A 141,373-nucleotide genomic window follows, 5' to 3' on the forward strand; every position below is an offset into this window, starting at 1 on the left:
GGTGGAGTGTCAGGATCAGTGAAGCCAGAGGGTGGCCGGGAGGAAGTGGGCAGTGCCAAAGGAGCAATGGGAAAGAGTCAGTGCCAGCTTGGGGCTGGGGGGCAGGGAGCCCTCACACTTATTCTTTCCTTAGTTTTCATTCAGTCTTGTAATAAAAACAGATGCCTCTGTTGGTGAATTATAAAACCCTAGAGTTCAGGGTTCAGAGAGATCTCTGGGGTCATCTTTTCCAATTCCTTCTTTGTACTGGTGGGGCCAGTAATACCCATGATGAGGGACTGGCCTTTCTGAGGCCACCTGGTGAGTCTAGTGACATGACCTGGATGGAACCTGGCTTTGTGTCCTTGTCTGTGCCACACCAGTGGAGGGTAGCGTGGAGAGTTGGGAGGGGAGGGAGTAAAGGACTCTGGTCTTGACTAAGGGGGCTAGTGGTCCTTGGGGATGTGAGGTCAATCCCCGAAGCAGTGGAAGACCACCTGTGCCCCTGGGGAAATGTTCTGGATCAATAGTGGAGTGCATCTCCTGTGAGCTGGGACCTTTGGGAGGGATCTCATGAAAACTGTAGTTTTGGTGGAACTCCAAAAAATAGAGGGGGGTTAAAAATCATTAGGAATTTATTTTCAATGGAAATCAAATACCTACAATACTAGAAAGGATTTTTACAAGGCAAAAATACATCATGAAGGTGGGTACCTGGTGCTGACCTTGGTTACTCTGCTGTCAAGGGGGTCCGTCTGTGGTCTTCCTGTTGGCAGATAATCCTAAGGCCTGCGGATCTGTGGGGGGAACAGAGCTGAGGACTTTCTCTCAGCTTCCCTCAGCTGCAGCCCCCCAAAGACATACTGCAGGCCAAGGCAGGTGTCAGTTGGGAACTGCCCCTGGATGACACTGATCCCTCTTCTCATTTCAGAGTGTGGCAGACTGAGACCCAGGGAGAAATATCATAATCTCCAGCACAACCGTTTTTGCATCATTCCATTTATTTCTGAGATGTGTTTGGGGCCTTGCACATGACTGAAGGAGTGCTTGGCATTCTGGGAGGGCGTTGGTCTGAACCAGGATGTCCCAGAGGGAGGTGCTGCTCCTGGACGTGTGTTCAGGGGACCAGGCCTGGCTGGGCATAGATCGAGGGGGTCATCTGCCCTGTTGTCCTCTGGTCAGGGGAGGGGCTGGTTGGGGCCTGAGCCTGGGAACCCCCCTCCCCACCCCATCCTGACTGCTTTGGAAGGGCAGCCCACCATCAGCGAAAGGGCGGGGTTGCCAGCAGCTCCTGGGGGCTGCAGGATGGGACCCATTTAGCCTCTGCAGTCATCTGACCCCCATGACTCAGGCCTGGCCCTGCCCGTGGAGGGCAATGGGCCAGTCTGAGCTCATCACCACTGCCCAGAGCAGAAGTGGTAAACAAGTTTGCCCTCTGCCTCCCGCCCCTGAGAGGAAGCAGGGAAGAGGGTAAGGTGGGGGGCTCCAAGCATTCCACCCGGCCCAAGCCATCTGCGTAACACAGGTGCGTGTCATGGGTGTCCATGGGGCCTGTAGGGTGTGTGCTGGGCTCTTACATGTGGGCGACATGTGCAGAAGCGTGTTTACCTTTACACGCGTCCTCGGGGGAGCTGTGGCCAACCTTTTCCAGGGACCATTTCACTCCATTGCTGGTGTCTGGGGGTCAAGCTGAAGGCCCATGGGGGTGGCCTTAGAACTGGGGGTCCCTGTGGAATAACACCTGGTTTGACCTGCTGGATCTCAGCCTCCTGACCATCAGGTCTCATGGCTCAAACTCATGCTGGGTCTGGAGCCGCATGGCCTCTGGGAGCCTCTGAGAGGCTGCAGATCTTCCTGGGCTGTTGTTCTGGGTTGCCCGGGCCTGTGGCAACATCCAACAGGCCCAGTCCTGGGCATCTCCCCTTTTGCTGTGGGCCCCTGGCTTGTCTCCCTCTTTCCATCTGCTCCCTCCTCCCCTCTCTCCCATGTGCCCGCCTCTGTCTCCCTCCTTTCCTTTTACACCCACTTTCCTGCTTTCCTTAACTTTCCTCTTCTCTTAACCCAGTAACTAGCATTGCTATCTGTAGCCACCAGATGGCACCAGCGTACCATGTGTCCCATCCTAGATGCGGGTACACCCTGTTCCTCGCCCCTAGCCCAGGGTGATTAACCGCCCTTAACCCTTCACAACATCCACACCCTGCCCAACACCTTCCTGAGACTTTAAACGTGGAGGAAAACAGATGCAGCAAAATATGGGCAGGGCCAGGGTAGGGGCCAGGAGCTCCTTGGAGAGGCTCTAATGCCCCCTAGGGTAACACCTATCTCACAAAGGGTATTCGCACACATCACAGGGTTTCCGCCTCAAACCCGTGACCTCCTGGGTAGTGTGCACTGTATACACAAAGAGAATGAAACCCAAAGGAATGAAGTCAGTCACCCAGGGTGAGACGGCAAGTGTGTAGCGCAAGGGAGCTTGAACCTCAGCTTTGCAGGTTCCCAAACCTTGGGGTTCCTGGGCTGGCAGCACCAAGAGCAGCTGGGCCCTTGAGCACTCTCTTCCATGCTGAGGCCCCTCCACTGTCCTTTGGTGTCTCTTTCAAACCTGACGCAAAACTTCACCAGGGAAGTGCCCGCTATTATTTTAGTCTCTGGGTCGTCTCAGAGTTTAGGCATCTTTACACGAACCAGTTTCTCCTTTTCCCTTTGGCCTCTCTATGTATGTTCATGCTCTGTCTCTTCTCGTAAGGCTGAAATGCAGAAGAGGCAGCCCCTCTCTGCCTTTGGGGAGCTCCCAGGATGGTGGGAAACACAACCTTACCCCAGGAGCCAATCGGAAGGGGGACACGGAGGGGCAGCTTTCTGGGAACCTCTCCTGCTCTGGAGCCAGGGCCAGGTGAGGGTATTCAAGGCAGGCCTCCTGGAGGGGGCAGGGGGCAGGACTAGGGAAAGGTAGGCTGTGAAGGCAGCACCCTGGCAGCTGCCGAGTGATCCTCGTGAATGAGGAGCAGCAGGGGTGGGCAGTCACAGCCCTGGAGTCAGGGGAGGGGACAGCACTGTCCTTAACTTGGGCTCAACTCCCCCACTGGCCCATCCCCCCACCCCACCCCTCACCCCCCTGACCCCCTGGGAGGCCTGTTGTGGGCTGGGGACAGGAGGCCCAGGGTGGGGTCCCCTCCCCAGGGCCGGAGCAGGATCCGGGGCCGGCTGTGGCAGTGCCCAGGAGCCAGAGAGGAGCCGCCGCCCCCCACCCCGTTGGGCCCCTCTGTAATTAGGGCTATTTTTAGGCCCTTCTTCCTTCCTATTTCAGGCCTCTGGACTGGGCCAGAGAGTGGGCTGTCCTGGGGCCGCGGGCTGGAGCCGCTAAACTGGGCCGTGGCGTGGGAGCTGCAGCCACAGCACAGACCACAGCCCGGGGCGGAGTCCTGGCAGGGGGAGGGAAGTGGGGACGTGGCCAGACCTGAGGCAGGGCTCAGTGGGGGCGTGTCCTTGGCTCATCTGACCCCTCCCCGGGGCCCCTCACTGATCTGTCCCCCCCACCCCCGGGTCCATCCTTCTGCCCCCTCCCTGCAGCCCTGCTGACTCGAGGCTGTTAGCCCTGGGCCTGTCCCACAGGGGAGCCCAGAGTGTGTATAATAGTTTACTGAGCGCTTACTGTGTACCAGGCACTGATCCAGCACTTTACCTGTATGAATTCATTTATTGTGTACAACAACACTACGTGGTCAGTGATGAATTATCCTTATTTTACAAATAGAAAGCCTGAGGCTTGAAAGGAGCCCGTTTTTGTGTGCCAGGCTCAGGGAGCACCCTGTGGAATGATGGGGGTTGGGGAAGGGTGCTTCATGCACTTCCTCGGATCCCAGCGCTCTCTCTGTCAGGCACGACTCCCAGGAAATGGCCTGCCGATCTACCGGTCCCAGCTCTGATGGCCCATGGCCTGTCCTGCAGGCGGAAGGGTGGGTCTTGCCCAGCTGGTTCCAGTTAGGCACAAGAAAGCTGGCGAGGGGTATATTTAGCCCTGGTTTCTGGAGGAGCCAGAGGTCTTTCATCCTTGGAGGCGCTGGCCACAGCGGGACTCAGCTTGCCAACACTGGGCTCCTGGGCTGCAGGGCAGACAGGCTTCGGGCAGGGAGCGGGGTCAGGGAGGAGAAGGGGTACATGTGACCCTGTGCATCTCTGTGGTTGGCGGGGGCAGTGTTAGTGCCAGTCAGGGCCTCTCAGTTCTGAATGCCACGCTCAGGATGTGTCTAGGTTTGCAGGCTCTGGAGACGTGGGCTACAGTCTATGGAGTCGCAAAGAGTCGGACACGGCTTAGAAAAAAAACAACAGCAAGCACTGGAGGGCCGGCCTGGAGGTAGACCAGCTGCCTGCCCCCGTGAGCCTGGGTCCAACTAAGGCCTTGCGTGTCTGTGGCATGGGGTTAGCCGGGCCTGGGAGTCCGGGGACTGTACTTAAAATTATGCAGCAGAGGTGTTCAGGGGGTAGAATTGCAGGGACAGGAGGGGGTGGCCTTTCCATTCTCTCTGAGGAGGCTGACGTGTTTGGGCATTGATGTTTTGGAGAAGGTGGAGGGTTGTGGGGGCAGGTATATCTGTGTAAGAGAGAAACAGGCCCATGGAGAGGCAACTACATGGTACCAAGTGGTGCTGGGGGTGAGGGTTTTGGGTGTGCGGAAGTTGTGCATGTGTTTGACTCACTGCCACGGGCTTTAGGCGGTGGGCACCCTCTGTGTGATGGGGCTGGTGGGCTGGGACCCGTGTGGTGTGGGTGACTGTGTTGCTGGGATCTGGTGGCGCCTGGGTGTGAGATGACACACCAGTGGCTATGGCATTGCTCCGCTGTAAGTGACTAGGACAACATGTGACCCCGTCGTGATGTTTCTGGGGGGCAGCCTATGAGGATGGTGGTAGATGAGGGCGGTTTTAAACTGTCCAACTTTGATCCTGTGGGGTTGTGTAATTATCCCCCTGGATGTTGGTCTCTGTGCGTGTGAGCCTGGGAGTAAACACATGTGTGGATGCAGAGTTTGGGACTCAGGCTGTGTGTGTGTGTGTGTGTGTGTGTGTGTGTGTGTGTGTGTGTATAGGTTGTCATTCTGGGTGTGACTGGGTATGTGAATGTAGCAGGACTGCCAGCTTCCCACTGCACATGAGTCCTGCTCCCACTGCAGGTCATGGCCCACTGCCCTTCTGGGGACCCCTACCCCAAAGCCACAGGCCCTCTGGGCCGGAGGGAGGGAACCCTACAAGTCATAAGTGCCTGTCTCTCTCCTAATCCTCTCACCCCCACTCCCTCCGACCATCCCCACAGACGGCAGGCTTCTACCTGCCCTGGGGCGGGAGGCAGGGGAGAGAAAGAGGAGTCTGCCCGCCTGCCCGCCGCCCCTCTGTCGTCTCTGCACTCAGACAAAGAGCTCACCCTGGTCTCTGTGGGCGTCTGGGAGACGCTGGGGGGATTAGCTGCCCGCGCCGCCCTCTCCCCACCTCATGCCAGCCCACCCGGCTGGCACCAACACACCTCTGAGCCCAGGGGCGGTGCCCTCACCATGGAAGCCTCTCCCGCCTGGAGTGTATGTGTGTATTTGTGTGTGTGTCCCCTGCCCCCACAGCTTGGTGGGAGCAGAGGTGCAGCCTGATGAGAAGTGGGGTACACACCTTCCATGCTGGTGGAGCCACCTTCTCCCCTGGGTTTCCACTTCTCTGTCACTAAGCATGTGCTTGGCAGGCCTACATCTGGGGCGTCACCCCTATGTCTTTGAACCTCTCATTCCTGGCTTTTGCACCCCTCCCCCACAGTTGACTGCAGCTCCGACCTCCCATTCCTTCCCTCTGCATTCCTGGGGGAGGGTGTGATCTGGCCAGTAAGTGCTGAGAGCAAGAGAGAGAAGGCGGTGGGCGGTGGGTGCTGGTGGGCGCCCCTCCGGGGAGGGCTTGGCCCACCCTAGTGAGGTGAGAGCGAAAGTCACTCAGTTGTGTCCGACTCTTTGTGAGGCCATGGACTATATAGTCCATGGAATTCTCCAGGCCAGAATCCTGGTGGTGTGGGTAGTCTTTCCCTCCTCCAGGGGATCTTCCCAACCCAGGGATTGAACCCAGGTCTCCTGCATTGCGGGTGGATTCTTTACCAGCTGAGCCACCAGGGAAGCCCAAGAATACTGGGGTGGGTAGCCTATCCTTTCTCCAGGGATCTTCCTGACCCAGGAATTGAACCGAGGTCTCCTGCATTGCAGGCGGATTCTTTATCAACTGAGCTACCAGGGAAGCCCTAGCGAGGCAAAACTGTGTTCAAAGGAGCTCAGTGCAGGAGACACGGGAATGACATTGGGTCTCCTCTTTCTGGAGAGCCACCTATGGCTTCTCCATGGGGAAGGTGACTGGTAGACTGGGCTGGTCGCACCACTTAATGTTGAGGCTTTAGGTCTAGCATTTTCTTTGTACTGTGCAAAATCAGAAATGATTTTCAAAGTTCTTTCACATTTACTCTCAAGGATTTTCTCAATAGGTAGGGCAGGTATTGGGGTTTCCCTGGTGGCTCAGTGGTAAAGAATTGGCCTGCCAATGCAGGAGATGTGGTTTCGACCCCTAGATTGGGAAGATCCCCTGGAGAAGGGCATGGCAACCCACTCCAGTATCCTTCTCTGGGAAATCTCATGAACAGAGGAGCCTGACTACAGGCTACAGTCGGGTTGTAAAGAGTCAGAATCCACTTAGTGACTAGACAACAACAGCAAAGGATGGCTATGGCTATGTTTCCCAATTCAGAGGTGTTTAGATTGAGGCTCTGAGAAGTTAAAGGATTTACTCAAAGTTACACAACTGGTGAGCAATAGATACAGCCAAGATCTTGGTCTGTAAGTGTCAAGGGAGACCCTTTGAATCCCTCCTAATCCCTGTGGCTGGGCCTCTGCCTTCTCAGTCCCTGCCATCCCTGAAGACTACTGCTTCGGGAGACTCTGGAATGGGGGCAGGCTAGTGGCAGCTGGGTGAGCTGACCTGGCTCCACCCTGAGTCACACCCCATCCGGAAGCAATCGGGGGTTTGTGGCATGGACAGTCCTTGCATCCATCCTGGGATTTGCAGGTATTTGCGGATGCTCTCTTCCTCCTTTTGCCAAATGGGTTGGGATCTACTTTGTCCCATATTCTTCTTTTCTATCCAAATATTATTCCGAGGTTTAGTCCCCTCCTATCTCCTTTTATTCAGCCTTTAGTGGAGACAATGAGGCACCAGCCCCATTCTGTCCTTGGAAGGGAAGCTGCCAAGCATACCAAGAAGCTGGGATTTCCCAATAACTGCAAATGGTCATGGAAGTTAGGGATCTGGCTCCATGCCTTCAATATGAGATGATCAGTGTATGAAGATGGACATATAGTGGTGAGTGGGTGGATAAATATATAGAAGAGGGTGAATGCACAGGTGAGTTGGGTGGGGGATGCATGTGTCAATTGGCAGGTAAATGGATGGATGGATAAGTGACCAAGTGGAATGTGTGGATGGGTGAGTGGGTGGTGTTAAGATGGATGGGTGGGCAGGTATTTAGATAAATGGATATATGAGTGAATGGTTGAATGGATGGATTATTAGGTGGGTGGAGGATAGTTGGATGGATAGATGGATGGAAAAGTAGGTGAATGGATGGATGCATGGAAGGATGGATAAATGGATAGAAGAGTGGATGGATGGATGGATAGAATAGATAGATGAATATATGAAAAGGTAGAGATGGGAAGGTGGGTAGATATGTGTGTGTGGATTTGTGGTGAGATTTGAGAGCCTGAAGGAGCTTTTGAAAGACAGGCTATACATAGAAAATGAATTTTTCACAAATATTTTGGTTTTGGTCAGCCCTCAATCATCTGAACTGATGAAGAGAAATTATATTTAGAAAAATCTAGAATATGCTGGTTGGTTGCAACCTGATTTATATCACACTCAGGGGTAGGTTTTGTCTCCCTGCTCTGAAGTCTGAGGGTCTGAATGCTGGTGATGTGTCCGTCTTATGCACAGGTATGGCTCAACTTGGGAGTCTAGACCTCACATTCCTCTCAGCCTGCCATCATCTTTCTCCCTTCCTTGCTGGGCCGGACAGCATCTCCTCCCAGATGGTTACAGACTGCAGACAGGGTGGTGTGATTCTCCTGCACTCTCTGGGGGGCTCCTTCCTTCTCTAGGGACAGTGTCTGTACTTCCTGAGGATTTAGGGCTGTTCCTCCCTGTTTCCCTGAGGTTTAGTCAGCACTGGAGGAGACCATGACCACAGAGATTAGCCTGGCATCTGCTGTGGTGGTGTGATGCTGACACAAACTTGACAGCGCAGTTCTGCTCTAACAATGGAAGGTGGACACTGACCCACTTTCCCGAATGAGAGGAGGCAGACGGAAGCTGTAACAAGACATGTGTTAGTCAGATGCCAGGAGGGGGTGTGCTTGGTCGGGGGATAGGTGGAGTGGATGGTGCAATCATTTCTTTTCCCCTTCCCAGGTGTCAGGCCTCTTCTTGGCTTCAAGAGGATTCTCATTTGCCTTTCTCTTGGGGGAAAATCTTCCCTCTGGGACCCTGGATGGCCTGACTTCCGGAATTATAGGAGCCTCATGCATCGAGTACCTGTTGGAGACCAGGCACTTGACATACAGCATCATGTTCAATTCTCACAGTGTGTTTTCAAGTGAGTATTTCTCACATTTTGTAGATGAGGAAACTGAGGTCCAGAGAGATTAAAGAATGTGCCTGGTGTTGCCCATTTAGGAGGCTGTAAAATCAGGATTTCTATTCATGTTGGCCTGGCTTCTCTGCTTGTGCCACTTCTTATTCTGAGCCCACCACCACCCCCTGCATCCTGCTCTAGCTGGTTAGAACAGGTTTAAGGAACAGCAGCTGGGAAGACACACCAGAGGGATGTAGGTGATGCCCCAGAGAATGAGAAGGCTTGAGACCAAGGAGATGGTCTCTAGCAAGGACCTTCATGTTGTGTGTCGGGCCATTGTACAGAGACCTGCTAGCCTCTATCTGAAATATGAGGCAGCATGAAGGATTTGGGTGAGAACACCAGAAGAATTTTCTGGCCTAGAGGGCTGTAGAACTCTGGAAAGAGCAGAAGAGAAAGGACAGAAACATACATTCTTTGGGGAAGGTGATGCATAGTGGTTCCAGCACAGCTGATTTGCTGACCTGAGACAAAGGGGGTGGCCCAGAGGTCATTTTGGGACATCCTCTTGCAGCCAAAGAGGCCAGAATGACCTGGGTGGGCGTTTTCCTGAGAGCTTTCCCAATTGAAGGTGAGACCAATCATGGGGACTGGTGCTGAGATACCGAAGCTGGCATGGTTTGGAACTCACCTCAGGATCCCAAAAGTGGGGGGCCCAAAAGATGCCAGGACATACTTTTTGGGAGATAGGGAGGGGACAGCTGCAGGAGCCACAAGGGAAGCTTGCCCCTCCCCAGTCCAGGCAGTCCCTGAGGCCAGAAACCTGCCCTGCCCCTGGGGATGCTGAGAAGGCAGCAGGGATTTGCAGGAGCCTGAGCCCCAGGCTGGTGACCAGGTGGTCGGACCTCTGGCCAGTCCTGAGCAGATGGGTGGCAGGGAGCTGGGGGCTGGGCAGGGTGGGGGGTGGAGACTGGGAGGTCCAGGTGGGCCCGAGCAGAGGGCGGCCCCTCCTGTGTCTCCCCCCCCCGCCCCCCAGCCCTGCTGGCCTCCCTCCTTTCCCTTTGATGCTTCTCACCACAGACTTCAAACAGGCTGCCCTCTGCTCCTGCCCGCCCGCCCATAATTAGAGCCTGGCTCAGGCTGCCTCTCGCCCTCACTCCCTTCCCTGCTCTCAGTCTGGCTCCAGCTCTCTGACTCGTCTTTATCTCTCTTCTCTCTCTCTCTTTCTGCATCTCTCTTTTCCTGGTCCTCTGGCTCTCTGTGTCTCTGATCTTCTGTCCCAGGCTGGGTCCCCAGGTTGCAGTTCCCATGGATGCATGCTCTCTCCCTTGTGTGTGTGTGTGTGTGTGCACGTGTGAATTGACTTGGGTCTCTAATGTGAGAGGATCTATGTACACACGTTTGTATATAAACGTGATAAGAGCAGGAGGGAGCAAACAGGTGTGAGTCTGTGCACATGTGCGTGCGTGCGTGGGCTGCTGTGTGATCGGCGTCCTGCCTTCTCTGTCTCCTTCTGTGTGTTCTCACTGACTGGAGACTTGACTTCTCTGTCTTTATTGCCATGTTTTCTCTCCATCTCTATAAGCTCTGTTTCCATCTTTCTCTTTTTCCCTTCTTTCTAATGTGATCTGCATCCCCTCCCCACACTGAAGGCTGCCCTCCTCTGCGCCTTTCCCACCCGGAACCTGGGGTTCAGGCCCTACCCACTCCCTGGTGGAAACTGCTGCCAGGGCAAGACCACAGGGCAATGAGCTAGGTCAGCTCCAGGCTGCCCACCTCCTTCCTGGTCGTGCCCTCGGCTCCCAGCACAGTCTCCAGGCCTCCTGCCCCTCCCTGGACTTATCTCAGGCCCTCCCAGGGTCTGTTTGTTCTGGGCCGGGCTGACCTCCCACCCATGAGCCCCCTTTGCAGCCCTGTGGCAGGCAGCACCATGTCATTCTCTTTCCCGGGGGGAAGGAGATCTTGCCAGGAGCCTCTCCATGACCTAATCTGGGAAGTAGGGGATCGAAACCCCTACAAGTCCCCGCCCCTCCAAGGCACTGGGCTCAGGCTGCACCTTGGCCCCTGCCGGAGCCCACAAATCTCAGTAGCATCTGCCCTCTGGTGTAAGGGCTTTATCCCCATCAGAGAAGAGGCCCTCTCCTCCCTGTTACCCCCGGGGCACCTGGTGGCACAGACCTGGGCCCTTTTGAAGAGACTGACCTTGAGCATTGAGTGGTCTGGGTGTGGATAGACCCCCAGGGCTGAGAAAGCCCTCCCTTCATGCTGCAGCTCTGGACTAGCCTTGGGGCCTCTCTGGGCCTGTTTTGCAAGGATGCCATGAGGAGGGTGATACTAGGAAAGAGATGACTAACCCGGAGGTTAAACTTGATGTTTTCCAGCTGACAGTGCCCTTTCCTGGTCACGTGGGAGCCTTGTGACTCCTGACAGGGGCGTGGAATGAGGTGACCCCATCTTTTTACAGGTGAGGACACTGAGGCACAAGGATGTTCTCTGCCCTATCCAGGGTCCCTCCAGGGGGAGGCAAGTCTGCTGCACTGAGGGCTCAGGGCCCTGTGGGAGTCCAGGCTCTAGAGAGTTGGGGGAAAAGCAGGACACATGTCCCTGGCTGGGGCCTCACTTCCTTCTGGCCTCGGTAGTTCTGGCCAGTTTTAGGTTCTGGGCAAAGATGGGCACCCCTGGGTGGATGCGAGCTCGTGAGTCAAGGGCTTCAGCAGGGATTTCGATTTGGGGCATTTCTGGGCAGGACCCAGGAGATGCCATGCCTCAGGGATGCTTAGGGGATCAGGAACTCCAGAGGCTGGGGGGCACCCAGCACTGGATACCCTCTGAACTGACAGCCCAAGCATGTGTGATTGTGTGTGTGTGCATGTGTGTGTGTGTGTGCGCGCGCGCATGGCCGTGAGGGAGTGTGTGATGCTGGGTGTGTGTATGAGAGTGTGTACACAAGCTCGAGTGACTGTGGGTGTGTGTGCACACGTGGTGTGCCTGAGAGCGAGGGTTTGTGACTCTATAGACAGGTGTGTGAGAGGCTGTGGCTTGTGAGTGCCTGTAATCCTATGAGGTCATTTCGAATGTGAATGAGGGAGAGGGTTGTGTCTGTGAGTCCTGAGCATGCGTGATGTGTGTGTGGATGTGAGAATTGACTTGGGTCTCTGATGTGAAAGGATCTATGTAGTTTCTATGTACACACATTTACACATAAACGTGAGCGAGAGCAGGAGGGAGCAGACAGGTATGAGTCCAGGCGCAAGTGTGTGTGGATGCGTGTGCTGCTGTGTAAGCGGTGTGATGCCCTGGCTTTCTCCGTCTCTAAGGTCAGCACCACCTCCTCCCTGCCTCCTCTGTCGTCCCTCCATGTCCCCTTCTTTCTCCCTTCCCTACCTAGCCACCCTTTGGGGATCAAGTGCCAGGACCACTCCCTGATTCCCAAGGCACCTGGGGACACTCTTTTGTCCCTTTGCTGACAGGAAGGGGGTCCTCAGGGGCCAGGTGGGGGTGGTTGGTTCACGACGGACGGCATGGCAGGCCCTATCTCTAAGCCTGGTTCGAGGCGGAGTGGAGAAGTGCCTCCTGGCCTCTTCTCCCCCGCACCATCCCATGGGCCAGGGTGGGATGGGGATGAGAGTGATTGTCCTGTGTCAGCGTCTGGGTCCCGGTGGTCGGGGGTCGTGGAGGCAGCTCCCAGGCCCGGACCCTGGCTCCAGCTCTGCCTGACTGTCACCAGCCCGCGCGTCTCCGAGCCTCTGCTCCTCACCTGTGAATCTGTTCCTCCTGAGTTAGCACCTGGCTGCCTGGGTCTCACCCTCTCCCCACCTGACAACTGTGGCCTGTTTCCCCAGCTCTGCCAACGTGGCAGAGCCCCCAGTCTGAGGTTCTTGGCTGAGGAGAAGCCTGGAGGAGTGAGTGAGTTTTTTCTGCCCTAGAAACTGGAGATTTGGGCTGAGGTGGGCATGTTCTCCCCGGATAGACTTGTCCTAGCACACCTCTGCAGCAGGGAGGGACCCCGGGGGTGGCCATCTGAGGGAGACATTGCTGCACTGGCTCTGGGGAGCCCCAGTCTGAGGGGGGGCCCTCAGTTTCATGGGAGCAATAAGACGCACTGGATACCCAGAGAGCTGGGCCCACACAGTGAAATAAGGACACGATTCCCAGCCACACAGAACTATAAGATCCACAGTACTTACGGAGGGCTGGGCTGAAGGCAGCCACTCAATTCTTTGAATAGATGAAAGGAGAGGAAGGAAGTGTGGGTCGAGGGAGGACATCAGAGTGAGAGGGACGGAGGGACAGATGGAATTGAGCTCTGAGGCCCTGGGCAGCTTCCCGAAGGCTACAGGGATTCAGGGACAGCTGCGTCTTCACCCTGAAACTCTGGATGCTTAAAGCCTCTGGCATTTATTGTCAGCATCAAGGCCTCTCCAGGACCCTGGAGCCAGGACCTCGCTAGAGTCCCTGCTTCGTTCTCTTCCTGCTTCAGTCTCCCACTAATACTTTGAAGAGACTCTCTCCTGGAAGCCCAGAATCAAAGGTTCCCTTCCTGCCCTTGCTAGGAGAGGAAGGGGGTCCATAGCAGGGGGTGGTGGGGTCAGCCTGGGTTCCCTACCTTCTCAAGGGCCACTCACTCCCCCTGGCCCCACTCCCTCCCTCCCTCCTAAACCCAGAAAATCTCAGGGGTAGGCATCTCTGCCCTGCCCCCCCACCGTGCCTGCCAGGGGGTGACTGCCAGGGGAAAGGGCCTCCAGCTCACCCCTGCAGGGGTCTCGCCTTGCGGAGCCCAGGAGGACAGAAGCCCCTGGGGTGTCTGGAACCCACTCATTCCCAGGTAGCCAGATTGGTCACAGCCTCAAAAGCAGGCTTGGGGAACCCCAGAGATGAGTGGGAGGGTAGAAAGCATGTCCCAGCCCACTCCCCGCCAGAACCAGCTCACCCCCCATGGGGACCTGCTCTTTGCTTGGGGTCTGGTCTCCAGAATCAGGTGGTGGGAGCTAATCCTGAGATCTGAGGCTGGCCCTGCCACATCAGCTGAGCATCTCAGAGAGCAGGGGTTGTGTGCCCTCATCTGACAGGTTACAGTTTCAAGGAAGAGGAGGCGTGCGAGACCAAGGATAGACAGATCTAGAACTGAATTGTGATGGCAGATCAGCCCGTTCTCTTCTTGATAGAAGATCAAAGTTCTGGAGGGCTGAGACTGGGCCCCCCTCCCCTTTGCCAATGTTGAAAGCTCTCATGAAAAAAAAAAAAGAAAGAAAGAAAGAAAGCTCTCCTGACCCAAACCATCTTGTATAGCAGTAGCTCCAATAGCTATATTTGCAACTGACTGATGCAACCCATCTCAGACAGGAACTCCTTCAGTTTGTGATCATTTTACAGTCTGCACATTCACACGCTTGATCTCATTTTGAGCCCCTGGCAATCCTGAGATGCAGGCAGGAGTTTTGTTGTGTCTCCCATTTTGCAGGTGAGGAAACGAGGAGGAGAGTCCTGCTCATTCAGAAAGTGTGCCAGATTTTGGGAAATCAGGCCCTCTCTTTCCCACTCTCTCATTATTTACCACGTTTGGGAAATAATTTGGTTCAGTCCTTGGAGCCAGGGAAGCCTTGGATCCCTTGTGAGTGGGCTGTGTGTCTGGTTTAGGCCAGGGTGACAAGGCCAGGGGCGGTGGATGGGCTCACCCCCGCTGAGTGCAGACCCCTCCCATCCCAGCACAGCTGTTAGCCCCTCAGAGCTGGGGCCACAGCAGTCTCGGAACTCAGGACCCCTTCTGGGGAAGTTGTGTGTGCTAGCTGCCCACTCTCCTCCAGGAACAGGGCCTTGCGGCCCCAGCCAGCATCCTGTGGGCTGCATCCTGGCTCTGGTCTTGCAGGACTGGTGGGAGGCATGGGGTCCAGGCCTGGGCCCAGACTGGGTAGGCTGTTCCTCCTTGGGTGGGTAGGAGATGGGATCCGGTGCCTTCTTACCCTAGGAAAGGAATGCCAGAGTGGGTCCCTCCCCCACTGGCGGTGACCAGCCAGGCCACTGCAGAGCACCGACTTTCTCTGGGTGATGTCCCTCTCTTTACCCCGGCCCCTGGCAAGAGACCCCTCCTCTTCACGCCCACCCAAGAGTCCAGCCACGTCAGCTCCCTCCCTCAGAACTCTCTGTCTTCCTCCTTCCTTCCTACTCTGGACGGAGCTCCTACCAGTGCCAGGCACCTAGTGGGTACGTCATCCAGGTGGTCTCATTAACTCTGCCTGAGAAGAGATATCAGTAGCTCTCATTTTAGGGTTGAGCAGCTGAGGCCACAGAAGGTAGAGTGACTTGCCCAAGATCACACAAGTTAGGGTGCTGGCAGAGCTGGGATTCAGTTCTTCAAGCTCCACAGAGAGTGGAGGTGGAAGAAATGCTGCAGAGGGAGCTTGGCGCTTCAGAAGGGCTTGGACCACCTCTGTGGGGATCCCCAGCTTGATTTTGTGGGTGTGGGGCTTTTTTTTGGGGTGTGTGTGGGGCTTTTAAATAGGAAAGCTTCACAGAAGAGCAGAGACCCAGACTTCCTGGGTCCAAATCCTGCTCTGAAACCTAGATGTGTGACTTTGAGCAAGTTACTTAACCTCTCTGTGCTGAGTTTTTCTCACTAGTACAAAGGAATCGGTAATAGTGCCTGTCTCAGAGGCTTGCTAGGAGGGTCGAGAGTCCCTGAACCTAAGGTTTTTTGAGCAGAGAGCAGTGCAGGCTGCATGTTATGCACCGTGTGTTTGCATTAAAACAGGTAGCTCTTAGCTGGACCCCTTCCTTCTCCCTTTATCACCACCTCGCCCTCCTCCCACCCATCATCCTCTCTGAGGACTGAGAGATGCTGCCCTGAGCAAGGAACTGAGCCCCTGACCTGCCATGGATACAGGCCGCCGTGTGCCCTACCCATCTTTGCCATGGCTGCTAGGCGCCTGGTGGGCAGAAGGTATGTGTACGTGACTCAGTTTGGGGAAGGGGAGCAACATGGAAGAGTCTGACAGAGCCTCCCCAGGGACTGGGGGTGGCTGCCAGGGTATAGAAGGGGCTGCCTCCTTGTTCCAGCTGCGGGATGAGAGAGGGGCTTCAGGTGCTTTGTGAGGAGGACCTGGGGCTGGCTTCCAGCAGGAGGACAGGGGTAGCTGGGCTGAGAAAGAATGAAGTGGGGGTGAGGGAGAAGTGGGGCTGGGGTGGGAGGTGGGGCAATGGAAAAATGGGGGTGGCGGGGATCCGACTGAAACCCACCCTGGAGCAAGGGGTTGAGGACAGGCCTGGAGGAGGAGGAGGCCTGGCAGGAGTGTCGGCCTGGTGTGTCCCCTGATTTCTGTTTGTGCCTCCAGAGGCTGGGGCATTCTCCCCAAAGCCTGACAGCTCCCTGGCAAGCCCTCTCTCATCTCTCAGGGGCACACCCCGCCCACCCCCAGCCGAAGCCAGGAATGGGGCTGTGGGCAAGGGGTTGGTCGTTTGGGTGACACTGCCTGGAGAAGTGTCCCTGAGAGGCAGCTGGCCTTTTCTGATGGTGGGCAGGGGCCACTGGGGTCAAGGGGTTTGGACACAACCTCAGCTGCAGAAAAAGTGTGCTCTCCTCAGTGGGAATCAATAGAAGAACACCTTCAGTTCAGTTCAGTAGCTTAGTAATGTCTGAGTCTTTGTGAATCCATGGATTGCAGCATGCCAGGCTTCCCTGTCCCTCACCGATTCCTGAGGCTTGCTCAAACTCATGTTCATCGAGCTGGTGATGCCATCCAACCATCTCATCCTCTGTTGTCCCCTTCTTCTGCCTTCAGTCTTTCCCAGCATCAGGGTATTTTCCAATGAGTCAGTTCTTTGCATCAGGTAGCCAAAGTATTGGAGCTTCAGCTTCAGCATCCGTCCTTCCAATGTATATTCAGGATTGATTTCCTTTAGGATTGATTGGTTTGATCTCCTTGCAGTCCAAGGGACTCTCAAGAGTCTTCTCCAACACCACAGTTCAAAAGTATCAATTCTTCAGTACTCAGCTTTCTTTATGGTCCAATTCTCACAACCATACATGACTACTGATAAAACCATAGCTTTGACTATACGGACCTTTTTTTGGCAAAGTAATGTCTCTACTTTTTAATATGCTATCTAAGTTTGTCATAGCTTTTCTTCCAAGGAACAAGTGTCTTTTAATTTCATGACTGCAGTCACCATAAGCAGTGATTTTGGAGCCTAAGAAACTAAAGTCTGTCACTGTTTCCATTGTTTCCCCATCTATTTGCCATGAAGTGATGGGACTGGATGCCATGATCTTTGTTTTCTGAATGTTGAGTTTAAAGCCAGCTTTTCATTCTCTTTCACCTTCATCAAGAGACTCTTCAGTCCCTCTTTGCTTTCTGTCATAAGGGTGGTGTCATCTGCATGTCTAAAGTTATTGATATTTTCCCCTGCAATCTTGATTCCAGCTTGTGCTTCATCCAGCCTGGCATTTCGCATGATGTACTCTGCATATAAGTTAAATAAGCAGGGTGACAATATACAGCCTTGATGTACTCCTTTCTCAATTTGGAACCAGTCCACTGTTCCATGTCTGGTTCTAACTGCTGCTTCTTGACCTGCATATAGATTTCTCAGAAGGCAGGTAAGGTTGTCTGGTATTCCCATCTCTAAGAATTTTCCAGTTTGTTGTGATCCACACAGTCAAAGGCTTTAGCATAGTCAATGAAACAGAAGTAGATGTTTTTATAGAATTCCCTTGCTTTTTCTATGATTCAACAGATGTTGACAATTTGATCTCTGGTTCCTCTGCCTTTTTTAAGTGCAGCCTAAACATCTGGAAGTTCTTGGTTCATGTACTGCTGAAGCCTAGTTTAGAGAATTTTAAGCATTACTTTGCTGGTGTATGAGATGAGTGAAATTTGTGGTACTTTGAATGTTCTTTGGCATTGCCTTTCTTTGGGATTGAAATGAAAACTGACCTTTTCTAGTCCTGTGGCAACTGTTGAGTTTTCCAAATTTACTGGCATATTGAGTGTAGCACTTTCACAGCATCATCTTTTAGGATTTGAAATAGCTCAGCTGGGATTCCATCACCTCCACTAGCTTTGTTCATAGTGATGCTTCCTAAAGCTCACTTGACCTCACACTCCAGGATATCTGGCTCCAGGTGAATGATCACACCGTTGTGGCTATCTGGGTCATTAAGATCTTTTTTGTATAGTTCTTCTGTGTGTTCTTGCCACCTCTTCTTAATATCTTCTGCTTCTGTTAGATCCATATTGTTTCTGTCCTTTATTGTGCCCATATTTGTGTGAAATGTTTCCTTGGTATCTCTAATTTTCTTGAAGAGATCTCTAGTCTTTCCCGTTTTATTGTTTTCCTTTATTTCTTTGCATTGATCACTGAGGAAGGCTTTCTTATCGCTCCTTGCTATTCTCTGAAACTCTGCATTCAGATGGGGTATATCTTTCCTTTTCTCCTTTGCTTTTAGCTTCTCTTCTTTTCTCATCTATTTGTAAGGCCTCCTCAGACAACTGTTTTGCCTTTTTGCATTTCTTTTTCTTGGGAATGGTTTTGATCACCACCTCCTGTACAATGTTACGAACCTCCATCCATAGTTCTTCAGACATTCTATCAGATCTAATCCTTTGAATCTATTTGTCACTTCTACTGTATAATCGTAAAGGATTTGATTTAGATCATACCTGAATGGCCTAGTGGTCTTCCCTACTTTCTTCAATTTAAGTCTGAATTTTGCAATAAGGAATTTATGATCTGAGCCACAATCAGCTCCTGGTCTTGTTTTTGCTGACTGTATAGAGTTCTCCATCTTCAGGGGAAAAGAATATAATCCATCTGATTTTGATATTGACCATCTGGTGATGTCCATGTGTAGAGTCATCTCTTGTGTTGTTGGAAGAGGGTGTTTGCTGTGATCAATGCATTCTCTTGGCAAAACTCTGTAAGCCTTTACCCTCCTTCAATTTGTACTCCAAGGCCAAACTTGCTTGTTACTCCAGATATCTCCTGACTTCCTACTTTTGCATTCCAGTCCCTGATGATGAAAAGGACATCTTTTTTGGTGTTAGTTCTAGAAGATCTTGTAGGTCATCATAGAACAGTTCAACTTCAGCTTCTTTGGCATTAGTGGTTGGGGCATAGACTTGGATTACTGTGATACTAAGTGGTTTGTCTTGGAAATGAACAGAGATCATTCTGTTGTTTTTGAGATTACACCCAAGTACTGCATTTTGGACTCTTGTTGACTGAGGGCTACTCCATTTCTTGTAAGGGATTCTTGCCCACTGTAGTAGATATAATGGCCATCTGAATTAAATTCACCCATTCCGGCCCATTTTAGTTCATTGATTCCTAAAATGTTGATGTTCACTCTTGTCATGTCCTGTTTGACCACTTCCAATTTACCTTGATTCATAGACCTAACATTCCAGGTTCCTATGCAATCCTATGCAATATTGTTCTTTATAGTATTGGACTTTACTTCCATCATCAGTAACACCCACAACTGGGCATTGTTTTTGCTTTAGCTCCATCTCTTCATTCTTTGTGGAATTATTTCTCCATTCTTCTCCAGTAGCACATTGGGCACCTACAGACTTGGGGAGTTCATCTTTCGGTGTCATATCTTTTTGCCTTTTCACACTGTGAATGAAACATGGATCACAGCATTGTCTAACTCAAAGAAACTATGAGCCATGACATGTAGGGTCATCCAAGACAATGGGTCATGGTGGAGAGCTGACAAAATGTGGCCCACTGGAGAAGGGAATGGCAAACCATTTCAGTATTCTTGCCTTGAGAACTCCATGAACGGTATGAAAAGAAGAGCACCTGTCCTTCTCTTCTTCCCTCCCTCTCCCTCCTCCCTATATATTCTTGCTCTAGCTCTGGCATTCAGTAATTGTTTGAATTCATAAGCAGAGCTAAGGATGTGAATTCTATGGTTTCTGCTAATGACCTAATGCCAGGATCCAGTTCCTTGCACTGTGAGGAAGAAAGTCAGGACAGGAATGGGGATGGAATTGGTGATGGGGAGGTAGGGATGTAGGAGTGAACTCTGGTTTGAGACCCAGCAAAAATGAATCACCTGTCCTGGATCTTTTCTCATCATCTGGGACTGGGCAGAGGAAAGCAAGGGAAATGGGTGGAGATATGAATAAAAGCATTCATTTATTTTTAAATTAATCTTCACAAGCAATTAAACAGATAAGTAATTGGACATAAAATCCCAATTATGTCCCTTGAATTCAGTGCTTCCCACACCTCAGCTGTGGGAATACTAGTGGCCCAACTTCTGTAGTGAGATCTTTCAAGTTGACTGATTTGATAACAACCCGCGTTTTAAACATAGCTTCTCCACCAATTCCTAGCTTTGTGATTTGGGCAAGTCCCTTCTCTGTGCATTTTGTTTCCTCACCTGTGAAATGGGATAACAATGTACTTATCTCATGGGGTTATTGTGAGGATTAAGTGAGTTAGTGTTTATAAAGCAGTTGGAAGGGTGCCTGGCTCATGGAAAGCGCTGTTTGTCAAATAGAATGAGTAAATAAATACTTCTGAGCAATAACAGCTGTGAAGTGGTGACTTGGTGAGTTAGATTTTCTCACGTACATTAAAACAGAGAACTGACTTGAGTTCCCTGGCTGTCTGGTAGTTAGGAGTTGGTGCTGTCACTGCTGAGGCACTGAATTCAATCCCTGCTCAGGAAACTAAGATCCCGCCAGCTGCCAGCTCGGCCAAAATAAAAAAAGAAAAACCAACTAGAGAAAGCTATGAACTGTTACTATAAAATTGTCTTTCATACTGCCAATGGGAAATTGTCCCAGGTGAATCTTCCACACTCTCTTGGTGCAAGTTCATTTTCCATGGTTTAATTCAATCCCAGTTGCAGCCATACTCTCTTCCTGGGGGTAGTGTCATTGGATCCGTATCAGCCTCTTTGTCACCATGGCTTTGCCAGAGCACCTCTGCCATGAGATGCCAGAGCTGTTTGGGTCCCATGCTCACTGTGGCCCGGCTCCTCCGTGGGAAGGCGCTGTTCCCAAGGAGGCACCGGAGCAGGTGGGCCATCTGTGTTGGGGACCTTTCCCAGGAGTACCTACTCTAGACCTCAGGATCCCATGTTCTGTCCCAACTGAGCTCCTCATTTCAACCTTCTACTTTTTATGAACCTGGGAGAAAAGGGAGCCTGGGAGTTGGGAAGGGAACAGGATAATTCTGAGGCCTGGGCAGGTTGCCTTCAATTTACCCTCTGGGCGCCTCCTATTTGATCGGCTTCAGGACTTTAATTTGCTTGTTGTTTGAGGTTAACCACCTTCTTTAATGAAGCTGGGGATGGAGAGAGCAGGTGGGGAGAGAAACCCCTGAAGGTGTGAGGGTGCGAGGGCTTCTCTTGGAGGCCCCCCGTGGCTGTTGGGCTGTGAAGCAAGAGACGGTGCCTGCCAGCCCCCAACTTGTCCTCCCAGGTGTGATCCACAGAGGCACATCCTGATTCTCCTGGGGTGGGGAGGGGAGAAGGTCCTCTATCTTCTGGAAGCTCTGCCCAGTTGCACCAGGAAGATTCAGGGAAGACGTCCCGCCAGACCAGGGTGGGCAGAGCGGTTGAGGAGGATTCTGAGGGGATGGGAATGTCTGTGTTGCTCAGACCCGGGTGGGAGTCTAGGTGGCCAGTCACACAGTGAGTCCTCAGGCTCTGCTGGGGCTTCAAGTCAGGAACTCAGAGTCGACGAGGGGACATCCAGGCTGCCTTCCTCAATCCGCAGCTGGAGGTCTGAGGCCCTGGTGTACAGAAGAGTCAGTTTCCACACTCAGGTCTACCTGTCCTGGTGTCTGTGTGTGTGTGGAGGGAGGAGAGAGCTGCCTCTTCCATCAGACCAGGGGCTCTCATGGCAGGGCGGTATCTCATCGGAAGATGGGGGCTTTCTGAGGGCAGAAGCGGCGCTGCCTCAGTGATCCGTTCCTGATTCCAGAGGGTGCTCACCGGCCCTGAGGCCCCCCACCAGCTGTTCTCTGCCTGCCCACTCCCATCCCCCCCTCTCCCTCCCTCCCTGCACACACCATCAAGAAACTCCTTTGAAGTGCTGAGTGTGTTGTTCCTAGGAGAGAGTAAACAGGCAGGCAGAGCCGGGTGTGGAACCCTGGTAATGAGGCTTTTCCGGGGAGAGGGGGCTCCCCTGGAGTGGAGCTCCCATCAGATAAGCAGTCCTTCATGGCTTTCCACTTACTATTCTAATGAGGGACGCTGCTGAGGGACAGGCGGGTCCAGGTCCAACGTGGCACCTGCCTTCTCACCTTGGCTGAGTTGAGCCCTGGGTCTGTACGACCTCTGGGATCCCATGATGTCCTGTGTCCAAGAAGGCCTTTGGACAGTTCCTCTCACCTCCAAATGGAGGCAGGGACTGTGGTTGCCTTTCTTACCCCATGTAGAGCCTCAGCCATACTGTTCGAAAAGGCTTTGGGTCAGACGCCGGGAAGAACCTCCCAGGTCACAGAGGTACATGACAATAAACCTGCCAGGTTCGGGTCTGCGGGGAGATAGAATTAGAGAGTCAATCCCCTGCTTCAGGTTTTGGAGGACCACCATGCTGTTTGTGGCACTGGGCGATACATGGGCAGTTGACAGCAGAGGGAGGGAGGCACCCGCGTTAGGGCCAAAAAAGACCCGAGGGTCATATACACACAGGAAAAGGAAGCCATTGGTCCTCTTCTGGCTTATTTTCCTCTCCCAGACATAAAAATCAGGTTCTGTGAAAACACTGGGGAGAAAAAGTCAATAGTGTGGTGAGCTGAGGCCTGGCACCTGCAGCAACGATTAGCAGAGGTGTCCCCTCCAGACCTTGATGCTGGGAAAGATGGAATGCAAAAGGAGAAGAGGGTGGCAGAGGATGACTTGGCTGGATGGTATCACTGATTCAATGGACATGAACTTAGGCGAACTCCAGGAGATGGTGAGGGACACGGAGGGCTGGTGTGATGCAGTCCATGGGGTCGCAAAGAGTAGGACCGGACAGCAACTAAACTACCCTCCCCTCGATGAACACCTAAAGGTCATTCTACTGGCTCCTCTGGGAGGACTGCCCAGAGGTCGCCCCAGGCGTGCTTCTGCCTTCAGACTGACTGCTCTGTTGTTCCACCAAGAGGCTGCCCCACACTCCCCCTTACTGAGCGGTCTCAGACAAGTGGTTGCCTCAGTTTTCCCATCTGTAAAGTGAGGATAAGAGAGTGGGAGGAGGGATGACATAGTCCCCGTAAAGCTCTTGACACAGAATCTGGCATTCACTGGGTTTCTCCAAAGGCCCCTTTCGAGTGCCCTCCTGGAGGTTCTTTCTGCTGTCTGCCTGCTACCCCTCCCTGGTGTATGGAGTACAACACGGTGTCCCCTTCCCAGCCTACGTGGGGATGCAGGGTAGGGGGCATGTTGGTCCTTTCTGCCCTCAGTTTCTCTTTCTTAAATGTGGCTCCCCGCTCTGCCCCCACTACCCACGGTGCCCCCCTCCCAGGCCTGCATGGTGAGATAATGTCTAAGAGATACTTGGAGTTACTTGGAGGAAGAGGCCAGACAGTGAGTGACCAGAGGTGATTATCTGGCGTGACTAAAGCAGCGGTTTCCCTCCCCCCCCAGCCCAGGCAGAAGGGAGGGGGACATCCGAGGTCACGCTCCAGAAGGAACTTCCCAAGAAGGGCTAGACCTGGGGAAGCCGACCTTAGGATAGGGGATACTCATTCCTTCTGGGAGGGGTTTTGAGGCAGGGGGCTGGCCAAAATGGCTCCATTCTCCCCTTGAACAACCACCCTATCTCCAGCTCTCAGCCTGTCTCCTCCATGGATGACACTGTTCACCCTGGCCCTTGGCTCCTGCCCTTCTCCTCTCTACCTCTCAAGGGGACCTGGCTCCCTCCCAGGACTTCCTCCCCATCCTGCCCGGGGTCCCCACTATGGCAGTCCAAGTTCAGATGCCTCTCTGAGCAGCAGAGCTTCCCCTGCAGGAGGAAGATCCATTTTCCTCTCTCCCTTCATCTCCTCTGCCTGCCCCAACCCCAGAGGCCTGCAGAGGACCCAAAGGCTGCCCATTGATAGTGGAGGTGGGCAGCAGGACTCCCATCCGCTCCCTCAGCCTCCTGTCCGTGGAGTGAGCCAGCAGGCAGGAGGGCTGCAGTTCCCGCCCAGACCTCTGGGTGCTGCCCAACTGCTGTGGTTGGCCCTCCCCTGAAGGACCTGGCAGGTACTCACCTTCACTCCAACCTTCCTCCTGCCCCCCCCCCCCCAAAAGGGGCCGCCTTCATTTGGAAAAGAGAAGCAGTCACTAATATGAAATATTTTCATAAACATCATCTCTTTGATCCTAGTTATTAGTATGGCCAACTCCCATTTTACACATGGGAAAACTGAGGCACAGGGAGGGCAAGTGGCTCCCCCTGGGTCCCACGGAAGCATGAGGAATCCTGACAAAGCCTTGGGAAGACAAGAATGAGCCTGCAGAGCCAGGCAGCCTCCAATGCCTGTGTGTGGGAGCAGATACTCTGGCTTGCTCTGGTCTCCCAGTGGCGCAGAAAGGAGAGAGGAGCGTGTGCCTAGGGGACTGAGCCCAGGTCAGGGGTTCCAGTCTAGCCTTTGCTGTGGTCTTACTGCTAAATACATACTTAGAATACAGAATTTCTGTAAGCAGTACCGAAGTCTGTAGAATACAAAGTGCGCCATAAACCCATCAGGTAACTCTGGTTAATGGTGGTGTGTTTCCAGAACTTCGTAGCATTCAAAAAATTTTTTTCAACACAAATGGGACTTTATTAACAAACAGTAAAGAACAAACAGTTCCCTGATTGGGTTTTCCATCATTCTTATCTCCGTACACAAACAGCAATCTTTCAAACAGAGCGCCCACTGTGGACGAAATCTAATTGGTGAACCTTTCTTGTCCGGAGGCATTGGGCAGTCCCATCACAGGTAACAATCAACAAGGATGTCGGTCCCTTCACGTTGGTGGGAGCATACTGCTACAAAGCATTCGCTCCAGCCTTGGGGTTCCTGAGAGATGCTCCCGAACGTGCTGTGTGTGCATCACCATCCCTAGAGGAAGGCATCCTGGTCTCCTCCTTGGTGGTTTGATCCTGGGAGCAGGGTCTGCCTTTCAGGCAAGTCTGACCCAAATCCCGCTGGATGGATTGAGCTGTTTCCTCCTCGCATCTCCTGGGCAGAGTCTCCCTGGGTAGCCTGGCTCCCAGCTGGCCGGGGTCTAGGGCAGGTTCTGTTCCCCTATACAGCAGTGTGAGTGCACCAGCAGGAAGGGAGCATTCCTTTCCTCTCCTTGTTGGAAGCCTCTTGCAGAAAAGAGGAGAAAGACCAAGGAAAGTCTGAGGAATCACTCCTGGTGTGTTCACTGAGAGCTGGGGTTGGTGGGCCCACGAGGCACCTTTTCACCTGCCAGTCTTAATGTCTGGGAAGTGCACAGAAGTCCTTTTAAGGCTAGAAATTTCAAAGTACTTCTCAGATACATATAAAAGCTTCTCTTGGGAGATGGGGTGGGGGGTGCTGACTGTCACTTCCACAGTGGGGAGGTGGAAGGAAGCAGACCCAGGTGTCCCTCTCTCCTTAGTTGTTTCTGGCATTGGCTCCTGCCCCACCCCCTCTGGTCCAGCTGGAAGATTGGAGTCATCCTGTATGGTGTGTCTGTCTGAACACTCACCTGGCAACTTAGAACACGTGGCTCCTTGGGACTAAGCAGGTCAGAGGAGTCAGCATTAACCCTTCACAGGTTAACCTGATCCACAGGTCTGTGAATTCTCAGCCAAAAACCTGCCGATAGATCTAATCAAAGGCAGAACCTTCGTGGCAACGCCCAACTCCTTCCGGAGGCTGTTGCTAATTTCACTCTTCGCACCCAGCACTCATTCACACAGCAAACTCTTACTGCACACCTAGGCGCTGAGATCCAGTCTCATGTATGAGTTGTGTGTGTGTGCCCCAGAGACCACGCTCTCATGACGTGATAAGCGCTTTGACTGGAGAAGCTGCAACAGGAGAAATCAATGATTAGAAACTCACTCACTGATGTGCTATTAGCTCAATTATCCCTAATTGACACTGTTCCTGGCTCTCTAACAAGCCAGGGGAAGTCCCAGGTGGAAGAGCCAAAGCGCTGGCTGGTTTTCCCCAGGGAGCCAGAAGGCTGGATTTGAACTGCAGACCATCTGACTGCAAAGCCCTTGCTCTTTGCAGGCAACAATGCCAGCGGGTGGAGACAGTCAGGATCTTGTGTATGGTGCATAGGTGGGTGAATGATTAACTGCCTCAACACCTTGGATCACAAGTGTCTGTTTCATGTGAGCCTCTCTTGATGGCACAGATTATGTCTTATCTGTGCCATAAGTCTGTTTGAGTCCCAGACTGGGACTGGAGCCTGGTGTATAAGTGAACGTGTGAATGGATGATGAAGCCATCAGTGAGTTCCACTTTGGTAGGAACATATCAGTGGGATATTAGACTACAGAGCCAGAGGCCCCTTCCCCTCCATGAGTCACAGCACCTTCAGAAAATGTCACTCTTGTCTGGATGGGGCAGTGCTATGATGAGGCAGAGAGAAGACTGGCCCATCCTGAAAGCCGTTGTGGGAAAACTGGGAAGTATGCTTCTGGGTCTCCAGGGAATCTTAAATGGTCATCTGTTCATCCTCCAACCTTACCCCTCCTTTGCCCCTCAGGCAAGCGAGCAGGACCTCTTCTGAGATGACCATTTAGTTGCTGACAACAGAGATGATTAAGTGAATATCAAGTGAAAGGACAGAGACACTGGGAAAAGGTCTTTCTTACTCAGGTCACTTGTCATGGGGAAATTTCTGCTCCAGTCACACTGTTCTCCCTGGGACAACAGAAGGCTTGAAGGTTACTGCCTACCTACTCTGAGTTCCCCCAAGTTCCACTCTCTAGGAACTGCTCATTGGGCTGGTCCTTTGCAGAAAGTTTTAAACTTCTCAGAATCATTGATGGACTTGGGGGTGGGGACCTTGATGGGGAAAGCATATAAAATACAGGTTCCCGGTCCAGTGAATTTCAGTGGGGAGATTGTGGGAACATTTTGAACAAGTGCTCCTTGATTCTGAGGCGGGTGGGTGATCTGTGGCCTACATTCAGGAAAGGACCTTGAGCAGAAATTTGGTCTTTTTCACTCCAAGAGGGGCTGGGCTGGAAACCTCGGGCGCTTGGCCGTGGTCCATTAAAGCCCTCCCCACCCCACACACACACTGGGACTGCTCTGCACCAGCATCACAACAGGCCTGAGGAAGGAAGGAGGTGGGGCTCCCACAGCCCAGACAGGGCTTGACATGTCCCTGGGCCAATCTGGGGACTTAGCTTTGGTCATCAGTTTCCCTCTCTGGGTCTACAGTAAATCTCTTGCTGCGAAGAATATTCTTAAAGAGGTAGTGCTAGGGGCTGGAGGTTTTCTTAGGTCTAATATGGCCCAGGGAGTGGCAGAGATCCATGGGGACGGTAGGACAGCCCCCCTACCCCATGGTAAGGAAGGAGGAGTTGGTGAGGAGCCAGTCAGCTCATCCTCAGGTTGCATTTCCTGGGTTCATCCCAGGCTGAAAGCCATTCTCTCCTTTTCTTCTTAGAGAATACTTCACTCCTCTCTCACCACTATCCAGTTCATTCAGTGGGGAAGTTCTTGATGTCTATCCTCAAGCTCTCCTGCTTATAAGCAGGACATCTCCCCTGTCAGGCCGGGAGAGGGAAAGCCATCTAACCCTCATCCCATCCTGCTTTTGAATCTATTAAAAATGCCCCCACCATCCCATCAAGCCATGTTCCTCACAGGCGAGAAGGTCCTCTCGTGCCCTCCCTGGTCCACAAGTGTGGAAAGGAGGAAAGCTCCAGTTCCTGTGACCCCCCTCTCCTGAATCCTCGAACTCCAGGCTGGTGTGTATTGGGGTTGGGGGGAGCGGGAAGACCAGTTTTTCCAGCCCCGAGACCAGCCTGCCCCTGGGGGCGCATGCAGCCCAGTAGGGCGGCAGCCTGGGCCTCTGTGGAATGCGGCCCATCCGGCTCTCGCTGCCTCAGTAAGGGAGGTCGGTGTAGCTGGAGTCCAGGGCTGGCTGGTCCAGAGACATCCCCTCCCACTCAGGCCAGGAATGAGTGCCAACAGCATCCCTCCCAGCAGCCTTTCAGATCCTATTCCACTTGGCCAGGCCATTCTCCCTTCCCTTCCCCCTGGTTGGGGGAGGTGCTCAGATTGGCCTGCTCTGCCCTCCCACATTACCTTCTCCAGCCCCTGCCTCCTTACTCTCCCTGTCTGTAGGAGGTCTGTAGGGGTCACTGCTCCTTCCAGGTTACAGGCTCCCCAGGCTCAGGGACCCTGACTGTCTCAGTCACTGCCTATACTTAGAACCTGGCAGTCAGCGTTCAGTAAATAATGCCCACTTCCTTGCCAAACTGCTGAATTAAATGCATGGAGATGAATACACTCTGTAGAGGCAGAGGTTGACTGAGAAGCCAGGCTTCCCCCACCTGACGCTAACATGGCTCATTGGTACCCAGCCTGTCCTAGCCAGTGTGGGGCCTGGAAAGAGCCAGGGTGAGGTGCTCTCTCGGCTCCCCTGTTTGCTGATCTCATCTCTCTATCCCCTCACACCCTGTTGTATTCCCCCAGCCCTCCCCACTCCTAACCCTCTTTGTCTCCATCCTATCTCTGGCCCAGGATACACAGAACCACTTCCCTCCGTTTATTCCCCCTGCTCCAGGAAGCTTTCTCCTCCTTGAGGCCTTCCTGGAACTTGATTGGCTAAGACTCTCTCTCTGGTGGCCTTTTCTCCCTCTGTGAGTCTTCACCATATGTAGCCCATGGCCACATGCCCCCATCGACCATTCCTGCCTCTGCCTGGGCCCTTGGAGGCCCCTCTGGTAGATAGCAGGGTCAGTCTGAATCCTGAGGGTTGTTACTCTGAGATGAACTGCAGGTGGAATGGCAGTGCCGGGGCAAACACTGATTTGCACAAGGCCAGAACCCACTCAGTTGCAGAAGTCCAGATTGGCATATGTGGTTCTCCATGTGGTCTCCCCGAGTCCTGTTAATACTCATAGCAATGACACCTGCCATTTATTGAGCACTTACTCTATGCCAGGCTCTGTGCTAAGAACTTTTACATGGTATTTCATCTAATTCTCACAACAGCCTTATGGTATGTGCTATTATTATTTCCATTTTACTGATCAGCAAGCTGAGGCTATTAGCTTCCTACAGGAAGGAAAAAACCTTAGCCTTTTTTAAGCCCTTGCCCTAGATGGTCCTGAGCACCTGGTGCTGAGCATAGGAATGTGCAGATGTTCATCTGACATATAATCTGGTTAGGCGGCCGAGGGCTCCATGAGAGGGTGTGTCTAGGACTTCTGTCTCAGGTTCAAGGGCCCCATAGTCCAGAGAAGCTGGTGCCAGCCTGGGGACTGTCCTACTCTGTGTTCATTTCTTCAGAATTTCAGACAAAGGATAGACAGACAGCAGGAAGTATTTTTGGACAAAGCTAAGTGTACCCTCTGAGGCCCTGGACCTCATCTCTGTCCCTCTGTAGCCAAGAACTCGGTGGGTGTGCACGTGGGTGAATGGGTGTGTGGAGGCTCAGGGCGCTGGGGTGGGAGGATAGCGAGGATGACCTGCCAGGCCCTCTGTGCCTCGAATCCTGGATCTTGTGTCTCAGGTCTTTCTCAGGAGGCCCTGGGGGAGTCTCTGATGGGTGGAGCTGCTGTCAGGTCTGTGTCGTGATGTTCTGGGCAGAGGGCGGGGTGCAGTGCAAGCCCTGACCTGGTTGGGCAGGTTGGCCCACCCTGAGTGGCACCTGTGACCAGGCGCCAACCCCACCTACCGCCCTTTGAAGTCATCCAGCCTGCATTTAAGGCCCAGCCCCTCTTCTGGGTCAACTCCCTGAAAAGAATTGGGGTCCTCTTAGGAGAAAGCTCCTCTTGCCTGGGGCCAGCTCCAGCGAGGGAGGGGGAGATTTGCAGGCCTGGGCCTGGCTGGAGGAGGTGTTAGCCTCCTTGGATGGGTCTCTGCAGGGACCAAGGCAGAAGGGGCCACGTGAGGGGAGGCTGAGGCAGAGGGAGGGTGGTGGGGGCAGAGGTGGTGGGGGTGGTAATGAAGGGAGAAGGCTTGAAGTAGGGGAAAGCTCAGTGAGGGGCAGGGGATTCTGCCAGCCGAGATGGAGGCCTGTGGAGGAGGCAACCCTCTCCCAGGCTCAACCCATGGAAAAGTCCTCTCCAGCAGGCATTGGGGTAGTTTAGTCTCCCATACCCTACCCCATGCATTGCTCTGCACTTGGCATTTCTGTCTTACATAAGGTACCCCCTCGCACACCACCCCAACCCCCACCAGCACCTTCACTTGGGTAGATCTTCGTTGCTCCCCAGGGAGCCAGCATCTGTCTGTGCAGCCACTGGGCACTGGGTTAGCACGAAAAGCCACCCCAACTTCTGACCCCACTGGGCACGTGCAGGCCCTGGCACTATCCCATTCCAAAAACCGGGGTCCCTCTCGCCAGCACAGCCCATCGGCTCCTGCCCGACCTCTCCCCTGGCCCCGCCCTGCTCGGAGCAGACCTCTAATCCTCCAGGAACCTTCTCAGAAAACCATTAGGCAGCCAGGCCCTGCGGGCCTCCAACAGGCCCTCTCCCCCACCCTCCACCTCCCACTTCCCGCCTCCCGCCGCCGCCACGCCCACCCTGCAGTTCTGGGCGCAGGCCCCAAGCAGACCCCTCGGACCCCTCGTTTTTGCTCCACTGCTGCAGGCGGCTCTGTCCTTAGACCCGGCCGGGCCTGAGGCTGGCCCCGTGCCTTCTGGCCCTCATGCCAGCCTCTTCCGGGGGCCCTCAACTCGCCAGGGAACGCTGGAGGAGGGAGCTTACCCTTACATCTAGGCTCCCGGGCTCCGCCATGTCCTCCCCCAGTCCTGCCAGTCTGGGGGTGGCCGGGGACGCGCTGTGGGCCGGGCGGTGGCAGGGCTGGCCGAGGGCCCCTCCCGAGTTGGGCTCACTCCACCCCGCCTTCGAATCCCAGGATCGTGCTGTCCAGGCCACACCCGACCCCAGCCTTCTTCCTCTCTGCTCCTGGCCGCCCCTTTCCCAGCCCTGAGCCTCTCCTCCTACTCCAAGTCTGCCCAGAAGGCTGCACCTCCTCACCTGGGGCCCACGCTGCAGTGATGGAAGCGCCTCACGTTCAGCCCTAGTCACGGGGACTTGGCTTTGGTTCTGGCCTTGGGCGAGTCGCCTGACCTCTCCGAGGCTGTTTGCTCAGCCAAAATAGGGCTATTAACCCCACCTGTCGCATTCGGGTGGTAGATGAGCCTGGCCCAGTAAGTGGTGAATTTATGGTAGAGCCGTGAAGGGCTGGGACCTGTCTCTCTCTTCAAACTGGTCAGGACTTGTCACCTTCAAGCTTTAGCCCCCCTCCCCCCCCCCCCCAGGGCCCACTGTGAGAGTGGGGAGGACCGTGGGGACCCATTTGTCTCCAGGTCATACCAGACATTGAAAGCAGGTGCTTCCCCTTCTGTCCTCAACTGGCCAAGACAAAGAAAGGCCTCGTGTGGGGTTGGTGGTGATGGGCTTCTCAGCATGGGAGGGAGGGAAAGGGCATCCTCCTTTCCAGAGCTCTAGGTTGAGGGGACTCCAGGCTGGGAGGGGCAGTGGGGACTCCCGTGAGAGGCAGGAGACCCCTCATGGGGCCTCGTCCATGGCCCTTTCTTTACTCAGGGCCCCAGCCAGGAAGAGAAGTGGCTCCGTTTGGTCACGGTCATCGCCGTCTCCGCTCTGTGATCGCTTAGCAGCATTGCATGGGGGGAAGGGCTCGGTCCCCCTCCCAGGCCCAGGTGGCCACAGAAGAGACATCTTGCTGATTTCTTCCAAATCGCGCCCTCAGAAGTTGGATAACAGGTGCTTAAAGAAGATGAAGAATTAGTGATTCTTCGTTAGCAGGCTGAATTTTTGGAGTGTCGGGAGTAAACCATTTTCTAATCGAGATGGATGACACAAATGGCAACAGAAGTGTTTATTGCATGAAGTAATATATGTAATTTTGGCTGAATTTTGTTTTTCTCCTCATGAAATTCCAGTCCCTTTCAGTCAGGCTGTTGGTGTGTGTTTAATATTAACAGTTCCCATTAGTATCGCTCACCCTGTTCCAGAGACGGGGCAGCACTTTACCGGCTTTACCTTAGTTTACTTCCCACATCTCCTCTATTCATTTATTCAAGATTCACTCAAGGAAACATTTATTGAGCATCTACTATCTGCCAGGCATTATTTTGGATACTGGGGCTGGGGATACAGTGAATTAAAAAAGAAGTCAGATTAAAAACTCTGCCCTCTTGGCACTTACATTCTAACGAGGGAGGGAAAAAATAAACAAGGGAGAAAACAGATATATAATATCAGGTAAGTGCTCTGTAGAAAACTGGAGCAACGAGGGGACAGAGAGTGGTGGGATGGGCCTCCTGGAGAGAGCCAGTCCTTTGGATATTGGGGGCCCAGCAGTGGAGGCAAGAGGAACAGCAAAAAAAAAAAAAAAAAAAAAAAAAAAAAAAAAAAAAAAGAGGAACAGCAAGTTTAAGGGCCCTGAGTTGGGTGTTTGCCTGGCATGTGGTGCAGCAAGAAGGCCAGTGTGTGGGAGCAGAGAGGGCTCGGGGACTGAGCAGGGGCGGCAGGAGGCTGGTGGGGTGAGGGGCACAGCAGGAGAGGAGTCTGTGGGCAAGTCCAGGTTACATGGGGAAACTGGGGTCTGGAGAGATTCAGTAGTGAGTGCCGAGACTGGGTACAAACCAGGCTGCCTCCACGGAAGCCTGAGTGCTGACTCACGTGCTCTCCTGTCTCACGGTGTGGGGTCTTCCCTCTGTACAGGGGCAGGACCAGGGCTGGGTCGCCACCTTTGGTTTCCTGAGGCTCTGGTACTTTAAGATTTGTTAAGTGATGAAAAAAGGAAGGCAGGCGTCCCACATCATACTCATCCCCACATTTGAGTGTTGTGTGGGCAGGAACCATGCTTTATCTGCAGCCCTGGTACCTTGCATGGTCCGGGCATAGGGTAGTGGCTCGACAGGTGTTAGTGGAATGAATGGAAGAATACTAGTTTTGAAGTAAAGAGACTGATTTTTTAGTGAAGCCTACGGTTTCTATAAGGAGATTAAGATTCGTGCTGTAGGAAGATCCTCAGAGAGCAAAATTCAACTCCACCAGTTTGCAGATAAGGAAACTGAGGCGTGGAGTGATGGAAGAGGAAGAACGCTGTTGTGTGTGAGGGTGTCAGGGAGACTGCTGGGATGGAAGGATGTGCTTTGCTGCTCCCCCAGAATTGGAACTGCCAAGGGCTCTTCTCTGAATCAGAGCAAAGATTTGGCTTGGCTGAAATTGGGGATGGTGAGCCTTGGGGAAAATCCCACTGCAGAAAAATCTGAGATAAAGGAGCATGTTTGGGACTTACGGCTGGAGAACTTGGTCTCAGATAAGGTCAGTTTAGCAACGGAAGGAAAGAAAATAATGTTCTGTTCAGCCTCAAGGATCAGGGGCCAGAATTTCCTGCAACATTCCCTGACTGCTTGTTCACCGGCTTCATCCAAATCTCCTCCTCCCTGTTCCCTCAGCCTGAACCTCTCTGGCAGAGGCACAGATATGCCCTGTACTACATGGGCTGTGCCAGGAGATACCCAGACATTGCATGTCTTTCTGATATGTCTATTTGACCTAAAGATTTTTCGAGAAAAAAATAATTCAACTATATATTTTAGAGCATCCTTTTTGTTTGTTTCTTTTTTTTTTTACTTTTTATTGGCCACAGAGCTTGTGGGATTTTAGTTCTTTAACCAGGGATGGAACCCCGGATCCTCAGCAGTGAGAGCATGGAGTCCTAACCACTGGACCGCCCAGGAATTCCCAAGAACATGCTTTTTATATGAAACCAAACTTGGACATAATATAGAGTAAAACGTGCATGTACATATGTACCGATCTATTACAAGTAAACCAGAGGCCAGAAATCAAAGTGTTTATGAGGGAGTTGTTCTGAATGGCCTTCCCACTGGCCGGTTGACCCTGCTCTTACAGATCCCCCACAGGGAACTTTGAGAAATACTATTTGCCCATAACCACCATATTTCCTCTCTGTCATTTGGAATAGGGCCCACTTCAGAATGGGGGCAAGTCAGTTACAATGAGGAAGGACTGTCTAGAGAGGACCAGAGCCCAGGCAAAGGGCATAGGTCCTACCTGAGGTGACAAGCTGGCAGAACCATCCCAGGACAGGATCTGAAAGGCGGGAGTGTTGGTTTCTAGGCAAAGGTGTTTGGAGCTCACTTCCTGGGGGCGGCAGAAGGGGATGAGTGTGTGTCCACGGGTGCTGGGAGGTGGCAGGTTTCAGCAAGAGGAGGCCTGAGCCACCGGCCCAGGCTGGTTCTGGCACCCCTTGCTCCTCCCAAGACCTGCTGCAGATTCAGTCTACACACAACCACCACCCGCCACTGGGAGAAGGAGGCCCAGGTGCCAGGCAGAGGGGCAACGGGGAGGAGGGTTCAGAGGGAGGTCACTGGTTGAAAGCAGAGCAGGGACATGGGAAGGATCTGTCCTGGAGACAGGGAGTGGGGGAAGGGCAGGTGGCCCAAACTGGGTCCTGGGTGGGGCAGGGAGGGCACTGAGGAAGTGGAACTTGTCTGAGTTTTTTTAGTCTTGTAGAGAATATTTCTGAGAGAAGGCGTTTAATGAAGAAAGGATTTTCTGATCTCCAAGGTGGGAGGACTGGGCTGGGTGGGGGCAACAAGATGATAAAGGGAAGAAGAAGAGTCCTGTGGCATCTTGTTCCTTAGCTGTTTAAAGACAGAGTGGTATGGGCTGAAGGGAAGGCCCTCCTCTGTGTTGGGGAAGAGACAAAATAGCCTTTAGCGGACCAACACCTACTGAACTCTTGCTAAGTACCAGGTTCTGCTGGAAGGTCTTTACCTGGACTTACGCATCAAGCCTCACAATAACCCCAGGAGGCAGGGAGGCTCATTACCACCTATTTTACTGCTGAGGACCCTGGGACACAAGAGCTTAATCCCTGTTGGAAATCCAGATGGTGCCCATGAATCTGTAAGGAAATCAAGCAAAAGACATAAACAGAGAACTCTTCTGTCCATCTGCCCATCCATCCATGCATCCAAGGATACTTACCCAGTAGCTCTGTGTTCCAGGTATCATGAAGCCAAAGGCTTCTGTGATCTGCAACAGTTCTTACAGAATCCTCTGTGGTAGGTTTCCAACTTCACAGATGAGAAACCTGAGTCTCTAAGGGGGTTACATAATAGCTCCAAGTTATGTAATAATAGAACATGGTCACAGAGCAAGTAAGTAGCAGAACTAGAATTCATACCTGGGTCAGGGTGGCTCTTTGGGTAGGAGCAAGAGCTCTTGGTCTGAGGGAAGATAAGCCCACAAGTCAACTAGGAACTGTGTGAGTGAGAAAACAGAAGATAGAGAGTGTTTCTAAAAGAAACCAAGGGACTTTCCTGTATTACTTCCTGTTTGGGCTCTGCTCTCTGGAAGTCAGGTTGACAACCCTGCCAGGAGGGGGCGCTCCGCTTAGCTGGGAAGAACTAAGGAGTCAGGGGAGGTAGGGAGGAGTAGGAATTATCGATAAATAAAATTAAGTTGCTGATGGAGCAGGGTAGACTCCAATCAGTCCTATGCTCCTTTCTCCCCAGGATGCCCCCTGACTTCACCGACAGTGTTTGGCTGCCATCTTTGTCTATCTCCTAAGCCCCCTTCTTCCAACTCTTGTCTTGTTCCTTCCTGCAGCAGCAGGCCACACCTGGTCCCACAGGTTATCATACCAGGTGACCTCCCTGCCTTCCAAGAACCTGGTGGCCCATCTCCCCCTCAGGGCTGGCCCCACCCCCCTGGTTTCCTGAGTGGAATTCCCCTCAAGGGGGTAGCACTGATTACAACAGGATTGGGCCTTGGAAACGTTGGGATTTGGGGTGAAAGTTGACCTAGGAAAGTTCTTAAGGGCCATGCCCAGGGGCTGCAATTGCTTAGCCTAGAGGAGGCCAGAGAAAAAGGAAGGAAAGGGGCCTGGGAATGGGAGCTGTTCTCTTCCCCAGAGCTAGCCGGGCTGGGGTGCCTGGATGCCCTTCATCTTCACCCCAGCCCCCAGGTAGGAAGCATGGGCCAGCAGCTGTACTACTCTTGGGCTGGGCATGGGAGGCCCCTGTCTTAGGCCTCAAGGTTACTAGCCCTGTTCTGGCCCTCTTCTAACTGGATCTCCCTTCTCAAGAGTGAGGATTCCATGAAACCAAGGGGAAGACTTGGCACAATTTTCTTTGTAGACCACAGAATGTCAGAATCCCCTGCCCAAGCAGCCCTGAGCCTGCTGTCCAGGTCTACACAGGCTTTCCCTTCACTCCCATCTTTCCTGGCCTGGGCCCACTGAAACTCCTAGGCCCCAGTGGCTGTTTGGGTGGGGGTGGGGTGATGGCAGGGGGGCAGGGGGAGGATGGACCCTAGATGGTGGGCTACAGCACCCAGAGCCACATACATGGCTCCCTTTCCTGGTGCAGGGCAGGGAAGAGAGAGTTCCAGGGGCTGGGGCCTCCATTTATGCCTCTACCCTGGCTGACCCCTCATCATTGCCCCATCCCACCTCCTGGAACCCCCAAACCCCATAGATACCCATCTCATTATCGCCCCTATTCTATCTCCTGGAGCCCACAAACCTCTGTAGAGGCCCATCTCATTATCACCTCTTGATCTGCATTGGAGAAAGAGAGGCTCAAGTGGAAGGTGAGGAAGTTCTTCCCAGAGTCTCACTGGCAGCTCTCCTGCTAGTCCCACCTTCAGGACATGGTTTTTGGCAGATGCATTTAAGGGGTCAGTTTTCCTCAGAGCTGGAGAGAGGGGCCAAGGGCTCTCCTTAGCCTCCCCTCAACACCATGCTCAGAGTTTGTGGCCTTAATGGGACCTGGGAAACGTTGCTGCCTCCAAGAAGTGACATCATCTTGTTTGCAGTGATCCCCTAGACCTTCCCAAGACCCCTCCCTCCTTTTCCCAAGAATATCTCCAATTCCCTAGTTCCTGCCTATGATACCTGTTTCCCAGGGAGCAGAAGCCTTAACCCCCTTCTCTTGCTCACCCCCTTCCCCAGGGTCCCTAAACTCAGCACCCAGGGCCTCATGGATTGGCAGAGATGGAGGGGAGGCCGGCCCCAGCCAACTTCTGGGCTCCCACAGGGAGGGGTGTGTATAAATCTGGCCTCATCTCCTTCCCCCCCGGCCTGCTGTCAGCTGGCCAGCCTCATCCCTAGAGCAAAAGCACTTCCATGCGGGAGGGAGGGAGACTGCTCAGTGGGAGAAAGATGAAGCCAGTCCCCCCACGTGTCAGTGAACAAATTGGGCCAATTTGGTGTGATTAGTGAAGAATTCACATCTGGCCAGCAGAGTCCTCCCCCCAGCCCCAGCCCAGGCTGGCTCCTGCTCCCCATTAGAAGCGATTTTCTCTGACGGCTCCATTTGTCTCTGTAGTGGGGGGTTTGACAGCTCCCTGGCCAGCCTGGGGGGCCTGGCTCTGAGTGAGAGGCCCAAGGCCAGGCTGCCTGCCCACCACCCCCTTAACCTGCTTCCATGGGTGATGGCATGCGCCAAACAGGGCCCAGGCACCTGTACGCCCTGTGTGTGTGTGTGTGTGTGTGTGTGTGTGTGTGTGTGTGCATGCACAGCTGGGTGGGGCCTGGGGAGCAGCATTCTCTAAGCTTTCCACCAGGTTTCCTTTGGCCCATAGTTGCTCATCTTACACAGTGATGGTGATGCTTTGAGATCAACAGAGATTCATGTATGTGTGTGTGTGTCTGTGTGTGTGGTTGGGGAGGCAGGGTCTGGTGTTTCCTAAAAGAAAACAGCTAGGCGTGTATAAGGGAGGGCCTGCCCCCACTTCCTTCGCCCCTTCCCTGCCCCTCCCAGAGACTGCTGCCGCAGCTACCCCTCAGGAATGCCTATGGATGACTGTTGCACAGCTGGAAGGCTTGCCCCTAGAAGTAGTTTCAAGGTAGTACCACTGGGGGTGTGGCCTTCGAAGTCCTGGGTCTTCCTCCCCCAGCAGTGACCCTAGGTTGCCTGTGTCAAAGGCAATTTGGGGCTATTTAAAGGAGCCTGACCTAGAGGTCACCTGGGCAAATCTCTTTCCTGGGGAATTACCACCAGATGGCAACCTGGGGCTTGTCTCCTCAAAGATTCTCCCTGGTTGCCAGGGAGCACCAGGGCTCTGCTGTTGCCTGAAGTATGTGAAGGGGAGTCCTGGGAGGACCACAGTCCCTGGATGAGAATTCTCCTGGAAGAGAGGTGACTGGGGAAAGGGGTCCTAGTCTGCAGCATTGGGGAGGATTGCTTTCCATCGTGATGTCATATAGTTTTGGGGTGGAAGCTTCTCAGGCTTCCAGCATTTTTCCATTGCTACCTGGATGCCTAAAGAAAACCAGGAGGAGTAAAGGGAATCAGACATCTATGATCTCTCCAACCACCAAAGCCCCCTGAAAAAGGGTGATCAATTGTCCCAGTTTTTCCCAAACTAAGAGGTCTCCAGGGATGTGGTCTTTCTGTGCTGAAGCCAGAAGAGTCTTGGGCAGACTGGGACAGCTGGTCACGCTATCTAAGCACCAGCCCCGGTAACCAGGCAGAGAGTTGGTTCTTCTGAGATCTGCTGCCTGATTTCTCATTTGACTTTATTTTGTCCTTACCTGATTTTGCCTTATGCCTTATTATTATTTGTGGGTTCCTCAGATTTCTTTTCAAGGTAGTGCCTGGGGTGTTGGAAGGATACCCTGACTTGGGGGGCCACTGGGGCAGGCAGTGGGTAACTTAGTGATTCATCTCATTCATGCTGAGGAACATAGGCTTGGGGTGTGATCACAGCAGCCAAGCTGGCCTGCTCTCCCAGGGCACCGGCCACCCAGCACCCATCTCTAATTAAGAGAGGAACCTTCAGAACAACCGCTGTGTGTGGTTTCTGGAGTTATTATCCCATTTCAGAGATGGGAGAACTGAGATGCAGTCATTGGCCCCAGGGCGGAGTTGTGGCAGTGCAAAGCAAGATCTCCTGGATATCTGCCCCCTCTACCCCCTTACTCCATCTCCTGTTCAGACAAAGACTGCTGTTTTCTTGAGGTCAGGATTAAGCCCTTTGCCCTAAGTCGGGTGGGGGTCTTCCCTGGTGGCTCAGATGGTAAAGAATCTGCCTGCAATGTGGGAGACCCGGGTTTGATTCCTGGGTCGGGAAGATCCCCAGGAGAAGGGAATGGCTACCCACTCCAGTATTCTTGCCTGGATAATTCCATGGACAGAGACGCCTGATGGGTTACAATTGGTGGGGTCACAGAGAGTCAGACTAACACTTTCACTCTCACTTTCTTTCCCAAGTCAGGGAGTCAGTTGCTCCTCCCCTGAAAGCCTGAAAGCGGCCTCAACCCCACTCCCCAGGCATTAATTACATAATTAACTGAGGACAGAGAAGGGAGAGAAGGCCATCCTGGCAGGATTCCAAAGGCCGAGAAGACTTCTGAAAATCTAGATATCAGACCAACTTCTACCTGCTCAGCAGCAACTGGCCTCCCTGAGACAGAACTGAAAGAGGCCAAGATGTAAAGAAGATGGCTGAGAATCTTGGAGCGGGGAGGGAGACCAGTGGGCAAAGCAGTGCTTCCATGGTCCTGGAGTAGGGCTGCTCAGGGGCTGGCCCCCACCTGCTCCTGCCCTGACTCACCTCCCCTCCACATGCCTCTTCCCGCCAAACCCCTCCCTCCCTCTCCCCTGCACATAAGCCCAGGGCCCTTGGAAGCCAAACAGAGAGAGAAGCTGGAGACAAGGGCTGAGCTTGCACTTCAAACTGTGCTTGAAGTGCCAATTTGAAGAGGGATGTGGAAAGTTCTCAGGAGTCTCTGCTAGTTTCCTGGGTCTGATGACCCTAGGGCTACTAAGGCATTTGGGGAGCTGTAGAGCTCCTTTTTCTAGGCAACCCTAGATACCACCGGAGTTGGGGGGGGGGATTTGTCTCCAGGAGTGGTGCCTTGTGCTCTAGCCTGGAGGAGGGGTGCTGCGCCTTGGGCTGAACCCTACTTCAGGGAGAGGCTCTTCCTGAAGACAAGGACCCATCTACGAAGCCCCTCTCTAGTCCATTTGGCCTTCGTGGAGAACCCCAGGCCTAGGGTGAAGGGAGTGCATTTCTGCCTCTGTGTCAGAGCAAAGACGCACCTCACTGTCTTGACACTTGGTCTCCACCTTGGGGAAGCCTGCAGGTGGGGTCCTTGCCTGTTTACACCCTGTCTGAGTTTGCTTCAAGCCAAAGGCAACTTCCTGTTTCCACCAACAGGCCCCAAGAGGAGATCAAAGGCAAGAGCCCTGAGTTCAGGGAAGGGAACTGAGGCTGGCCCATGCCGCCACTGTGTAATAGGAGGGTTGAAACCTATGTGGAGAGCTGGAGCAGGAGAAGGATACAGGGAACAAAGGTAGAAATCCCAAGGACTCGGGCCTAGGACTTGGCTGTGCCTGTCCTGTCCTGACCCTTCCTCCAGGAAGCCCAGGTCATCTCTCCATCCCTGATTCCTGACCCCTGCCTCTGCTGTGTCCCCGGCAGCCTTTTCTTGGTCTCTCCCCACTCTGGGACTCACTCCAGAGCACTGGTCACAGCAAGAGGAGAGAAGAGGGGGCGCGGTGTGTGTGCGGGTGGGGGCAGGGGGAGGGGTGGCAGGGGGAGGGGGTGTCCTCCCCTCCCCTCCCCTCCCCTGGGACCCGCCCCCACCTCTGCCCCGCGCTAGGCAGGAGGGCGGGGCGGCCGGCGAGGGGCTCAGGCGGCGGCGGCTGTCACTCACGCACTCACGCGGGAGGAATGCAGACGGCAGGGCTGCTCTGTGGTCACGTCTCCGCCCCACCGACGGAGGTAGGCGCCCAGGTACCCAGCCTGTGGGCCTTGGGAGCCCGCCAAGCTGCTGATGAAAGGCTCCACAGATTAACCCTTTCTTGGCCGCACCCCTTCGCTGCCGCCAGCTGCCGGGTGGTCGCCAACCACGAGGGGCAGAGGGGCGGGATGCTGGAGTGGCGGTTGAGCGGGAGGCTGGGCGCGCCGGCTGAGCGGGCGTCTGGGCGCTGGCGGGGGGTGAGGGGTGGGTCCTCCACCTCCACCCCACTGGCCTCAGGCCCCTTTGGTCCTAGGGCTGACACAGCTGAGAGCCAGGTCTCCTGTGACAGATGATGCCGTCTCCCCCGCAAGGCTCTCCGCGGGGCGGGCCAACCTCCCATGATGCTGTGCCTTCTCCCGGAAAGTCCCTTGAAGCTCTGAGCACTGGACGGAGAGTCCAGAAATCCATATATTCATGTTGTCTGCAGACATCCGAAGCTCTAAGAGGGTCAGCTCAGCTGTTAGAGTCAGGGAAAGTGGGCTCTAAGACTGAGTTTCTCCAATGTAAAGAATTAGTAATTAAAAATGTGGGATTATGTATTTGTATGTTTTTGCAGCAACCTACATTTCCGCCCCTCCCCTCCCATACCCCCCAGGCAGGAGTCTCAGGCAGATGCCTAGTATATAAATCAAACAAAGTGGACAGTTTCTGGTTGAAGTAGAGGGTAAGTCCCCTTTCCCTCCCACCCATTTGATGGAAACACCTAGGTTGGATTCCAGGGAATGCGGTTTGGAAAGCTGTGAGGTCTAGGTGTGGGTGATGCCGAATGCATCTCTTTTCATCGGGGGTCTTGCCAACCAGGCATTTGCTCTCTGTCCAGGGCTCACCCTGGGGCATACTGGGATGCCCTGAGGTCTGGGCTCCTGCTTCCAGAGTCTGAGAACTGAGTCCTGAGCCCTCCACAGAGGACTGCAAGTTCAACCTTGGGTTTATCATTCAGGGCCCATGCCTGGGGCCTGCACTTCCTCCTAGTATAGTACTCTGCATGTGGCTGGACCCAATGCCTCCCCACAACCCTATGTTTTTCCCAGACCCTCCTCTTTATCTCTTCTGCTAAGAGTTCCAAGAATCCAGGTGTGCACAGGGGTATCTAGTGGGCAGGGGTGAGGAGGGCAAAGCTCTAGGAGCTAAATTTGCCTCAGAGTTCAGATCTTTCCTTCCCGATCTCTTCCCCATCTTATCCAGCCTCCCTGGGGAGTTCCTCTTGGAGGGGTGCTCCAAGAGGAGCAGGAAGTCAGAGGTCCAATCAAAAGGCAGTGCCAAGCGAGGGCAGGAAGAGAAGAGGACCAGTGCCCAGTTCCAACTCTTACCTGCCCACCCCCACACTCCCCCCTGGTGTCTATGAGCATCACCACCCTGGGGGAAGCTATGCCACCCTGAAGCCTGTGTGGAGGGGTAAGAGAACACTGACTTTGGCTATAGTAGGAGAATGGAGAGTAACCATCAGGAGTATGTCCAAATATAGCTCAGTTCAGACAGTTCAGTCACTCAGTCATGTCTATTTGCAACCCCATGGACTATAGCATGCCAAGCTTCCCTGTCCATCACCAACTCCCAGAGCCTCCTCAAACTCATATCCATTAAGTCAGTGATGCCATCCAACCATCTCATCCTCTGTTGTCCCCTTCTCCTCCCGCCTTCAATCTTTCAAATATAGCTCATCTTCCTCAACAACTGCTGCCTTGGGTGTGCCTTATCCAGCTTGAAGGCATCACCATCTCCAAAGCAGTATGACTAGAATTTGCAAGTCATTCTTAATGTCCACTCTTTTACCATCCAACTGGTCACCAAACCCCATCCTTTCAGTAGTATCAGTAGTTCGAACTTGCCCACTTTTCTTTCCACTTTGATTGCTCCAGATGCAAAACTGAGGCCTTTTAAAACCAGTCCCTGAGACTATTGCAACAAAGGCTGGTTCCCCTGCTCCGGGGGGCACACCCCAACCCCCCATCCCTCCTCCGCACTGTACTAAGGGATCCTGGAATCTCAGAACACAGGTTGGAACATGCCACTCTCATGCTCAAAAACCTTTGATGGCTCCCCACTGCCAGCAGGATAAAGTCCCAACGTTACCTGGCATTTACAGCCTGCCCTGATCTGGTGCCAATTTCCCCTGCCAGTCTGGGCCGCCACTATGCACTTCACCCCCTTAACTCCAGCCACATCTAGTGGCTTGTTTCACCCTAGTCATGCTGCATGCTTTCATGGCCCACCACCTTGGCTCACAGACAAGCTTGTTCCTGGCACTTACAGTGCTGTGGGGGAGAAGAATTAATCACATAATCCCATAAATAAACATATCCTTACAAACTGTGATAAGTTCAGGGTATCTTTAGGAACTCAAGGAGAACTTATAATGGGGGTGGGACAGATTTAGACTGGGGACTCAAAGAAGGCTTCTAGGCAGAAGAGGCACTTCAGGGTATTGGATCCGAATTACTTTCTGCATTACCCTTTGGATGCTTGGGAAGGTTATCTTTGATCTTTTGTCAGGATGAATTTCCCTGTCTGTACACCCAGATTTCTTGGCGTCTCTGCCTAGCTTCTATTTCACTCTGTCTTGAACTGGAATCTGCCTTGTGTGTTACAGCCCCTAGACTGTGAGCTAGTGAGGGAGGGGAGTATTGCTCATTCATGCTTAGAACACCACCCTTCAGCACACAGGAGGTCTGGAACACAGTAGGCCTTTAATGAACGTGTTTTGATTTTTGAGGTGAGGATGTGGAGACTTCTGTATTGCATGCACATGGTGTGTGTGTATGTGTGTTAGTCGCTCAGTCATGTATGACTCTTTGCGACCCCATGGAGTGTAGCCCATCAAACTCCTCTGCCCGTGGACTTATCCAGGCAAGAATACTGGAGTGGGTTTGCCATTTCCTTCTCCAGCATGCACATGAAGATAGACCTGAAAACAGGAGACATTCTCTGAGAGGTATTCAGCAAGGATTGGCGTGGAAGGGAGGCATGGGCAAGATGGTCTTCTAGTCTTTTCCTCTCTCCAAAGCTCTGTCTTCTCTCTGTCTAAATGACTCCCAACTGATACTACCCACTGTGCCTCGGAATCCTCCCAGTTCCTTGGACAGAGCATCGCATTTAGGGCAGATCCCCTCCTCCTTCATCCCCCAAGCCCAGATGATCCATATTTGGAGTGAGTAGGGAATGGTGGGAAAGGGGCTCTCTTTTCTCCTGGGAGAGTGGGTGCTGACATCTGAAGGTATAAGTGTCATTGGCTCTGAATCTGGGCTTTTCCATCCTCAAGATCTCAGCCACCCAGGAGCGGCCCAGAGGCTGCTATGTTGGCCTGACTGCAGGCCTGGGAGATAAAGATTCATTCTTCCCCTTAGCTGCACCCCAACCACTAAACGCCAACCAGTCCCTTCCAGCTCTAGCTCAGTGGGGACAGAGCACAGAGGGAGAGGATGGCTTAGCCTGGCTAGCTTCGAGGAGGGAAAGGAGGAAGGAGACTGATTTGGGAATGACCCTAATGTACAGTCTGCCTCTCCACAGGCCCTGCCCTTCCCCCTGACCTCAGCCACTTCCAGATCACAGGGCAGCAGACAGTCTCCCAGATTTTCTGGTTCTTTCTGGCTTTGCTGCAGACTTTGCCAGCAATGGAGAATTTTTGGCTGTGAATAAGGAGTGCGATAAGGCTGTTGAGCCCAGAGAGGGGCTAGGCCCATCAAATCCCAGTCCAGTCCCCGTGGGCCAGGTTCTTTGGTTGAGCTCCCCTCCACGAATCCTTTGTTCTGATGGTACGGGTCCAGTCCCTGCCTCAGGGGGATCCCAGTCTGAGTGTGGGGATCCAGCCTTGTCATGAATATCCTCCCAGGGTGCTGAGGGTTCCCAGGTGAAACCGGCAGAGAGACCCTTAGTCCCTCCAGGAGGGCGGGCAGCTAAGGTGCCCCAGCAGGCTGTCCAGATGGGGCTGCTCCCTCACTTCATTGCTTCCCTCGGAGCAGCTGTGTCTGCTAGCTAGTCTCACTGCACTCTCTCTTGGTGTAGAAGCCAGGTGAGCAGTGGCGCTGACATCACAGGTGGCAGCTGGCAGGTGGGGAGAGCGGGGGAGGAGGAATGTGCCCCAGGCCCCAGCAGGTGCCACTGGACAGTCCAGTAACCCCACCCCTTCCCCATGACCTGCTCACCTCACTGCCTGCCTGCCACAGTCCTGGTCCCTATGCCAGGGGTCACAGCCAGGTCCTGGGTTCCAGTTAGCCATTCCTGGGAGGAGGATTACCCTCTGGACACAAGAGACATCTTGTTGGGCATTAATCATTGCCACAACTGCCACTTTAAGAATGCGGACCCTGACTGGCTTCCTTAATCCTCAGAGTTAATACTGTATTACTTATATTTCACACGTAGGGAAACCAAAGCCCAGGGCAGTGAAGTCACTAATAGTTTACCCCGTGCAGCCTGAGTGGAGAAGCAGTGGACAGGTGATCCTGAGGGTTAGAAGAAGAGGTCATCTCGTGGATTCGCAGCTCCCGTGAGGCTGAGACAGGGGCAGGGATTCAATCAGAGGGCCCGTCTCAGTGCAGGAAGGAATTGTTCCTTGCAGTGAGAGGGATCAGACAAGGGCTGGGAGTGGGGACAGGGGCAGTAGGCCAGCACTGCACCGCATGCCAGGGACCCTGCATTGAACCACCTCCGCCAGCCTCCTCCCCTCTCCCCCCAAGCTGAGGGAGCAGGTGGGGAGATGGTGGCTTCCTAGAGCCATGATCTCAGCAGAGAGCTCGCCAGGCCCCCTCCCCCAACCCCATCCTCTCCTCAACACCCCTACCCCATGTGGTGGCCCAGGTGGCCCACTGCTGCAGGCCACGAGCAAGCATCCCTGAGACCCCCAGGTGCCTCATGTCAGAACAAACAGGGGTGGGGGTCCAGACCAGTGAGTCCAGGGAGAGACGACCCAGCTTTGCTCTACCCTCCGCCTGCTCCCTCCCCTCTCTCTGCTCCCCCCCACCAGCTTCCCTCCCAAACACTCACTCATTCATTCCCCAGACCACCTACAAACCACCCATTTGCCCAGACCACACAGCTCCTCTGCCCAGCTCAGCTCCCGGGGATAATGGCCGCCCCACCCCCATCCTTTCAGGGCCCACCCCCAAGCCTAATTACCACCTTGGCACCTCCGGCGGGTGGGGGGGGGCATTGACCTCCACTTCTGCTTGGAAGCCTCTTGGGCACAGAAGGCCTGTTTTCTTCTGGACATCAAGGGGCAGGAGCAAATTAGAGACCCTCAACTGAGCCGCACTCTGGTCCTTTCCACCCCACCACCCATCTTCGGGCCCAGGCTACTGGGGCAGGGCAGGAGGCAAGATGGTGGAGACCCTCTTTGCTCCTCAGTTCTCCAGGGCACAGTAAAGGGGTGGAGGAAGGGGCCGACCCAAACTGCCCTCAGGTGCAGGTCAAGAAGGACTCCCCAGGAAGAGCACTGGGCCAGGAGTCGGAAGACCAGGATTTCGTTCTGCTGCGCTGACCGCCTGCACTCGCCCCGCCACCCGTCCTGGCCTCAGATTCTGTGTGCGTGTGGGAAAGAGAGAGGACAGCTGTTCTCTGAGGTGTCTAAGGCTCTGAACCCCATGTGTGCTGACTGAGGGTCCCCACATGCTAAGGCGCCACTGAGCAAAGAAGCAAGGAGAACAGAAGGGGATGGAAGAGGCCGCCAGAGGAGGGCAGCGGCAGGACAGGAAGATGGAGCTGGGCTGGCCTGACATCTATCAACACCGGGTGGGGGGCGGGACTGGGTGGCCTGCCAGGTTAGGAGTGTGGAGTCGGGAAGCCCTCACCGCTTCTGGAGCTGACAGTCTCTGTCCCCCAAGCCCCCTCAGGATCAGCAAGATGGTGGTGAGGGGAGGGCCTCCCTGAAACGGCCTCTGGAGGGGGCCCTCTGCCTTCCCCCCTGCAGAGTCTACACTGACCCATGTCCCAGGGCAGGCAGCAGTCACTTCAGTGCCCAGCGTGGGCCCTGGCTCAGAGAAGGTGCCCAGTAAATGCGGGATGAACGAATGAGGATGGAAGACCTGGGGGCCAACTGAGGGGAACCCAGATGTGTGAGCTTACCTGCGGCTGCGGGCTTGGGTCGGCAGGGAGAGAGGGGAGCCGTGGGCAGGGGTCCCATGGGTGGCTTCACTCTCACCAGGAGGAGCTGAGCGAGGCCTAGGCCCCGGGGGCCAGGGCCACCACGGCTGGGCCAGGGCGGATGAGGTGGTCTCTGTGGGGTCCCTCTAAGGACCCCTCCTTCCCCATAATTACTTCTGATTAGCTTCACCACAAAAGCCAGGCTGGAAAGAGAGGGGTGTTTGGGACATGGGGGAGGGGACAAGGTGGCGCAGAGCACTCAGGACAAGCAGGGCCCCCAGCTGTGCTCCTTCAACACACCACACACACACACACACACCATGATCTGGAAAATTCCAGTGGAGCCCCATCTACGGAGTGTAGCAGTGATCCAGGGACATCAGGCACTTTAGACAATTCACTCATATGTACTAACTCAAAATGCCCCCTCCAGAATTCTCAGAAGGGAGGTTGGGTGGGCAGAGCTCCCAGGCCGAGGGGAGCAGGAAACAGAATACACACTTCAGGCCAGAAGGGAGCTTTGGCATGCATGTCCACCATCCCAACACAGAGCCCTACCTGGAGAAGCCCCCGGAGCTCCCTGCCAGTTCTCAAAAGTTCTTCCTGGTGTCCAACTGGCCTTTCTGCCTGACCTGTGCTAAGGTGAGGATCTGCAGATAGATTCCCCAAGTCCGTGGCTCTTACCCACCTACCCCTTTGAGACAATCCATGCTGGGTCCTTCCCTGGAGGCCCAGAGGCTGGGGTCCCCTCCTCTTTAACCTGGGGGCAGGACCCTCCTTTTCACTTCCTCAGAGGCAAGTAGGAATTCCAGCTCAGGTCACTTAGACTCATCTTCCAAGAAGGTCCCTGGGGAGGGGGCAGCATGAGATGTGTCCTCTCTTTCCTGACTGTTCTGGGTAGGCACTTGTGGATTGGGGGAAATGGACCAAAGGTGGGACATGCCTGCTTCCCAGGAGCCTTAGCTTTGGAGAAATTGTAACCAGTAGTAGTATTAACTAACAAGCAAAGCACAAAAATTTACTTTAGGTCTGAGCACCAGGCTTCCATACTTTACAGACATTCTTTCACTGAGTCCCTGTCTTTTAGGGAGAGACCCCAAGCCCTTGCCATCCAAGATCTCCCCAGTCCGCTGGGGAAGCATTGACCCAACACCTCCCCTTACAAGCCCCTAGTCTGAAGAGAACTAACCCCTGCCCTCAGGGAGCCTCTAGTCCTTCAGAATGGGTTCTCCTGACCCGGTTTCCTCCCCCAAAGGGAGTTGGGCTTTTAGAGATGCGAGGGATGGGTTTTTAGAGACGCAGCGATGGGGGCAGGCGCGCAGGCTTCCTGGTGGCGCTGGGCTGCGTGGAGGCGGCGGCGGGGCCAGGCTGGGCCCTCGGCGGAGGCCGCCCCAGCGGCGCTCCCACGACCCGGGCAAGGCCGTCTGGGCGCCGTCTCCGGTCCCGGGGCCTGCGGTCGGGGCACCGCGGGGCCGTGTTTGAGCCGGTCAGCTCCCCGCGGAAATTACAGGGGCGCTCGGCGCTGCGGTCGCGCCCCCCGGGGCAGCGCCCGCTGGTTGGAGGCGTTTAAATTGAAAGCAGCTTTGGGGAGAGGGGGCGGGCGCGGGGCGCCGAGCAAGGGGAGGGGGCGACTGGGCACAGCGACCCCTTTGTCTGCGCCCGCCGAGGGGCGGAACCTTGCGGTGAGCGCGGCGCCCCCTCCCCTCGCTCCAGCCTGGCGGGTTCCCACGCCGCCCAGCCGACCGAGGCCCGCGCCGATTTTCCACCTGGGTCTCTGCCTTCCCTCCCGAGGCAGCGCGCGGCACACCTCCTCCAGGAGGCCCTCCCAGACTAACAAGCAGTGCCAGTCCGCGCGGGCGTCCCGGAGTCACGGAGGGTCAGGAGACCTGAGTCCTCTAACAGGTTCCGTGACCTTGGTCAAATCTCCTCGTTCTCTGGGCCCCAGTGTCCTCTATAGAAAGATAGATACTTAGCCCTTTCTGCCTACCTTAGTAATGTTAAAGATGATTTGAGTCAGTTGTCAGGGAAAGTGTTATGAAAACTGTAAATCGTCTGAGGAGTAACGCTGTGTGCTGTGCTTATTCGCTCAGCTTTTTTGCGACTCTTGCGACCCTATGGACTGTAGCCCACCAGTCTCCTTTGTCCATGGAAATTCTCCAGGCAAGAATACTGGAGTGGATTGCCATGCCCTTCTCCAGGTGATCTTCCTAATCCAGGGATTGAACCCAGGTCTCCCGCATTGCAGGCGGATTCTTTACAGTTTGAGCCACCAGTGAAGCCCATGAATACTGGAGTGGGTAGCCTGTCCCTTCTCCAAGGGATCTTCCCAACTCAGGAATCAAACCCGGGACTCCTGTGTTGCAGGTGGATTCTTTACCAGCTGAGCTACCAGTGAAGCCCCTGAGTAATAATAAATACCAAGAATAACCCCTGCAGCTCTTCCATGCGAGCTAACATTTGTACACAGGGGTACTTGTGCTGGGGATAGGATGGGGGAGGAGTTAAGTAGCCAACAGCTTGGAGCAGGGGAGAAACCATGGTGGACTTTTTGGAGGAGGGGAATGTGGAGCAAGCAGGGCTAGGAAGGAGTGAAGGGAGCAGTGCTAGAAAAAGGAGAGGGTGTCTCTGTTCCTGGGGATAAGATCAGGGGAAGGAGAGGTAAGAGCCAGGAAGGAGGAGGCCCTCTACATGATGAACTTGTCTTGCCTGCAGGCTGCAGTCGAAGAAGTAGCTTGGGGTGAGTGGCCGTTTGCTCCATTGGTGGGTGGCATGTCTCCCGGGATGGCAGATTGGTGGCAGAGCCTGGCCCAGCCCAATGGTTGAGAAGGAATACCTGTTGCCTCCAGGGGTGTTCTCCCCTTGGCCCTTCACTCTTCTTTTTCCTGATGGCTCTGGGCACCTGGAGATCATCCCTGGGCTCTGGGCACCAGGTGCAGGGAGCTGGGCTTGTTGTTTCCTTTGCTTCCAGCAGCAGCAGTGGAAGGTTGTTTGCCAGGTCTGGTGCCCAGGGACGTACCCAGTTGCTCCACACCTGGCAGAGCTGCATGTTTCTACTTTACTTCCTGGAGGTCCTTAGTGGGCAGCCAGGGATGGGGGCAAAGCCCACAGTTCCAGGTACCTGACACTTGGGGCAAGATGAAGAGCTGAGCCTGGCCAGAGCAGGGAGGAATCTGTAAGGGCTCCCGAAGAGGAAGTTGAGGAAGGGAAGGAGAGAAGAGGGTGAGGCCTAGTGGGGAAGGACGGCCGACGGGCTGCACCAAGCATTTCCACCGGAGGAGCTTCCTTCCCCATCCTCTATGACACCCCCTTGGAGCCCAACACCTCCTCAAGAGCCCAAAGCCCCTCAAAGGCCTGTACAAGCAAGGCCTTGGGTCTGGTAAGTGGGATGAGATCTACAAGTAGGCTTTGGGGCACAGACTGGGGGGTGCAGCTTGCCAGCTCTGCCTGTCCCCTTTTACCTCTTCCCCTGGCCCAAGCAGCTGCTAAACCCACCCAGCTCACTGACCCCCTGGCACGACCCCGGCTTGTGCCAGTGGAGCACAGGGCAGAAATGCTGCAGGAAAAGAACAAAGGAGCCCACCAAGGTGGATGATGGCCCAGAGTGACCTGACTGGTTAGGGCAGGGCCACACCTGTCTGGAGAGCTGGCCAGACTCAAGGAACATCCCTGACCCCCAAGCCTGGGATCCACCAGACACGACCTCTCCTGGGGCAGGGCTGGAGGCTTCCAGGACACCACACTCTGCACTAGCAGCCAGATACCAACAGGCCTCCAACCTCATCCAGGCTGAGGGCTCCATCAGAAGCCCTCTGGGGGTGTCTCTCCTGCCCCTTTCCCTCCCCATCTGCATGTAGACTGCCCATTGCCATGCCTCCATCTCCTGAGAGCTCAGACTGTCTTCTGCATATGGTGCCTACCTCTCAGATCATGAACAAGCTTTTCCCAAGCCCAGTTCTTGCAGGCTGGGCCAGGATTGGGAAGGAGAGAGCCAGGTACCCATAGGTCTTGGCCTGTAGCTGCATCATGGGCTAAGTCTGAAAGAGGCAGTGTTGGGTTTTATCCTTGCCCACTCTGCCCAGCCCCAGAGTCCTAGAGATCATGAGCTTTGAGCAGGAGGGTCCTGAGGCTGAGGCCTCTATAGGCCCTCAGCCCCAGCTGACAGGCTCAGCATGGAGTTGGGGGTGATCCTCCTCGTTCAAACACTTCCTTGGGGCCAGGGATGGAACTTTTGGGAGAGGGAGCGGGACAGGAAGAGGCTTACTCATCCACCTGGGTCACCCCTGTCATCAAAGTACCCGTGGGAAGGTGCCACAGGTGTGACCATCACAGAGGAGACTTTTATCTCAAGACTGCAGGTCTGATGCTTCCAGAAAGGTAGGCTGGGGAGAAGGGACCCAGAAGGTGAATTGCCCCACATGACCTCCAAGGCTCCTTTTTTTAAAAATTAATTTATTTTTAATTGAAGGATAAGTGCTTTACAATATTGTGTTGGTTTCTGCCATGCATCAACATGCATCAGTGATACATATACATTTGTCTCCTCCCTCTTGACCCTCCCTCCCACCTCCCACCCCTCTAGGTTGTCACAGAACTCCCCTTTGAGTTCCCCGAGTCATAGAGCAAATTCCCACTAGCTAGCTATTTTATATATGGTAGAGTATATGTTTCCATGCTGTTCTCTCCATTTGTCCTGCCCTGTCCTTCCCCTGCTGTGTCTCCAAGTCTGTTCTCTATGTCTGCTTCTCCATTTTTGCCCTGCAAATAGGATCATCAGTACTGTCTTTCTAGATTCCATATTTATGCGTTAGTATATGATACTTGGGTGTTTTTCTTTTTCTGTCTTACTTCACTCTGTATAATAGGCTCTTGGTTCATCCACCTCATTAGAACTGACTCAGATGTGTTCCTTTTTATGGCTGAGTAATATTCCATTGTATATATGTACCAGAGCTTCTTTATCCGTTCATCTGTTGATGGACATCTAGGTTGCTTCCATGTTCTAGCTATTGTAAATAGTGCTGCAATGCACATTGGGGTATATGTTTGTTTTTCAATGAAAAAATATGGAATGCTTCACAGATTTGCATGTAATCCTTGCACAGGGCCATGCTAATATTTGTATCGTATCTGTATTAGTATATGTGCTGCTGAGGTGACCGCCCAAGCCTCCTTCTGACCCAAGCCTCTGTGGTCCTATGATCCTTGTTGTGGTTGCTCAGTCATGTCTGACTCTGTGACCCCATGGACGGCAGCACGCCAGGCTTCCCTGTCCTTCACTGGCTCCCTGGCTCAAACTCATGTTCATTGAGTCGGTGATACCATCCAACCGTGTCATCCTCTGTCATCCCCTTCTCCTCCTGCCTTCAATCTTTTCCGGCATCAGGGTCTTTTCCAATGAGTCGGTTCTTCGCATCAGGTGGCCGAAGTATTGGAGCTTCAGCTTCAGCATCTGTCCTTCCACGGAATATTCAGGGCTAATTTCCTTTAGGATTGACTGGTTTGATCTCTTTGCACTCCAAGGGACTCTCAAGAGTCTTCTCCAGCACCACAGATCGAAAGCATCAATTCTTCAGCACTTAACCTTTTTTATTTATTGTCCAGCTCTCACACCTGTCATGACTACTAGCAAAACCATAGCTTTGACTACACAGACCTTTGCCAGCAGTGATGTCTCTGCTTTTTTTTTTTTTTTTTAATATTATTTTATTAGTTGGAGGCCAATCACTTCATAACATTTCAGTGGGTTTTGTCATACATTGACATGAATCAGCCATATAGTTACACGTATTCCCCATCCCGATCCCCCCTCCCACCTCCCTCTCCACCCGACTCCTCAGGGTCCTCCCAGTGCACCAGGCCCGAGCACTTGACTCATGCATCCCACCTGGGCTGGTGGTCTGTTTTACCATAGATAATATACATGCTGTTCTTTCAAAACATCCCACCCTCACGTTCTCCCCCAGAGTTCAAAAGTCTGTTCTGTACTTCTGTGTCTCTTTTTCTGTTTTGCATATAGGGTTATCGCTACCATCTATCTAAATTCTGTATATATGTGTTAGTATACTGTAATGTTCTTTACCTTTCTCGCTTACTTCACTCTGTATAATGGGCTCCAGTTTCATCCATCTCATTAGAACTGATTCAAATGAATTCTTTTTAACGGCTGAGTAATATTCCATGGTGTATATGTACCACAGCTTCCTTATCCATTCATCTGCTGATGGGCATCTAGGTTGCTTCCATGTCCTGGCTATTATAAACAGTGCTGCAATGAACATTGGGGTGCATGTGTCTCTTTCAGATCTGGATTCCTCAGTGTGTATGCCCAGAAGTGGTATTGCTGGGTCATATGGCAGTTCTATTTCCAGTTTTTTAAGAAATCTCCACACTGTTTTCCATAGTGGCTGTACTAGTTTGCAATGTCTCTACTTTTTAGCACACTGTCTCGGTTTGTCATAGCTTTTCTTCCAAAGAGCAAGCATCTTTTAATTTCATGGCTGCAGTCACTGTCCGCGGTGATTTTGGAGCCCAAGAAAATAAAATCTGTCACTGTTCCTGAGCTGATGTGGTCCTGAGATATTGTGATTGGAATAATTGCCATCACAATAATAGTGCCAGGCACTGTTATAAAACTTTTCACACATGGTCTCATGTACTGCTCCACAGTGAGGGAATTGAGGCACAGAGAGGGTAAGTTTGCTCATCCCCAAGAGCCCTGGGACAGGCAGCCCAGCCTGGATCTGTCTGACGTCAGAGCCTGCTCATTTACCTGCTTCACTACAGCTTTTGTGACTCTAAACCCTGCTCTCACAGGGGGTCCAGAACTCAGCCAATCACCAAGTTCGGCATCAAGTCATGACTCAGCATCTTTGCTGGGGAAGCAGCAGATGGGAGGGGTGGATCCTAGCCGGAGAGCTGAGAGGACAACAGTCCTCTGTCCTCTTCTGAGTCCTGGAAAGCTTCCTAGAGGAGAAGGATGGGCAAGAAAAGGAAGAAGAGGGGCAGGAGGGGAAGAGTGTATTTCAAGGTGTTTAGGAGGTATGGCCATTCCAGACAGCAGGGTGGGCACTTAGAGGGATATGACCTTGTTTGAGAAGAGAGGATTGGAGGGACCCAGAGGGACAGGACAGAAGAAGGGAGTCAGGTCTGGCTGCATTCCCTTCCTCCACCAGCCCAAGGACTCAGACCCCAAGGGGCAGATAAGCCTGTGCCACATGGCCCTCTGAGAAAGCCTCCTGTTCCTCGCCCCCTCCCCTAGCTACTTAGCCCTGTGCTCCAGGCCGGAGGCCACTTTCAGTCACTCACAGGCTGAACCCTTAGGGGAAGGGCCTCTGTTGATCTCCCCCAAGGCTGATTAACAGCAAAGAGCTGGAGGCAAACACTTGCTCTTCTCCTAGGAGAAGGCTGTCTTTGTTTCCCCAAGGGTATGGCACCTACAGACCTCCCCCCTCCCCACTAAGGAGACAAGGCTGCCTTTGCAGGCATCTGAGAAGGATGGATAAAGGAGAGAAAATCAACAGGCAGTGCTAGCCTCTGGGCCAGTGGGAACACCCTCACTTTTCAGAGGGAGACGCACTGGCAGGTGCAGGCACTTACTCAAAGTGACACCGAGGAAAAAGTCTGCCTGCTGGTTGGTCTGGTTCTCTCCTGGCTTCGAGGTGCTAGGGGTCTGTGCCTAGCTGGTGCATGTTGCTTCCCCCAACTCCCACTTCCCCCGCCCCCAGTCCACGGGTTTGCCCACGAAGAAACTGCAGTGGTGACTAGCTCCTTCCCGGGAGGCAGGGCACAAATCACCCCCATTGCAGGCTGCTTCCCTCTTCTTCTGGGTATTGCAGCTTTTCTGCTGGCTGACCTTGACCTAGGTTTAGCCTCCTACATTTTAGGCACGGGGCTAAACATTTGAGCAGATGATATATTTAATCCTTGTAACTGCCCGATGAAATAGGTCCTGTTACTTTCTCCCTTTCACATATGAAGAAACTAAGGCTCAGAAAGGTGAAGAAATGTATCAAGACTACACAGCTGTGAGCAGTGGAGGCAAGATTTGTATCCAGGATCCTCTCTTAGGCTCCCCATGACTCCCTCTGGTGATGTGATTGCTGGGTGTGTGTCGTCTCCCCTAATTGGAGTCCAGGTCAATGGAAGAGCAGTCTGCCTTCTGACCTCCTCTCAACTGACCGAGAAGGAGGGGCCTCGGGCTCTGCCTCTAAAAAATGAGGCCATCTCTCCCAGCCCAGGGTGCAGGGCTGCAGAAGGAAATCAGATAAGTTGTGAATCCAGCTTCCTCTTTGCTCACCCTTGTTGTCAGCTGGGGTTCCAGCTCCCTCCAGGATCAGAAGGAAATGACTCCTTTTGGAAAGTGGATAAGGGTGCAAGCTCACATCCTGTTACTTGCTTGCTGTGGGACCTTGGGGAAATTACGTCTCTGTGCCTCAGTGTTGGCATCTGTAAAATGAGGAAATCAGAATACCAGGTTCATAAGGCTAATCAGAGGATTGCATTGGGGAGAGTTTGCAACACTTCTTAGCACACGGATAAATGTCCTCAAGAGAAGACTATTTTAAAAGAGGGGCCATCAAATGTGGGGCTGTCTATAAAAAGGATATGGTTGGTTTTTAGGTGGGGATGTCTAGATTTCCTAATTTTTCAAGGCTGAGAATTCCTGAGAGGGGAGGAAAGGGTGGATGACTTCCAGGTGACATTCCTCCCTTCCCCCCACCTCCCCAGGAGGATAAAAATTCCTCCCAGGTTTCTGTGCACTTTCATGTGGAACCTGCTGAGCCCTGCCAGCATTCCTCTGCCCCTCCTGTCAGCTGGGGGCCAGCGGAAGGGGTCATTAGCCCCTTTTACAACTTTGTAAAGTGTGATGGCAGACGCCTCAACCTGAGATCCCAACTGGGACCTGCTTGAAGCAGGTGACCCACCCCCCAGAGGAGGGGCTTTAAGACTGAGGACAGGAGGAAGTCCATCGGGCAGGTGCTCAGGGCTGCCTGCAATGTGCACTGATGCCTGCGGTGGGGACCAAGTCTGGTTACTTCCCTGCCACCATTCCTATCCTGAGGTCCCCTGGAGATGGGTTCTATGTGGACACCAGGGGACACGAACCTAAGTTCTGTCCCTGTCCCTGCAGCTCCCAGGCTACAGCCCTAGAGTGATGTATGATCCAACTAATCTGAGCTGGGGGAACCAGGGAGATGGAGAGGAAAGCTGCCTGGGTAGGATGTAAGGGCAGGCTTCCTGCAGGAGAGGGCAGGAAAGATCAGGAAGATGAGGACTGGAGCTACGAGGGTTGGCATGGGGGTATCAAGATGTGCTCTTTTCACCCTTGTTTGTGTGTTCTTGCATCCATTCATCCATCTATCCATCCATTCATCCATCTATTGACCTACTTTCTATTTAAACAGGATTCCAGAAGCCCTTTTCCATAGCTGCTGGAGCTGTTCTACCATAGGACAGGCTAATGATGGGGAGGGGGCGTCCCTTCACTGAAGTTCTCTGAGCAGCTATTGCAGGAAGGGGTTTTGCACAGGGTGGGGGCTCCCTTAAATCTCCAAGATATCCTTCCTGCTTGAAATGTTGTGACGCCCTCCACCTCACTTCTGTCCTCTGATAGCCTGGCTGCTGCTGCTGCTAAGTTGCTCAGTCGTGTCTGACTCTGTGCAACTTCATAGATGGCAGGGTCCCCTGTCCCTGGGATTCTCCAGGCAAGATGATAGCCTGGAGGTCATACCTTTTTCCCTCAAGCCAGTTGCTTTACCCACTTTTCCGGTCTCCTCTGCCACTTCCAACCCGCCCCTCCTCCCTGTTCAGCCTGGCCCCACCATACCCCAGGTGGACTTTTATGTCCCTCCCCTCCCTTACTTCTCTACCTCTAGCCTGGCCTCTTTGTGGCAGCCAGGGGTATTTCCAACGGACCTTGCTGAAAATGTGGACTCCCTTGCTCAAAAGTCTTCCATGGCTCCCTATTACCTATAGAGAAATAATTCTCTGCCAGTGGGCCCCAGACTCTCCCACTTTTTCACATGACATGTGCTCCCCCACTTTTACACATACCATGTACTCCCCTTGCTAACCAAGTCACCCCCAGTCTAGGCTGAGAAACTGCCTCCTTGATGAAGACTGGCTGGCACCCCCACTGAGGCAGTGATGGAATTGCCGTGGTGGTTTCCTGGAGGGCAGGGACACACCTTGTCATGTTTGTCCCCCCCCAGTGCCCAGCAGGGGCTCAACCAGCAGTTTGAATGAGTTAGTGAGTGAATGACTCTTCACCCTTCTGTTCTGAGGACTTCCCATCGCCCCATCCCTGCTTGTTAGAACAATTCCCATCCTTCGAGGGCATCTCAGTGCCTCCCTGTCCTTAAGGTCGTCCCCGGGCCCTCTCCTGGGAAGCTCCACTCTTCTCTGAACCACTTTCTTATCATCTTTGTGCTCAATGAACAGAGGCTTCTTGAGAGCATGGCCTGAGTCCTCCTTCACACTGGATTGTTAATCATGTTGATACAACCTCTGATTTAAAAAACTTTCCCCCACACTCTGTTCAAAATTAATTCACCAGACAGTTCATGAGCTCCCAAGGGTAGCACACGCCAGGCATGTTCCAGGCCAGGGCTCCTGACTGTGGGGCCCGGCACTCCTATGGGGGAGGCAGAGGCTGACCAGTCCACTGAGGTCAGGCTGCTCTGGCTTCTGGCCCCTCTTCAGAGCTCAGTTACTGAGCCCAGAGAAGGTGACTCTCCTGCTGGGTCACCCAGCCTGAGCAGGGTCCAGGGTACCCTCTTCCCCCTTGTGCCCCAGCAGGACTCCTTTGACCTAGCCCTGGACAGTTTCGCTCAGGTGGGTGCTGCACAGAGTGATAAAGTCTACCGTATTGAATTTCTTCTTCTTCTTCCTCTTCTTCTTTTTTATTGAAATATAGTTGGTTACAATGTTATGTTACTTTCAGGTATACAACAAGGTGATTCAGATATATACATATACATATGAAACATGTATATAATGTATTTTCCTGATTCTTTTCCACTTTAGGTTTTCTGACTCTTTTCCATAAATTCCTTCTGCTGTATAGTATAGGTTCATATGGTCAAAGCTATGGTTTTTCCAGTAGTCATGCATGGATATGAAAGTTGGACTATAAAGAAGACTGAGTGCCAAAAGTTGATGCTTTCAAACTGTGATGCTGGAGAAGACTCTTGAGAGTCCTTTGGACAGCAAGGAGTCCTTTGGACGGCAAGAAGATCAAGCCAGTCAGTCTTAAGGGAAATCAACCCTGAATGTTCATTGGAAGGACCGGTGCTGAAGCTGAAGCTCCAATACTTTGGCCACCTGATGTGAAGAACTGACTCACTGGAAAAGACCCTGATGCTGGGAAAGGCTGAGGGCAAGAAGAATAATATTCCACTGTATAGAAATGTGACATCTTTATCCATTTATCTGTTGATGGACATTCAGTTTGCTTTCATGTCCTGTCTATTCTAAATAGTGCTTCTGTGAATATTGAGATGTATCTATCTTTTCAAATTAGTGTTTGTCTTTTCCAGATGTATGCTCAGGAGTGGGATTGCTGGGTTGTATGGTAACTCGATTTTTAGCTTTTTAAGGAACCTCCATATTGATTTCCATAGTGGCTGAACCAATTTACATTCCTACCAAGAGTGTAAGAGGCTTCCTTTTCTTTACACCTTCTCCAGCTGAATTTCTTCTTAAAATTATAGCAAATGTAGCTTCTTATTTGAGGTCTTATTGATTGGAAATCCAGTAGATGCCCCAAGTAGGTAATGAGGCATTTCTGTTTCTGACACGGAAAGTCATGTCAGACTTGTACTTTTTGGATAAAACCAAGGTATGTGTCACTCTTAGTCCTCCACATGCTTTCTCTGTTGCTTCTCTACTAAAGGAAAGGGTTAGTCCTCATCTCTTGGGCTCTTCTTCCCACACCAGCAGCTCCTGTGATCAGGGGCTAGGTCCTTGTTACTCCCGTGCTCCCTCTCAGAGCAGAGAAGTGCTCCATCCAATCTGGGAAGTGAGTTCCATGCCCCACCCAGAAGTCTGACCCCAGTCCCTTCTGCTGTGGCCACCACTATCCCGTGCTCTGGTCTCCAAAGGAAACCTCTGCCCCCCTGGACCTCTTGCTCCATCCCTGAGGTCCTGCCTCTCTTGCTGTACAGCAGGCTCCCAACCCCCACCAGGCTCACCTGCTTGGCGCCTGTCCCAGGGGACACAGAGATGTTATCCCCGGGGGTATGGGCATCAATGGGGGCATTGTTCCCACCCTGTCCAAGCAGAATCAGGGAGGGACAGGACAGAGACTGGGAATGTCCCAGGTGCCACACAGGCTGGCTTTGTCCTCCTCTTCCTCCCCCTCCCACCCTGCCCCCACCCAAAACACAGACCTTTCCCTGCCCCCTTCACAGGCTCCTCCATCGCCTGCGGCAATGCAGCTGTTGCAGGGGTGGGGTCAGGATAGCTTTGGGCAGCTCTGTGGGAGTAAGGTGTCCCCCTACCTGATCGCTTTGGAGCTGGGCTTCTGTTCAGGGAGGCCCAGCCCTTCTGCCCAACTTGTCTGCCTGTGACACCCCTGTCTGGGGAGCATTGTCTGGGTCCTTGCCCTGGGTCTGCCGTCTCCATGTGCCATCCAGCCCCAACTTAGCTGCCCTGTAGAGACTTCCCAGCCCCAATCACATGGCTTTAGGCCCCCAGGAGACAGAACAGGTTGTATATAAAAATCAGTTCCCAAGAGCTGACCCCATTGTGGGGACTCCTGGATTCAGGTCCCAGCTCTGCTAGTAGCTGTGTGGCCTGGGTGAGTCATTGCACCTGGAGGTCTCTTTGATCCCGTCTATAAAATGACAGTGTTGGCCCATCTTCCCTAAGCTCCATGGTCTCCTCGCTCAGCTGCCTCCTGGGAAGTGGAGGCATGACCGCCCCGGGGAGAAAAGAGCCCCCATCCCCAGGCTTCTGGCTCTCCTTAACCTCCAGCCGTAGCTTTGTCCCTGAAGCGTGAGTGACAGCCACAGAAAGCTAATGGAAACCTGCAGTGCTGTGAGTGAAACTGATCTCCAGATCCAGATCCAGTTTCTCTCAGCGGGCCCCAGGCCTCCCTTGCACCTGCTCTGGCCTCTTTGTACGTTAGGCCAGGAGCGCTGGCTGTCTTTCATCCGCCTCCCGCCCCATTCATGCCTTAAGCCTGGGGCACCGCCTCCCGCCTCCTGGCTGGGGCACGATTGCTGTAGGCTGGCCAGGAGGGCACCCCGGAGCCCGGCCCTCTCCCCCTTCCTCTCACTGGAAAGATCACAGGCTGGGGAGCAGAGGACAGGAAGGAGGAACTGTGTCCCATGGGATGTAGCAAGGAGAGTCAGCACTGGGGATTTTGGGGCTCTTTTGCTGAAAAAAGTGTAAATTCAAGAGGGCTTTTTGGAGGAGGGACAATTTCCCACATGGATTTAGCACATGTTTAAGCCTAGCAATGCCTGTGAGCAGGGTTTATCTTTCTTGTCGGGAATGATCATGGTTGTTTATTTGTTTTTAAACCTTTAATTTTGTATTGGTATAGCAGATTAACAATGTTGTTATAATTTCAGGTGGACAGCAAAGGAACTCAGCCACACATATACATGTATCCATTCTCCTCCAAACTCCTCTCCCATCCAGGCTGCCACATAACATTGAGCAGAGTTCCATGTGCTACACGCTATGTCCTTGTTGGCTATCCATTTAAAATATAGCAATGTGTACACGTCCATCCCAAACTTCCTGACTATCCCTTCTCCACAACCTTCCCCACCAGGAACCATAAGTTCATTATACTGAGGGAAGTCAGGCAGAAAAGAAGAAATATCGCGTGACATCCCTTATATGTGGAATCTAAAAGAAATGATACAAATGAACTCCCAAAACAGAAAGATTCACAGACTTAGAAAATGAATTCAGCAAATATTTATTGATGTTGACTGTACAAGTTATCGTTTTAGGTGCTTCGTATATAGCTGTAAACAAAACAAAGCCTTTATTTTCACTGAGTTCATATTCCTGATTGGGGGTGAGGGAGACAGACCAAACAGAAGAGATGCTAGTTGGTTAGGAGAACTCTCCTATTTAGGAGAAAAATTAAAATGGATAAGGGAATAGGGAGTGACCAGATGATAGTTTAGATCTGGAAATGCAGGCCTCTCTGAGGATGTGACATCTGAGCAGAGAGCTGGTGGACAGCTGATGGAAGGTATCTTGGGCAGAGGGAACAGTCAGTACAAAGGCACTGAGATGGGGAGAGCTTGGCATGTTGAGAGAATAGCAAGGAGCCCACTGCGGCTGGAGCAGATGAGTGGAGGGGAGGATGGTAGGAGATGAGGCTGAAATCGGATCCCACAGAGCCTCGTGGCAATGACTCTGGATTTTATTGAGTGAAATAGGGGAAAACAGTCAGGGTGCCTCTCCTTTGGAGCCCCTGAAAGGCTCTAGCAATCTTCTCTTCCTTACTGCCTCCCAGGATTAGGGAGAAGTCAAGAGATAAATTTGGGGATCAGGCATGTTTACTAGGTTTATTCATCCATTCATCCACCCACCTAAGCATCTATCCATCTGTCCATCCATCCATCCTCCACCCCCCCATTTACCCATCTACCATCTGTTCATCCATTCACCTCACTATCCATCTATTTGTTTTGACAAATATTTATTGCATACCTACTCTACGTTACCACTTTCTTTGGACAAGTAGCTTATTTCCTGTATCTGTAAAGGGAGGCTGGGATAATGTATTCTAACCTCAGAGACTTGGGAGGACTAAGCAAGACAGAGCACTTATATTGTTTAGCGCAGTGCTGGGCATGCAGTGAGCACTTCATACACACCCAATTGCTATGTGACTAGTGGCTGGTATTTGCAAGCTCCCTCCACCTGCCTTTTCCAACTCACTCCAGGGTGTCTAACTGTGCCCCCCCCCACCTGGGGGAGCTCTCCCCGAGAGGGCATCCTGTTCCATTCTCAGAGTTTCCATTCTCAGATTTTCCCTGTGCTCCTCTCCCTTCCCAAACTGCCCCACCCCTGCGGCCTGCCCTTGGTCTCCTGTCCCAGGTGTGGTGTCAGAGCTCCACAGAATGTTCTCTCTGGGCCTCATGTTCTAATTTGCCCTCTTTACTCATCAGCTGGCCTCTGTCTGCCCCAGCCCGTGGGCCACCCACTCGCCACCTCCTCCAGAAACATGTGGCATTGTCTAATGTTGAGCTCCAATGAGGGGTTCAAAAGCCTGAGACAGAAGCTTAACTTCTAGGGAGCAAAACCTGGTAAAAACCCAGGGCTTGAAACCCTTTGGAGTCACAGATGCTGAACAAATCCTGGCTGTTGTTCTTCACTATTGTTCCCTGCAAGTCTCCCTATGTCTCTGGGTCTCAGTTACTATATCTGTAAAAGAGAACAATAACACTCACATAAAGCTCCTTCAAGAAGAACATGCTTCACAAGTCACTATTAACAGCACACACACACCCCACTGAAGCTGGGGCCTAGGGTGTGAATCCTGAAGATTGTGTTCAAATATGCATAGACTTTTATCTGGGGTGAGGGTTCCTTGCTTTCATCAGATTCTCCAAGGAGACCTGAGCCAAAAAGGTGAGAACATGGCCAAAACTTAAAGACATTGAGGAAGTCAAGTTTGTCATTTATTCATTCATTTTGTAAAAATTCAATCATTCAGACATGTTTTTAGTACCTATTCTGTGCCAGGCCCTGTAGGAGAGTTGAAGACACACAGGGACTCTCCCACCCTTCAAGGTGTCCCCCTCTTAGCAATGGAGACAAGCCTAGTGGGGGCACAGCTCTTTACAGTTTATAGAGCACCTCCTTGGGGTCATCTTCAGTGATCCTTTCTGCTCCCCTGTAGGAGAGGCCATTTTACAGGTGATAAATTGAGACCCAGAGACACGAAGTGACCAGCCGGAGGTCACACAGCTGACATGCCAAGACTGAGAGCCCTGAACCCCTGCCTCCCTCCTGGCATGTCCCCTGGCCACTGGAGATGGGACAGCTGCTTCCCTGGCCTGGGGTGCAGGGGCTCCCTCTTCTTTCAGCATTTAGCACCATGTTGGCTGCTTCATCCTCTTTCTTCTCCTCGTTTTCCTCCTTCTCCTGGCCGCAGCTGCTTGACGCAGCCCACCCTCCGCCCTCTACTATGGGAATCTGCAGGGCCCTGGCCTATTAACGGTTCCCTTCCCATAAGACATATCTGTTTTTCTTTTTCCCCCTGTTGAGGGATGCAATCGAACTTGTTGGAAGAGGCAGGCTGGCTCTGGAGTCAAAGATGCTGCAGGAGGGGTGGCTAGTGCATGAGGTAGAATGGGTGGGGTTGTGAGAGATGGAGGGCACCAGCTGAGGGACCCTCCCTCCCCACACAGCTTCCCGGGCCCCCACAACATGCAGTCTTTTTGATGCTGCTGAGGATAAGCCAGGCCTCAGCCCACGCGAAACTGTTCACACACACCTCCGGCTCCAGGCGGTCCCTGAGACCTCATCAGGGCTGGCTCTGTGCCTAGGTCCCAGCCCAGGGCGCCCGGCAGCAGTGAGGGGTGGGAGGCCCAGCGTGCTCCAGTATTTATTTATTTGAAAGGCCCAGCATTTACATACACGGGTTCTGATTACCCCCAGGGCCGGGAGGAGGGGGACGCTGCTGCCTGGGCTTTTGATGTTCCAGAGCGGAGATGATGAGATGGCGCTGGGAGTCACTGCTGCTGTAGGGTGTGTGCTTGGGGGGAACCCTGTGATGTCACTTCAGGAGCCCAGGGATGGCAGGTATGGGGGCCAGGCCCAGGGATGGCCTGGGGTCAGAAGGGGTCAGAAAGTGGGAAAGAGGAGGGAGGCCCCTCTTGGGCTGGACACTTGACCCACAGCTGCACAGCACCCACCAAGACCATAGTCATTGCCTGGGATTTGGGAGCACTTATGCCCTCCAAAGGCAGCAGGTTGAAGAGGAAGGGAGGAAGGAGGCGCCAAAGGCCTGTGGGCAGGGCCCCACCTCTAAAAACTCCATCCAGTACCTCCCATTCCCCATCCCCAGAGAGGCCTGGAAGATGGAGACAATCTCAAGATCAATGTCTGGGTCAGGGGCATTGATGTATAGGCCTGAGACCCACACAGAACCACAGAGACCCACCAAAATGGGCTCTGTAAGTTTGCCCCCAGGTCTCCCATACATGCAGAGGAGCCTGGCAGGCTACAGCCCATGGGGTTGCAAAGAGTTGGACACGATTGAGTGACAAGCTCCCATACACCTCTAGGGAAACCAAGAGGATGTGTGCTGAGTGATGCAGAGTGTTTACTCCTAAGTCAATGAATGAAGGGACAAAAGCAAAGACAGGAAGACAAGAATGCCTCAAATGCGTCAACCATACTTCTTAGAGTTTTCTATGGACCGGGCCCTGAGGTATGAATGAGTGAACGAGACACAGGATCCCTCATCCAAGGGATAAGGGAGGAGTGCAGAGATAAGGAAGAGTTAGAAATGGGGAAGTCATTCTTTTTAGCTCTGTCATTGGAAAAAATGTCAACTATTGTTAAAGTTTAATCCCGTTTGCTTTCTCTTTCAATGTAGATATTTTTCCCTGAACAATTTGAGGGTAAGTTACATATATCGTGGCCTCTACACCTAAATAATTTCAGCCTGTGTTTCCTAAGAATAAGGACATTCTCTTTCTTAACCACAGTATGGTTATCAATTTCATAATTTAGCATCAATTCAATATTTTATCTAATCTACCATCCGTATATATCCATGTTCCAATTTTAATTAGAACTAATTCAGTTGCGTTAATAACATCTTTTCCAGGATTTTTTGCCCTACAGGAACCAGGGAGTTCACAGAGCTAGGGAGGAGACACCCACCCAGAGCTGGGTGACAGCAGCCCAGGAGGCAAGCTCCCGAGAGGGATGGAGGTGAGCACTGGCAGGGATGAGGGGGGAGGGTCCCAGGTCTCAGCTTCTGGGTGAGCTCCCAGGTATCTGAGATGCTTCCTCTCACCGTAGACATCTGGGGACCGTCACCCCAGGAGACAGAAAACCCTGCGTTTCAAGGAGGTTTACCAACCTGCACAGCCAGCACCCCATCAGTCGCACCTGCCACCCTCCCCAACACACACCCAGTGGGTGGAGATGAGTGGGTCAAACATCGCGTCAGTTATTCCAGATGTTCCAGCCGGCGAGTCCCTGGCTCAGACAGGACCATAGAGGGCCAGTGGGAAGGTGATGGCCTGGGTTGAGGGAGCCTCTGGGATTTATGGTGGGTGGAGTTTCTACCCAGAGTTTCCCTGGACAGCCCACACCCACCTCTCCCCTGAGGCCTCCTCTAGAAACAGGCCCCCCAGCCCTGATATATCCCCATGCCTAGAAAAGGGCTTGGCACCCAGTAGATATCAATCAATATCTGGGACAGATGAATGGCCCTTTTTTCTATTCAGGAGACCAGATTAGTACTTGGATTTTGTGGCTCCGGGTTGTTAATCCTGGGGTCTGAGACTCTGCCCACACGCTCCATCCATTGGCTAAATCCAGCTATCTCCATGCACCAGCTATTGGAAACAAATGGAACTAGAGAGAAAAAGCCTGATGGGGCAGAGAGGAGTCCCAGGAAAAGCAGTGATCACCTGGTCTTTATGCCAGATGAAGGCCCAGTGGGTATGGCTTATAGCGAGAAGATGCATGATTTCACATCAAGAAGGACTTCCTAATATATATTTTGTTGAATCTTGGATGGTTTCCTTGTTGACCTGTCCAGAGGCAGAGGGATGCCAGAGATGACTTCTTGACCCTCCCAGATGGCCCTTTGGGGCCGCCCAGGCCCAGCCCAAGCCTTTGCCCACCAGGCGTGGGTGGTGGGACTGTGGATGCTTGGCTTTAGCCTGCATCCTTGGTGTGCGCCAACCAGGCCAAAGGTGCCCCACGCACTGTCTGGCCTGGGATAGTGTCCAGACTTGGTCCCCTGGGTCCTCCCACCCCTGCTGGACAGCGGCCTCTCCCAGTGACTCAGCCCTGACGTCGTGGGGCGAGCGGAAAGGCCAAGGGCGTGGGAGGTGGTGGCTCCCTCCCTCCTGTCCTCACCTCCCTGGGCTCAGTCCCCATAACCTCCTTCCCTCCCACCACCCCTACCCTCTCTCACCTCCTCGTGAGCTTCCCATGAGCCCATGCGCCCAGGGTTGTTGTCCTTCCTGTGGACACACGCCTTGTGCATCTTGGTATGTGCCGGGCCACTGCGGCTCATGAAATAAAAGAAGCACGGTGTGAGAACTCCTGGTCTAGATCCCAAGACCTCTCTCCTTACCTATTCGGGGTGGGAATGGGTCACCTTTCTTGGGTGATTTGGGCATTCTTGGTTTCACACTGGGGATTCTCTGTGCCCCCAGGCCTTGGATCTGCTTGTCTATCCCATGCCCTCCAGGACCTACCTTAGGTGTGTAAGCTTAGCTTTCTGCGTTCCTTCAGATGGGAGAGAGTCCCTGAATTCGTACCTTTCCCCTCTGCAGGATGCCGCGCGCAGGCCTCCGACTCTGTCCTGCCTACACTCCTCCCAGCCAGCCCCCACTTCAAAGTCCAGAGCCAGCAGGAGCTAATTACATGCCCCCACCCCCCTCGCTCGTTAAGTGTCATTAGCCCCAGTTTACAGATGAGGAAACTGAGACTGGGGAGTTGGAGGACGTCACCCCCTACATCCCCACCCTGATCCCTGAGTCAGGACTGGCACGAGGTCTGGGGACCTTGCCAAAACCCTTCCCTGGAGAAGCTGGGGGTCCAGTGCCTATTCTAGCTCCCACTTCCTGCCTCTCCTCAGCCCTGCTCTCCCCTCGAAGCCAGCTGTGGGTTTGAATAGACATCTGTGGAGCCCCTGGAATGGGGTGGCAGGAAGCCTCTCTGAAGTCTCACAAAGGCAAAATGCAAATGAGCCCCCCAATTAGTATAGAGTCAGGGCGGTGGCACTTTAGGTAATAGGACTCGGGGAGCAGAGGGACCCCCCACCCTCCTGCTCATCAGCTTGCCAGAGGCCCCTGCTCTGGGAAGAGGTTGGTGATGTTGTCACCCTGAGCGGAGCTGGCTGGGTGGGGCTGGGTGGGATGAGATGGGTTGGGGAGGGGGAGAGCGCTGACACTGGCAGGACTTCGGAGGGCACCAAGCTGATGCTGTCAGCAAGGACCGCCCTGCCCTCAGGGGTGAGGAAGAAGCCTGCATCTCAGCCCTCCTGGGGCAGGCAGAGGCTCCCTCTGTGGTCTGGGAGCATAGCCAGCTCCTTGACCCGGTTTGACTCAGCCAACTGGGGCCTAGTGGGCTGTGAGATCTTTGAGACACCCCCCGACAAAGGGGGACAAGGCCCTTCTTTTCATAGACAGGGAGAAGAGGTCCAGAGAGGGGAGCGATTTGTCCAGTGGTTCTGCACAGTGCATGGGGAACAGCAGAGACTTGGGAGAATACAGTCAGCGGAATCGGGGCTCCTGAGGGAAAGTGAAGGCTGGGAGTGGAGAAGTGTGGAGGCTGTAGCAGGGAAATGTGTTGCTCATGAAGCTGTAACCTCCTCAAGTGCTGGGATTTATGGTCAGTTTCTTCCACGGCTCCTATGGACAGACGGTATGCTGGGTCTCTATGGCAGAAGATAAATGCTTAGCTGATCATTAGATGAGCTTTGTACTGCTGACATGAATGTTCAGGGAGGGCGACGTACTGCAGTCAGAGCGATGGAGGGCAGACTTCAGGAAGAACTTTGTACTTTTGTGGATGAGGCCCTCTGAGATAAGTGCCTAACTAACACAGGACCTGGCATTTGGCCCTGTCCGCTACCCTGGATCCTTCTGTGGGGTGGTATGCGGGGCTGCCTCTGATATCCACTCAACAGGCTCCCCCCTCCACACTGTCCTCACCACGGAATGAAAAGCTGGTGGACTTTGTCTGTCATCCTGAGGAGATCCCACATCCAGGAAGATTAGGCATGGTGACGTCACCGCAGCTTTGGACCAGGTGTACGGGTGCCCCTGGTTGAGCCTTCACCCCTGCAACTGCGGGGGGTCTCAGCTGAGGTCTCACAGGGGAGCGGTGGGGAGAGGCAGAGTCGGAAAGCAGAAGGAACCAGAATAGAAGAGCCTGGCTCCCCACTTCTCCCGTCTATCCCTACCTTGTCACCCTAACATGCCTCCGCAGCCTATGATGTGTCTCTTCAGGCTCCTTTTGGCCTGATGACTCCTTGTCAGTGGTGAGAGCTGGAGGATGTGACCTGGGGAGAAGAGGGCTCAGGGCAACTGGCTGTGAGCTTAGTGGGGCTGTCACAGCCCTTCTTAGCCCAAATGAAGAGCTTGGACCTGAGCAGTGACTTTGACAGGGACAAAGGATCCTACCTACTCCAAACCTGAGTACAAGGACAATTCGGGAGACAGAGTTAACTTGCTGCAGGTAAATCAAGGGGGCATCCAGCGTGGGCCTGCTTTTGGCCTCTGTGTCTCCTCGCCTAGGGACAGCTTCTCCCTCCTCCGTCCTCATCAGCAGATGCTCAGGCTCTCCCTGGGACATGGCTCATGCAACTTGTATTATTGTCCATGGACTACTGCCCACCTCCTTCCTTAGAATTTAAAACCTTTAAGGCAGGGACCAACTTCTCTGAGGCTGGCTGCCTTAGGTATAGATGTGTCAGAGGTTGAGTCTCATGTGGCCTGAGCTGCCACAACTCTCTTAACTGTCCCACTCTGGGGGGGCCCTGAAGGCCCAGCTTCTTCCATTTGGCCTGGTGCACAGAGCTCGGGCTCTGGTCCCAAAGCCAACCTATGTGCCACAGGCCTCCAGTGGAGGCATATCTCCTCTCTGGGCCCCACCTTCACCACATCATCACCAGTGTCCCATCCAGTTTGAACATTACATCAAAATCTATGCTCAGACACTCATTTGATCCCACCATCCTTCTTTCATTCATTTGCATGCTTGTTTTCATAAATCTGCCTGGAGCATCTAACAGCGTCTATGTTTTTCTGTTGACCTGCCTTTGCTTCGATTTCTGGTTTTATCTTTCTCCTAAATGACATGAACAAGGAGGGGGTGCAATGGACAGAGGCCATGTCTTATCTCTGTGACCCCATCAGCTGGCACAGGGCCTGTGACATAGTATGTGCCCTATAAACGCTTGTTGAAGTGAAAGTGCTGAGAAGAGTTGCTGGGTGGGTACCTTGTGGGGAGGAGGAAGCAGGAGGGGAGCGATGGGGAGGGCCTGACTGGGGTGGGGAGAGTGATGAGCAGCATCAGGGAGGGATGTCGGTCAAGGTCTGCATCCCTAGATTCACCAAGAGGGTGAAATGGGTCTGGGAGCCAGGGCAGGGGAAGTGATGGCTGCCCAAGGTCATGTAGCCAGTTGGTGGCAGAGCTCACACTTCAACCTAGACTGATGCTGAGAATTTTAGAAGTAGGACTTGGAGGGAGGGGGCTGAGCGGGAGAAGGGGGGGCCTCTCTTCTTCCTGTGTTACCTCCTCTCAGACCGGAAGAGGAGCTGAGTTCACAAGGAGTCAGAAACCAGCCTGTGAAAGACTCAGAATCCAGTTGGAAAGGTGAAAGGGCGGCATGCCCTGTTCCTGCCGTCCCTCTGGGATCCGAGAGGGGTTCTGAAGGGAGTGAAATTCTCTGCCCTCGAGGTCTTGGAGACTCAGGGGCTGCCTGGTGAGGTCAGCTCTGTGTGGTGGCAGAGGATCTCTCAGAAGCTCTCCATCCCTGTAATCCAGGAGAGAGTCCAGGAAACAAAGAAAGGGGCACACCGGGCCGGCCCCCCTCCAAAAGCTGGCATTCAGGCAGCCTGCCACTCCTCAAACCATTCTCACTGACCAAGGTCATCTGGGGCTGGCACCTGGGGAAGGACTGGGAGATTGGGTTACTTCAGGCTCCTACCCCTTCTGAGGGGATTAGACATTCACTCCCATTGGTTGCCCAAGGCAGAAGGCTAAGGGGCAGGCTCTGAAACTAGGGGTGTGGGTTAGGAGAGGTGCTGAATGCACTGTTCAGGGGATGAGCCCAGGCCCTCTATCCCACACCCTCACCCCCATTTCACTGACCCTGCTTATGGACCTCTAGGCCTCTCTGAAGGGATAGGTGGGGATCCCCAAGGTCTGGGCCCCTATCCCTTGCTCAGAACTCTGTTGCTTTGACTGGACACCATGGCTCTCTGGATGGATGCCCTCCTGAAGGGAGAACAATCAATCCCTGAGCATATCAAACTCACACGGTTTGTGTTCTGCTTGCAGGGAGCTCTCCAGAGTGATGGGGGAGAGACATTAACCAATCCAATGGGGGAGATAAGACAACAGTGTACTCAGGATGTAGATGCAGGGAGACGGGAGAATGTAGATGAAATGAATATTGAAGGGCTGGCTCACAGAGAAAAGGGTTAAATAGAAATTGGATTGGGAATCCCAGCAGATAGCATGGGCAAAAGGAACCTGGAACCAAGGAGGGCAGGAAAAAAGGATGTTGCCTCAGACAGGAGAACAGCTTAGGAGGGGGTGAGCGTGCCAGGGGGCGAGAACCCTGAGCTGAGGAGGATGGAGCTGAGGAGGACAGTACAGGGCTCTAGGAGCTGCCAGAGGAAAGCAGCCTAGGAGAGAAGAGGAGGACGGAGGATGTGGAGCCGGGAAGATGGTGCCTCGGTCGCAGGCAGAGGGGCTGAGTGGGTGGAGAGAGGACGCTGAGTCCTCCCAGAGCAGAGGGAAGGGTGGAAGGGATGCAGCAGCCCAGAGGCAGGCCTGGCCTGGAGCCCTGACCACACTCCCCCTCTCCCGGGCCCATCCCGGCCCACCCTGGCTCTGCCCAAGGCCAGCCGTATCCTGACCCTCAGCTTTCCCCAAGCAGAGCCAGCCCCAGCCGGTGCCCAGAGAGCAGGGTGCCGCAGCTGCTGTGAGGGTTCAGCGTGGAGCCTCAGTGGGGGTTGATGGGAGACTGCCAGGCGCCGCTTAATAGGATTTTAATTATACAGCTCCAGCAAGAATTTTTTCCCCCCTGGGCTTGGGCCCTCACAGATACCTCCATCTCCACCTCAGCATCTTCTCGGCGCTGGCAGCCTGCGTGCCCGGGCCTCCGCTGCCCGCCCCCACCCACCGTGGGGGACTCTGGCTATCTCCTGGGGGTCCCAGGGAGGGCTGGCATCTGCCCCCAGCAATCGTGGGGAGGTCACTGGCTCTTAGGGAGGATGCTGCTGAGGGGTGGGTGTGGGGAGCTCCTCCAAGGTCTGCATCCAGGGTGGAGTGTGGCTAGAACTGACTTTGGCGGACAGGGGGTGCCCAGCACCCTGCCATTACTGCCGACTTGGTGCTCATTTTCCCAGAGTGACTGTGCGCCACACCAGGCCTTTCCACAGTGTCTCATGTGAGGCTTGCCACACCAGGGCCTCCAGGAGGCAGGCAAGGCAGATAGAATGATAATCTCCGTTTTATAGATGAGGACACTGAGGCCCCATGAGTTCAAGTGACTTGCCCAGGGACACAGTGAGTAAGGAGTCCGGATTCCACCTTCTGCTGGTGACCCTGTGTTGCCACTCCCCGCCCCTCCAGAAGGAGCCACATGCGGGCCCTTTGTCTAGAAAGCTCTCCTCCCCTCGCCCCCTTTCTATCCCCCACATACCCTTTAGGCATGAGATGTCCCCGCCTTCTAAAAGCTTGGTTCATACTCCCACAGCCCCTGCATTTCGGCACCAGAGCCCATCACACATGCTGGACGACCCAAAAACTGTCTGGACTGCTATTAATCCAGTAGTTCCTTGGCCCATGGAGACAAACTCACTCCTGATGCCCCTGGTCAAGCGTTCAGAGTCTCCCCCACGACCTGTACTCTGTGGAATGACCCCTGACCTCTCCCACAGTTGGCCTGTCCCATCCACCTGCCCCCGAAGCCTTGCAGTCAGGCCAGAGTCAGCCACCAGTGACAAATGGACTTTCTTAGTGGTAGCACTTTGTCTGAGTGAGGCATTTCTTTCTTTTTGGTCTTTATTATACTTTAGCACCTTTTTTTTTGTTTGTTTGTTTGAGAATAATTTTAGATGTACAGAAAAGTTGCAAAGATAAAACAGAAAGTTCCCATACACTTTTCCCCATACTGTATGTACACAGAAAGTTTCCTTGGGTTGTTAACAACCTGTACCGCTCAGGTAACTTTGTCCCAGTGAAGAATCAAACCCTGGTACATTTCTGTTAACTAAACCCAGCACTTTATTCAGAACTCACCATTTATTGTATATTTTTAATTCCACAAGTACTGGATGAATGCATTCTTGCGTGAGTTTGCACAGTGTTAGAAAATAAACAGTAAAATAATGATGTCCCTTCACCCGCTTCCTCCAAGGGTAATCCTGCCCACTCTGCACACTTTCCTGCTGCCCCTCTCAGCACACCGTGGGTCTGAAGCCCTGGCAGTGAGTATGCTGAGCGGCCACCGTGGGCAGTGGCTTCTGCCTGCCTCTTTCCCCTACTGCAGTGACTGCCCTTCTCTCCGATTCCTGCCCATCCCTCGAAGCTCTGCTTGAGTCATGATGCTTCTGAGCAAATCTGAGGACCTCTCAGCCCCCATGAGCATGCCTTCCTCTCATTTGTCCATTCAACTTGACCGGCAAACAGTCGGGGGTGATGACAGAGCTCCCTACCCACTACTGCTCCCTGCCTGGCTCCTGGAAAGCAGGAAGCAGCAGGTAACGAGGCTTCAGGAAAGCCACCTGGATGTCATTGGCAGTGAGTGGTGGCCCCCAGTACTGTGGGGGAGCAGGTAGGAAGGTATAGAACACTCAGTGGCTGACCTCAGGGCCCCCCCGCCCCCGCAGCCTGTGCAGGAGGCACCCACACTTCCTGGCCTGGCTCCTGGATGACCGTGGCCCACAGAACTCAGGCCAGGCCCCCCTGGCTGCCCAGAGGGTGCTTCAGGCTGGGAGAGGGGAGGTTCTGGATCAAGTCTCTGCCCTCCCTTTGCCAAATGGGGCTTCTGTTCTTTTCTGCTGGAGGCAGGGGGATGGCCAAGATTCACTCAACTCACTCCAGCCAGAGGAAGAGGCTGTATCCCAGGCTTTTCAGTCCCATCCAGACCTCAGTCCATGGCGAGGCCTAGAGGTCCACTTGGACCTACTGGGTCAGCCTACCTGTCCCCATCAAAGCATCTTCTGCTTACTGCTCTGCGTCCCCCAGCCTCCTGGCAACTGCCACCTACCAGTATCAGAGGACTTACCCCATCCCACCTATGCTAGCCGCCTTCACCTTATGCTTTCCCCCAAGGCCCTAGGAACGGACGGGGCTGGGGCTGGAAGGGGACTGATGCCTGCGGTGGCAACCTATCACCTGAGGAGCTGACCATCCTGACCTGCCACTGGTCAGTTCATCCATCCCCCTGCCTCAGCACTGTGACTGCCTCTGCCAAACTCAGGAAAAGAAGAAAAATTGGGTGAAGAAAATGGCGGCCATCCTACCCGACGTCTGTTCTTTCCATTGTCCAGCCTTCTCCTGCAGTCTCATAGGCTTCCCCTGGCTGCCCAGGCCTTCAAGTCAGAGAGGACAGGGCAAGAAAAAGGCCCTGGAGGCAGGAGGAGTCCTGGGGTGAGGACCAATAGAGGGGAGGTCGCCAGGGAGAAAAGGATAGCGGGGGGATGCCTCAGGTGTGCGCTCCTGTTTACTGGGTGAGGAGTGGTGGGCCCCCCAGGCTACCCTGCGCAGGGTCTGCGGCAGGAGGCTATAGCCCCGGGGGATCAGGGTCTCCCGCCCTGTGGGCTCCAAGCCTGGGAGAAGCTGTGGAGCTGGACAGCCCCGGGGGGGCGGGGGATTGCCGCGTCGGACCTGGATGCTGTGGCACGAGATGAAAGGCCAGGAGTGGGGCTGTTGGCAGACGGACAGGCGGGCGGAGGCGTGGGGTGGGGGGAGGGGAGATAACCATCTGCAAGGGCTGCCAGGTGTAGACATGGTGGGGTGCGGAGGACGCGGGCGGAGTTTTAGCCCTTGGGATCAGGGCAGAGAGCCTGGAGTTGGAAGAGTTCCCTGTGAGGTCATCTTGTCCAGCCTGATGCCTCCAGGCACTTGGCCCCAAACCAAGCAGGCCCTGCCCGGGGATGCTCCTCCCTGGCCCCAGCCTGTCCTCCACCTTGCACCCATCTTGAGCAGAGCTGCCCGAGGTCTAACTCTGATCCGCCTCTTCACACTTACAGGCACTGCCCCATGGGGATGGTCGGCCAACTGAGGCCTCTGGTTCATCATTTGCTATCTGCTGGAGAACATCAAACAGTTTAGGACTGGGTCCAGCTTGGTCATCTTTCGACCTTGATTCTGAATTTCTCTTACTTTAACTGTATGTCCCCTTACCCTATTTTGGAGAGAAGATTCTAGGGACCATGGAAAAAAGGAGAAAAAACTTTCTCCCTAAATATCCCTCTTAACCTTTCTTCACCATTTAACACCCATACCAACGTCTCTGTCCAGGCTTCCATCTTTTCTTACCCAGAAATTATTTCAACAGGGCCCCTGAAAAGTCCCCCCAGACTCCTTATTTCCCTCTAATCTATTCCCCAGAACTTCCATAGTGGTCTTGCTAATGTGAGGATGTATCCATGCCAGGTCTCTGCTCAACACCCTTCAGTGCAGTACTGCCCTTAGAATCAGCAAGAGGGCCCCCTGCTCCAAGCCCCTCAAAACATGAATACGGCACTGGTGTGATGTTTGTTGAAACACCCGTGGATGCCTAGATTATGCAGGATCTGGTGCTGAGCGCTGCATGGCACAACCCAGAACTTTAAACATCTGTTCTTGTGATTAACACTGATCATACCAGGATGGTCTTGCTCTAAGATCGGGAAACAAAAAGCAACTGTGTCTGTATGCCATCCCAATGTGCCTCTATGAGTGACATCAATGAATGTTGTGCAAGTGCTCAGGTGAAATAAAAAGTAAATGGATATACTTGCTAAATCCTTCCTTGCAGCTAGCATACATGCAATGTTATTTTAAAGAAAAAATTCAAGAATAATGCAATGGATTCTTTTTTTTTTGCAATGGATTCTTATATAATAAAATTAACTGGTAGTATCAAGTATCCATGTTCCTGCTTCTCTTTGAGTTCTAGAAGTTCTAGAAGTACACACAAATTAGCATAATATTCAAAACAGATGCACATTGCATGTGAGAAACATTTTATTATACTAAATAATTTATTAAACAATATACATAAATTTAAGTCTAGATGTATCATATGTGAAATTTGATAGTGAATCTTTATATTGGCAATTCAATGGGCACTGAACATTGGAATTATCAAACATTGTATCTTTTAAAAATATCTCTTCATACATAGTTATATTTATAAAATTTTAAATTAAGCATTTAGATTTACTTTAATAATTCTAATTTACTGTTTTGATATTCATTAGCTATAATTTGTATTTTGCCTTTTAATTTTAATTGTTATATTAGAATATTTTAGTCATAATAATATTCAGCCATATAAAATCCATGGCTTTATACACATTTTAAATTTTTATTGTTATGAAGGCCTACTGTCAAGAAAGGCAAGAAGAACGTCTTATTTAGCAGTTTAGTATCTTGATCTGTAGGCCTCCATCTGGACTGTAGTCCTGGGCCCTGCACACTTTAGGGATGGATGGCAGCTTCATTGCTACCCAGTTCCTGCTGGACTCGGCCTGGTCCACGGCGGCCTCCGCAGTTTGTCCTCTGCCTGTGCTTCCAGTCCCATCGCTGGAACACACTGTGCCCACCCCGTGCCTGAGATGACCTCTCCTCCCCTTCTCGTCTCAGCCCACGTGTGCACTCCGCCAGCCCCAACAGGCAGATGGGTACACTTGCAGATGCCCCGTGCAGTTTGGAAGTCATCTGTTAAGGCAGCTCTTCCACCATAAGGAGAGGTTGTAGGCTGCCTCCCCCATGGATCAGGACCCTCTCATAGGCAGGAGCCTTGCCTTCTCTCTCCTTAGAGGATAGCTCCAAACATGTTGGGGCCCCAAAATTTGTTGACCAACTACTATGTGCCATGCATCATACTGATGTGCTTCACCTCCCTTTCTCTAGACAACCATGGCCTGTCTATCAGGGAAGCATCAGAGACCATCCAGTCAGTCCTCCCATTTGACAGAGGAGGAAACTAAGGCTCAGAGAAGGGGAGTGACTTGCCCCAAAGTGAGTGAGAGGCAGAGCCTAGGCTGGAGTTTGGGTCTCCTGCCTCCTTGCCCAGTGGGCTCTCTCACTATCCCTGGGACCTCCAGGGCAAAGACATTCTCTGCCCAGAGCCAATGGAACTTTCCCTACATCCCAAGTCCGCAGCATGATAGCAGGTCCCTTGGGAGAACTTCCTGATGCTGCCATCCTCTGTGCCACCGTGCCCTGCCCCCCTCCCCCCGCTGGTGCATAATGCAGAGCAGCAAGGGAACTACATGGGCTCAGTTCTGCCTCAGTTCCCCTTTCTCCCTTGGACTGGAGAGCCTGTTCTCCCTGTACCTTGCTTCTGCTGGCCCAGCCCTCTATCCTCTGGGTCCCTGAGTCCCTCCAGCCTTCAGGTCCCCTAAAGTTCAGCCCCTGGGATCCCGCTCCCTTTAACCCAACATCCAGAAGAGGAGTCTGGGACAACCCTCAGGACTAGGAAATGAGAGGTTGGGTTCCTTATTTCCCTCTACTTATTTTTTCATCATCATCATCAATGTCCTCACAGTAACAGATGACATGTCATCGACTGCTCTGCTTTAGTGGCTCGCTTACCAGTTAATACTGTTACTATTTTCCAGCTAGAAAAACTGAGGTCAGAAAGGCTGAGTGAGGCCTAAAGGTGCCCTATTAGAAAATGACAAAGGGGCTGATTCTGTGGTTTGTGAAAAGGGCACAAAGCCAAACAGTTCCACCCTATCTCCCTTGTGGCTCAGCTGGTAACGAATCCGCCTGCAATGTGGGAGACCTGGGTTCAACCCCTGGGTTGGGAAGATCCTCTGGAGAAGGGAAAGGCTACCGATTCCAGTACTCTGGCCTAGAGAATTCCATGGACTGTATAGTCCGTGGGGTTGAAAAGAGTCGGACATGACTGAGCGACTTTCACTTTGCACCCTATTGAGCCATAGCCCTTTGATAGTCCCTTTGAGCCATAGCCACCGGCTCCTCCTGCTTCTCCTAGAACTCCTAAGAAGCTTGCATGACCCATACCCGCATGTCTACATCCTAAGACTGCAGCTTGGTCAGTCAGTGAGGCTGTCAGGAGCTGGATGTGTGCAGACCCACCAGAGTAGCAACTGGTTTCTTCCTCTTAGGCTTGGTCCTCTCACCCATTTCACCATGGCTGTGCCAGCAGGCAGCTCTGGGTGTGCTGTGGATGGATAAGAACTCTACTGATGACTCCTGTTCATTCGATCAACAGGCATGGACTTGAGCTCCTCTAGTGCACCCTATATTGCACTGGGCACTGAGCAGACAGATCCAGGAATGGTCTCTGCCCTCCTGGAGCTCACTGTCCAAGGGTGATGATGGAGAATAAAGCTATTACCTTCATTCATTTGACAGATGATGACCCCATGTGCCAGGTGCTATTTTAGGCTGGGGATACAGAAATGAGGGCTTCTCAGGTGGCACCAGTGGTAAAGAACCCAGGTGCAAATACAGGCAGGCATAAGAGGCAGGAGTTTGATCCCTGGGTTGGGAAGATCCCCTGGAGGAGGACATGGCAATCCACTCCAATATTCTTGCCTGGAGAATCGCAATGGACAGAACCGCCTGGTATGCTACAGTCCACAGGGTTGTAAAGAGTCAGGCTTGATTAAAGCAATTAAGTATGTACATACACACATGCATACAGAAATGAACAGAACAGTCACAAATCCCTGTGCTTAAGAAGCTCATATCCTAGAAAAGTGAGATAGAAAGTAGTTAAATAAGCAAGTGATATAGCCTGCAGAAGGGGGTGTGTGCTGTGCAGAAAAATAATGCAGGGAGGGAGTCAGAGAGTGGGACTGTGGCTGCAATTGCATCACAAAATTAATTGGTGCTGTGACAGTTTAGGGGCTCCAGGAGAGTAGCTGAGGCATCTCTGATCCCTCCTTAAGCTTTGCTCACTCCCCTGCAGGGAAATGGGAACAGAACCGGGCAATTTGAAGCATCTGAGTCTCAGGTCAGTGGGGTCTCCTGTCATGATCTCTGAAGCCCAGCTGTGTCAGAACCTGCAGTCTCTGTGCTGTGCATTCCCAGAATGCACGGGGACAGGCCTGCACATATGCGCATACATGCTCAGCTGAACACGGGTGTGCATGTGGGCATTTGCCACCAAACAGATGCCCAATTACCGAGCACTTGTGTTATTTCAAGCACTCTGTCCCAAGAGGCTCAGAGTCTCATGGCAGAGAAGAGGAGGCATGAAAATGATAGCTGACATGAAGGGAGGGGATGCTCAAGGGAGAACCATGGAGTAAGAGCTTACAGCAAACTTCCAGGAGGCAACAGAAGCTGAACCAGGCTGGGTTGCTTTCACTAGATTAAACTCAAAAAACTACAGCTTTCTATAACAAAAGGAAATGGGCTAGCTCAGAAGGTAGTGAGCTTTCATCACTGGAACCTCAAATGAAGGCTTGACAACAACTTTTAAAGGGGATTCATGGACTGGACTGGAGACAGAACTGATGTCTTCTAAGGTTACTGGTGTCCCATGAAGTTGGGGGAGCCACCAAAGCAAGAGAAGGAGAGGGACTTCCCTGGGGGTCCTTCTAGTGCAGAGGGTGTGGGTTTGATCCCTGAGTCCAGGTCCCACATGTCTTGTGGACAAAAAAGTCAAAACATAAAACAGAAGCGCCATTATAACAAATTCAACAAAGACTTTAAAAACGGCCCACATCAAAAAAATCTTTCAAAAAATATTTTTTAAAAAAGAACAAGAAACAGGATGAAGCAACTTTGGACTTCATCTTAGAGGGCAATGGGGTGCCACATAGAGTGTCTGAGCAATAGAGAGACATGGGAAAAGCTGAGTCTTGGAAGATGAATCAGACAGCACTATGCTGGACCAGATTATAATAAGGAGGGGTATGGAGGGGAGGAGAACAACTACTGTGCTAGCCAAATGCACTAACAGATGTGTGTGCATGTGACCACACGTATATAATGTGTGTGCATGCCGAAATCCCCAATGACTAGACAACCATCAGTTGCGAGAGCACTGGATTGTCTCTAGTCTTGAATCAGGGGTTGACCTAGACAATCTCTCAGTCCTGTTTCCAAAATTTTAGGCACATGCAGAAGTACACATCAATGTGTGTGTGCGTGCACGCTTGGGCAACCGTGTGTCTGTACCAGTTGAGCACTCTATCCATTGATGGGGTTCTGTGTGGTGAGCAGGAATGCATACTACAGCATGGCTTGGGGATGGGGTGGCTTTGCAGGCCTCTATTTGGGGGGTGCAACTGGTGAGCTGCATGAACCTCTGGAAATTTGTGAAAAGGGGAGTTCAGGGACTCTGCTGTCACAGGTGTAACACACAGGTGTCTCTACAGTGGGAAGGACTGGGGAAGTTCAAATGTTGTGTGAGGCTCTGAGAGTAAATTCTGTTCATTTGCTGGTGTGCAGGCTCGGGTAGATGACTAACCAGGTGTGTGGCTCCAGGTGAGAATCTGATTTCCATCTAGTCTGGGGATACCGGTATTGAGGGTACCACGAGCGAGGGGCTTTCCTGCACACCAGCCCTCTGAACTGTTCTACCACCCTGCATGGTACATGTTATTACTTCTGTTTCAACAGGTGAGGAGGCCCAGGACTCAAATCCTTACTCTGGGTTACAATACTTTCCAAAGCAGAACCAGAGCCCAGGCTCCCTGTCTCTGAGCCCAGTTCTTTTGCCTCAGTGGCCACCTGCAACATCTGGAGACATGAGCCACCAGAACATGGTTGCGGGGGACAGTGCTCCATTTAATCACCTCCCCAGGCACCACCCCAGGCCAACATACCCCTGACCAAGTCCTCTGCCCCCATCCCTACCCTCTTTCTGACCTCTCCTGCCACCCGCAGGCTCATCTGCTTCCCCCAGGCTCTCTCTCCCCACAGATTCACATCCTTGCAGCCACCTCATTGCAGCGCCTGCCCAAAACAGCCTGCCTGTGTATTATCCATATGTTTTCACCCCCAGCTGGGTGCTCAGTTATTGTTCTGGCGCAGGAGGGCGAGGGGGTGGCTTGTGGGTGTAGCGACGCCGGGCTGTCTGCTCAGTTCTCCGCTTGTTATTACCTCTCCTCCAGGCTCCCATTAGCCCGCCTGCCCCAGAGGCCCGCGCAGGCTCCCTGCTCCTCGGCACCTTTGTTCCTTAATTATCACTGGGGAGCCCTGCTCACCTGCCTACCACTTTCTAAGAAGCTGTCTGGCTCCCCTTCCCCATTCTGCACTCCTAGGACCTAAGCCCGCACACCCCCGGGGCGGGGACTGGTGTCTAGCAGCAGCTTGCCTCAGGCTTCAGCAGGCTCCAGGCCTCAGGCCTGGCCATTCCTAGCCCAGCTTAGAAGTCCTTTCTTTTTTGTTTGCTGCCTCCTCTGAGAACCCTGCCTAGATTGACACGGCCTTGGCTCTCCAGGTTGGAAGGGACTTTAAACTCCCATGTGACTCAACACCCACCTCCCCACTTACTGCCTGGATTGAGCCACCTACAGAAGTTAGTCAATGAATATTCAGTGAGAGGATGATTAACTTCTGCAACTCTACTTAAATGTCTCTCTGATGGGTAGCTCACTCCCTTCCAAGGTAGGCAGTTACAGGTGGAGATGGCTGGGAGTGTTATAAAACCACTCACTCACATCTCTCTCCAGGACCCTCTGATTTTCATGGTTTTAAATCTAGAGTCCACCTTCGGGGTCTCTGAGCCTGGGGCTAAGTCCTGCTGCATGTGCTGGGGGCTCACTGATGCCCATCTCAGGCAGGGAACCTCCCAGCACAAGGCTCTGTCCAGGGGACATTTGACTCTCTTCTTGCACTTCTGGACTCAGCCATGCCTCAGCCCCCTCTAGCCTCTGACTTTCTCCTGTCTTAGGCCTCTGGCCTCTGTTCTTGGGCAGGAAGGTGTGGGGGAGGGAGGAGAAGCCTCAGGCCAGACAGCCGACAACACCGCGGAGGAGGGTGCTTGTTGCACACAGGCCGGGCTGCAGGAGGGAAGGCCTCAGGGAGTCGGAGGGAGACAGCAATCTCCCCTCTCCAGCCAGCCTGCCACCCTGCCGCCTGACCCTTGCACAACTCCCTGCGCAGTGCACTGTGGGAATGAGGGAGTCAGGGAATGAGCTTCCGGACGGAGGAGCCAGGAGTGAGCTGGCCCATGTGGGAACAGGGTTGCCCTCAAGTCAGGACAGCTGCTGCTTAAGCTCTGAGCACACAGTGCTTCTCCCCCCAACCCTCATTCATCCTCCACTCATCTTGATCCAGTTGGAGAGTTTCCTTTGGATTCCCATGTTTGCGTTCTTCTAAAAGAAAAATTTAGTTATCTGGCTACATGGGGTCTTAGTTGTGGCATGTGGGATCTAGTTCCCCGACCAGGGATCAAACCCGGGTCCCCTTCCTCCAGAGTCTTAGCCACTGGACCATCAGGGAAGTCCTGTCATCTTTGAGTTCTTTAAATGGGTTTCGGTTTTTTCTGAGACCAGGGGCTCTTCGGGGGCAAGGTTGTGCCTTTCCCCTGAATCTGAGTGCTCCTTGAGGGCAGGGTTGGCCTCCATCAATTTGGGTCCACAGAGGGGCAAAGATTGGAGTCCAGCCATGGCTTGGTCTTGGCTCTGCGTGTATTGCGTCCCAGGAGTGCTACCCTGAGTCCAGGAAGGCGCCTGGCGCACGTCGGAGGGCCCTCTGAACAAACATCAGCTGGGGGTGGAGGACTCGGGTCAGGAAGCCACCTCCAGCCACCAGACCGTGACCTCAGCTGGGCCTCCCTGTGCTGCTCTCCGGATCTGACTCAGTCCTTTCCCAAGGCTGCTGGGCGTCCATTCCCAGGGTCAGCCCCCAGGAGGCCGCCAGATGCCACAGGCCCCACCCAGAAGAGGCCACTGCCCCCCGCCACGTTGGGCAACCAGGGGCTCCAGCAGGGTCTGGGGGAGAGCAGAGGGCAAAGGTCGCCTGCTGAATCACTTGCTGCACCACCTGCCTGCCTCCCTTCCCTCTTCACTCAGTTTCTCCCAATATGAGACTTTTTGTCTGGGTGTCAATGTGGGCCCTGGTCAGGAGCCACCCTCCTCACAGAGGAGGCATACCCACACTGGCCGGGGACAAAAGGGCCCCAGAGGGGAAATGAGGCAGTTCTTTCACGATAGCCTCTCCCTTGTGTGAATGTTAGTCGCTCAGTCGTGTCCAGCTTTTTGTGACCCCGTGGACTGTAGTCCTCCAGGCTCTTCTGTCCATGGGATTCTCCAGGCAAGAATACTGGAGTGGGTTGCCATTTCCTCCTCCAAGTCACTCCACTGGGGTCTCCCAAAATCTTTCCTAGGACTTTTTTCATTATGAGATGATACATGAAAGCAGCACCTCTGAAATGTTCCCTGGGACATGTGTGCAGATGCATAGAAGTGTCTGGGGGCTACAGGGCATTGAGATCCTAGAGGAGAAGGATGAGAAATGGCCCTGACTGATCTCAGCACTCACCTCCTCAGCCAAAGGGATCTTTATCCACGCAATCAGAGAGAGTCCTTCCTCTGCTTCAAGCCCTACAAGGCCCTTCCACCTTGTTCAAAATAATATGGCAACTCCACAAGGCCCCACCCCAGCCAGGCCCCTCTCACCTTGGAACTTCATCTTCCCCTTTCCCCTCCTTCATTTCTCACCAGCCTCCCAGCCTTCTTGCTGTTTCTCATACAGAAACACTTGCCTAGGTTTACCTCCTAGCCCGCCTCAGAGCCCTTGTATTGGCCATTCCTTTCAACTAGAATGCTCCTCTCTTCACCTTTATTTTTCTCATTCAGAGCTCAAAAGTCCTCTTCCTAGAGGCCTTCCTAGGTGGCCACCATCTAAAATAGTGTCCCTGTGTCTCCTGGCAGCCCCATCCCTCTGTCTCCACACCTTGGCTTTTTTCTTCCTCACAGCATAATTACTAGCTAAAATGAGTTTCTCTCTAATATCTTGGCTACTGTCTATCTCCCCCACTAGAATGTAAGTTTTCTGAGGATGGTTATGTCCTTAAGGCCCAGCACAAGGCCTGGTGTAGTGGGCACTCGAGATTTCTATTGCAGGAGATGAGGGACCTGGGGGAGAGAGGCACACAGAGCTAACCCAAGTGCTGGCGGAGTCAGTACAAGCAAGGCCCAGGGTAGAGGAGGGAGTCGGTCCTTTGGCTTCCAGGCATCAAAGGGCTGAGGGAGGAGGAGGAGGGGAGAAGGGGCCGAGGTAAGCGGAGTTGCCAGTTAGCGCCTTCCTGAAATGACTCCCAGACCCCACTCTAAGGGCCAGTGGGGAGACCGAGGAAAGAGGTAACACAGTCACCATTCCCTGAGCATCACCAGTCTGGAGGGGGCAGAAAAGAATGCTTATAAAATCCTCAAGGTCAGGCCTCTGCATTGAGCTCAAGCTGGGCTCCAAAGCTGGGGCTTTTCTGCTTGACCCAACGTGTCTGACTTCTCATTCTTTCTACAACTTGCTGTGGCTTCCTCAGTTCTGTCAACAACCTCCTGCTCCTCCTGGGCCAGGAGGCCCAAACACCCAGTCTCCTCTGCTCCCTTTCACCCCAGGCCCTCCAGACTCCTCCTCCATATATGGTGACCAGAGACCAGCGGTCCCATGGCCTCCTCTACATCCCCTAAGCAAATGGAAAATCATTCTGCCAAGGCAACTCTATCCACCCTGGCCCCAAACATTCCTAGTCTATAAAACAAGCTCCACCAAGGGCTTGGTGAGGGCAAGGAGAGGAAGAAGGACCCTGCCCAGTGCTGACCCCCATCCTCTTCGGGGGAAACTGGGTTTAGCCAGGAAGTGCATGGACTCTGCAGTTAGCCAGCTTAGTTGCTTTATTTCTCCTTAATCCTATGACCTTGAGGAGGTTAATTAACTTGTCCAAGTCTCTGTTTCCCTGTCTATAAAGTGGGGAATCAATGTGTATCTCATCAGGTTGCTTGGGGATTAAGGAGGAAAACAGACAATAAGCATTTAGCCACAACCTGGAATACAGTTGATGCTTAATAAATGGGCAGCCCACCCCTTCCCTTCTAACCTATTCCCTGTTCAGCCTCCCGTGCCCTGGCTCCCTGTTTCTTACTGTGTCCGATCTAAGTCCTTCTATGTACCTTAGGAGTTGGCTCTTAAGGGTCTCCAGCTTCTGGCATGATCTTCTTTTTTTTTTTTTTTTTAATTTTTTTAATTTTTTTTTTTTTTAATTTTTCAGTGGGTTTTGGCATGATCTTCTTAATTCAGTGTTCACTCCCAACGTTTCCTACACTTTCTCTTTACTCCTGTGTCCCCACTGAGTACACCATGGTCATCTTTCTGCTATCCCCTCTGTCTGCTATACTTACACTGCAGGACCTCCTTCTCCAGAAAGTCCCTCAAACCACTCCTGCCTTGACCATTCTCTGCCTCCTGCACAATCCTGCTCTTCATTTGGTCTCGTGAGAGCTGCACTGTCAGAATGGTTGGATGCTCCATGCATATGGATGTCAGCTGCCCACCCTGGCTAGAAAATGTTTCCAGGTGGGCAGAGAACATTTTCTGGATCTCTCCCTGACTGAGCATGCTATGGGGCTAACCATATAGTAAGCTCTCAGCTTATGTCTGTCTTTTGATTTGTTACAAAGCCAGAAATAAGGCAAATCAGTGTACAAAGCAAACTGAGGCACTGGGAAGGATGCTGGGAAAAGTGAAGGTGCGGAGTTTCTCACCAGGGACAGGAAGTAGGCTCAGGGCATTATGCATTACCTCTTCATTCTCACCACCCTGGGAGGTAGTATTAGCCCTATTTTACAGGTGGGAAGACTGAGGTTAAAAGAGGTTTGGTGACTTGACCAGGGTCACCTGGCAAGAAACTGACAGGGGCAGGACTCGATCTGAGGCTGAAGAGGGTATTTTCTGGGGGAGGAAAGTCCAGAATGGGGAGGGTAGCCTGTTCAAAGGCTCAGGAGGGGAAGACTGAGGTGACTCTGTAGAGGGAGACAGTAAGCAAATGGGTTGGAGGGAACAAGGGTACCTAGGGGAAGGCCCTGGTTTGCCTCTGGAAGAGGCGAGTCTGAAATTTGTCTCTGAGAGACAAGAGAAAGATACAGCAAGACCCTCCTGAAAAGCTGGCTAAAGCTCCAGAATCTTCCTAACCAGAAAAAGCCACAGCTAATCCCTTGAATTCTTGCTAGCTAACATTCTCAGCCTCCTGTCACCAGAGCTTAGGGACAGAGATCGCATCTTTGTCCTCCTCCCCTGAGAAGCAGGGATGTCAGGGAGGTTGAGAGTGATGTCACCAGTGACCTCAGGTTTCTCACCCATCTTCTCAAAGCTGTCCAAATGGTTTGCCCAAAGCGCTTATACCACAGTCCCTGCTGCTGTCACCCTGGCGCTCGTCCCTGATGCGGCCTCTGCAGAGTCTTACCTACACCCAGATCTCACTGGAGTGCTGGGCTTAAATACCCTGGTTTCCAGTACTTGGCAAGAGACCCTCACAGGCCCCAGCCCCCCATTGGCCAAGCCCTCCATGCAGGCAGCCAGGCCCAGCTGGAATAACACAGCTTCCTTCCCTCCCTCCCTCCCACGAGCACCAGACTATTTACAGCTCACCAGGGCCTTCACACCCATGAGCTCACTGGCACCTTCCCCACACCCACCCTGGGAGCCCAGCAGGGCAGGGACCATTAGCCCCATTTTGCAGATGAAGAAACTGAGGCTAAACACCTTGCCCAGTGACTCCCCTAAAGCCCAGCCCCTTGACTTAGTCTGAAGCTCTTCTCAATTCCTCCAGGAGGGTGGCTCAAATAACTCTAACTTTGAAGTGGGGTAGTTTCAGGCCAGGTTCAGGAGAGTGGAGGGATAGGTTCTGTGGAGTGAGCTTCCAAGGCAGCGGGCGAGAAGGGCAGGAGTGGAGGGAAGTCTTCCTCACTGGCTGGTAAGAGCCTGGCAGGGGCATGTGGGGGCAAGATGGTCTGTAGCCTGGGCAAGTTGGTTGGGAGTAAGGTTGGGGTCTCAGCTCCCCAAGCTAGAGCTGGGGAAAGTGTGGTAAGGGACAGCCTCTGAGCTCCTTCCTGGGCAACTAGACTCGGGGGCTTTATGCTGGCTGCAGCCGGAGGGACACCAGATAGACAGCAGCAGGGACTTCCTATCCACAGAATCTCTGTTCAAGTAGAGTTCCTCTGCCACGTGGACAGAGCCCAGCCCGAGTCCCCTCCCCAGCCCCCCCACCATGTCACATGAGGGTTATGCCACTTCAGCCTCCTCCCCGCTCACCCCTCACCTCCTATATTTGATCCACCCCAGTTCTCCCAGCTGTCCGGTCCCTGGGACGCACTCTCCCTCCCAGCCTCCATCAATTCCCTCAGCCCCTTCCAGAAGCCTTCTCTGATTCCACCTCAGACTCAGAACATGACTCTCTCCTGGCCCAGGGAGTGACAGTTTGAATGCTCCTTGTCCGTCTTCTCAGAGCCTGTGTGTCGGAGGGTTCTGACTCCCGGTTAAGACTCCCGGGGCTCCCACTGGGTCTCTCCCATCAAACAGTGCGGGGCTCTAGCTCCGCCTCCATCAGCCTGGGCAGCCTCTGCCCATAGGGGGCGCCCAAACAGTGCTGCTGAGGCGAGCGCCCCGGCTGCTGCTTCAACTGGACGGAGCATGGGTTACCTGCGGCGACTCCGATCCCCGGGGAGATGCCAAAGGCCCCTCCAAAGCTCCAACTTTCTTTTTAATCGACCTTGGCAAAGGGAAGGGAGAACTTTTAGATAAAGAGAGAGGCCACTTATTTGACGTAGGAGACTGGGCGCTAGACAATGACTGGGAAAGAAGACTCCTTGGCCTTGCAGGTTTGGGGAGGGTGAATGGCTTGAGGTGCTCTCACAGCCCAGAATGGACCCCGATGTCCCCCCCTGGCCCTGCTCTGAAAGTCCCCGGGCTAGTGGGCAGAGGCCCCAGCCAAGCAACCCCTATTTCCTTCCCCACGTCTCTTGGAAAGAGTGGTGAGTCAGTTGTGGCCATGAACTCACCCTAGGCAGTACAAATAGGAAAACAAACAGGCCTCTCTCCAGGCAGAGGATAGGGTGAGGGTGAGGGGAAATGGGTTTTCCCCCAGCTGACAGAAAGGACAGCCATCTTTTGAAGTCCTCAGGAGTGTGACTGGCGTCCTATGGCCCCTAGAAACAACCACATCAAAGCTAGTCAAGGAAGGTGGTTTGAGGGGCATGCTGTCTCACACACAGTCACACATAGTGACACAGTGAGTCCCCGAGGGACACACAGTGACACACAGTTGAGGGCATGTAACCCACCAGGCATAAACACTCACCATCACGCAACCAGACTAGAAGGCACACTCGAATAACATCACAGAGTCCTACACGGTCATGTCCAGCCATGACAGCTGTCTCCTCCCAGAGGCGCACAGACAGCCATGTACACACACTGACACCCAGCGCCCTAGAGCCAGCCTCCGAGAAGCATACACGATATCACACAGGCAATGCCCATTTCTACCCACATAGTCACACGAACACACAGCCACACCATGGTCACATGCAGCCCACAACCACACAGCACACCATGCACAGAGCCACGCCCAAGCCACAGAGTCACACACGTGCAGTCCCAGTTACACACTCGTCACATGCTCACATCCCCACATTGTAAACACCATCATGGAGACCCACTCTGCTCATGGGCCCTCTGGGAGTGAGACCTGGTGGGAGTTGGCCCCTGCTATGGGAATGGGAGTGTCCGACTCACAGCCACCAGCTTAATCCCTCTCTTGGCTGGACCTCCCTGGCCCTTCTCTTTTCTGAGTGCCCACTGTTTTCATTCTTCAGGCTTTGCTGAGTCTCCACACCCATAGCCACCGAGGGGAGGGGCATGTAGTTTTGGAGATGCTGATGGTCCAATCAGCATTAAACCTCATCCGTTTATTCCACATGCCATCATTCAGCCTGTGTGCCAGGTGCTGTGCTGGATGCTGGTGAAGAGAGAGGATACTGTAAATCAGACCAAAACTGCCCACCAGTGTAATGGCCATTTCCAAATGTGTGCTTGTATGACCCTCTGTGGATCTAGTTCCAAACACCAATTTGCTCCCACGCATTGACCTTAGGGAGGCCCCCAGCAAGTCCAAGACTGTCCAGTTTCATTCTTCTCAGTGGCCATTTCCAGGAGGGTGTATGGCACTTGTGTAATTGACACAACCTCTGAGGGTAGTGTCGGGGACAGACTCAGGAAAGACTTCTGTGTCAACTGCCCCCTACCTCACAAGGAGTGAACCTTGCCAGGCAGCTTGGGTGGAAAACATCCTGTGCGAGGGGCCAAAGCCTGTACGAGCAGGCTTTTGTCCAGCTCCAGTATGTCATCTTGGTCCAGTCAAGTCCCCTCTAGGGCTGAGCTTCTCCATGTGTAACACAAGGGCAAGGGAGCTGGGCCAAAGCAGCTTCTCATGGTGGGCAGTGGGGAAGGAATTATTTTATTAATATAAATGTTTATAGGTCCAGTCCAGACCTTCTTGATTCCAGAATTGAAGACCCACTGGCTCTGGGGACCTCCTTAGTGCTTTCCGGCTCTAAGAACTATGAAACGTTGAGGAACAGCAGTACTGGAGGCCAAGAACTACTCCGGAGACTGCCGAAGGCCTCTTCTAGCCTGGGGTGCCCAGCAAGCAGGAGCAACAGTCACCCTCCCAGGGTAGCCATGGCATCTGGCTGGTTTAGAGGCTTGGGCCAGTGAAGGCTTGTGGTTAGGGAAGGTGACAGCCAAAAAGAACTTTGGGACCCTGAGCTTGGCTGATGCTGGGCTTCCAGGGTGGTTTGGGGACTCTTGGTACCTTTTCCAGGGAAAATGATCCTGAGGTTCTATAGTACTAGGTCCCAACCCCAGGCCTGAGGGCTTACCTTAAGTGCGAGGGTGGCAGGCAGGGAAAGGTTGGAAAAGTCCATGGGACAGTTTCAAGTACCTGGGGACTCTGAATTGGGGTTCTGTTTACTTTGAACCCAGTTTCCTCCACTGAGTCAACCTGCTTCCAGGTTTCTACTCAGATCCTCTCCTGATACTCATAGAAGAATCACATGCTGTCAAATTGGAGGGACATTTGTGGGGACCTGCTCCATTTCTCCAGCCTCTGGTGCAGCCCCTCAAGTATACACGTCATCAAAAAGCTGCATCATTAGCATTCCATGTGCTCGGCTGCACTCAGCTAGTCACATACAGGGTGTCATTTTATCCTTACAACAATTTTAATGGTTTGTATTACTAACTCCATTTTACAGTTGAGAAAAAAGAGGCTCAGAAATCCTAAACCAGCTCTCCAAGTAGCAGAACTGAGATTCAAACCTACTGCCACCTGCTCTGGAACCCAGGTTTTCAGTCACATCTTACAGTGGTATCCCTCAAATTCTGCCTGATGCCTCCAACTGCAGGAACTCTCAAATACTTATTGAGGATGGACTGTACACACACAGGTTGGAGGAAGCAAAACTCAAAGAGAGGTAAACCTGTTCCCCAGAATGCCTTATTCCAACAGAAGAAACAAGATCTGAGAATCTAACCACACAAGGCAGAGGGAGTTGGTGCCTAAGACAGAGGTGGAGAATGTGCTACTCTTGGAATGCTCTAATTATTTAAAATGTCTTCCTTATATTGAACCTAAATATACATTCCTCCAACTTCCATTTGGTTCTCAGTATTCTGGCCTTAAAAATCACACAGAATCAGTCTGAATCCTTTCACACTTTCAGACAGTTCTTACAGCTCACTGCCCATTTTCTGTGGGGCTGGTTATCTTAATTCTCTTTAAGTCTTGACTCCCATCAGCTCTGGCTCTGGAAAAACCCAGAGAGCCTCAATGTCAGGATGCAAGAATTCCAATCCCAGCCCTTTCACATACTGGTTGTGCAATGTTGGGCATGGCCCTGGGCCACTCTGAGCTTTGGTTTCTTCATCTGTGAAATGGGGATGGCAATACTTGCCCCATCTGACCAGAAGATGAGGATTAGCTGAGATCCTCAGTGGGAAAGAGTTCCAATGCTACCGAGGGGCAGACCCTCACCTGCATCCCTGTACTTAGGAGGAGCTGAGGGTGGCTTCTGGATTAGCTGGAGACGAAATGTCTCCCTGCGCATCTGGGTATGCAGGGTACAGTGCCAGATGCCATGAGGGTGAGGAGCTGGGGAAGGCAGGGTCTCTGCCCTACAGGAGCTTTTGGTCCTGGGATTGAAATCTTCAGTCATTACCGAGTCCTCTGGGAACATAAGCTTTATAATCAGGTTGACTCTGATACCTTCCAGAAAGATTAAGTGATGGGGACAGGCACATGTCAGTGGGTGAGCTAAAGGAACCAACAGAAAGAGAAAGGGGAGCTAACATATGTGAAACATCTATGAACCAGGGTAATTTGGTCAACTTCACAACATTATAAAGGTGGGCTTATTATTACATTCATTTCACAGGTGAAGAAACTGAGGCACAGAGAAGTTTTATTTGCCCAGGTCAATAAAGTGTGCTTTCCTGGCTAAGCCATGAAAAGGACCAGAATCGAGGCAGATGCTGCCATTTACAGCCTCTGCTCTCTGAGGAGCAGTGGCAGGGTAGGGAGGGACAAAGGGGTCCTTTGTCACCCTGTGGTCTCCTATATCACCCCTGCCCCTGGGATTTCTCATTAATGTAACCAGAGGTACACCATTTCCCTCATCTTCACTTACTCTTTCAGTGCCTGGATACTGAGCACTTATTATGTGCCTGTCCCTTTGTTGGATACTGTGTTCCCTGAGGCAAAAGACCCCATCCCTACCCTCACACAGCAACTCCCCCCCACCTCCTGAGAGCATCTGAGAGGAACAATGCTCCCAGAAGGGTGGTTACCGAACAGAGAAGGCAGAAGGATGTTTTAGAATCTATAGACGGTCAAGTGAGGGGAGCAAGAAATGTGAGTACAGTATGAGTCCATTCATGAAAAGTTCACAAACAGGTGAAAGTAAGCAGATATAGGTGATAAAACTAAGGAAAAGCAGGAAAGTTATTAACACAAAATCTGGAATACCCAAGTGGAGGAGAGGATTATAGTCCAGAAGGGTCCCTCAGTGGGGTACCTGAAGACCTGGCAGAGTCTTATTTCTTGAGCTGGGTACCTAGTTTATAAGTATTCCTTAACTCTGTGTGCACATGTGTATTTTAACTCACTCTTCTTTGTATTTTTAATCACCATTTTAATACACGTGCATGTGCACGTGTTCAGTCATGCCCAACTTTCATGACCCTGTGGACTTATTACATAGAAATTGCCAAATTCACTATTTGATGGGACTGAGGTTGACCTCCCACTGTGCCCTTCCCAGAGCAGTACCTAGTAAGTGCTTAAAAAGAAAGTACTGAATTGCAGTGAGTTTTGAAGGAGCTGGAAGTGGAGTGCGTGGTCCAGCCAGATGGAAGGGGTATGACCTCAGATCTAAAATCAAAAGCTTACCAACAAGGAATTAGTTCTTCAATGAGAACTTCTTGAAGACCAAGAGGATTTAGGGGAGACTTTCCCATGACTGTCTGGGTACTTGAGTGCCAGGAGATCCCCAAATGAAACCTCAGCATCCAGGATCAGCTTCCCCTTCCCTCAGTCCATCATCAAACCATACGGTAGTATAAAGAGCACTGAGTCAGAGGCCTGGATTGGAAATCCAGGTCTGTATACACTAGCCAGGTCTTTCCTTGGCAAGGCACTTCACAACACTGGCCTCAGTGTCTTCATCTATAAAATGGGTCTAATAAACCATCTACTTCACAAGTTACTATGAGGCCCCAAGGAAGTTATAGATATGAAAATGTTTTGGGGACTGCCATGTAGGTTTATGCCTAGAAGGCTGTATTACCCTGGTATTCTCCCCCCCCCTCCTCTTGCCACCATTTTGCAAAGAGGGTAAAGCCTTACTCTGATTAAAACAGTCCCCAATTTCAGCACCCCAGTCTCTTGGGCTTGTGATCTTCAGGGCCTGAGCTTAGGGTGATTCCAGGAGCAAGTTCCCCAAGTTTGAGGAAGCCCAGCTGGGGAAGTGGCATTCCAGGCAGCGTGTCAGAGGGTGAGTCAGGATGAGATGAGGGCGGCCCTTCTCCTCCCCAGCTCTTGGCTTAGGGCCCAGGCTGAGTTACTCTCATTTGCATACATCTGCATATATGCAAGTCTCACCTGTGCACCCTGGCTGGGCCCCAGAGAGATACACCTGTGCAGGGGCATGGAGGGAAACCAGAGTGTATGGCTGCCTGCTGGAGCACTCAGACCTAGAACGTAGGTCCCTCCACTCACCCAAACGCCTGAATCTCTGAATCAAACACTCGGTTACTCCGCAGGCTCCTCTGGTTGCCCAGGCCTGGAAATTCTCTGTCATGCTTGCTTCTACCCTCTTCCTGTACAATCACCAGGCCCAGCAGAATCTGTCTTAGAGCAACTTTTCTCACATGTCCCCTTCTTTCCATCACCTCTGCCACCAAGCCTCTGGGTCCACCCTCCTCATTTCACACACGATCTATTTGCAACAGCCTCCTAACTGGGCTCTCTGCCACCAGACTCTTCCCTTGCCAGCCTACGTCGTCATACCCAAGCTGCCCCTGGGAAGTCCCTCAGCTCCCATCCTTGCCCTCTCCTCTGCCCACAGCCCCATCCTAAGCTCTTGGTATTAGAGGCCCTCCACAGTGTGGGGCCTCCTGACTCTCAGTATCAGCTCGTTCCCTACTTCCTTGCCTCCAATCAAGTGGGTATAGACTCTACACACATCTTTTCTGTGCCTGTCTCCTCTTCTGTAAAAGGAAGGATAGGATTCCCTTGCAGGGTTGTTTGAAGATGTCATTGAGAAAAATGCACATAAAGCATAAGCCCATAGTAAATATCAGCCATTACTGATGTTATAACTTCTCCCACCACCGCTCCACAGAAGGGATTCATCTCCTGGGGTCCCCTCCTCCTCCCCCAATCTTCCTCTCATCCTTGCTGAGTGATGCTTCTTCAGGCAAGGCAACTCCACGGTGGTTAAGATGACAAGCTGGCCTGTTTTAGCTTGGACAAGTTACTCAGCCTTTTTGTGCCTCAGTTTCCTCTTCTGTAAAGTGGAGATAAAGTGAATACTTACCTCATAGAATCTGTGTGATAAATAAAATGATGCATGTAAGGGCTTAGCTTAGTGCCTGGAACACAGAGAACACTTAATAAGTGTTCACTGTTATTACCATCACTATTGTGTTACCCAAGATACAGGGTTTCAGAATACTCAAGCTCACCTTAGCCTTCAAAGACTCCAGAAGTTTCCTTAGGTCTGTTTTCAGGAACAGTGCTTCCATCTGGATCCCCCTGTGTCTCCCTGGGTCAGAGAATCACTACCCACCACCCCCTACCCCCCCGGACAGCTAAGCAGTGCCCTATTGGGTTGCCTGGTAGTAGCCAGGAGCGGGACTGAGCTTCCCCCTTCCCATTAGTTCTTGGGCACTTTCTGGGAAGGGCTTGTCTCCCCCAGAGATTGGGAGCCACCTCTCAGCCAAGGTAGGGCCAGGACAGGTGCGTATTGCTCACAAGTTGAGAGGAGTTTTCTCTGGAGAATAGGGGTAAACTGGTCTGAGAAGACAGAAAGGATAGCTCAGCTCAGTTCAGCTCCCCTTGGGAGGTCAGGAGGAGCAGAGCCCCTAATCCCCTCCAGCAAGAACAAGCCCTTTCCCCCTCTACACCCTCCCGTGCCCTCCAGCCTTTTCCAAGCAGCAGTTGATGAACCTCTCCTGTGTGATCCTTTCCAGCGGGAATCAATAAGGGTGATTGACGTGGAGGGTAGACGTGGGCAGGAGCGGCGTGAGCCACCACCCCCTTCTTAGACGGATGGGCGAGGGCCCGCCCCTTCTTTTGGCTTCGCACCCGGGCCTCCCTTAGCTGAGCCCAGTGGAGGAGGGTTGCAAGAGATGGGAGGAGTGATGGAGGGACTGTGCTGCCTCTCACCCTCTCTCCTTGTCCACTCTCCCCCCAACATCAGGCCTGACCCCCCAGAGCCCAACTAGGTGGTACACGGGTAAAGGCCGCGGAGTTTGGTTTGGCGGCGGCGGGTTTGGGGGCGGGGGCGGTATTGTTGGTCCGCGTGATTATTTCTCTTACTTTGGGCGTGCGGGTGCGACTTCCGCATTCATGTGGAGGCCCTGCTCCCCCTATCCACCCCCCACTCCCGACCCCTCGCCAAAGCACTCGGGTCATTCTCCCAGTTCCAGCCCAGCAGAGGTACGACTGTCCCTCTTCTCCCAGACTCCAACCCAGACTAGGCGCGGGATCGGACCTACTCTTTTCTTATGAAAGAAAAACACGCCGGACCTGCAAAGGGTCTAGTCTTGGCTACAGAAAGTGAAACCAATAACCCCACCATTTAGGCGTTCCGCTGGATCCAGGGGGTAGAGGGATGGGGCTGAGTAACAAGGTGCATGTCACCTGTGTTGTGGGCGTGATGCGGTTTTATGTGTGTTGCGGGCGTGGCGTGGTGGCCTACGGAGTGTGTGTTGCGGCTGTTGGCGTCTAGGAGGGAGTGTGTTGTGTCTCTGTGAGCTCGTTCACGCACCCACTTCATCGGTGCTCGTTAGGTGCTGTTCCCACTCCAGCCACGTCCTACCAGCGGCTTCCGTCCGGGTCTGGGCGATGGAGACTTGGGCGGAACGCCCTAGGTTCCGTGCGGGAGTCTGGAAAAGTCTGGAGAAACCAGATGAACTGCCTTCGTTCCAGGCGCCCGACTTCGCAGCAGACGGGTTGGCTTTGGGCCTCCCGCCAGCTCTGCGCGCTTCCCGCGGGCATCCAGCGCGGCGTCCCGCGGTCTGTCCGCCGGACAGGCCCGGGGCTAGGACACCGGCCCGGAACTCCCGCGCCCCCAACCCGGCCGTTTCCCGCTCCCGCACCGGGCTGGGGCCAAGGCCAGCCAAACGGCTCTCCCGTCGCGGAGGGCGGCGCCTCGAACGCATCTTCAAAAGGGCCGCCCCACTTTTTGTTAACCGTTTTCCTTTTTGGAGGGGAGGGAGTTATTTGGTCCAAGAGTGGTTCATGGTATTGTTTTTAATTAACTTGGTGACTTCGTATATGTGTGTACTTTAACTGTCCCAGTCAAACCCCAATAAAAGATTTTTCCTGGAGCGGGAGTGAAATTTGGAAATAATGCAATGACACGGGGAGAGTGACTGAGGACCGAGTCTGCCGGAGAACGTAGGGCCCAGCCCGCCTGCCGAGCGGTGCCGGGATCTCCGGGCGGCGCTGACCCCATGGTCTCCCCCTCCCCCTTCCCGGGAACTTCTCCCAGGTGATCTGGAAAATGAGGCCGGGACGCCAATCACTGAGAAAGCTCTCAGGAGCGTGGAGGTAAGAGCACCAGGAGCCAGCCCCCCGGCCAGTCCACGCTCATTCACTGCTCCATCACAAAGAAGAGACAATAACTCATGCACATTTCAGCAAGAGCCAAAGCCCTGTGTGTGGCGGGGCACGCGGGCCCCTACAGACTTCCCCTCGCGGGCCTCACCGAGAGTGGGGGCTTTAACCACCCCGCTCCCCGCCCAGCGGAGGGAGGACTTTTCATCCCCCTCCCTTCCCTGCCAAACCAGATTATTCACAAAGTTTTCCCAAGCCCAGTTACTACGAAAGCTCCGACAAGTAGGACTTAAATTCCACGGAGAGCAGACGAAATTAAAATTTCGTTTGGGGTCCATGGGTGGGATGGAGGAAAAAAAGGAGCTGCTAATCCCGCAATGGTGGCCGCGGGCCTTGGGCCGGGTCTTGATGGGAACCACGCCCCAGGGCAGGTCCACGCAGGCGCTGCGTGGAGGGCCTGCATCAGGTTGCAGACCCCGGCGCCCGGCTCCCGTGGCATGCACTCCCCCTTGCTCCCGAACGCGGGCGCGCCGTGTGGTACCGAGTTTAGGGACTGCGCGGCGAGCACTGCACTCATCAGGTGTTTGGGGGTGTTTTCGAGGAGGGGCATTCTGTTGGATAGGGTTCCCAGCGTCTGGGCAGAGTCCGAACTCGGGGGACTGCGAATGAAGCATAAATCCCAGCGCCGAGGGCGCTTATTCTGCGCCAAGAATCAAAACCTCATCGGGTGGGATTGTGTTTGCCGGGCGATTGCGAAGAGCCTGCAAACCACCGTGCTCCACCGGGATCTTTCTGTCCACTCACCAAGGCTTGGCTGACTCCCCAGCTTTCGGGGTTGCCGTGTCCCCCAGCCGGGACCCCGATGTCGGCTCCCAGGCCCTCGCTTCCGTGTTGGAGTTCTCCAAGCGAGCCTCTTTCACTAAAGGAGAGGACCTGCGTGAGAAAGAGTTGGGAGAGCCACTTCTGGCTTTTGTGACAAGCAGGGGCTGAAGTAACGGTAGTGACAGGGTAGTTAGTTCATATGTTTTGCCTGCCTTCCTTCCTCCCCTCCTCCTCCTCCTTCATCTTGGCTTTATTCGGTCTCTAGATTTTGGTTTTTGCAATTTATTCTAAAGCAAATGACAATGGCTTGGAGGTCTTAAGCGCAGCTTCCTCATTTTAGTGGATAAAATGAGTCTCAGAGACTGGACGTGGCTGACCCAGGCTATCACAGCCGGCCCCCGGTTTGTGGCTGAGCTGGGATGGGAATCCAGGCCTCAGGCCTCTCAGGCTGGCTCTCCCTCCCTTCTCATCAAAGAGATTTACAGCCCTTCCTAGCCCATGCCTATCCCTTCTAACCTCTCCCCTAGCCCTTCCATATCTCCCCACTCTCCCTCCAGGCTTCAAAGTTGTGGCACTGGTCAGAGGGGACCTCTCCATGGGGATTCCACATCTGAGACCACGAAGTTTCCTAAAGATGTTTCGAAGCCCCACACCCTCCGGCACGTGGGAAGAGGGAGCCCTGAAGAGGGAGGTGATGAAGTAGATGGAAGTAGAGATGGAAGTAGAGATTTCCTTGTTTGTAAACTGGGGATAATAACAGTAGCCACTTCACAGATTTCTGGTGAAGATGCACAGGGCTTGGATGTTGTGAATACTTCATAAATTCTAAAGGACTGCAGGATGCTGCCTACATGCATGCCTACTGCATGGAGCTTCATGAGCTCAGCCCCTGAGAGCCTAGGAGAAGCTCTCACTATGAGTCCCAATGAACCCCCTGGCTTCGGAGAGTGCCCAAAGGCGCTGCTTCAGGGGCCTCTGGGGAAGTTGCCCCTGCCCTTTCTCGCTAGATTTGGCATGGAAAGGACTCTGAATACATGGCCCTGCAACCCAAACTTTAAGTTCCACCTCAAAAGCACCTCCTTTCTAAAAACTTCCCGGACAGCCATGCATGCATGCTTAGTTGCTATCATGTCTGACTCTACGACCCCATGGACTGTATAGCCTGTCAGGCTCCTCTGCCCGTGACATTTCCCAGGCAAGAATACTGGGGTGGGCTGCCATTTCCTTTTCCAGGGGATCTTCCCGATCCAGGGATCAACCCGTGTTCCTGGATTCTTTACCACTGAGCCACCAGGGAAACCTCAAAGAGCATTTTTCTCCTTTGGTGTGCACTGAGATGCCATCCATGGAGCTCACCATGGTACTGTTGTGTGGCTGCCTCTCTCCAGAGGAAGACGATAGTGGCAAGAAGTTTTGGAAGGCTATATCCCTGTAAGTTCTTAGCCCCAGTTCTAAGGAAGTGGTGAGGGCATAGCTATAATTGGGTAAGGGGGAAAGGAGGTCCCATATGGAAATTGCATTTCTCAACCCTGCAAACCCTGTTGGATGATAGGGAAGTGGGTCCCAGATCTCCAAAGGAGGGGGCTCCCTCACAGAGCTCCTTCTCCTGATGCTCCAAGACTTCAGGTGAGAAAACCCAGAGCCAGGTGTCAGAGGAGTGTTTTCTCGGCAAAATTCATCTCTCCACATTGCAACGGTTCATCAACTTGAAACTGACTTGCTCTTCCTTCCCTCAGGACACCTGACTGCATACTCTTTCCAATGTTTTTGTCTCTTCTGGCCATCCCTGTTGTGCTTGCCTTCTCTTCCTTTTCTAAGCTTCCCTCTTCTTCCAATTGTTGTCCTCTCCTACCCCCCAATTCTAAGACTGCTGCCTTCACTCTGTACCCTGATAAAGAGAGCACATGTGTGTACACACATGAATTGTCTGCACACTCAAATGTCAGAGAATTTATATGGGTATTCTGGGGAATCTGTGAGGACCGATAGGCTTGGTGTGTGTGTGTTTAACTGTCTCACCCCTAACACGAAGCTTAGATGTGTGTGGACTGGTGTGTCTCATAGGATGGGTACAAGTATATAAATATTTATATGCTTGGGTTTTCTTTATTTTAGAGTGTGCACCATATACTCTGTATTTGCAGATATATAAATGAACCGCTGTTCGTGGAGGGATGCTAATGTGAACATCCGTGTAGACACCGGTGTGCTGGTATACGCTAATGTATCTGTTGTATTTGAATCGAGTCCCTGTGAAGTTGTATACCTGTGGCCACAGAGACACCAGCAAGGTCTTGGATACTATTTAGGGGCAGGCCCTGCACACAGGCTGGAAGATGAGGCCGCGAGCCCGGCTTGCCGTATTCCTAGCACCTGGCAGGGAATTCCCTCCGAGGAGCAGCCATCAAACTGGACTCGCTTCCCACTCCCAGATTTTGTCCAGCTTCGTGCGAGGCTAAAGCCTCACGCGGCGCCAGGAAAGGCGGGGCGCCGCACTGGCTGAAGCCCAGACGGCAGATCCCTCCTTGGGCCTCGGGGGCCTGCAGGAGCTGCGGTGTCGCAACCGAACCCGGGCCCCTGCCGGAAGCGGAAGCGAGGACGGGGCGGGGTGCGGGGGGTGCGGTGGCGGTGAGACGCAATCGCGGCGGTCGCGGCGTGCCTAGCCCAGGGCGCCCCGCGGGGGCGTGCGCGCCGCGCGCGTGCTGGGCCGGCTGGGCGCCGGGCGGCACCTCCTCCGACCCGGCGTCTGTTTACCAACATACTGCCGGCGCTCGGCAGCCACGCATTCCGACGCGCTGAATAAGCTGCGGGACTGGCGGGCTTGGTCCGTAGCGGCAGGGTCATAACCGCCGCGCAGATCCCCCAGAGCCAGAAAGCGCGACCGCAGGTTCCTTTCGCCCCCGCAGCCACAGCGCCTCCGCTAAGGCACTGCTCTCCTCGACCCTTGGGCATTGCCGCCCTGTCGACTTCCTTGCCTTTGTGCCGTTATGACCAGACTGCCCCAATCTTCCTGAAACCCCAGCACCTCTCTGCAGCGGACCCCGAGATAGCCGGGCATGGGGAGTTCGCACCGCTCGGCTCCCATCTCCCTGTTCTGAATTTCCCTACCCCGGGCTGCCCCGGGGGCGGGGCCGGGGCGGGGAGGTGGGGGGAAGGCCCCGGGGGCAGGCCTCCGTGAGGTCACCGCGTGTGCTAGCCAATCCGCTGCGTTTAAGTGGGCGGGGACCCCGTCGGGTCCCGGGAACCGAACCCTAGAGCCAGCCGAGTGGGGGCCCCATGGATTTAGGGGGGAGGGGAAAAGTCATGGGGGACACCCTACCCACCCCGAACCCCTTTCCCAGGCGCGGGCTCTCCGCTGATGAGGCTCAGAGAGACACTTTCCCCGGGATAAGTGTGGGGAAGGCTGGTTGAGGGGCTCATCCGGCCCCAACGCCTGAGGCTCGGAAAATAAAGAGTTGGCGGAGGGAGCGGACTCACTGCCTGGCCATGGCCTAGGCCCTCGAGCCCCGGCCCCGGCCGCAATGACCTCTTTGCCCTGCCCCTTCCCTGGCCCGGACGCCTCCAAAGCCGTCTTCCCGGACATCGCCCCCGTGCCATCGGTAGTGGCTGCCTACCAGCTTGGCCTGTCCCCCGCAACCGCAGCCGCCTCCGATTTGCCCTATTCTGGGCCGTACGGCCACCTTCTGCCCTATCCCTACACCGGGCCGGCGATCCCCGGAGACTCCTACCTGCCCTGCCAGTTATCCACGGCGCCGTCTCAGCCGGCTCATCAAGAGCGGGAGACAGGTAAGTCCCGCCGCGGCGGCTCTGCCCACCTCTGGGTCCTGCTTCAGTGAGCCCCCAAACTTCGCCCTCGCCTGGTTGGGCGCAGCTGGCGGGATTCAGACCTCACTCAGATTCCGAGGGATCTGGGGGTGGGGGGAGGGCGAAGGGATGGGGCGGGAGACGGGGAGGAGGGGCGGAGGCGAGCTGATCTAGGTCTGTTTTCAAGACCGACCTGGTTTCGATTTGCAGTATGTGAAGCCGGGTGGCTGGGCTCCCTACCCCATCCCCTGGGGCAGCAGGGTTGTGTACCTACTTGTAACGGAAAACTGAAACAATCCAGATGGGGGTGTAGGTGCCTAGCCTCTTCCCTAGGATTCTCTCCATCCAGCACTCCTTCTCTCTTCCATGTCGCCCCTCTCCCAGTTCTTGCCTCAGAAAGCAGTGCTCAAGCCGAAGCCTGATAACTAGAAATCAGGTCCCAGCTGGAAGGCAGTAGAAGTGGGGGCGTATTCTGGGGCCCTTCCCCTTCTCCCCTCTGAATGTGTCAGACAGAGACCAAACACTGACCTGGTAGAGTCTGGGGCTAAGACCCTACTACCCATCATTGTAAGAATGTAGCCACAGGCGGGTCAAGCAGTCTCTCCTAGTAGATCTCAGCCTTCCAGCCAAAGAACTGGCCATTCCTGTTATCTACACCCCTTGCCTTTGGGGTAGGTCAGGCCCCAGTTCCATTGCCTGGAGCAACTTTGTGCACACTTGGGTGGCCTCAAAGAAGCTAGGGAACTGGCCTGCCTTCCTGGTCCTAGCCTTGCACAGGGCTATACCCATGCAACACAATACCTACATCCATCTGTACTGGCTTGAGTTTAGATCTTAGTTCCTCTGCACTCCCTACCCCCACCAAATTGCCCCCACAACTGCCTTTGGCACAGTTTCCTCCAAGGATGCACACTCACTTGGTGACTTAGCTGGAGTCAGCCCAGGACCAAGATGTCTCCCTCCCTTTCCTTGTTGCTCTGCTGAAACACATGACCTCATACACATCAGAGCCAGGAATGACCCTGGAGATTCAGGAGCTCAACCTTCTTGATGTACAGATGAGCAAACTGAGGTCCAAAGAAAGTGTGGATGAATCAAGGACACAGCCTGTTTTTCAGGCTTGGCCCTTGCAAATTGGCTTTCATGCATGAAGCCAGAAAAGAGGATTTTAGGGAACTTCCTCGACGCCCCCCCGCCCCCCCAAAGTTAACTGCCTTCTGTTCCAAAACTGGAGCTGCTGCTTTTCTGCTGCTGGGTCTGTGGTTGGAGGAGGAGCAGCTGAAGGTGGGGTGGGGGTGGGGTGTTCTACCAATGATCTGGTTTCTAAAAAATCGAATCCCTTGGTCTCTTCAGTATATGCTAATGTGGTACATTTGTGTGTGCCTGTGTGTCTGTTTAGTGGGACAGGAATAAGATAACCCTGTCCTTAAGAGAATTCTTGGAATTGCGGTTGGTATTTCAGTCCTGTCTTACCGTCCCTTTTCTTGGTTTAAGGACTAAAGAGTGGAGAGTTCCTTTTCTTTACAAAATTTCCCCGGATCCAACGAAAACCTCACTGAACCTGAGGGATTTGGCTCACTCTAGATTAAATGATTGGGGTGTGAGAGAGAACTTGTGGGGTCTTCCTTTTGCTCCCCTTTTGTTCACCCCTGCCTCGGGGAGAGGTTTGGCTTTAAGTGAGCTGTGTGCCACCGCCCCGATGAGCAGGCGGGTGCTGCGCTGCCTCGAGGGAGGCCCTCGCGCTCCCGAATTGCGACCTGGGCAGATTCGTCCTGACTTGCTGCAACTGGTGTGGAGAAAGCAGCGGTGGGGAAAGGAACTGGGAGTGGGGTCGGCTGGGAGAGATAGGGTGAGGAGGGCGTTGAGAGTTTAGCAGCTGTAGCAGGCTCCCTGCTGTCTCTGCCTCAGGGTTCGAACTGTTCAGTTTTTGCAGCCCAAGAGGTGCGGGTGGTCGCTCCGTGGCTGGCCCGGGGCGGCGAACAGCAGGGTTGAAGCAGAGGAGGCCCGACAGGCGCGGGCGGGAGCGGAAACCCAACGGTTTTTCTGGAAATTGGCTGAAGCGGGGGTCGAGGCGGGTGGATCTGAGAAGCCCGTAGCGCCGGAGACCAAGGGTGAGGGATGCGGGGGAGGTGAAGGCACGGGGTCACCGCGGCCAGACGAGGGCGGGGGACCTCAAGTGTGGGTGGGGTGAGCCCTAAAGGAGGAAGAGGGTGGGGGGCGGTGGGAGACGCGGTCGGACCCCCTCTGCGTCTAGGCACCCGGGGCCCGGGGCTCGGTCCGCTGAGCTCGGCGGCGGGCAACGAACCCTAAGCACGCGGACATTTCGGCCGCTCCGTCCACCCCGGCCCTGTCCTTTGCACGAACGGTCTCAGTGTCCCGTCGGGTGGCGCAGGGTGGGACGCTGGAATCGGAAGAAGGGAACCCCTTGCCCTCCCCATCCCCGGGCCGAGCTGTGACCCGACCAAGGATCCTCGAGGGGCTGAACGGGAAGGCAGAAGGTGGCCGCATCTCCCGCGAGCCGCCCCGAGGGCCTGCGCTTTCCGAACCCCGGTCACCTGGCGTGCCAATCGGGAACCCCTCTGTGAGTGCAGCCGGGCGGAGGAGGGGGCTGTCTTGCCCCAACCGGCTTCTAGGGCCCCTGAAAGCCTATTCTTTCAGCCAGCCGACCTTGGGGGAGGGAAGAGATGTCAGTTTTCCTGGAGGGTGTGCCTCAGGAGGAGGCCCTCACAATACGGGAGGTGATGGCAAAGCCTGGGGCACTTTCCACACTCTGATGCTGGGAGGACTGCGCATCCTGGCGTTCAAGTCAAGGCCCACTCTTGTCTGGCCCCTTCGACCGCCCGTCTTCCGGCAGCGGGGAGGCTGCCACGCAGACACTGACTCTGGCCTCTGAACAGTGTGTCTGAGTTCCCTCCGCCCGGAATGCCCTTCCCTCGTCCTCTGCAGCCTCGCCCCAGCCCTCTGCCCCGCCCCGCCCCAAGCTGGCGCCACCACGCGCGGCTGAACTCTGCCCTCCCGCCGCGGGGCGCCGCCCCTACCCTCGTTCCGGCCCTTGGCGCAGCCCTCCTAGGGTCGTAGGACCGTGGAGAGTGGCAGCTCCCTGAAGGCAAGAGCTGCGGCTAGTCCCACCCGGCACGCAGTGGACGTGGGGTTTGAAAGGAGCGCAAGGTAGAGCAGGGCCGAGCCCGGTGCCTGGGCTTTTGCTAATTCGTGGCCGGAATGCAAACGAGATGCAGATGAGCCGTGAGACGGCGCGGCCGCCCCTCTATCCCAGCACTCACCGTCTCCTGCCGCCCCCCTCCCACCCCAGACTCGGAGAAGCCGCCGCTGTCCCCGGAGCCCGCGGAGAGGCGCCCACAGGCCTCGACCAAGAAGCTCCGGAAGCCGAGGACCATCTATTCGAGTCTGCAGCTGCAACACCTGAACCAGCGTTTCCAGCACACGCAGTACCTGGCGCTGCCCGAGAGGGCCCAGCTGGCCGCGCAGCTCGGCCTCACCCAGACGCAGGTGGGGCCAGTGCCATCCTCCACCAACCTTCCCCAAGTGTGTTCCCTGGGAACTCACCCTCAGGTGTGAATGACTGATGAGTCCCCAGCCTTATTTTCGCAGTTTTCTTAGCTGGCCCTGAGTAAACTGGGGGAGTGTGTTAAAAAGGGTAGGGGTGGGTAGGAGGGGATGGGGGATGGAAGAGGGGTGGGGGTGATTCAGGGCGCAGAGGACGGTACCCAGACTGGGAAAACTGGATACTAACTCAGAGGCAGGAATTCAGGGCCTTCAGGGGCTTATGGAGGCCTGGAGCCAATGTTCCCAACATCTGCTCTTCTCCCAGGACGAGTGACTCCCTCTTGCTGGACCCCTTTCCCTTGGTCACTCCTCCTGATCGTCCAGTGTTTCCCCTTTTCTCCACATAGGTAAAGATCTGGTTTCAGAACAAACGTTCCAAGTATAAGAAGCTCCTGAAGCAGAACTCTGGAGGACAGGAAGGGGACTTCCCTGGGAGGTCCCCCTCTCTGTCTCCCTGCTCTCCACCTCTTCCAGCCCTCTGGGATCTACCCAAGGCAGGGGCCCTGCCCACCGGTGGCTATGACAACAGCTTTGGAGCCTGGTATCAGCATCACTCCCCAGATGTCCTAGCTCCACCTCAGATGATGTGAGTCTGAGGAGGAGCAGGTCAGGCCCCAGCCTCCTACAGAGCCCAGGCAGGACCCAACCCACTGGCACCCTCTCTGGGCTGGGAGGAAACCAGATCCAGATGGGTTTTCTCAGGAGGATGAGGAGCTAGAGGAGGAAAAGGATGGGATGGTGAGTCCTTTCCTCCTTGCCTCATAACCCAAATAGCCTTAGCCTTTGCCCCACCCCCACCCCCACTCAGGACTGGACACTTTCCCTCCAGTCAGAGGCTCTGGGAAAAAACTTATTGGCTGGAGTTCAGACTTCCCACGACCCCTAGTCTTGTCACCCCTTCTTGAAATGACTGCAGTCCCACCACAGCCTGGGGTTCAACCAGCAACAAACACTGAGTGTTTTTTCTCTTTGTGTGCCCTGGGCCTTGCCCAGCCCATTGATGTGGACAGAAGTGGACATCCAGAGTCTTCAAGTTGATCACTACTGAGACACACCCACTGATTTTTCTAGACTTTTTTTTACCCCCATAACTGTTACATCTATTTACCATCCTGTGAAGAAGATGGGATACCAAAAATGTGGACTTTTGTGGACCTATGGGTAAATTTTGCTCCTTTCCTAAGAAAGCCCCTCTTTCCCCCACGTCTTCTCACTTTGAGTAGATAATGGATCCAATTATCCATTAAGTTCAACAAGTATTTATTAAGAGTCTGAGTCCCATCCCGAATACCTAAACAAATTCACATGCATACACTCTCTGGAACTCAGTAGGGTAACATTTTGTGGAGAATAGGGACAAACAGACTCTTGGATGTTTAAGTAGAGATGTCCCAAACAGGTGGGGGTGAACTGAGCAATTCAGCTCCTCATAGCTGTCTCAGTCCAAAGGAACTGCTCATATTTATATCCAATCTGACTAGCAGCGTTCCCCCTGCAAGCTCTCAGCATCCCCCATATCATGAACATTCAGAAATTAAAGTTTGTACAGAAACCCAGGCCTTGGCTGAGGTCTGTTCATGTTCTGACTCCTGGAGCTGATTGCTCAGCTTTCTCTTCTCTCCCAGCTGACTCTTTCAGTACTGAACTAGACGCACTGAGTCCTCTACCTCTACCTGGCTATCTGGTTCTAGCTCTGGAATGTTCTAATAATGTCCACATTTTCAGACATGCCAGTGTGAAACCAGAAGATGCTAATACTGGGAATGATCAAAGTCTGAGTGATCGTTTTAGCAGATGCTCTCCTGGCCTAGTTCTGGAGGGAACTGGATACTTCTCTGTGTCCACGTTGAGCCCAGGGAGAGTTCCTGCTCTCCTTGGGAGAGGACACATTCATTGAGCCAGTCCAGTCCTCCCCTGGGAGAAGTGTCTCCTGGGGGTGGAAAGGTCCAAACTTTACCTAGTGGAAAGGGGAGCAAGAGGGAGAAGAGAAGGAAAACCCCAGAAGGAACTGGACTTCTCCATCTAGACATGTGAAGAGCGCCTGTTCTGTGTTAGGTCCTAGGGATATCAAGGTGACTGAGGCAGACCCTGTGGGCTAATGGAGCTAGAGATTGACCAGCCACTTGTGTGGTAAGTGCCAGGCTAGGGAAGTACAGGGGACAGTGAGGGCATAGTACACAAACAGATACACTCACTCTCTCTAGCAGGGGGACTGAGGACAGGGTTGGCAAATAATTCAGGGAATCCAGTCCAGCCTGGCCCGAGGCCTTGGAGGAGGGACCTCCAATGCCAGGCTAGAAGCTCCCAAGTCAGACTTCCCTCTTACTACCTAAACCTTTTCCCTAGCAAACTGCAAAGTCCACCCAGGCACTTCACGCCAACCCAGACTGGATAAAGACAAGCCCAAGTTGGAGTATTATGTAGGGGAGGCAGTGGGAGCCCCCCACCTCAGGACCCCTGCAGTCAACCCCTCCGAGGCCCTGAGGGGCCACCCCCTACTCCTCAAAACATACATGGAGTGGTCTTTGGGGGTGGCAGATGGCACAGGGTGGACCAAAGCCAAGGTCCAGGAGTAGGGAGGAATGAGGATGCCAGGAGAAGAGACACCTGCTCCCTGCCCATTGACACCTTCTCCTGCCCCTGGCCACCAACCCCCATTTCCACTGGCTTTCAGTGGCCCCAGCCCCAGGTTCCTCCTCTGGGTCTTCACTGAGGCCACAGGTCCTTAGGGCAGCTGTTCCCTTCCATAGCACGTGGCTGCACTCTTCTTTCCACAGACCTGAGATAAGATCTACCGCCCCATCTCGGAAAGCCTCCAAAGGCGAGATTAATTGGACAGCCCAACACAAGTCGCATCGTTAAAACAACAGCCTAAGTTGTAATGTCAAGTAGCAGGAGTATAATTACTCTTCTAGTCAGAGGTTCAGCTGAGCTGAACATGACAGAGCCCCCCTCCCTTTCCAGCGGGAACAGGAATCCTTGTCCGTTTGGGAGCTGGTCCAGTTTCCCTGGGCTCCTAGCAGCTGATGGGAGTGGACCCCAGTGGGAGAGGCACCTCCTTCCCTTTCCACAAACCATTGGAGCTGCAGGAAGGGAGCCTGGGGTTCCTTTCTGTGCGGACACCTCTTTGGGAAAATTGGGTCATTAAGGGAGGGGGAACATTGTAGAATGGTTTATAACTGGAGTTTTGGCCTCCAGAGAGTCCTGTTCTGCTGTGTGACTTTTGGAAAGTTGCTTAACCTCTCAGCCTCCTTTTCCTTCCCCCAAGATGGGAACTTTAATAGGACCTGCTTCCCAGTGTGGTTGTGATGTTGAAAAGAGATAGTGCTTGTAACATGTTTGACATGGTGCCTGGAACATAGTAAGCACTCATTAATAATAAATGGTGTTTATAACTGCTGTATGTATTGAAGAGGAGGGGTCACAGCGAGGCTGAGTTCATACTGCCACTGCCATCCATTCAGAGCAGGCAGGAGAAAGGGGGCTGAAGACTAGAGAACTCCACACATCCTGGATCGGCACCTCTGAGAGCCGGACACTGGCAAGATCCTGAATGCAGAAGCGCCAGCAGCTGTGCCTAGAGCTCACTCTCTCAGTTGGATGGGTCTCAACCACAAGAAAACTGACTTGGGGCTGTTCTTCCCTCTCCCCCAAGGCTATTTTAAGACATGTTCCCCATCTCTCCCCCAACAAAATGAGATTCAATTAATTCAATTAAAGCAATTTTGGGAGCAGCTCCTGAAGGCTTGCAATGTGAGATAATTACAAGTAATTTGCTGCTGTGAAGAGAAAAAGGGCACACGGGGTCTGGGGGGAAAGGAGTAAGCCCCCTCCCCACCAAGTGCACACAGAGGGATTCCACACTACCATCTGAACTGCCCTCCCATTGGCCAAATTACTTGCAGGTGGGAAGAGGGAGCTTGTGTCGGTGGGAGGGGGCTGGGAAGACAGAGTGACAGACTGCCCCTCCCCCACCCCCAGATCTGCCCGGCAAGGTGGGGGTGGGGAGCTGGTTGTTCCCCCGACAAAAAGTCTGCATATCCCTAGCAGCTGATTACTCAGCTCCAAACCTCACTTGGGTTTGGATGCCTGAACTTGCCTCTGGGATTGTATCCAGAGTCAATGGAATGTTATCCGGGTAGCCGAGGCTTGTGTAGATGGGGCCTTAGAGATCAAGGACTTCCCCAGAATGTATAAGGGATGTTGGTAGAGAGGGGAAAGGACAGAGAGTACAAAACTTACTTTTTGCTTCCAAGCAGGTAACGATACACCCTTCTTTTTCCTCCCCTGATCTGATAATCAGCTTTCTAGTTCTGCCTGGCATCTAACCTCAGCTCTTGCCATTGTCTCCTCTCAGCTTTCTGTCCTTGGGGCCACTGAAGCTTATTTCTTCAGAAAAGTGTCTTGCAGGTGTTTCCCACCCATAACTTTCACCTGGGATAACCCTTTCCTTGCCAGGGCTCATTTGGCCTGGGGGAAGGTGATGGTGCCAAGAGGGGGCTGGCGAGGAAGGTGGGGGGAGGCAGTGACCAAGACCAATGTGTGGGGATGGGCTTCAGGCCTCTGCAAAAACTCCTCTAACCCCTGGTTTTGAAGGGTCTAGGGTCCACCTTCGCCTGGGAACCTCTGTTCCAAGAGATGAGTAATGTTTTAACAATTAGGGTGGTAAAGAAAAATTCACTGACCCCAGAGTATTTCTCTTTCATATCTTCCCATCTCTCGCATCTGTCTCCTGGCTTCTCCCAGGTCAAGGAGGGGTGAAGAGGAGGGGCCCTTCAGTTCTAGTCTCCCCTCTCCAGCCCTCCCCCCCCACCTCTTCTCTGAGTAGCATTGCCGTTGGACCTGGGGCAGCCAGGGAGAAATTCTGTCAGCAAGTCCCTGGGTGACTGCTGTCTCTCCCCTTCCAAGATGAAAAAAGTTGCAGAGAGAAAAGTGGCTGCCTCTTCATGCCTTCCCTTCCCCCTTTCCTGGCTAGCTCAGATTGCTTAAAAGCAAGGAATTAAAGTTTCTTCTACCCTAAACCTCAAAGTACAAAAGCCCCAGACAAATGCACGGAAATAGACAGATGTAAGGACCCAGGCATGGGGTCATCATAAGTACACACACAGCCACACAACAAAGTGCACACACAGATAGGTGGATACATCGGTGCACATGGAGTGGGCAGAACTGCACACGAGACACATGTGAGCCTTCCACGCTTATACGCAGACAAATTTGGAGAAGTACACTCCAGGTTACATACTCATAGAGAGAAATATGACAGAGGGATGAACCAAGAAGGAAGTGCCTGGGGACTTAAACATATGCGGAAACAGACTGAAACATCCCCAGAAATACACAGACTAGCTTCCCTGTGTGTGAGCTTCTCCCATTCCCTTATTCCCATCCCCTTTTCCTGGCTGTTGATCTATTTTCTGGGAATATTTCCCTGGTAAGCAGTTGGTGAGGGAGACTGAATGGCCACAGAACCTGATAATTTGATGATGAATTTATTTGCTTTGTTCCCTGAAGGCTTGCCTGCTTCCCTCCCCGAGCTCCCGTCCCAGCCATTCCTGGCACATCCGGTGGCTCTGAGATGTAGCCACAGAGTCCAGCCCTGGCACAGGAACCCAAAGGCTGTTTTTCTGGATGGCTCCACTGAGCCTTCTGTGCCCTGGCCCTGACAGCAACTCAAGAAGGAGGGGATGCAGGGGTACAGGGGGGTGAGGAGAGCATCGCTCGGTTTCTACTTGCTGTGTAACCTTGGGCACGTTACACACCCGCTCTGAAGCTTAGATAATTTCCCTTCCTAAATCTGTGTGTGTGTGTGTGTGTGTGTGTGAGGGGCTGATGTGTGTCCACCACCACTTTCCACTCCAGTCTGCAGCACTACAGCGCAGCCTGTGTCTTCTGTCAGACTGGAAGCTCCCAGAGCACAGGGCTTTGCTTTTCCCACAAGACTGGATGCCTTTTCAACCCCCACAGCTTGACGTCTCATCTCTAAGGTCCTCAGCCCCACTGGCAGCCCGGGGGATGTGTCTGCCAGCCCAGGAAGGGAAAGGAGTTGGCCTCAAGCTCCTCCAAACATCAAGGTTTCTGGAGGACAGAGACTCACAGAGCCAGGCCTTCAGCCTCTCTGGCCCCAAAATGGAGAGATTACTTCATTTCCACTTTCTGTGGAATATATGTGGAATATATTCCTCTGAGCTTCATCTGAACCGTGCCCTTTCAAGAGTTCAGATGAGTTTTGGGTCAAATTTTTGGCGGGCTTGAGGACTTCCACTCTGGCCTTTAGCCCCCCATCCTCTCCCCCTCCCCACTTCAAGCTGGTGAATAGCAGACGGGCCGAATCGTGAGGCTAGGAGCATGACATCTCGATAATCCCACTCCGATCATGAGGCTCCTTGGGGGGACCCTGCTCTGCAATCCCCTCGGGCCTGGCAGCCCGTCCCTGTGATCATGTTCTCTGGCCTGTTCACCTGACGTGTCAGGACCCGTGCTCCTTCCTCAGACTGGAGGTTGCCAGAGAGCAGGGCACCCGCCTCCTGTCTCCGACTGAGGGGCTTCCCCTTCAGGGCTTCCTTTCTCTGCCGGACGCCCCCTCCCCCAGGCCTGGTGCTCCCTCTCTCTTGGGGATGGCAGGCCAGGATTAGGTGTGGATAGGGCCATGAGACCCTTGCCCAGGTCCTACCCCTCCCACTGCCCACCATGTCTGCCACAGAGCCACCAGACCACTCCTTCAGATTGGCCCCAGGAGCTGCTTTCTCTGCCCCTGCAAGCTGGGGCCTGCTGCAGACTCCTCCTCCCAGCCCTGAAGCCACTGGGAATTCTTTGCTCCAACAGATCCTGGGGGAAGCCAGACTGCGGGAGGCTGCTGACATGCCTCTGCTGGGCTCCTGTCACATTCCCCAAGCCCACGGGCTCAGCTGGACCCACTGATGGAGGCTGCTCTCACCCCTGGTGACGTCCTCAGGTCCTCCCCCCTCTCTCCCAAAGCCTGAATCTGCCCTGGGACTCATCCCTGCTTTCAATGCCCTGCCACTCCCAGCCCCTTGGCAGCCCCATCTAAACAATATGAACTATTTCCCCTGGCCCCTTGGAAAATAAAATGTGTTCCTCGTCCAGAGGGACTTCATGGAGTCTCTGGAACGCAGACACTCAGCTGAGAGGCTCTGGACAGGTCGCTTTACCTCCTGGATCTTTATTTCCTCACCTATGCAGTAGGGATAATGATCAGAATGTCTCAGAAGTTCATGGAGACAGAGAGAGCCCACCCTAGATGCGCTGTGAAATACACCAGGTATGCCAGGATGTACAGTGACCTATTCCTTTGCCTCAGTTCTCCTTGACCTACCAACTCACCACATAATGAAGAGTATAGTCATCCCCAGGAACACACAAAAAAATAAAGAGCCAGATGCCCAAGTTCAAGTCCAACTCTATGACCATAGGCAAGTTCCTTTTTTCTTCTTCTTTTTTACTTGAGGTAACATTGGCTTATAACATTGTGTAATTTGGGCATGTTTCCTAACCTCTCTGTACCTTGCCTTCCTCATCTGGAAAATGAAGATAATAATTAACAGCCTGTGCTTCTCAGGGTGTTGAGAACTAAATGAGTTAAAACACAATAGCCTCTAAATACAATCAGGATTCAGCAAGGATTAGTTGTATTATCTCTGACTGCCAAGCAAGAAAAACCTTTTCTGTCTCTGTCCCTGAGGGATCTTGTCCAGTTATCCCTGTTCCTCTGCTGATCTCCACCTGTGAGCAGAACCCTGGACCGACTGTCTTCCCCAAACACCCCCATGGCAAGAGAGAGTGGTGGGCGGACAGAGCTGCTTTATGTGGAGGGGAGGGAGTTGTGCAGGACCCTGGCTAAAGGGTAAGGACTTCTTTCTTTTTTATTTGGAGGATAATTGCCTTACAATGTTGTGTTGGTTTCTGCCATACAACAATACAAATCAGACATATATATGTGTGTGTGTGTATATATATCCCCTCCCTCTTGAGCCTCCCGCCCATCTCTGCCATCCCACCTCTCTAGGTTATCACAGAGGGCCAGGCTGGGCTCCTTATGTTCTATAGCAGCTTCTCACTAACTCTTTTACACATGGTAGTGAATATATGTCAATGCTACTCTCTCAATTTGTCCCACCCTCTCCTTCCCCCGGTGTATCCCCAAGTTTGTGCTCTATGTCTGTCTCTATTCCTTGCAAATAGTTTCATCAGTACCATTTTTCTGGATTCCATATATATGTAATAACATATGTTATTTTTCTCTTTCTGACTTGCTTCGTTCTCTATAAGGGCTCTAGGCTTCTCCACCTCAATTCAACTGACCCACATTCATTCCTTTTTATGGCCAAGTAATATTCCATTGTGTATACGTACCACAACTTCTGTATCCATTCATTGGGCAGTGGATGTTTCCATGTCCTGGCTATTGTAAAGAGTGCTACAATGAACATTGGAGTACATGTGTCTTTTTAAATTATGGTTTTCTCAGCATAATCCTAGTAGTGGGATTGCTGGGTCATAGCGTAGTTTGCTTTATTCCTAGTTTTTAAAGGGGTGTCCATGCTGCTCTCCATAGTGGCTGTACCAATTTACATTCCCACCAACAGTGCAAGAGGGTTCCCTTTCCTCCACACCCTCTCCAGCATTTACTGTTTGGAAAGGGTGAGGACTTCCAACTATGTTTCCAGGACAGCCTTCTGAGTACCCCAGATGGGAAGGTATCTGAAAGTGAGATCATCCAGAACCTGCCTGGGCCAGAGCCCATGCAGAGGCAGCTGAGGTTCCTCACTTCTTCATTCATGAATGATTACCTCTACTGTAACCCCAGAATCCCTCCTGCTAGACAAAAAAGCAGAGAAAAAAAAGAGATTTCTTTTACTGATGTGCATATGTGCCAAGTAGCTTCAGTTGTGTCCAACTCTTTGCAACCCCATGGACTCCTGGTAGCCTGCCAGGCTCCTCTGTCCATGGGATTCTCCAAGCAGGAATACTGGAGTGGGTTGCCATGCCCTTCTCCAAGGGATCTTCTCAACCCAGGGATCGAACCCAGGTTTCCTGTGTCTTCTGCATTGCAGGCAGATTCTTTACCACCGAGCCACTGGGGAAGCCCTCCCCCATCCTTTACTGATATCTGATTGTATACCTAGAAAACATAAGAGAGCTTAAGGGGAAAATATTCCAGAAGTAGGAAAATTTTGGTATAGTGGCTGGATATAAGATAAATATAGGATGATGTTCTCTAGTCTTGCAATAAATAAGGAAATATATTCCTGTTATATTGGAAACACAAATTAATGAAATACTGCAAGTATATAGATGTGAAGAAGCAGCTCTTTAGCTGATTAGTAACCAAAAGATACAGGCACACCTCTGAGATATTTTGGGTTTGGTTCTAGTCCACCACAATAAAAATGGATATTGCAATAAAGTGAGTCACACAAATTTTTTGGTTTCCCAGTGCATAGAAAAGTTATGTTTACACTGTACTAGAGTTGTTCACACTCTACTGTAGTCTATTAAGTGTACAATAGCATTATGTCTAAAAAAATGCACATACCTTAATTAAAAAGTAATACCGTTGGAAAAATGGTGCTAATAGACTTGTTCAACCTGAGGTTGCCATGAATCTTCAATTTGCAAAAATAAAAATATTACAGTATCTGTGAAGTGTAATAAACTGAAGTACAACAAAACAAGGTGTGCCTGTTTTAAACTCCACCCTCTTCCCTTCTGTTGGGACTAAGGCCCAGCACATGGCTCTGTCCTGGGTGGCTGCCCTTCCATTACATCTGAAGCATGGCAGACTTAGGTTGGAATCAAGAAAGGATTTTCCAAGTAGAGGTAGGAATTGTATATATGAGAACTCCCCTCATTGGGCAAAAGGGTAAACTTTGGGCCCATTGAGGGCACCTAGAACTCCCAAGGTGAACTGAGGAGTGTCCTAACTGTACAGAGACTGGTTTCATCTAGAACTGACAGTATAGCTTGTTGAGCTCCGTCACTGTGCCAAGCTTTGTGTTAAGTGTTATTTAATTTCCTCAGAAACCCTGAAAGTTACAGATGCTTAGCTCCATTTTTATACATGAGGAAAATGAACCTCAGAGAGGACAAATGACTTAGCTGACAATACACAATAAATGTCCAAGTCGGGGTTATCACTCAGAAATGTGCACACGTGTGCCTGGGTGTTTGCACATGTGTCCTACTCTGTGACACACTGGTATTTCTATGGACACAGAGCTGATCTGGGAACAATGGGGAAAGCTGAGCCTGGCACCCTCCTTGCCTTCTCCCCATTTCAGTCTTAGAGGCCATGGGATGGTAAGAGGGCCACAGGCCAGGGATTCGGAAGGCTGAACTCTGAAACACATTCACTGGAGGCCTTTAGGGGAAACTGTTGAAGCTCTTGAGTCTGTTTTCTCACCTGGGAAGTGGGATAATAACGGCACTGCCTTTACCAGGCAGCTGAGAAGATTAAATGAGACTGCGCCTGTGAAAGCTCCCGGTACAAGCCTTGTGCACAGAAGGTGCTCCATTAGCATCTTCACTGCCTGATCTTGGGAGGATCTGCATCTGCATCTGCATCTGACAGACTTCCTTCCTTAAGCCAAACTCCTGCTTCTTGTGGCTTCTTGCTCTCCTCAGCTTCCCCTTACCCTCTCTTAGCTGAAGGCATGTCACCGCTCCCCCCTACCCAACACCGCTGGTGATTCCTAAACTCAGGGCAGGCATGACTGGTCCCAGGGGTAGGTGTGGGACATGTCACAAGTGTTGCAGGATGTGGCCAGATGCCCTCCGTGTGCAAGGAAGGGCATGATGCTGCTGCCGTCAATCTGCCAGGTATAAGCTGAACTGCCTGGGGTGGGGGGACACCCCCTCCCCCGTCCCAGCTAATCCTCCAGGGTGTGAAATTTCTGGTCCCTGCTTACTTAGCAGACACTGCCAGTCCTGCTCCCATTTGCTCCAGGAGACTAGCCAGGAATTTGGGCCTTGAGGCCCCTCCTTTCTCAGCCACCTCCCCTTCTCAGCCCCCTCCCCAGCTTTGCCTGCTGTCAGGGTGTCTATCCTAGTTGCCCTGGATTCCTAAGTCACTCCTTCTCTCAGACAGCTCACCTTGGGGCTCAATAGACAAATCCCAAAGTCTCTCCTTTGCCAGGAGGTCTCCTAAATTCACTGCCCCTCCTTTACTATGTGACTTTGGGCAAGTCATACAGCCTCTCTGGAGACACTCCCCGACAGACGAGTAGATGCGATGATGACCACTGAGGCTGCAGGGACTCCTAGCTCCTGCATTGCTCACCAAGAAGCTAGTGATTGGGTGCTGGGTGCTCCACTCATTGTCTGGTTGGCCCTCAACAGCCAAGAGAGGAAGGCAGCTATCATTCCCCCCTCAGCCCCACCATCCCTCATCTAATGGGAGTGGGAGGGATTGTATGAGGGATCCCAAGAGCAGGCTTCACATATTCACCTGGACAGTTGATGTCCACTGAAATCCTGCTCTCCAGCCAGCATGATGAGCACAGAGTGAACATACCCAAGCCCCTGTCCTCATGCTTTATAGCCCAGTTCAAAGCTCTACCCCCAGGGACCTTGGTATGCAAGACATCCACATGCTCCCCCTGCTTTGCAGCTCAGCAACCCTCCCCAGGGTGAACAAAAATTCTCCATGTCGTCCCTGCCCAGTGCTCTGAGCTGGGGACGAGACAGTACAGGTGTGACATAGGCGCTGCCTCCACAGAGCTAAGACTGGGGGCCTGGGAAGAGAAGAGTCATCCAGTTAGCAGTGACTAGCAGGCTGAGTGACAAAGGACAAAGATGGGGGCTGGGAACCTGGGCTGAAGGTCCGGGAAGGTTTCCCTGAAGACTGACTCAAGGGCTTCTGGGGTAGAGGGTCTGGGCCCCTGCAAAGAGTTGGAGGCTGGCCTTCATGACTCTCTGACCCCAGCCTTCTCTGCCAGCCCCCCATCTGCTCCCTCTGCCCCAAGCCCCACCAAGGCCCCCATCAGCACTGTCCTCCTGCCCCTCTTCCCTGGGGCTCAGGAAACTCATCTCCAAGCACTTTTTGGCTTCTAAACCTCCTAGTCTCAGGCTGCTGGGTGGTTGGTAAACAGCTTATTAAGGTGATTAACGCTGCAATTAAAGCTGGAAAAACAGAGGCCAGGGTGCTGGCTGAAGGCTCTCCCTTCTCCTCCCCCCTTCATTCTCCCCCAGCCCTCTGCCATCCCCTCCGGGCTTGGTTGATGCAATTCAGCCTGACTTAGCCAACCAGAGCCCTCACCTAGGTGGGGAGGCTGAACATCAAGTGTCGGGTCCCAGTGCCTGGAGTCCCCTTTCCCGCAGAGGTGGGAGGCTCCGCTGGCCTGGGGAGAAGGTGGTAGTGATGGTGTGTTGCTGAGGCAGGTGGTGTGTGGAGGCTGAATTGTGGTGAAATCTCTAAGACCCCCTAGTTATCCAGGACCCCTTAAAGGGAAGGGCCTCAGAGACCAGGATAGAGATCATCCTTCTCATCCATTTCCACAGGTGAGAAGGGCAGGAGCCCTCTCCTCCCAGGAGAGGGGCAGGGGTTTTCTTTCTCCAGGCTCTCAGAGGCAGGGTGGCTCCCAGCATGTCTGAGGGGCTGGCAACTGTCAGATCCTTACCCTTCCCTGAGCTTGGCCTCCAGGGAAGTATTTAGGAACTTTCTGGGTCCATGCCACCCCTCCCTTTAGCATAAGGTGAAGGAAGGTGAAGCTCTAGCCAATTCAAGAAGGTCTCGAGGCTCCCCACAATCTTCCTTCCCTTGCGCCGTGTGAGTCCTGGGAGAGGAGTTATTCTGCAGGTGGGATCTCCAGGGAGTATGTTCCCAGACCCCCATCTCTGCCTCTCATGCTGCCATCCTTTTTTCAAGGCACAATTCAAATACTACCTCCCCCCGAAGCCTTTCCATGGTTCCTTCCCACCCACCACCAGCTGCCCCTGCCCCTTTCCTCTGACAACCCACCCGATTCCCCTGGGGGTGTCAGGTTTGCCCCGCTGGGGGCCTCTCCAGGGTAGCCCTTGCTTCTGACCCGGGAGCTCCTCACCCAAATCTGTGCCTCCTTCCCCAGGCTTCAGTCATCTGGTACCATAGTGCCCAGAACAGTGCGTGAAATAGCGCAGGTGCTCAGTAAACATTGGTTGACTTACTCCTTTTTGGAATGAACCTAGAAATGGGCAGATCAACAATGTGGGAAGTGCAGCCAGGGGCGTGGGTCTGAATCAGTGGCATCGAGGGTGGGATGGGGCAGGAGTCAAGGTGGGCAGTAAGACCCATCTTCCTGTCACCATCGTCATCAGCAACTTTGATATACTGAGCAGTACTCACTATGTGTTGTGTACCTTGTGAAATATTTTATACACACTATCCATTGAGTCCTCTCAACAACTACCTGCTAGGCAGGTAGCATTATTCCTATGCTATAGATGAAAATACTGAGGCTTAGAAAGGTTAAAGGATTTGCTCAAGATCACACAGTCAGTAGTGGAGGCAGGATTCACCCCAGGTCAGCTGACTCCAGCGTGCACATTCCTGACTCTAGCATCAAGCTTTTCCAAGGATCAGCCCTGGGGAAGAAGCCCAGCCCTTCCCCCCACACTTCTCCCAGGGAAGAACCCAGAAAGGAGGGCTGGAGGGCTGGGGTAGGCAGAGCTACTCAGCTCTCTGACACCCTGCCCTGGGCATTTTAGTAAACTGTCTGCAGAAAAGCCCACAAAGAGCACCCATTCTCCAGACAGACCAGCGTTCAAATCCCAGCATTGCCACGTACTAGTTATATATCCCTGGGTCGGGAAGATCTCTTGGAGTAGAAATGGCAACCCACTCCAGTATTCTTGCCTGGAAGATCCCATGGACAGAGGAGCCTGCTGGGCTACAAGTTGTGGGGTTGCAAAGCGTTGGACATGACTGAGCGACTGAACACGCACATAGTTATGTAACCTTGACAGAGATTGGACCTCTCAGATGAGCCTGTTTCCCCATCTGAAAAATGGGCACTATACCACCCACCTCCCAGGCTGTTTTGAGGATCACATGTAACGTGCTTGGCACAGAATATGGGTTTAGCAAATCCAGCCCTTACTAAGGTTTGGAGAACAGTGACCCTCAGGGCAGACTGGGGTTCCCTCGCCCCCCTCTTCTTCTCTGAAGGTTGTCACGAGGCAATGGGTGTAGTCAAGAAGCACCTGGCAGAAGATGGGCCCAGCCGCCCCACCCAGGCACTCTGCCAGGTCCCCCACCTAAGCACCTGTCCCCATGCCCCCCACGCCCCACCCTAGGCTGGTGAAGAGGGTGACCTGCTTGGCCTGGAGGTGAGGAGAGGAGGAAGGGGAGGTCAGGGGTGGGGCTGACCCTGAGGGAGGTCACCCGGGCAGTTAATCCAGCCTGACAGAGCAGGGATGAACAGGGAGGAATTAGGAGCTTACAACATCCTTTCATCCCGCAGCAGCCCGCCAGCCAGCCTGCCCGCCCAGCCTCCCTCCTTCCTTCCTCTCTCTTTCTGCCCTTTTTTTCCCTCTCCCTCCCTTTGCTGGCAGCCCAGCCCTAATAAAATGCAGTGTCTCCAGCAAGTCTGCCCGGCTGCCGCCTCGCTGCTCCCGCCTGCACGCAGCCCTCAACCCAAACTGCTCAGCTCAGCCCCGCCTGGCAGCTGCCACTTAACCCTTGCCAGCCCGGCTGGCGTCCTTGGGCTGGAGGCCCTCCTCCCTTCCGCCACCCTCAGGCAAGGGGGAGGGGAGGCCTATTTTCTGAGAGGCAGAAGGATAAGGTGGAGGCTGGAGGTCCCCAGGTTCTGGAGTCCTGCTGCTCCACAGGGCCCTTCTGTTCTGCTTCCTCATCCTTATTCTGCTTTGTGGCTCAGTCGCCCCAGAGGCCCCAAAGGGTGGGGATTGTTGTTCCCATTCGACAGGTGAGAGGCTGAGATTCCGACAGGGAGTTTCCAGGCTGAGCTGGGTCACCCCGGCTGCTGGACGGTGTTACTGAGCCTCCATTCTAGACTTTTTCCAGTACAGGGAGCTGTCTGCTGTGTGTGTGTGCACCTGTGTATCCCTTGGAGTGTATCATTTGTATATTTGTGTGATGCTAACGTGTCTCAGATGAGCATTCAGGTCTATGTATCTGGCCTCAGAGGACAACATGAGTCCATGTATGTGTGATGGTAGAGAGATGTGAGTCTTGGTACACGTGTGAGAGGTGGCTTCACAAGCGTGTGCGTGAATTCCATCTGTGTCTGCCATCTGGGCCGAGATGTTTGCTCACGCACATTTCCGTTCCTACTGCCACCTCCAGCTCTCTGCCTCCAGAGTCTTGGAGCTGGGCAGCTGGAAGAGGAGGGGGCGGCGCTGCTGGCCTAGGCCGTCAGTGAGTCAGGGCCCAGGCACTCATGAGAAGGTCAGTGTGGAACCCCCCGTGTCTGTTTCCATGATACAGCCTGGATCTCAATGGCCTGGGGTCCCTGCCAGCCGAGGGAGCTGTGCTGTTCTCCCTGCCTAAGGCCTCACCCTCACCTCCAACTGAAAGGGACAGACAGGAGGGTGAGTGGCAAGGGAATGCCTGGGCGTGGAGGCAGGGGGGGTTACACATGTGTGCGAGCATGTCTGTGTGTGAGCCCAGGATCAAAGAGCAGCCCTGAGGTGACCCAGCAGCGGCAGCGGTGGAGGGCTGCTAAATCACACCAACAAGGGACACCAAGCAGAGTGAAGTCAGGGAGGCCAAGGGCTGGGAGCCTCCATTCCCCAGACCACGGGGCCAGCATCCGTGCCCCGCATGATGCTCCATGCGGTCAGGAGCATCTGTTCCCCCCAGCCAAGCCCAACTCAGCACTTAAGCTCAGAGCCCCAGCGATAGGTCCCCAGGGCTCTGAATCCCTTAGGAGCCCCTCCTCAGAGGTCCTTCCCCACCAAACAACTTCCCTGACTCCAGCCCTCCCCTGAGAGCTGCTTGCCTCTAGCTTCCAGTTCAAAGAGCTCAGTGGTTATTTTCTTCTTTTTTATTAATGTTATATATAAAGGTGAGTCCAATAAGAAAGCAGAAATGAGAAGGCTGGGGGAGGGTGGGAGCTGGCTTCGTTCCCATCCCCCTGGAGTGGGACTCTCTGAGATCCACCATGTCTCTCCTCGCGCCTGTGCCTCCCACCAAACCCAAATCCAGCCGGAGCCCACATCTCTGTTTCTCTCAGCTCACTGCGCGCAGGCAGGTACATCCAGGAGGAAAGGGCCACATAAATAGGAAACCACAGGAGGGAGGAGGCTGCTTCTCTCTGTTGCTTTAAAAAAAAAATACATACTATATATATAGCTACAGTCTTCTACCCCTCCTCTTCTTCGATGTTTGACCACATCAGGGGTGGAGGAAAGTTGGCTCTGGGGGGACATCTAGGCCAGGAAGAGCCAGTGCTACCGGCCTTTCAGACAGCCACCCCCTCACCCCTAAAGGTACCGAGTTATAACACCGTGCACCTCACCGACATTCTCTGTCTTGGCGGGAACAGTCTGTTTCCAAGGCCACCGGAAAGGGGGTGTTTGGGGGTTTGTCTTTCCTGGTGTGTCTCCTTGGAGATTTGGGGTTTGGCGCCAGTTTACTGGAGGAGAGGAAGATGTGGGAAGAGGTGGGGTGGGGGCGTGGGGGTGAGCAGAGGCACCCACGCAGGGGAGATTGGTCCTAACTCTTAACAATGCCCTTTGTCTTCCTATTTTTCAACAGCTTTTGAAACCAAAGTTGTGCAAAGTCCTGTACACGGGAGAAGAAATGGGTGATCGGGAAGGCTGCCTGGGACCCACCCCTCCTCTTCGACCAGAGTGGGGGAGGCGAGGTGCTCCTTGAATTCTTCTCTCTAAAGCCACAAATATTAATAGCTTCCCTTACTTGGGGCTTTTCTTTGGTGTAACCCTCAAATCTTAAATGAGGGCTAGAAGTTCAGGGCAGGGCTCGCTGAGGTCCCCACCCTGAGTCCCAGTCTCACGGTCCAATGTCTTTTTGGCAGAGGGGATGCTCAGGAAGGAGGCAGCCACAGGTGGCTTGGGGGAGGATCTTGGGCCTGGCAGGTCCTGGGATCCAAGGTGCCTGGTGCCCCAGCCCAAGCCAGACCTGGGCACACTCCACAGTCTCCCCAGTACCCAAGGAATCCAGTCTGGGGACTGAGTACTAAGATTTAGAATCTGGAAGGTGATGAGCCATTTGAAGCCAATCCAGGCTCTTGGAGCAGAAGGGGAACAGCTGTCCCAGCTGGAGGGGAGTGCCCAAACATCTGGAGGGGCACCCCAGTGTCTAGGCAGGGGGTGGGAGGTTCAGGGGGCATCCTTGGTCCATGTAAATTTCCTCTGGAAGCTCTTGGGTCCCTGGAGGAAGGGGCAAGGGAAGGGGGAAGGGATGTCCTTTCCCCTGTGCTCCTCGATGATTCCTGAGTGTCAGCTAGGACGGAGGCGCCTTCTGCCTGGTCCCGGGGTTCCTTCGTGAGAGGTTCAGGATGGGTAGGTGCTCAGTACACAGCCCCAGGGTTGGGCGGGGGCCCTGGGGAGGCATGGTGCAGGGTGGCTGGTTGAGGCGGCTGCTGCTGTAAGTGGGGTCCACTCAGGTTCTGTGCATGGTACCAGGAGTTGGTGGGGTCGTCCAGGTAGCTGGGGGAAGCACTGTACGGGAGTGGTGGGGGCAGCTGGCTGCGGGCAGGGGCTGGAGTAGAGTGGGAAGAGGTGTCCCAGAGGGCGGGTGACGGTGGTGAGTTGCAGGCCATGGAATCGCTGTTGTTGGGGCTGTGCTCCAGGGGAACCTCCCCATTCTTATAGAGCTTCTTGAATTTGGAACGGCGGTTCTGGAACCAGATTTTCACCTGCCCCAAAAAGAAAGGGGGAGCTAGTTAGCCTCTTAGAACACTTCGTGAAAACCCGTCCAGGAAGCCAGTCTGGAGAGGGCTAGGGAAAAACCCACTGTCACATAAGACCCAGGCAAAACCCAGGCATCCTGCCTCCAGGCCAGCATCTTTTTCTACTGGGGACAGAACTTCAGCTAGGAACTTTTGGCGGCTTAGGTCCAAATTCTGCTTGCCACTTGCCAAGTGCATGACCGTGGGCAAGTTACCTGACCTCTCTGGTTCTTGCTCTCTTCATCTGCAAAATGGGGACACTGGCAGCACTATTACCTACCTCATAGGGTCACTATAGCGCTCAAAAAAGTTAAGACAGATAAAGAACTTAAAGCAGCCATCCGTACTACTGACAGTAAGCACTGAATAAAGGGCAGCCCGGAGGGGAGGAGGTAGTTTGCAGCATTTTGTTCACATTAGAAACCCATAAGCAAAGGTGCACAGATATACAGAGACAAATACACACCCACATAAGCATCTCCATGTGCATGAACATACCCACTCACCACTTCACACACAGGCATCAGTCTATAAAGATACACACACGCACAGATACACCCAGATAAACACCCTGCAAACATGAGCTCCCATGTTCACACACTCAAGAGCCCTTCAGGGCTGGTTAATGGGGGTGATCTGGGACTCAGGAGCAGGTGAGCCATGATTCCCCAAATTTCCCTTGGGGTATCTCCCCCTCCCCCTGCCGCTCTCCACCCCATGACTGGTACAAACAATGAATCAGCTCCTCACTGGGTGACCCAGATTCCCGGCGGACCGGGCCCCACGCAGCCGCAACCCAGGCCCGCCTGTCAACACCTGTAGGGAGCCAGGCGTCTGCAGCTCCTCCCCTGAGCAGTGACAGGCTGCTGGGGGCTTTAGGGACAGGCTGGGGCTGGGGGACTCCCCTACCCTCCTTTGTGGGGAATCTGTTCTTGCCTCCAAGCGCACAAGGGGTGGAGCATTTGGGTACTGAGCAGGAATGCAGTCTTTTGATACAAGCACACATTTTTGTACATACACTCACCACGGGGGCCCAGTCAAGTACATGTGTCCATCAGTAAACACAGTGGCCCTTGAAAGACCTTCCTCCTTAGGTGTGTTTCCCACATGTACTGTGCACACATTAGACTGTGTGCAAATAGACATGAATACACGTGTATGTACACCCCTCACACACACGCCTAGCCTGGGGTGGTGGGATGAGGTGGTGGGGAGCATGATGCGGACTCCTAGCAGTGACCAACGCAGCTGGGAGCCTGTGGAAACTGGGGATTCTGGGGTAGAGCAGGGGATAACTCTCCTTCTGATAGACACACTCAGTCGCACGATTCACAAATATGCACACGTGTACACGTGCTAATGCACAAACTTCAACTGAGTCTGAGATCTGGGGGTCCTTCTACCCACAGACAAGGCTTTCAAGGGCCTGCAGGGAACTTATGAGGCCATCGAGGCTCAGCGGTGCCTGGGGTATCCCGGGGTCCCGGAGGACCCCACCGAGTCCTCCCGGCCTTCGACCGCCCACCACTGACCTGCGTCTGCGTGAGGCCCAGCTGCGCGGCCAGCTCCGCGCGCTCGGGCAGCGCCAGGTACTGGGCCTTCTGGAAGCGGCGCTGCAGGGCGGCCAGCTGGTAGCTGGAGTAGATCGTGCGCGGCTTTCGGACCTTCTTGGGCTTCCCGTTCACCATGCGCACCTCAGCTTCCGGCTCCTCCTTCACGGACACTGCGGGCAACGCACCGGGCGATGGGCAACTCAGCCTCGGCCAGAGATACCGGCGCCCTCCCGAGCCCCGCGGGAGCCCCCACCCTCCGGCCCGCCGACTCGTCCGGGGACTTCCCGGCGGCGCTCTCCGCCGCCGGCGCCCCGGGAGGGAGCTGCGGCCACAGAGCCTGGCCCGCGGCCGCCCACGACGCTGCGCTCCCCGCTCCTAGCCTCCTCGGTCCCCGGCGCCAGCCACCCTGGACGCGCACGGCCGCCGCCTCGCTCCCCTCAGTCCCTGCCACCCGCCTGCTCGCCGCCCTCTCACGGGCACCTCGCCGTCGGTCATTTCTCTCGCTCTTTCTTTCCTGTTCTCTCTTCCTTTTTTTTTTTTTAACTTTTCTTTTTAGAATAATTTTAGATTTCAGAAAAAGTTGCGGACACATCAGACTTCCTTTTCCTTCTTTCCTTCGCCCTTTCCTCAGTTCCTTTCTTCTGTCTTTTCTTTCACTTTGTCGCTCCATTTTTATGCCTCCACTTTATGTTTATAAATAAAAATATTATATATTTTATAAAAACATATTTTTATGCCTCCATTTTTCTTCCCCCCTCCCCCGTTTCTTCACTCTCAATTGCTGCTGCTTCCCTCCCTGTTTCCGTAATTCTGAGGGGTCTCTCTCCGTGTCCCCCTCATCTTTCTCCCCCTTCCCAGCCCTGATCCACTCTGCGGTCGCAGAACTCACAGCGCCCGCCGCCTGTCCCGAGCCCTCTGCAGCCCGATGGAGAGCCGCTTGCTGAAGAGCCGGGAAAGCACCTGGATCCGGAGGCTCCCTGACCGTCCAGGGCCCTCTCCTTCCCCGCCTCGCTCACCCGGATCCTCACCCGGGACCGATCGCGGCGTCCCGCGTGCACCACGCCCCAAAGGCGCCCAGTTTCTGGACGGGAAGGTCGTCCGTCCACTCTGGGGGTCATCTAGCTCACCGTCTCCAACTTCAGACAGCACATTTCTTAGCCGGGACGCTCCCCTAGATTTCGGCTCCAATTCCTCTCTCTCGGGAACCTCCCAGTGCCCCCCGCTCTCAGCGACCCCGCGGTCCTCACCTGGGTCCTGAGCGGGCAGCGGCTGCTCCCGGTAGGCTCCATACTGCCGGTAGGAGGTTCCGTAGGTATATTCCGACTTGGGCGAATAAGCGCCCGTGCCTCCAAGCCCGTTGAGATTGAACTGGTGGTGGTAGGTGTAGGGGTTGACGGTCTGGCCATAGGGCTGGCCCGAGTAGTAGTCGTGCTGGGGAGCGCTGTAGTAGCCCAGGTCAGTGACGGAAGACTCGGGCAAGGTGGGCGAGTCCTTGGAGCCCGCGTGGCAGCTGAGCGAGCTGGAGATGTCGGTGAGGATGCTGCTGAGCTTGCGATCGAAGGAGCCACTCATCCTGGCGGGCGCCGCACCACCCCCGGGCTGGCCTCAGCCGGAACGCCGAAGCGGGCAGGAGCTCGGGGGAGGCGGAGGAGACGAGGCGGGGTTGTGTGTCCGGAGGGCGAGGGGGGAGGGTTCCCGGCAGCGTCTCTGGGGAGGGTCGGTCGAGGGGCGCTTAGACCATCGCGGGTCTTCGGGCGGTCGCGGCGCGCCTCTCGTCGCGTCCCAAGCCACAGTCAAATGCTGCCAGCTCCGCCCGGCCAGCGGGTTATAGACTCAATAGTGGAGTCGCAGAGGGAGGCCCCAGCGCTCTGATTGGCTGCAAGTCTTGCCTTCCAGGCAAAACATGCTCTTGCGCTCTTTCGTTTCTCTCTCTCTCATTCTTTGTTGTTACTCAACACACAAGCACACACACTCACACACACGCACAGTCACACACACACTCTCTCTCTCACACACACTCACACAGACCCCTCTGTTCCTCCTCCTATGGATCCCTTCCCCAGCCCAGATAACTCCTCAGTGTTGCTGGAGGAAAGAGTGGGACAAGGGTATCTCTGCAAGAGTCCCCAGGTCTGTCCGTCTGTCTGTATCTCTGCCTGTGAGTGGAAGGTGGGCTCAGGTGCCATAGAGGAGGGGAATTTGCCCGCTGGGTGTCTGTGGAGGTAGGTGGTTCAAGGTGTGTGGGGTGGTGGGGCAAATGACGGGCAGACAAACATTCCCAAGGTGGCAGGACCCAGGCTCATGAAAATGTTCTAGTTTTTTCCTTTTTTAATTAGAAGAAAAGAAGAAAAAATTATGTTAAAGAAAAAGTTTGAATATATATTACTATATCGTTTTTACAGCAATGCGGTCACAAAATGTAACTTTAAAAAATGATTTTAACGAATGAAGGGGCCCATCAGGCAAAAGTGCTTCAGGCCTAAAAAAGTCATCACTGGGTCCAGGGAGGCTCCAGGAGGTACACAGCCTGTGTGTAGTGATGTTAAATTTATCTCCAAAAGTTCCAGAGATGACCTAGGCTTGGAGGAGAGAACATGGTCCCCATGAAGATGGGTGGGACACAGGCTGGCTCTCTGTGCTTCAGTAAGTTTAGGGGCATATTCTGTGCTTCTGGGACTTCTAATACCCAGACAGAGTGAGCATTTTTAGAGATCAAGGGTGTGTGATGAGGAGATTTCCTGTGTTCTGCAGCACATACAGAGTCCATGTACATACAAAGATTGCACATGAGTGCAGGAGTGTGCATGTGAGAGAGTGAGCCAGTGTATATGGGAGTCTGAAAGTAGTGTGAGTGGAGGGCCATGGGATGGGGTGTCTGCGCTTGAATTTGTAGTTGTATACAGATGCACATAAAACTCTCAACACCTTCCCAACCTCAAGGAGTTGAGATCCATGATGCTCCACTGAACCCTGTCCCCCCCCCCCACCCCCCCCCGGAAAGAGGCTCTCCTCCCTGGGGACCCCCACCTCTTAGTTCTGTCTGGCCCACAAGGCCAGCTTCTAAGTCATCCAAACTGCTCCCAAAGCATTGATCCATTCCACTTTCGATTCTGTTCTCCGCCTTTTTAGGTTGCGGGAGAAGGAGTCTCTTCCAAACATCAGTTCCTAGTTGCATACAACCTTCACATAGGGCCCCGCGGTCAATTCTCCTGTCCTCTTCCCCTGCCTGACCGGGCTAACTTGTCCCAGGACGCACAGTGCCAGCGCGCCACCTTGTGGTCAGTCCTTGGCTCTGCAGCATCCCCAAGTCTTGCCCAGCCCGGAGGAGGGGTCTCTGTCGTAGACTCTGTCCGGTGGAGAAGCGTGCTTTGGAAGAAAGCTTTGGAAGGGGCTCTGTGCCCCTTTCCAAAACCAGACCGCCAGGGTAAGCTGTCAGTGTTCTCAGGGCTTTGAGAGCTGCCGTTGGCGAAGACAGAAGGCCACAGTCCGGGGTGCAAGGGGCAGGAGTGCCCGCCAGGCCCAAGTGGAGAGGCCGCGGCGTGGGAAAGGTGGGGGCGGGGGCTGGGCCCGGGGAGCGCTATCTGTCTGTCTATCTCCGCGTCCCCTCAGCGCCTATCGCCGGCCGCTCCGAGCCCGTGGCGGGGCGAGTTGCCACCCGCTCTGGATGCCCTCTGTTCTGGTGCCAAGAGGGCGCCTGGAGAGCCCGCGGCACAAGGGGCAGGAAGGGCACTGGGCGGGGCCGGCCCCCGCTCCCATTCTAGGAGCGGGGGAGGCAGGCTGGGCCTGCTTTGGAGCCCCCAGCCCTACAGAGTTGGATAAGCCCCTTCTTGGGGGTTCATTCATTCATTCATTCACCCGTCAACTGAGACAGAGAAACGCCAAGTAATTCAGAGACAGAAGGAAGTCTACCTTACTCACGCCGTCCTCAATGAAGCCTCACTCCCTTCCCTCCTTCTGGCACTCCTAAGTAAAGTGAAGGAGCAGTGGGTCGGGAGCTCGGAATCCTGGAATCATGAAAGCGTGGCGATGATGGTGGGTTATGTTAGGATAATGTCTATGCTGCATTCTGCTATGAAAACCTATGAGTTCTAAAAGCAGATTTATAATAGCCAGGACATGGAAGCAACCTAGATGCCCATCAGCAGATGAATGGATAAGGAAGCTGTGGTACATATACACCATGGAATATTACTCAGCTGTTAAAAAGAATTCATTTGAATCAGTTCTAATGAGATGGATGAAACTGGAGCCCATTATACAGAGTGAGGTGAGCCAGAAAGATAAAGAACATTACAGTATACTAACACATATATACGGAATTTAGAAAGATGGTAACGATGGCCCTATGTGCAGGGCAGAAGAAGAGACACAGAAGTACAGAACAGACTTTTGAACTCTGTGGGAGAAGGGGAGGGTGGGATGTTTCAAAAGAACAGCATGTATATTATCTGTGGTGAAACAGACCACCAGCCCAGGTGGGATGCATGAGTCAAGTGCTCGGGCCTGTTGGGCTGGGAAGATCCAGAGGAATCGGGTGGAGAGGGAGGTGGGATGGGGGACCGGGATGGGGAATTCGTGTAACTCTATGGCTGATTCATATCAATGTATGACAAAACCCACTGAAAAATAAAAAAAAATATTTAAAAATAAAAAAATTAAAAGCAGATTTAAACTGCAGCATTAGGGACTGAAGAGAGCAATTAAATAATTGTTTGGTAATGTGAAGTTAGCATCGGATCCCCCATTGCCCTCCGTGCTCTAGGACACCAGGGACCGTATCTGTTTAGTTCACTACTATATTCTAGATTCCAAGGGCAGGTCCTGGCACACACAACCTCAGTACTCAATAGATGTTTGATGAATGAATAACTAGGACTCCCTAATACTGGAAAGGGGCTGAATCATCTCGGTTGGGTACGCTTTCAGGGTTAGGGAACGGGGTGGCCTGGAGCAGGCGCTGGCATCAAGCTGTCCCACTCCAGGATAGAAGCAGCTTCCTAGATGAGGCCATGTGGCCCCAAAGGGGCCTGTCAGGCCAGCAAGACTGGAGCCACCAGCCGCTGGGCAGGCATCTGCCAGCTCAGGGTGGTGAGATTGCCAGAGGATTCAGTGGGACCAGTGCCACCCATTGCGCCTCACCTGAGCCAACAAGCTGAGCAGGTGTCAGCCTGGGCATAGTCCTCCCTCTGGTGAGGGGTGATGGAGGGCAGACAGTCTGATGCCTCTGGGAGGCTGGCAGGAGGGAGAAGAGGCAGTGTCGGCCAGTGCCTCAGAGTCCATTGAACACCCTCTCTCTGGTACGAGAACAGGTTCTCTGTTGAAGCAAGCGATTCCTTGGAGCCCAAATATTATGCCACCTGGGCACTGCCAGAGCAGCTGGGTTTACAGAGTGCCAGATCTGAGGGGAGGAACTCAGTAAGGACCCAACCAGAGGGTGAGCCGGCCAGCTCGAGTTCTCTTCGTTGTCTGGTGAGCTGGCGCCACCTAGTGGTCACTGTGAGGAGGCGTGTCCAGCCGCACTCCGGTAGACCTGGGAAGCAGGCCACCTGCAGTGTCCCACCATCGCACCCAGAAGGAATGTTGTCTTTACTTATTTTAGAAGCCTTATCAACACTAAATATTCACTTTTCACTATGCCTTTGCCTTACTCGGCAGTTGCCACCTCTCCCTCCTCCCACCCATCCTTGTCCAGTGGGTGACTCCTTCCCTTAGGTTTCTCTTTTGTAAATCAAAAAGTGGATTATCAGATGGCCTCTGAGGTCTCTTCAATCTCTGATGTTCTAAGATTTTGATTATAGGACTCTTGTCTCTTAAAGGGGATATTCCCTCTATCTCCTCTCCAACTCCCTTGCAGATGCACCCGTGGATGTTTTTCTTCTTTCTGGAGTCCTTTGTCCATCCAACAAATATTTCCTGAGGTTCTGCCATATTAGGCTCTGAGAATGGAGTAGTGAACAAGGCAGACATAACTGCTTCCTCCATGGAGGTCCAGGTTTAGTGGGGGAAGTGGGTATCCATGCAGCCAGTTTCACTGCAGTGAGTGAGGGATGTATGGGATGGGGTAGCACAGGCTGGGGGCTGTAGGTGAAGCTAAGGTGGAGTCAGAGCCCCAGAACACAGGGCTCCTTGGACTCTGGAGCAGGAGAGTGGGATTTATCTGGAGGCTATGGAAACTCGCTGAAAAATTTTAACCAGAGAGATTGAGTTTTCATTCCAGAAGGTTTCCTCTGGTGGCTGTGTGGGGATGAATCAGAAGGACATGCTTGGAGTCTGGGAGGCTGCTGCAGAAGCAGAAACCAAGGAGGAGCTGTGTCTGGGTTAAGGAAGAAGCAGCAGAGGTGGGGAGAAGTGAGTGGATTTGAGAGATGGTTAGAAGGTAGACCGATAGTGCTTGGTTGTTAGTGGCAAAGAGAGGGGACTAGCAGGGAGTAACACCCAACTGCTGACTTGGGCAACTGAGTGGGAAGTTGAGGTCGTTATCTGAGGGAAAGAGAACCTCAGGGAGAAGGGGTGCTTGATGAGGAAGAAGACCTGTCCTGTAATTTTTTTTTTTCTGTCCTGTTTTTTTTTTTAACCTTTTTCATCAGAGTTTAAAATTTATGCAGAAAAGTACACAAACCATGATCAATGATTTGCACAAACCAAACATGGCTTGCACCTGAGCTTATTCCCAGTGTGAGCACCAGGTTGAGAAACACCATCACTAGCTCTGGGACTTCGCTGGTGGTTCAGTGGCTAAGATTCTGAGCTCCCAAGGCAGGGGGGCCTGGTTCCATTCCTGGTCAGGGAACTAGATCCCATATGCCACAACTGAGAGTTCACATGCTACAACTAAGACAAAACACAGCCAAAAAAACCTAAACCAAAACACAGCACACTGCAGGTACCTTCAGCTACAACTTCCCAAGGTGAGCGTGGTCTGAACTCCTAGCACCACGGCATGCACTCCTCCATGTCTGGCTTCTTTTGCTCAACGTAATGTTTGTGAAATTTATTCATATTGTTGGGTATATTTGTAGATCGTCCATTTTCAGTACCGTAGGTAGGTATTCTAGCAATGAATGTGCCAACATTTATCTGTTCTACTGCTGATGGGCATTTGGGTAAGTTTCCACTTTGCTGCTGTGAGCATTCTTGTTCACGGGCTTTGGTGCAGATGTGTACACGCTACTGTTGGACACGAGGAGTGGGATTGCAAGCCACGGTGTGGGCATATGTTCTGCTTTAGGAGATTCTGCCAAGTAGTTCTCCAGAGTGGTTTTGCCATCAACTCCATTCTGATCATGTTGAGTCTGAGTGTTTTTGAGACATCTAGGAGGAGCTGTCTAACAGGCATGGACCTGAACCATCAGTAAAGAAGATGGGATTGGAGACATAGACTAGGGGTTTGGGGCATCTGGTTGTAAGTGAAGTCTGATGGCGTGGGTCTGATGGTCTAGGACAGGGCAGTGGGGAGAGGACAGAGGGCCAAGCGTCTCAGGGCAGCACCTGTGAGAGAGTGCACAGTGAGTGTGAGGCAGTGCAGAGGGAGGTGGCCCTGAGTTTGAGGGAGGCTGGAAGAGTGTTTCAAGGAGGCTGGAGTGGTCAGCAAGGTCAAACCCTACTGTGAACAGCCAGGATCGGGACTGAAATGTGCCCACGGGATGATATCTCAAAGAGGCATTTGATGATATCAGGAAGAGCGGGTTCAAGGGAAGGGAAATTTATGGCCAGCTGAAGGGTTAGTGGGAGGGAGGATGTGCAGAGAACAACTGAAGTTTGACTCTGAAAGGAGGAGGAGTGGAGAAGGTGGCTGCTGGAGGGCACTTGGGACATGGGGAAGGGTGTCTGTGTTTTAAGTGAGAGGAAGACTGTTTAGATATCAATTTCAGCAGTCAGTAGAGAGGATTTAATCAAGGGTGTCATCTGTCAATCGATGGGAAGGGAAGAATCTAGAAGCCTGCCCAAGGGGTTAGCCTTACAGCAGGTTCTCTTCTCCATTGAGTCAAGAGGAAAGATGACCCTGTGAGAGCTGACTTTCCCTGACAGTCCCAGGCACTGTTCAGAATGTTCTACCTATACAAGTTCTTTCACGCTGCCCACCATACTATGAACTGAGCACTGTCATTTCTACCTTTTGAAAAATGGGGAAACTGACACGTGGAGAAGCTAAGTACAATGTGAGCCCAAGCAGTCTGTGGTCTGTGGATTGGGCAGGCACACTTGCAAGTTTGGGGTCAGAAGGTAATTTGATAGCATTGGGTATTTGACACATGGCTGCTTGTTATGCCATTCTCTGTACTTTCCTGGATGCTTGAAACACTTCAGAGTAAACAGAATTATTCAAGATGTTTGGGGGTGGGGCTTCCCAGGTGGCTCCGTGGTAAAGATTCTGCCCGCCAATGCAGGAGATGCAGGACACATGGGTTCAATCCCTGGGTTTGGAAGAGTCCCTAGAGGCGGAAATGGAAACCTGCTCCAGTATGCTTGAGGGGAAAATCCCATGGACAGAGAAGCCCGGAGGGCTACAGTCCATGAGGTGAAAAGGAGTTGGACATGACTGAGTGACTAGCATGCACACACGCACATATGAGTGTATATGCAAAGTAGGTGTGAAGTTAGCTGAGAAGGGAGATGGAGGGTGGTCCCAGAGGTTTAAGGATAGTGGAGAAAGATAAGTAAGTCCCAAACATAGCAGCTGCCGTGGGAACCAGTAATAGGACTGACCAGGAGACATGGAAGAATATCCAGGGGTCCAGAGCTCTCCTACTTGTGAAGGTCATAGGATGGTAGTGATCCTGGGAGGCATGGTGGGAGTCCCAAGTGGTGCGCTGCCCTCCATCTGGGTTCAGTGCCAGCTGTGGGCAGATGGTAGAGTTGACCAGGGTGGAGGTTGCTTGACAGGCAAAGGAGGAGCAGACATTAGCAGGGGTTACTCAATTAGTTTCCAGGGCAAAAAAGGATGTGGAGAGTAGAGTGACTGGCAGAAAGTGGAGGAGAGTCCAGGCTGGGGTCCCCAGGAGGTTAGAGGAAGGAAGGAGGTCATGGAGGGGACACTCTTGTGGTCGGAGAGCCAGAGGTTGGAGTTTATTCATACTGGTGGGGGAGTGGGCTGGGGAGAAAACCTTGAATGAAACCAGGGGCTGGGGCAGGGAGGAGGGCAAATATAAGAATTATATTAGACTTCTCAGGAACCATGCAAGCAAGATCAGAGTGAGGTGAAATCTTTTTAAGAGTGAGGAAAGAAAAAGTAACAACACATAGAATTTTTCCTTTAATTAAGTGGAGTTGACTTAAAATATTGTTACTTTCAGGTACGCAGCAAAGTGATTCAGATATTCATTTTTCCAGATTATTTTCCGCTGTAGATTATTAGTTCCCTGTGCTGTACGGCAAATCCTTGTTGCTTATCTATTTTATGAATAGCAGTTTGTATCTGTTAATTTCATACTCCTAACTTATCCCTTTCCCCCTCCTTTTCCCCTTTGGTAATCATCCGTCTGTTTTCTATGCCACATGCAACAAAGGTCCAATACAACCAAAAGTAAATAAATAATATTTTTAAAAGAACTTTCTCAGGCAAGCAAAAGTTAATGGAATTTGGGGCCAATAGACTTGTCTCTGGGAAAAAATGTTAAAAGTTCGTCAGAGAGAAGGAAAATGATAGAAAAAACTCAGTTCTATATATAGAAAGGAGGACCTTTAGAGAAAGAATAAGTGAAAGTAAAAATCGCTCAGTGGTGTCCGACTCTGCGACTCCACGGACTGTAGCCCGCCAGGTTCCTCTGTCTATGGAATTCCCCAGGTAAGAATACTGAAGTGGGTAACCCTTCCCTTCTCCAGGGGATTTTCTCAACCCTGGGATTGAACCCAGGTCTCCTGCATCAAAGGCGGATTCTTTACCATCTGATCCACCAGGGAAGCCCAGAGAAAGAATAAATGAAGGTAATATAAATATTTTATTTTTATTATTCTTAATTGATCTAATAGAAAACTGTTTACATAATAATAGCAACGGCATACTGGCTAATTACAGATTATGGATAAATGAAATGAATCACAACAAAGTTATAAGAGACAAGAGGGAGGAACAGGGAATATTCTGTGATGAGGTACCTGTACTAGCTGTGAAGCAAGATAGTATATTTGAAAATGAACTCAGATCACTTAAAATAAGCATCACAAACCCTAAGGCAACCACTGAAAACATATTTAAAAGAAATATAATTGGTATGCTAAGAGAGAAAAGAAAATGGTATCCTATAAAATGTTCCATTAGCCAGAGAAAGTAGAAAAAGAGGGGACAGATTAAAAAAAGAAAGAAACAGAGAACAAGTGCAATAAATAGCAAACAGCCACAGATACGGTAGATGTTAATCCAACTATATCAAAAATCATTTAACTATGAGATGGTATAAATACACCAATAAAGAGATAGTAACTGATGAGTGAATTAAAAAACACCCAACTATGTGTTGTTTATTAAAAAAAAAACACTTTAAATATAACAATACAGTAAATTAAAAATAAAGGAATGCAGGGGAGGAAGGAGAGAGTGGGATGCATGGTTAGAGTAACATGGAAACTTACCCTACCATGTGTAAAATAGAGATTCAGTTCAGTTCAGTCGCTCAGTCGTGTCCAACTCTTTGCAATCCCATGGACTGCGGCATACCAGGCTTCCCTGTCCATCACCAACTCTCAGAGCTTGCTCAAGCTCATGTCCATTGAATCGGTGATACCATCCAACCATCTCATCCTCTGTCGTCCCCTTCTCCTCCTGCCTTCAATCTTTCCCAGCATCAGGGTCTTTTCTAATGAGCTGGCTCTTTGCCACTAGATGCAAAGAGCCAGCTCATTAGAAAAGAGCTTTAGCTCAGTATTGGAGCTTTAGCTCAGTCCTTCCAATGAATATTCAGGACTGATTTCCATTAGGATTTGCTAGTTGGATCTCTTTCCAGTCCAAGGGACTCTCAAGAGTCTTCTCCAATGCCACAGTTCAAAAGCATCAATTCTCTGCACTCAGTTTTGTTTATAGTTCAATTCTCATATCCATACAGAACTACTGGAAAAACCATAGCTCTGACTAGATAGACCTTTGTCGGCAAGACAATGTCTGGGCTTTTAAATATGCTCTCTAGTTTGGTCATAGCTTTTCTTCCAAGGAGCAGATAGCCAACGAGAATTTTCCATATGGCTCAGGGAACCCAAACCAGGCTCTATAACATCACACAGGGGTGGGATGGGGAGGGATGTGGGAGAGAGGCTCATGAGGGAGGGAACATATGTGTACTTATGGCTGATCCGTGTTGGCAGAAACCAACATAATTCTGTAAAGCATTTATCCTTAAATTAAAAAATAAAAAATAGTCCAGGTTCGATGCATGAGACTTGAGTGCTCAGGGCTGGTGCACTGGGATGACCCAGAGGGATGGGATGGGGAGGGAGGTGGAAGAGGGGTTCAGGATGGGGAACACGTGTACACCCATGGCGGATCCATGTCAGCGTATGACAAAACCACTACAATTGTTCTGTAGTGTATTGTAAAGTAATTAGCCTTTAATTAAATAAATTATATTTAAAAAATAAATTAAAAATAGAATGGAGAAAGGTAACCATGCCAATGTTAATCAAAAGAAAGCTATGGTAGCTATATTAATTTCAAACAAAGCAGAACAAGAAGTTATCAGGGATAAAGAAGAGTATTATATAGTGATAAAGCAGTTAATTTTCTAAGAAGACATAACAATCTTTGATGTGTATCCACCTAACAGGTGTCAAAATATTTGAGGCTGTAAGGAGAAATAGACAAATTCACTATTATGTTGATGTTGAAGACTTCAACACACCTATATTAGTAGCTGAGAATGAATTACTAATGGGTTTGAAGAACAGCAGGCCCTGGTGGCTTAGATGGTAAAGAATCTGCCTGCAATGCAAGAGACCTTGGCTCAATCCTGGTTTGGGAAGATCCCCTGGAGAAGGCAGTGGCTACCCACTCCCGCATTCTTGCCTGGAGAATTCTATGGACAGAGAAGCCTGGTGGGTAACGGTCCATGGGGTCACAAAGAGTCAGACATGACGGAGTGACTAACACTTTCACTTTTCTTTTGAAGAACAACAGGGAGGCCAGTGTGACAGGAGAAGGAATGAGGGAAAATGCTATCAGATGAAGTCAGAGAGGTGATGTAGTAGAGATGGTGGGATTATAAAAGACATCACAGGATATTGAATTTTACTCTAAGTGAGATGATGGGCCATTGCAGAATTTTGAGCAGATGAGTGAAACAATTTGACTTGTTTTTTGTTACAATGTGTCTCAGTTTGGATCTTTTCAAGGTTATTATACTTGGAATTCTTTGAGCTTCTTGGATGTGTAGATTCATGTCTTTCATAAAATTTGGGATATTTTTGGATGTTGTTTCTTCAAACATGCTTTCTGTACCCATTCTATTCCTAGAACTTCCATAATGTTGGTATACTTTGACGGTGGCTCAATGTCTCTTAGGCTCTGTTCATTTTTCTTCATTTTTTTCTTTCTGTCCTTCAGCCTGGATAATTTCAATTGACTTTTATTCCTTGACTCTTCTGCTTGCTCAGAAATACTCTTGAGCCCCTCTAGTCAGTTATTCATTTCAGGTGTTGTATTTTTCAGCTCCAGATTTTCTATTTGGTTCCATTTTGTAATTTCTGTCTCTTTACTGATACTCTCTGTTTGTTCATACTCCATTCTCTTGGTTTCCTTCAGTTCTTTATTCATGCTCTTGTTTAGCTCTTCGGCTGTATTTTAAAACAGTTGATTTAAAGTCTTGGTCTAGTAAGTCTAATATCTACTTCCTTAGGGATAAGTAAGTTTAAGTGAAAGTCACTTAGTCATGTCTGACTCTTTGCAACCCCATGGACTATACAGTCCATGGAATTCTCTAGGCCAGAATACTGGAGTGGGTAGCCATTCCCTTCAGTTTCTGTCAGTTTCTTTTCCTGTGACTGGGTCATGTTTTCTGTTTCTTTGTAGGCTGTGTTGTTGAAAAGTAAACATTTTTAATTTTATAATGTGATAACTTTAGAAATCAGATTTTTTTCTCCTCCCCAGAGTTTGCTGTTGTTGCTCATTGAGGAATATAGTCATCCATTTGCTTAGTGACTTTTCCAAACTATTTTTGCAAAGATGATATTACTCATTATGTATTGTCACTGACATTTCTGTTCTAATATCTTAGTGATAAGTCAGTGACTTGATCTTAAATACCAACATCAGCAGCTCCTTTCTTTTTTATGCACTCCTCTGGTATCTGTATGTTTTTCACTAGATTCAGGTTCCAAAAAAGTTGATTCCGTCAATTGCCACTGGTTGCTTCAGTGGAAGAGCTGATTTTTGGAGCTCCCAACTCTACCATTTGCCATGATATAATCCCCTAACTGCAATTTGAATCTTACTCTCTCCAAGATACATTGTTAAATAAAAAAAATAAAGATGAAAAATAAATAAATAAATAAATAAAAATGGAGTGAAATGTGTATAGTATGCTGCTGCTGCTGCTAAGTCACTTCAGTCGTGTTTGGCTCTGTGCGACCCCATAGACGGCAGCCCACCAGGCTCCTCTGTCCCTGGGATTCTCCAGGCAAGAATACTGGAGTGGGTTGTCATTGCCTTCTCCAATGCATGCATGCATGCTAAGGTGCTTCAGTTGTGTCCAACTCTGTGTGACCCATGGACGGCAGCCCACCAGGCTCCTCTGTCCACAGGATTCTCCAGGCGAGAACACTGGAGTGGGTTGCCATTGCCTTCTCCAGTATAGTATGCTACCAGTTACCTAAAAATAGGGGATATATTTGCTTATAAACAGTGAAAAGACAGGCTATAAGATTAAAAAAGTATAGTTTTAAAATGAATTCTTAATGAATATAGATACAAAAATCTTTATCAAAATATTAGCAAATAGAATTCAGCATTGGGCCTCTCTGATGGCTCAGTGGTAAAGAATCTGCTTGCCAATGCAGGAGACATGGGTTCAATCACTGGTCCAGGAACATCCTCATGTCATGAAGCAACTAAGCCCATGTGTCACAACTATTGATCCCATGCTCTAGAGCCCAGGAATTGCAATTACTGGGCCCATGCACTGCAACTATTGAAGCCTGCACACCCTAGAGTCTGCTCAGCAGCAAGAGAAGCCACCACAATGAAAAGCCCATTCACTGCAACAAAGAATAGCCCTTGCTTGCTGCAAGTAGAGAAAGGCCTGTGTAGCAACAAAGACCCTACACAAACATAAATAAATAAATAAAATTATTTTTAAAAGGTAAAATAAGAAGTATTACTAAAAAAAACTTTTAAAAAAGAATTCAGTATTATATAAAAAGAATTATACACCATATCTAGGTGGTACTTATTCCAAGAATGGAAAGATAATTCAATATTTAAAAGTTAATCAATATAACCTACTATATTTACAGGTTAAAGAAGAAAAATCACATGATGATCATATCAATTAAAGCAGAAAAAAGCATTTAAAAAAATTAAACACCCATTCAGATGAAAATTCTAAGTAAACTAGTAGTAAAAGAATCTCCTAAACCTACTAAAGAATATCTACAAAAAAAAAAATGTAGTTAATATCATACTTAATGATGAAAGGCTGAATGTCTTATCCCTAAGATAAGGAACCAAGTAAGGATGTGCACTCCATCAATGCTACTTAACATAATGCTGGAAGTTCTAGCCACCTCAGTAAGGCAAGAAAAGAAATTAAAAATAAATACAGATCAGGGCTTTCCTGGTGGCTCAGTGGTAAAGAATCTGCCTGCCAATGCAGGTGACATGGTTTTGATCCCTGATCCAGGAAGATCCCATATGCCTGCATGCCCTAGAGCCTATGTTCCACAACAAGAGAAGCCAACACACCACAATGAAGAGTAGTCCCCACTCACTGCAGCTAGAGAAAAGCCTGTGTGCAACAATGAAGGCCCAGCAGAGCCAAAAATGAATAAATAAAAGAAAATGCCTTTTTGTAGAAAGAAAGGATTAAAAAGTTATTTCAAAAAAATGGCCGTACTACTCAAAGCAAGCTGCAAATTTAATGCAATCCCTATCAAACTACCCATGACATTTTGCACAGAGCTAGAATAATAAAAGTTTAAATGGAACCACAAAAGACCCAGAGTTGTCAAAGCAATTCTGAGGGAAAAAAAAAAGCTGGAGGTATAACCCTCCCAGACTTCCAACAATAATACAAAGCTACAGTAATCAAAACAGCATGGTACTGGCACAAAAACAGACAAATAGACCAATGGAACAAAATACAGAAATAAACCCATACACTTATGTTCAATTATTCTTTAACAAAGAAGGCAAGAATATACAATGGAGAAAAGACAGCCTCTTCAGCAAGTGGTGTTTGGAAAGTCAGACAGCCTTATGTAAGTCAATGGAATTAGAACACTCCCTGACACCATAACAAGCTCAAAACGGTTTAAAGACCTAAATATAAGACATGACACCATAAAACTTTTAGAAGAGAACATAGGCAAAATAGTCTGACACTGTTGTTATTGTTCAGTCGCTAAGTCATGTCTGACTCTTTGTGACTCCATGGACTGCAACATGCCAGGCTCCTCTGTCCTTCACTGTCTCCCAGAGTTTGCTCGAATTCTTGTCCCTTGAGTTGGTCATGCTATCTAACATAAATCTTTGACATATTCTCTGACATAAATCATAGCAATAATTTCTTAGATAAGTCTCCCCTCCCTAAGATAAAAGAAATAAAGGCAAAGATAAACAAAAATAATCTAATCAAATCAAAAACTTTAGCACAGCAAAGAAAACAGTCAACAAAATGAAAAGGCAACCAAAGATTGAGAGAAAATATTTGCCAACCATGCAACCAACAAGGGGTTAATTTCCAAAATATACAAAGAGCTCAGAGAGCTCAATATAAAAATAAAAACTGGGCACAATACCTACATAGACATTTTTCCAAAGAGAGCACACAGGTGGCCAAAGACACATAAAAAGATTTTCAATATCACTGATTGTTAGAGAAATGCAAAACAAAACCACAATGAGGTATCTTACGTCATATTCAGTAAGAATGGCTATCATCAAAAAGTCTACAAATTATAAATGCTGGAGAGGGTGTGGAGAAAAGGGAAATCTTCTACACTTTTGGTGGGAATGTAGTTATGCAACTACTATGGAAAATAGTATGGAGGTTCCTTAAAAAACTAAAAATGGAGCTACCATATGATCCAGCAACCCCACACCTGGGTATACACCCAAGAGAGACAAAAACTCTAATTCTAAAAGATATATGCTTTCCAATGCTCATGGCAGCACTATTTATAATAGTCAAGACCTGGAAGCAATCAGAGTCTATCAACAGAAAATGGATAAAGAAAACATATATATATAATCATTGTATATAGTATTTAATATATCATATATATTTATATCTATATTTATAAATATATAATTTATATTATATCATAGTAATTATTATATATAATGTAAATTATATAAATATATATTTATAATATAATATACAATATTTTTATATTACATAATATATAATAAATACATATTATATATTTTATATTTATTATTATATATCATAATATTATATATCATAATATAATATAATATATCAATATTTATTATATATAAATATATATTATAGGTTTACATATATCATAATATATAAAATACATATTATATAAATATATAATATATTGTTATATTAATTATATTATTAAATATATATTCATATACATTATATTTTATATATTTATATATATTAAATCTATATTATATTTATATATTTATATGTATATATGTTATATATTGTCATATATTATATTATATATATTATACTTATTGTTATATATAATATAATATAAATATAATATATGTATATAAGCCCATCCATATTGCTTCAAATGGCAATATTTCATTCTTTTTTATGGCTTAGTGACATTCCAATATATATATATAATATAAAATATATATATATAAGATATATAATATATCATATAATATATTATATCATACTATATACTATATACTATACAATTATATATTGTATAATATCATATATATAATTATTTATATAATTATATATAAAATATATAATTATTTATATTTATATATAATTATTTATATAATTATATATAAAATATATAATTATTTATATATAATTATATATATAATATATATATAAACCCATCCATGTTGCTTCAAATGGCAATATTTCATTCTTTTTTATGGCTTAGTGACATTCCATTATATATATATAATATCTGTATATATAGATCGATGTATAATATATATAATAATTATATATATCTTATATATATAGTTAATATATATAATTATCATATTATATATTATCAATATAATAATTATATATATTTATATGTATATAATATATAATTAATATATAACATAATCATATAATATATATTTAATTACATATGATTATAATATAATCATATATATTTAGTTATATATTAATTATATAATTATGTATCATATATTTAATTACATATAATTATATAATATATAACTATATATTATATAATCATATGTATAATTATATATTATAGTATAATTATTATAATATAGTATCATATATAGTATGTAATATATTATAATATATATATTATAATATATTATATATTATATATGTATAATTATTATATATTATATATAAGATGGAATGGAATGTCACTAAGCCATAAAAAAGAATGAAATACTGCCATTTGAAGCAACATGGATGGGCCTAGAAATTACCATATTAAGTAAATAAGACAATGACAAATATTATATAGTATCATTTATATGTGAAATCTAAAAATTAGTGCAAATGAATCTATTGATATTTACAAAACAGACACAAAAAATCAGCTTGTAGTTACCAAAGGGGAATGGAAGAGGTGGGAGGGATAAATTAGGAGTACGGGATAAACAGATGCACATCACTATATAAAAATTAGATAAACAACAAAGATTTACTATATAACACAGGGAACTAGATTCAACATCTTGTAATAATTTAGAGTGGAAAATAATCTGAAATATATATGTATATAGATATGCATATATATATCTATCTGAACCACTTTGATGTGGACTTAAAATTCACTATTTATTATAAATCAATTATGCTTCAATTAAATAGATACATATATACATACAGGTCAGAAAGTAAGAAATAGAGCTCTTCATTTTTGCAGGTAACATGTGTTATAAAGAAAATCCCAAGCAATCTACTAAAATAACTCCTAGAGCTAGTGAGTGAATTCAGCAAGATCACAGGATGTAAGATGAATATATATACATCAATTGTACTTCTATAGACTAGGAATGAAAATATAAAAACTGAAAGTAAAAATACAATACCATTTACAATTGCTAAAAAAAGAAATGCAATAGGTGTAAATCTAACCCAGAAAAAAATTAGATATAAATTTAGCTAATGTTGTGTTGTCATCTGTGATTTGTGGTTCATGCTAAAGCATCATCGTCATTACATCACTGCAAGTGATGGCACGGAAGCGTGTAACTTAAGTGACTTTAACAGTTCGCCTTTGACTTGACCTGTGGATTGAGATGAGATAGCGATAGTCTAATTTTTAACATTGTGAATATTGTGACCATGTATTTTAAGAGTTCAGATAATAATTACAATACAATACCAACGACATCACCAGGGGAAAAA

General features: G+C 51.9%; 2 protein-coding genes, 1 long non-coding RNA gene and 1 other non-coding gene across 6 annotated transcripts; 2 read left to right on the forward strand and 2 right to left on the reverse strand.

Moving 5' to 3' along the window:
• The first annotated feature begins 1,388 nt into the window (after nucleotides 1-1,388).
• On the forward strand, nucleotides 1,389-58,090 carry LOC136150068 (uncharacterized). Of its 2 annotated transcripts, none has more exons than XR_010659750.1 (4): nucleotides 1,389-1,504; nucleotides 8,463-8,646; nucleotides 11,007-11,089; nucleotides 57,640-58,090. It is a non-coding gene; the product is annotated as an uncharacterized lncRNA (long non-coding RNA). The 2 variants fall into 2 exon arrangements; XR_010659751.1 differs by lacking the exon at nucleotides 57,640-58,090 and adding an exon at nucleotides 48,705-48,803.
• LOC136150403 (U6 spliceosomal RNA) lies at nucleotides 51,672-51,774 on the reverse strand. Its single transcript, XR_010659831.1, has one exon. It is a non-coding gene; the product is annotated as a U6 spliceosomal RNA (small nuclear RNA).
• Nucleotides 58,091-99,180: 41,090 nt separating the features above from the next.
• Nucleotides 99,181-104,811, forward strand: DLX4 (distal-less homeobox 4). 2 transcript variants are annotated; one of them, XM_065909667.1, is made up of 3 exons: nucleotides 99,181-99,673; nucleotides 103,002-103,261; nucleotides 103,603-104,811. In XM_065909667.1, the coding sequence occupies exons 1-3, from the start codon at nucleotides 99,409-99,411 to the stop codon at nucleotides 103,843-103,845; spliced, it is 768 nt and encodes a 255-aa protein (XP_065765739.1). In that variant the 5' UTR covers nucleotides 99,181-99,408; the 3' UTR covers nucleotides 103,846-104,811. The 2 variants fall into 2 exon arrangements, with proteins under 2 accessions (XP_065765739.1, XP_065765740.1); XM_065909668.1 differs by having other exon boundaries at nucleotides 103,002-103,198.
• Nucleotides 104,812-119,285: 14,474 nt separating this feature from the next.
• DLX3 (distal-less homeobox 3) lies at nucleotides 119,286-124,380 on the reverse strand. Its single transcript, XM_065909986.1, has 3 exons — nucleotides 123,926-124,380; nucleotides 122,658-122,848; nucleotides 119,286-121,092 (listed from the first exon to the last, which is right to left on the reverse strand). Exons 1-3 carry the CDS (start codon nucleotides 124,248-124,250, stop codon nucleotides 120,745-120,747), a joined length of 864 nt encoding a protein of 287 aa, XP_065766058.1. The 5' UTR covers nucleotides 124,251-124,380; the 3' UTR covers nucleotides 119,286-120,744.
• Between the last annotated feature and the right edge of the window lie 16,993 nt (nucleotides 124,381-141,373).

Source organism: Muntiacus reevesi, chromosome 18, assembly GCF_963930625.1.
Source record: "Muntiacus reevesi chromosome 18, mMunRee1.1, whole genome shotgun sequence".
Lineage (NCBI taxonomy): Eukaryota > Metazoa > Chordata > Mammalia > Artiodactyla > Cervidae > Muntiacus > Muntiacus reevesi.

Excerpts from the sequence above, each read along its gene's own strand:
- DLX4 (XM_065909667.1), top strand. The coding sequence starts at position 99,409 with ATGACCTCTTTGCCCTGCCCCTTCCCTGGCCCGGACGCCTCCAAAGCC. Across the intron at positions 99,674-103,001 it reads TCATCAAGAGCGGGAGACAG|ACTCGGAGAAGCCGCCGCTG; the intron begins GTAAGTCCCGCC and ends CTCCCACCCCAG. Across the intron at positions 103,262-103,602 it reads CCCTGGGAACTCACCCTCAG|GTAAAGATCTGGTTTCAGAA; the intron begins GTGTGAATGACT and ends TTCTCCACATAG.
- DLX3 (XM_065909986.1), bottom strand. The coding sequence starts at position 124,250 with ATGAGTGGCTCCTTCGATCGCAAGCTCAGCAGCATCCTCACCGACATC. Across the intron at positions 122,849-123,925 it reads GCTGCCCGCTCAGGACCCAG|TGTCCGTGAAGGAGGAGCCG; the intron begins GTGAGGACCGCG and ends CGTTGCCCGCAG. Across the intron at positions 121,093-122,657 it reads TGGGCCTCACGCAGACGCAG|GTGAAAATCTGGTTCCAGAA; the intron begins GTCAGTGGTGGG and ends TTTTTGGGGCAG.